At 54.1% G+C, this 130,728-nt stretch overlaps 5 protein-coding genes and 2 long non-coding RNA genes across 15 annotated transcripts; 3 read left to right on the forward strand and 4 right to left on the reverse strand.

Moving 5' to 3' along the window:
- Nucleotides 1-3,493: 3,493 nt before the first annotated feature.
- LOC123017881 lies at nucleotides 3,494-8,630 on the reverse strand. Its single transcript, XR_006413682.1, has 2 exons — nucleotides 8,147-8,630; nucleotides 3,494-3,860 (listed from the first exon to the last, which is right to left on the reverse strand). It is a non-coding gene; the product is annotated as an uncharacterized LOC123017881 (long non-coding RNA).
- A 99-nt stretch (nucleotides 8,631-8,729) lies between these two features.
- Nucleotides 8,730-15,931, forward strand: HIGD1A (HIG1 hypoxia inducible domain family member 1A). Of its 3 annotated transcripts, none has more exons than XM_044419529.1 (4): nucleotides 8,730-8,829; nucleotides 12,768-12,875; nucleotides 14,228-14,362; nucleotides 15,262-15,931. In XM_044419529.1, exons 2-4 carry the CDS (start codon nucleotides 12,773-12,775, stop codon nucleotides 15,309-15,311), a joined length of 288 nt encoding a protein of 95 aa, XP_044275464.1. In that variant the 5' UTR covers nucleotides 8,730-8,829; nucleotides 12,768-12,772; the 3' UTR covers nucleotides 15,312-15,931. The 3 variants fall into 3 exon arrangements, with proteins under 3 accessions (XP_044275464.1, XP_044275465.1, XP_044275466.1); XM_044419530.1 differs by having other exon boundaries at nucleotides 8,793-8,820; nucleotides 12,765-12,875; XM_044419531.1 differs by lacking the exon at nucleotides 8,730-8,829 and adding an exon at nucleotides 8,940-8,961.
- An 18,228-nt stretch (nucleotides 15,932-34,159) lies between these two features.
- LOC123017873 (EH domain-containing protein 3) lies at nucleotides 34,160-58,147 on the reverse strand. Its single transcript, XM_044419516.1, has 6 exons — nucleotides 57,840-58,147; nucleotides 48,191-48,367; nucleotides 44,326-44,423; nucleotides 38,319-38,731; nucleotides 37,954-38,118; nucleotides 34,160-36,709 (listed from the first exon to the last, which is right to left on the reverse strand). The coding sequence occupies exons 1-6, from the start codon at nucleotides 58,064-58,066 to the stop codon at nucleotides 36,182-36,184; spliced, it is 1,608 nt and encodes a 535-aa protein (XP_044275451.1). The 5' UTR covers nucleotides 58,067-58,147; the 3' UTR covers nucleotides 34,160-36,181.
- Nucleotides 58,148-61,253: 3,106 nt separating this feature from the next.
- NDUFA4 (NDUFA4 mitochondrial complex associated) lies at nucleotides 61,254-67,040 on the forward strand. The gene is made up of 4 exons (XM_044419533.1): nucleotides 61,254-61,430; nucleotides 63,922-64,010; nucleotides 64,821-64,881; nucleotides 66,801-67,040. Exons 1-4 carry the CDS (start codon nucleotides 61,389-61,391, stop codon nucleotides 66,855-66,857), a joined length of 249 nt encoding a protein of 82 aa, XP_044275468.1. The 5' UTR covers nucleotides 61,254-61,388; the 3' UTR covers nucleotides 66,858-67,040.
- On the reverse strand, nucleotides 66,283-69,639 carry LOC123017882. The gene is made up of 2 exons (XR_006413683.1): nucleotides 69,415-69,639; nucleotides 66,283-67,684 (listed from the first exon to the last, which is right to left on the reverse strand). It is a non-coding gene; the product is annotated as an uncharacterized LOC123017882 (long non-coding RNA).
- Nucleotides 69,640-74,374: 4,735 nt separating this feature from the next.
- Nucleotides 74,375-96,824, reverse strand: LOC123017875 (adiponectin receptor protein 1). Of its 6 annotated transcripts, none has more exons than XM_044419520.1 (9): nucleotides 96,759-96,824; nucleotides 90,791-90,874; nucleotides 88,550-88,746; nucleotides 86,945-87,061; nucleotides 85,963-86,134; nucleotides 81,857-82,043; nucleotides 80,940-81,127; nucleotides 79,982-80,175; nucleotides 74,375-78,512 (listed from the first exon to the last, which is right to left on the reverse strand). In XM_044419520.1, exons 3-9 carry the CDS (start codon nucleotides 88,688-88,690, stop codon nucleotides 78,384-78,386), a joined length of 1,128 nt encoding a protein of 375 aa, XP_044275455.1. In that variant the 5' UTR covers nucleotides 88,691-88,746; nucleotides 90,791-90,874; nucleotides 96,759-96,824; the 3' UTR covers nucleotides 74,375-78,383. The 6 variants fall into 6 exon arrangements, with proteins under 6 accessions (XP_044275455.1, XP_044275456.1, XP_044275459.1 ...); XM_044419521.1 differs by lacking the exon at nucleotides 96,759-96,824 and adding an exon at nucleotides 92,675-93,116; XM_044419524.1 differs by lacking the exon at nucleotides 90,791-90,874 and having other exon boundaries at nucleotides 96,759-96,822.
- Nucleotides 96,825-99,461: 2,637 nt separating this feature from the next.
- TBRG4 (transforming growth factor beta regulator 4) lies at nucleotides 99,462-121,562 on the forward strand. Of its 2 annotated transcripts, none has more exons than XM_044419511.1 (11): nucleotides 99,462-99,523; nucleotides 101,962-102,452; nucleotides 103,068-103,391; nucleotides 107,502-107,673; nucleotides 109,400-109,557; nucleotides 112,269-112,379; nucleotides 114,945-115,089; nucleotides 117,014-117,259; nucleotides 117,935-118,046; nucleotides 118,307-118,421; nucleotides 121,279-121,562. In XM_044419511.1, exons 2-11 carry the CDS (start codon nucleotides 102,042-102,044, stop codon nucleotides 121,378-121,380), a joined length of 1,896 nt encoding a protein of 631 aa, XP_044275446.1. In that variant the 5' UTR covers nucleotides 99,462-99,523; nucleotides 101,962-102,041; the 3' UTR covers nucleotides 121,381-121,562. The 2 variants fall into 2 exon arrangements, with proteins under 2 accessions (XP_044275446.1, XP_044275447.1); XM_044419512.1 differs by lacking the exon at nucleotides 99,462-99,523 and adding an exon at nucleotides 100,391-100,427.
- Nucleotides 121,563-130,728: the final 9,166 nt, after the last annotated feature.

Below are 130,728 nucleotides of genomic sequence, written 5' to 3' on the forward strand. Positions count from 1 at the left end.
TCCATGATAGCAGATTTAAAGTCTCTTCTGCGTAGCTAGAAAATGCAAGTATGGGCTTCACACTTCGGGGTGGGAAGGCAAATGCAGGGTTTATGTTGCAAAACACCACAAAATGACTGAAAATGTCGGCATGGGTTTGGCATGAAAACAGCAGTGTCGGTTTTGGTGTGTTGATTGGGAAATGAGATTGGCCGTGACATGCTAGTGTGCTAGTGAGTAACATCCTCTGTGGTGGCCTCAGAGTGGGAAAAACACTCGTTGGGCAATTCTGAATACAGAAGTGCTGCACAGCCAAAAGGAATAAACCGTGGAGAGCAAGTGAAGCCCGATGGCAAAAGCAGGTGAACCAAGCCGCAGGACCAAGCGAACTGGATGTCTGGTACAGCGATCTAGCACTCGCATACTCCAAAAATTAAAGCTTCCATCCTGAACAGCTTTATTAGAAAGTAAGTCCCACTGATTGTACATTTCTTGCTGAGATTATTATTATTTTATTATTATTATTATTATTATTATTATTATAACATTTCTATGCCGCCCCTTGCCGAAACCTCGGGGCAGCTTACAACATGATAAAATACATTGAAATACAATAGTACATAATAAATTACCAATAAATACAAAAATACAAAAAATACATTGATTTACAAATATAAAATTAAAATTATCAGTATAAAATATAGTGTTATCAGAGCTCTCTGCAAGGATACAGGATATATTACTGTGTTGCAAACTCTGTCCATTCAACATTGCTTTCATCTTTTATTATCTGTGTACTCCTTTTGGAAAAAATACAGTACAGTTATATGCAGAACAAGGAGTGCCTTTTGGGTGAAAGGTAACCCAGCTACGAAAAGAAATTGGTGTAACATTTGGAATGTAACTGCAAGGATTTCTCAAAGAAGGGCAAGTTTGTACAACTTTGAAAACAGTTTAAATTTTGAAGAATCAGACATTTGAGCATTTGAATCATGTATTCCTTCCCCTGCCCTGACATTCTTCAAATGGCAATAGAATATTTGATAAATGCTGCTTTTAATTACTGATCTCTTGTGACTGCTGCCTGTTATTCAAAATGGGAAGGGGATTTTCGCAGATGAATCTCGGCACCACAGCTGCCTGCAGGACGTTGTCCGGGCCAGGCCGCCATTTCAGACACGTGCACTTGTGCATGTCCGATTCCAAAGTGTTTGCAGGCATTTGCATAAATCCCTTGCAAGACGCAACCGTTCAGAGGGGTGACAAGCCATGGACAGCCCCCTCAGTGTGATCCTGGGGCATCTGGAAGGAGCTGTCGCTGGTGCTCAAATCGGCGATCACAAAGAGCAATCCAAAAGCAAGGGTGGGGAGCTGTGGCAGATGCAGAAAGAGTTGGACTCCCAGTGGGAGGGACCGACCCGTGCCACGTCCACGCCCACGTGGCACTGCTGGTGGCCCAAGCTAGCTCAGCGAGAGCGGCAAGAGAAGATGCGTTCGCCACTCTTGCCAAGCGCCCGGTAGGCACTTCCCACAACCCATGATGGCGTCAGGTGCCCGGGTTCAACTGGCACAACCACCTACTGTGGGTCCAGCAATCCCAAGAACAAGCCGTGGGTTTTCAAGGTGGCTAGTTGCCCGCACACAAACTCCCCTGTGAAAACCAGCCCAGGTTCGTGTGCCGTGACAGCGCACAATGCGCTGTTGCGCCACCTGCAACCACGCAGTCACTGGGAAAATGTGTTGAACATGGCACAGTCTGACACGGGCTTTAACAGTTGGAACTGATTCCCAATGAGATGTGGGGCTTGGGTCCGGGATTTTTAATCCACACGCCCTGGGTGGGGCTGCCCCCCTCCACAGAGATGCATATATATTTTGAGGGTTCTCGTGGGTCCCCCTGTCGCTTGAGAATTGGTGTCCTCGATGGCAAAGACTGTCCGTGACCAGCTTAGGCTGGTGTGAGAGCCGCAACCTTTGTGGGGATAGCCTGCCACAGGGGTGCAGGTGCTGGTGGCTGCGAGACCGGGCTGTCACAGTGCGCTGTCTGTGGGGCTGCCCCCGAGATGGGGTGAGGAGCTGCAGCTGGCGCAAAATGCTCATGAAGCCCAAGCAGCTCAAGACCAGGGCATCCGAGGACCCCCCTCTCCCATATAGGCCACTCCAGTCCCTACCTGCAGAGGGGCAGGCCTTGCCGTGAATAGTGCGGCTGCCCAAGATTTGCTTGGCCACGCTGTGGAAGAGGGTCCTGTGAGTCGTGGCACCCACCACGTGAAGCCACTTCCCCACTGAGATCAGGCGCGCTCCCAGTGGGGGTGTTTCTGCCACACCTGGCACACTGCTTTGCCCAGCCCTGCCCCTGACAACTCTTCAACTACTCCCAGTTTCTGTAAGTGAAATGTTATTTCTCGCCATCATTTTTCAGTGCTTTTGCTGATTGGCTTTAAGGTGTTTTATCATGTTCTTATTGTATAGATGACTTTGGGATTTCTCTTTTTAAAAATGAGAAGTAGTATAGACAGTCCTTGAAATAAATCAAGGGTGCGTGAACAATAGAACTGATTACTGCTAGAAGTAGCAATGCTCACCCACAGGAACAGCTTTCAAGGGAAACTGGACAAACTTGTGGAAGATAAGGCTGCTGGCAGGTAAAGCTCTCAATATCACTCGCTGGGGAACATGGGTGAGGCGGTGCTGTCACACCCACGACTTGTGTGTGTGAGTGCAACCAAATGCCCAATGTGAGAGCTGAATGCTGGACCAGAGGTGCTTTTGTTCTTATATCAAATACTATTAAACATTCTGCTGCTTGTGATGTCACTGATGAGGAAAGACACATTTCTCTCTGCTGTCATTTTGCGAAATCAAAAATAATTGTTTACCATCTTAGTTATTTCTCAGATTTATCTGTGTGAGTTTCTCTGTAGCAGTCTAGCAAAAGCCCTCATTGTGCCATTTAAAAGTCAAAAAGGAGAGAAAGAAACAACATCAGTTGTAAGAAAATGCCACGGTTTGGCATCTGCTTTCTTCCCCACCTGCTGCTCTGAAGCACTTAAATGCTCATCTGCAAAAACTTTTCTGGATCAAAGCATTTTCAGAGGGTTGCACAGGTGGTCCCCTCGAACACACATCAGCACAGGAGTGAGTCTTGCTGTGGCCACATGCTCACACGACATCGGTACTAAAAAAAATACTGCGTTGCGCATTGCGCCATTATCTGAAACAGGCTTTTGATTACCGTCAGCATACACCGTCTTTTTCTGATGCCTAAAAGGACATAACGTGCTGGAAAGAAAAGGTGTGAGCTCTGACCCACCTAGACTAGGTGGGACAAACCAAAGGGAACCCGAGTCATAGGTTTCCTCGGTTGTGCAACTGTTTGCTGAAGAAAACACGTCAGATGGGAAGGCGATCTCGTGGTGAGACCGCAGGCAGGGCTTTCCTGCAGCTGCCCTAACATCACGCACCAGGGAACTAGTGACTTCTAAGACCGGGACGCAGAAAAAAAAGAACAGAGATTATTATTATTATTATTATTATTATTATTATTATTATTATTATTATTTCATTCAATTTCTGTGTCACCCCAGAGCTTGTACACCACTGCAGGCCAACCATAACAGCCCACCTGGGATTTGAATAAAAGCGTCTTGCAGAGGGACTGCTCCTCTCCTCTCCTCTCCTCTCTCTTTTTCCAGGAAGGGAGCCAAGGTCACATGGAGAAAATCTGCATTTTTCTCACGGTTTCAAGTTGTGTGATGCTTCTGATCTCTGAACTATCAGAAATCAGCTGGAGCGTCCCTGGCAGGCCGATACTGTCCGGAATATTCCCTGGATGGGCGCCTCACTCGTGCTTCGGCTTCCATGACTTTGTCACTTGGAGCCTGCAAATGGAAGAACAGGACGCGAAGGGGGGGTCGGTACCGTACTGAGGAGAGGGCAAAATCCTGCAACAGGGGCAGTTACGGTGCTCCAGTGAGTCCTTACTCGTGGTAGTTTGCAGGTGCCCTCTCCCCCTCCACAGCCACCCCCTGTTCTTGCAACAATTTCCGCAGCCTTCTTTCAACGGAGGAAAGTAGCCCATTATTTGGAAATGGTGGAATGGACCAAAATGAAACCTTGGCATGGTTGCAAAGTTCCACTATACCACATCACTGTGTAGCGGTTATGTGTCGTTCTATGACACAGATAGAATGGCAGAGAAAGAAAACCTCTGGGGACAGGGTGGAAGAAAACGCGCGCAGAGTGGCCGATCGTAATCCTGCAAAGAAACAGGACCCATGGAAAAGTGTTGAGGAGCAGAAACTATGAAAAGCCCCTTTGAGGGGTCTCAACCTTACAAGAAGCTGCCTTGACCATTTTAAGATAAATATTTTATTTATTAATTACTTTATCAAAAGCTTTTCTATCCCATCCCCTACAAATGTCTCGGGATGGCTTAAAAATAAACGCTTTTTAAAGAATACGAAGTTTCTCACAAGGTTAACCCCAATGATTTTATTGACACCTTAAAGCAGACTCCTCTGGCTTGGTGCACAGCAAATGTGTTGGGACTTCAGCTCCCCTTATCCCCTACCTGTAGCCAGATATGTATGGATATGGGTGGAACAGGAGGAAAATTATCATAGAATGGTATAGCAATAAAGGCTTTATCAATAAAAATGTGATAATAATGATTTACAAAGATAACACACACCCTCCTCCTGTCCACAAATGTACAATCTGGTCAGCAAGAGTCACACAAGATAAAGAGAGAAGAAAACGAGCAAACCTGGACATTCGTTCTTCCCGATGTTGCACAAGAGTTTAGTGAAAGAGCAACCCCGCATGTATGTGCCTGATCCAAAGTTAACTCCTACTGAGCTGAGTCCCTGCAGGAATGCGGCGAAGGGAGCCTTGGGCCGCGGCGCTTGGCAAGAGGCAGAGCCAAGTGGGTCAGGCCATCTCCCCCCCCCGCCCCCCGCTCTGCCGTGCCAGGTGGGTGTGTTGCGTTACTTGGCAAAAGGCAAGTGCAAACAGAGCCATCAATAAGGCAAGAGCCAGCACTGATGGCTGTGAGTCACTGCGAACCAGTCACGAACTGGAAAAGGAGTTGTTCGTGGCTATTTCATGATTTCTGCGATGGAGCAGCTGCTCGCAGCCTGTACGCAGCTCAGATTCATACCGGGGTCTTCCTTTGGAACGTTTTTTTTCCTTTTGGGCTGCAATATTACACCTTTCAAACATTCATTCATTCATTCATTCGATTTATAGCCTGCCTTTTTTCCTACAAAGGTCTCAAGGCAGCTTACATCATCTCTCCTCCTCCATCTTATCCCCACAACAACAACCCTGTGAGGTAGGCTGGGCGGAAAGTCTGTGACTGGCCCAAAGGCACCCAGTGGGCTCCATGGCCGAGCGGGGACTCGAACCCGGATCCTCTGAGTCCCAGTCCCAGGCTCTTAACCACTGCGCCACACTGGCTCTCATCTGCACCTTCCCGCCTCATTGTATAACGGCATGCCATCCTCCTGTCCGTGCTCCCCCGTGTCGAACGCTTCGGTCTCCTCCACCCTGTGGGGCTGGTGGGAATTTCGAGAGGACATCACGGCATCTGCGCCCCAGGGGATGCCCATGGACAAATTGGCTGTTGTGTCTCTGCAGCCGGTCCCCAAAGACTCATTGCATGGAAAAGCAAAGGCAGATGAAATGAAAAGCCACACACACAAGCCGAACACAAGGCAGGGGAGGGTCTGAAGCTCGGAGGATAACCTACTTCGAATCCAGCCATATTCTCTCTCAACCCGGAACATCTACCCCCCCCTCCATCCCAAGCACTCTAAAAACCAGCAAAGACAAGCAGCTGCAATATTTATTCATTTATTTTAGAGTTTTCTATACCGTCCTCTACCAAATAGACAGTCTTACAACAAAGCACAGCACAGCCTCAGTTCTATACAGTAAAACCCTAAGTAAAATAACCTAAACCTTTAAAATACCGGGGAAAATAAAAGGGTTTGGCTTGGTGCTGGAAGAAGAAAATGTTGGTGCCAGGCAAACCTCTCTGGGGAGTGTAATCCATAACCGGGGTGCCACTGCAGAGAAGGCCCTTCTCTGGATAGTGTCAGAATCCCGGAATCTCAATTTGAAAAGAGGAAATAGAACTCAGGGTCATAGGAAAGATCAATCGTTATGAACCTCCGCGTCTTTATTGTCTATCCCAGGTTCCTGCGGTTGACTTACAATAATGCATTACTGGCCTAGCAGAGATGAACTCGCTGCCAAGCTTCAATACCATTACAGGGCATTTATAGGTACACAGGTACAGGGCAACTGATGACAGAATGCAGAGGTTACAATAAGATTCTGAGGTCATCACAGACAGAACTGATCAAGACATGTCAGTCAATCACACTGTAACAATGAGATTAAAATATTTCTAATTGCCTGTACTGACACTTTGAGTAACTTGAACCCATCTCCAGCTCTGCTCAGACATGCAAATTCAAGCTCCTAGAAACTGTTCATGATAAGCTCAGCCCCCATCTCGACTCTAAACATTCTGCATGATCAGGGCACATGAAGCCCTCTGGGCTATCAAAAGATTATTGTAAACTGAATTCCAACAATGACTATTTTCAATGTATATTTGGGCTACAATGGCCTGTCTGCTGTAGCCCACAGCTAAAGGTGAGAGAAAGGAGTGGGGGATGCCATTTTAAACAGTGACAGCTTGGTTTTGAGGAGGAGTACAGGATTTGATCCCACAATGCAAAGGCACACAGGAGTAATGCTTTCCGGACAGGATTTATCCACATTTTCCCAACAATAGGCACTCTCCTCATCTTCAAAGAGGGCCCCAAAGAAGGACCTCTGCCCCAGATCTTAAGGGGTGTGCAGACACATAGGGAACCGAGTCCTAAGCCACCTAGGGCTTTGTACGTCATCACTAACACCTTAAATTGGCCCCGGACTTCAACTGGTAGCCAGTACAGTTGATAAAGGACCTGCATTATATGTGCATATCTGCTGGTCCCAGTTAACTTCCTGGTTGCTCTTTTCTGAACCGACTGAACATCCACCCCAGATTTTACTCTGAACTTTAAAGGGACTACCCTCAGTCTGAACTGCACCCCCAAAGTAAATTACACACAATGCACAGTGCTTAAAGTTCAGAGTAAAATCTGGAGCAGATTTACCACCCTGCTGACCTTGGGGTCCAGCCTCCACTGCTTAGGAGCATCAGAAGCTGCTTCACACCCCGCCCGACCTGGCTTGCGCCTTCTAGCGCACGATGGCTGACACCGGCTGGCAGCAGCGGCTCTGGGTCTGGCCACATCGAGATGAAGGCCCCCATTTCTGGTCTGTCCCCCCCAAGCCCCCCCCCCACTGGCCCTTTCCGGGTTTCCTGCAGCCAGCCAAGCCTTCTCATGGCCACAGCTCCTATGGGGTAAAAGACCTAGGGCCCGTGCCCAGGTGAGCCACCCACCTGCACCACCTGCACATGGCCAGGTGATGTGGCAGACCCCCCCCCCACAGAGAGTGAGGGCTGCAAAAGAAGGGTGCGGGGCTCCAGGGCAATCCAGCGCACCGCTTCAAAGGCAGGGGCCGGAAGGGCCACATGCACAGTGGGCCCGGGGTGCCAGATTTAGGGCCAGCGGGCCCGGGGTGCCAGATTTGGGGCCAGCGGGCCCGGGGTGCCAGATTTGGGGCCAGCGGGCCCGGGGTGCCAGATTTGGGGCCAGCGGGCCCATGTGGAGCTTGAAGGGCCGCTGCGGGGGGACCACTCGCTAAACAGGCGTGGCAGCTCACAGAGCACGCGTGGCCAGAAGCCGGTGCGGAGAGGAAAAGGGGGCGCCCCACGAGCTCAGCGCAGAACGGAGCGGGGTGAAGCCGCCAGACGCAGAGCCGCCCCTCGGAGCCCAGAGCAAGGCCGGGCTGAGGGAAGGAGCGGGCGGTGGCCCGGTCCACCAGCCGGACGGAAAGGCTTGATCCCCCGCCCGCTGCCAGCCCAGCCACAGCGGGGTGCCTGCGACCCCTGTGCGGCTCCGGGGAACCTTCCCGACCCAAAAGCAGGAGGAAACGGCTCTGCATCGCTACAAGCAGCTTCGCTTCGTGTTTTATTGCTGCCCCACTCTTCTTCCCGCAGGAAACCTTAGAACGGATCGCAGAGCCTGCAAAGCTGTCCTACCTTGCAGGGTTGTTGTTCTGAGGACAAGATCGAGAGGAGGAGGAGGCGGATTCATCCAACTGCCTAGAAATGACGCCAGAGGAAAAGGCGAAATGCAAAGCTAATTAATCAATGGGTACATTCGGGGCGGGGCGGGGCGAAGCGGAGACGTTTCCCTTATTAGGAAAGACGTCGCTCCGAGCAGAAAAGCGGGGCAGCTCTCCACCCCTGACGTCATCGCGCTCCTTCGCTCCTGATTGGTCAGGAGATGCGTGACGCCACGTGGCCTCACAGCGACCCCGTGGGTGGGCGTGCCGGAAGAGGCGGGGAGGCGCAACCATAGAGTGGAGGGAGGAGGCATTTTCTATCTCGGTGGCGCAGCTCCGCCATCTCGGCTGTGCGGGCTGGGGATGATGGGGGTTGCAACCCAGCCCCAGGGGGAGCAGGCCGCTGCGGAGACACTCCAACCGAGAGGAACTCTCCTCGGCCGGTTTTGCTTTTGAGAAGGCGAGATTTCCGGTCGCGATGCTGGCTGGGAGTTGTAGTTTTCGCCTCATGGCGCCCTTAGGCCCATTTCCGGGAGGGATGGCGTCACTGGCGGGGGCGGGGCCAGCTGGAGAAGTGCGTGTGCGGCCCCGCCGAGCGCGCAGAAGCCGGTCGGAGGCGGCAGCGGCATCAGCAGCATCAGCAGCATCAGCAGCGAGGTGAGCCGGCGGGGCCGGGAGGGTTCAGCGATCTGCGGGAGCTCCTCGGGCGAAAGGGGCAATCGCGGGGGCGCTGTGAGAGGAACCCCCCCTGCGGCGGTAGGTGGTGGCAGCTTTCTGGAGGCCGAGGAGGTAATTTCCTGCCCCCCATCATCCCCGGCTATTGGGGCCCCTCCGCCGCGCCCCCCATCATCCCCGGCCAGTGGGGCCCCCTCCGCCGCGCCTCCCGTCATCCCCGGCCAGTGGGGCCCCTCCGCCGCGCCCCCCTCCTCCCCCGGCCGGGGGGCCCCCTCCGCCGCGCCCCCCCACCACCCCCGGCCAGTGGGGCCCCTCCGCCGCGCCCCCCGTCATCCCTGGCCAGTGGGGCCCCTCCACCGCGCCCCCCATCATCCCCGGCCAGTGGGGCCCCTCCAACCCCTTCATCTGATTGCTGCTATTCGAAAAAAGGGGGTGCCCTTATTTATTTTTATTTGCCCTCTGCCCTGCTCCTTTTCCCCAGTCTGGGGTTGCCCCCCCCCCCCCCCCCCCCCCCCCCCCCCCCCTTTTTCCCTTTTTAACCCAAAAACCGGTTTCCCCCCCCCCCCCCCCCCCCCCCCCACTTGGGGGTGGCCCCCCCCCCCCGCCCAAACCATGGCAACACTTTTCTGACTGTTAAGCATGAAAGCCGGTTTCCAGCTCTGCCTCTGCCCCATGCAAATGTGGCCTGGGCTGCTCCCGCACCGCTTCCTCCTTTGCCAAGGAGCCTCGTGCAGGCAGGCGGGCGTGCGGGGCTGGGTGCCCATGCAGGGCGCATCCGGGCGCTGCAGTGCCCAGTCCCCCCTCTTCTCCGGCTCCCCCATTTGGTGGTGGCTCCCCGGCCCGCATCAGCCAGCCAGCCCCCTGTCCGTTGCTTCCGGGAGGAACGGCTGCTCGAGGCAGGAGGGGATTTTTTAATGCTGGAAGGGCTTTGGGGAGCTTCACAGGGCAAGGGGTGACTCTGGCAGCCCTTTTGCCCACCCGCCCCCCGATAAACGGGTGCTTTTAAAATGGACGCTGCGTGTCAGGAAAAGGGGGGAAAGGGATCAAGGGCAGGGGAGGGGAGGTGAGATGTTAAGGTCATGGGTACAGCTCGGGGCACCGAAGAGGCTAACTGGGCACGTGGGTTTGGAGTAACTGGGAGGGGCCAGAAGGACTGGGAGGGGGGGCCGCACGCACGTCCGGGCGGCTTGACTCTGACGCAACCGGAGCCGAAATGCCGGTGCCGGATGAAGTAACAGGTCTGGGTGAGCGATGACTAATGTTGATGGGAACAGTTCCTGCCCGGAGGAGCTGCATCGGGGGCCAACGTGGGCATCGCCCCTGCCCTGCCTTGCGCTGCACGGCCCCCGAAGCCGCTCGGCACCGAGGCTTGTGCTCTCAGAATAACGCTGGAGGTGTCGCTTGCTTACATCCCCTGCAACGGTTCTGTTTCAAGAGAGTAAGTGGAAAAGGAAGTCATTAAGCGTCTCCCCCGCTCACACACCCCACATGGCTGCGTCAGTCACTGCCCCTTGTGCTCTCTGGCCAGGTAGTCCTGGGACAGAAAAGCAGCGGTGCTTCGCGTTCTTGCTCAAGGCAGGTTCAAAGGATCAAGGTTGGAGTCAGGAATCGGAATAGTAGAGCTGGAAGGGGCCAGGCCATCGGGTCCAGTCCCCGGCGCTCCCAGTGTGGGGCTCCCGGTCAAACCTTCCCTGTGGGTCAATACTTGCCGTTCACAGGAGAATTCTGTTTTATTTTTCACCCAGTGATATATTCGCTGCTCTGTTGTAGCACACAAAGTCTGTTCTCGCACGAACGCTGGGCTTTATCTGACTCAAGGGTGCTTCCTTACAACCTGCTTCAACGGAGGTGCCAAATGCTAAATTCCTTGGGAAAATTCCTCCCACTGAGATGTTTTCTGGCTCTTAGGAGTACATTCCTCAAGGCTCATGTGCCGTGCCGTCAGCATGGGAGAGTCGCTGAGCTGCCGGCACACTCAGCTGCAGCACATCCTTGAAGTGCTGCCCTGTGGGGCTGAGAAAGGTCCGTGGACACGGGGTCCAGCCAGGGACCCCCACTTCAGCCAGGGACCCCCTGTGGGGCTGAGAAAGGTCCGTGGACACGGGGTCCAGCCAGGGACCCCCGCTTCAGCCAGGGACCCCCTGTGGGGCTGAGAAAGGTCCGGCCAGGGACTGCCGCTTCCGTTTGTTCCACCTCCTTTCAACAAGTCTCTTCTTGACCTTGAATGTTGCTGGAAGGTCGTGGCAGCCTGAGAAGCTGCCTTGCATCCGAACAGTTTGCCCCTCTGCAGTGGGGCCCCAGCCTAGAGTGGGGTAGGAAGGAAGGAAGGAAGGGTGAGGCCTCTCCGGCCCTGGAACCCGCAGCTCGCAACGCCCCGTGGCACAATGGGCTACCAGACCGCTGGCCGTCCTTGCCCTTGCGGGAGGTGCTGTCCTAGCCAGAGCTGTGGGAGCCGAGGTGTGGCTGGACTTAGCTGGCACCCCTGCTTTTCCAAGCCCTCCAGATGCTGGGCTACAGCTCCCATCACGGGTGGGGGCGGATGGGGCTTGCAGTCCCACAGCCAGAGATTTATAGGTTCTGCACTGCTCTGAGCAGAATACCTGACTCGCTTGCTAGCTTGAATAAGGAGATTTTCTTACTAGGTCGCTTTATTAACTATGGGTGTGCTTGTATTTCATGCTAACCCACCCCAGCTTAAAGCAGTTGCTTGCCCCCCAGACAACCCACAGTGGGCACCCCATAGGTTGTTCTGCCCCATGCCTGCCCTCCAGGGGACTCGTGCCAGCAGCTGCCGTGTTTCCTCCCAAGCTGTGATCACAAGCCCTTTTGGGCTCCCTCCAGGTTTTCTCCCCCCCCCCCCCCCCCCCGTTTTAGTTTGTGATCTGCAACGTGGCAGCCGGCACATTGCAGCGACTCTCACTGGTTGGCTGCTCCTTTCTTAAAATCTGTGTGACATATATTTAAATGCTCTCATGCAGAGACGAAAGGATCCGACCCCCCCCCCAGCCATTGCCATGCTGAGACATTCCATTTTCAGAACTCCATCTTTGCTTTCTTAACTAGTTGGATTTGCCCAATGAGAAAATGCACGCATTTGGGGCACTTTTTTGGAAGGTGGTGAACCAGTGCCAGCTCCCCAGTGCGTGTGTTGGGCACTCCGGAGCTGGTGGTGGCGACTCGGGTGCGATCGCCCGGAGGGGCAGGGCTGTTGCTCTCGTGCCTTGCTCGCTGCTCCCGTTTACGCAGGGTGGGATCGGTCCCTGGAGTCCGGATGTCACGGCAACCCCTCATGGATAAACCAGATGTCAAACAACCCATGGGGCTTTCTGGGTGGGAGGAATAGGCCGGCCAGCCTGGGGAGGCAATCTCAGTTTGGTTTGTACCACGAGGCAGCCACAGGTGGCAGTTAGCCCATGCGGGGTTGTTCTGTCGTGCGAACCGAGTCTGTGCTTCTCGGGTTTTAGTCTGCCTTTCTTTAGGATCAGCATGGTGTGTTGACTCCCCCTTGGGCTGACCACCTTGAGCTTTTATTTATTTATTTAAAACATTTCTATGCCGCCCCCCATTGCAACAAAGCCTCGGAGTGGCTCACAACATCCATAAAATAAACATAAAATGCAATCAATTTAAAAACTGGTACCATCTGGGCTATATATTAAAATCTATAAATACAATCATAATAAATTAACAGTTAAAATAACTTTTACATAAAAAGGGCTTCGCCTGGCGCCGAAAAGCAAGTAATGACGGCGCCAGGCGGGCCTCTCTGGGGAGCGCGTTCCAGAGGGCTTTCACCTCTTAAATAAAATGGGCTGTGCTTGCGGGATCGCAGCTTAAGAATGTGCTCTTGCAGAGAAAGTCCCTATGTTTGAGGTTCAGCACATTAACTTCTGTTGCTCTGCTTGCTCCCTTCCCCGCAGTCAACATGGCGACCAGTTCAGAAGGTTCATTCTCCACCTATGAGGCTGAAGAGGGCCAGTCCTCCAAACTGGTCCGAAAAGTCAAGGAGTCTCCGTTTGTTCCCATCGGTAAGCCTCCTGAAACTTCTTTACAAACGCGGCCCTTTGGGAACCAGGGAGAAAAGCACCGTTGTTCTGCCTTTCGGGTGGCGTGTGGGCATAATCGAGGCATGGGCTGCGCAAACAGGAACTATCCTGAAATATAACTTCCTCCTTGTAGCCACTGCTGGGTAGATGAAAGTCTGAGGCGGCAAACTCTGTCGCAACTTTCTCTAGGACAGGGTGCGAATCTCGGGGCTTGGGCGGGCCCAGAGTATCCGCCCCTCTCCTCTTCCTTCCCACATGTCAACCGCCCTGTTTTTTCCGTCGAGGAATCTGTGGCGCTCCCCCGAGATGCAGCAATGGCCACCAATGTGGGTGGCTGTCGGAGGGCAGTGAAGGAACTCTCGGAGGAGAGGGCCGCCGGTGGCTCCTGGTCCTGATGGGTGGAGACTGCCCCCAGGAGCAGGTGGGGGGTGTCCCTAGACCAGGTGCTGGGGAACTTGGGGGGGGTGGCTGTGGCACTCCTCCTTGCCACTGCTTGAACAGAACGCCGGACTCGCCTCCTGTCTCATCCAGCAGGGCCTTTGCACATAAATGGAGCAGATACAGGGCCTCGCCTGTCCCTTCCCAGCTGGTGCCCTCCAGATGTTTTGGACTACAGGCCCCATTAGCCTTAGAACGGCCGTGCTGACTGTGAAAGATGGGTGTTTCAGTCCAGCATGGGAGCAGAAGCACTTCTGAGACTGAAATGCCTGAAAGAGGAGCATGTCCAAAGCAGTCGATGACGTGCTCAGGAGCGTCCATATTTGCCCTCCCGCCCCTTGAGATCAGCGGCAGAGGCCCTTCTCCGGGGACCCTCTTTGAAAGAGGTCAGGAGACAGAGCACCCGGAGGAGGGCCTTCTCTGCGGTGGCGCCCCGACTATGGAATGCACTCCCCAGAGAGGTCCGCCTGGCGCCGTTGCTATTTGTTTTTCAGCACCAGGCCAAGACCTTTTTATTCAAATATTATTTTAATTGTTAATATTATTTTATTTTTTGGGCCAGGTCAACTCATATTATATTGTTTTATACTGTGCTTATTTATTTATTATTGTGAGCCGCCCCAAGGCTTCAGTGAATGGGGCAGCATAGAAGCCTTCTAAATAGATAGATAGATAGATAGATAGATAGATAGATAGATAGATAGGGGAAACTTTCATAGATTAAAACTCTGTTCAGAATTCTCCCTGTCCCGTGACCTTCTGCAGTTGCCTGGATCCCAGCTATTGACATGTCGTTACAGCCACTTTTAGCACAGTTTTGTCGAGGGTGTAGCAGCGTTTTATGGTCGAGGAAAATAAAAGTTTACAGCGCGAACCTGCCTGTCTCTCTCCTGCAGGCATTGTGGGCTGCCTGGCCACGGTGGCCTACGGTCTCTACACGCTGAAGAACAGAGGGAGCACCAAGATGTCCGTGCACCTGATTCACATGCGTGTGGGGGCGCAGGGGTTCGTCGTGGGGGCCATGACCTGCGGTACGTGCGTGAACGCGGGGCGGTTCCCCCGGCTGTGCTTCAGGTTGACCTGCGGCGGCCGCCTGGCCTGCCTCTCTCCGTTTGGTTTGCCGGGGTGTCTGGGCGACCGTGGCTGGATTTGGCCGCAGGCCGGTGTCGTGCGCCCTGCGCTCTGCCGTCACCAGTTCAGCTGCACGAACCTGACGTCACGCGGACAATCAGCCGGTTCAGTGGGCGCAGTCAGTTCACATAGGCCGGGCGTAGCTGATTCCCAGGCCCAAGAGGTGCCATCCCTGAAGATTCTCAAGCGGGCTGAGCGCTGGTGCGCTTGCGTCGCACTGGGCACTCCTTCGGCTCTGCCTTCACGAGGCGGTTTGTCGGTGGCTGCATGGTTGTTGAGTTGCCCCGGGGATGCTGTGGCTGCACAGCGCAACCCTTGTACCCGCTCTCTCCTGCTGTGCCCTGACAGTCCATGGGCTGCGCAGCTGACCCAGCAACAAGCGAGTTGTCGGGAAACCTTGCTGTGGCTTAGCGTGATGTGAGAACCAGGCCCACGTGCCCCCGCTTGATCTGCGGAGACCGAGGGCATATTGAGTTAGAAAAATCCATGCGCACGGTGCAGTGAAGCCGCTTGGCTTGTCTTTCAAGAGAATGTGTGAAAGAAGCAGAGCGAGTCAGAAGGGGCCTCCCAGGCCATCTAGTCTGACCCCTGGCTCCAGCTGGCTCCACTCAGGACATGCCCACCGTGTGCATAGGAACACGGAGTGCTGCTAAAACAGCTTCCTCAGCCGATGCCCAGGGCTCGCTCAGCTGCAGTCTTCTGCCGAGCATTCCTCTGCCTTCCTGGCTCCTTCTCCCAGCAAGACAGCTTCCCACTGCAATGTACATAGCTCACATTCGTCCTCCTTTCTGTCTTTCAGGTGTACTTTACTCCATGTATCGAGAATACTTGGCCAAGCCCAAGCCGTAGGGAAGCGTGAACTGAAACCTGCGTGTGCTGGTGTTCTTATGTACCCTAGAAATGGAGCTCACGTGGAAACAATGCTGTAATGAAAGCAAGACTGCAACTTTAACTTGGTGCAAACCCCTGTGATGCCCTCGTCACTCCGGACTGTTTGTGGCAAACGCAGCTTTTCCTCCCTGTTTAGATCAAGACCATAAACAGATCATTCACAATCTTTCTCATAATACATAATTGGGCACTTAGGCCTACTGTGGCTTAACGGTACAGAATTTTACCTTTAGGGTTTGGTGGCCAAGAAAGCAAGAAAGAGACGGGAGAGTTGTGTGAGGGTGTATGCCATCTCTGCTCCAGCCATTCTCAGAACCCCAGATTTCTTTAAAAAGTCATAGAACAACAGTCGGGGAATATTAATGAGCCTTAAATAGTGGATTAATCTATTAAACTCTCTTATTTATTATGCATTATCATGGAAAGTTAACTTATTCCTCCAAAAAGGCATTGTAGCTTCTGATTTTGTGTGGGGGGTTGCATTTTTTTTTCCTTTGGTGTTGTGCATAATGTTGTACTTAAGGGGCATGTGTCGAGCTTGCTTTTAGAAAATTCAAACAGTAAAGAATGGGGCCACATCCTGTACTGTTGTTTTTCAGAATTGGATGGAAAATGGGGCTGAAAACCTTTGAAATGCAAGGTTATACTAGACAGAGGTCCATAAATTGTGTTTGCCTTTGGTAGCCAGCCGAACTCGATTCTTGCCCCCGCGTTGGTTGCCTGAGGTGTGGCACCCAGTTGGAACACCTTGGGGGCTCAGGTGAGCTCTCCACATCAATGCCTTGAGGGGAGCGGAGCGCATCCTGGCCATGTCGAGCCATGGATTGTCTTGGGAAGTGGCCGGATGTCTCGCAGCTTTCTTGAGACGGTTCATGGCTCGGCAGGAGGTTGGGGAAGATCCTCGCTTGTTTCGGGAGAAGCCTTTAAAAAAATATGCGCACTTGCCAGTGACCTGTCGAGAGTGGGCAGAGCTGCCATTCAAAGCACAGTGTTGACGCTGTTCCACTGATAGCTAGTAGATCGAATCATCGAATAGGAAAGTTGGAAGGGGCCAGGAAGGCCATCGACTCCACCCCCTGCTGTTGCAGGACACCAAGTCACACCTTCCCACTCAGAAGGCTGCCCAGTTTCCTTTTGAATGTCCCAGTGTGGGAGAGCCCCCCACCTCTCCAGGCAGTTGGTTCCACTGCCATATTGCTCTGACTGTGAGGAAGCTCTTCCTGATGTCCAGCCTGGATCTGGGTTGTCACAACTTGGAATAGTCAACTCAGTCAATCACTCTGGGATCAGCAAGAGGAGATCTTGGCCTTCCTCTTTGTGACAGCCTTTGAGGTCCCTCTAGAGGGAGCTCATGTCCCATTCCCCCCCCCCCCCCGGTCTTCTCTTCCCAAGGCTGAACATGCCCAGTTCCCTCAGTCCCTCCTCACAGGGCAGTGTTTCCAAACCCTGGATCAATTTTGTTGCCCTCCTCTGGACCCTTTCTCATTTTTTTCTGCATTTTTCTTAAATCTTGTTACCCAGAACTAGACACAGGATTCCAGGTGAGCTCAGATTAGTGAGGTATATAGGGGAACTACTACTTCTCATGATTTGGAAGTAATGTATCCCATAATAGCATTTGCCCTTTTGGTGGCTGCATCGTATTGGCTTATATTTAACCTGTTGTCCACAATGACTCCCAAGATCTTTTTCAGTTCTGTTGAGCCACGTATTCCCCACCTTGTATCACCGCATTTGGTTTCTTTTTTCCAGGTGGGGGACTTGGCACTTGTCCTCCCTGAATCTCCCTGTGCTGCTTTCAGCCCAGTCTTCAAGTTTATCAAGACTGCCCTGGATCTTCATTCTGTCTTTAGGGTGTTTACTGTTCCACCCAGTTTTGTATCATCAACAAATCTGACTCTCTCTCCTTGTACGTCCGCATCCAAATAATAAAGATGCTGAAGAGCACCGGGCCCAGGACTGAACCCTGCGGCATCCCGCTGGTTACCTCCATCCCGTGTGAGGAGCTGCCACTGAGGAGCACTCTTTGTGTCCGACTCAGCAGCCAGTTGTGGATCCCCCTTATTGTTTTTCCATCCAGTCCAGTTTTTGCTAATTTGCTTATCAGAATGTCACGTGGCACTATGTCGAAAGCTTTGCTAAGGTCTAGGTAGATTAGAGAGGTGTTGAGAGGTTACCCAGTCAAAAAATGAGATTAAATTAGTCTGACAGGATTTATTTTTGATACATCCATGTTGGCTTCACTGCATTTTCTTCAAGTTTTTTTAATACTTTGCTCCAGAAATTTTCCAGTGATTGATGTCAGACGAACTGATCTATAGCTCCCCGGTTCATCTTTTTCCCCCTTTCTGAAGGTCGGGGCAGCAGTAGCCCTTCTCCAGTCATTTGGCCTGTCTCCTATTTTTCAAGATGGACTGAAGATGATAACCAATGATTCTGAGCGTTCCTTTGCTCGCTCTTTTACGCCTCTGGGATGGAGTTCATCAGACCCTGGAGATCTGAACGTGTTTATTCCATATCCTCGACCATTTTTCTGTCGATGCGCTCACTGTTGTGGCTACCAAGGCCAATGCGTACATTAACCCTTTGTCAAGCTGCTTGCCTTCTGTGGCAATGCACTGAGTGTTGCCGTTTAATGCAGTGCAGATCTGATCTAACAACTCGGTTTAGTAAACATGTGCATAAGGACAGTTGTGCTGTCACAACAGCGGTGTGTGTGTGGTGTGTCATTTTACCTGTTTCATTGTGTTAGGTCTTGCTAAGCACCGTGTGGAAGCCTTTGGAAGCAGGATAACCGGGGGGTGGGGGCACGCTGCTCTTTTTGGGTCCCAGAGCTACAGAGCAGGTGTTTCTCAGCATGCCAGCTTGCTGCTAGAATAAAACCGTAGCACAAGAGAAAGGCGGAACTTCTAATTTTGTATTAAAGCATGTTTGCACCATGGCAAGTGATGGTATATAAAAGCTAGGGAGCGTGAGGGGGCGGGAGGGAGAGCGCATGTGTACGCCCACATCTGTCTGGGGGTGAGTGGTTTGTTGAAGTGTGTTTCTGGTAAGTGGTATAGAATTCTTAAGAGCAATCTGGCAGCGTTTCCCCAGACAAGTCCGTTTCTGGTTATTCAACCTTTCTTCATTTTAGGAATATAATATTGCGGGTGGGTGACTTTTGTTCCTCCGTTTTTTAAACATTTGAGAGCCGGTTCACCCGGCAGTGTTCCTTTAGATCCACATCCTACCCGCCTCTTGTTCAGCGCATCCTTGGCTCTGAGATTTCCCCAAGTCTTGATGGCACGTGGCAGAGACGCTCGCCAGCATCTTCAGTTATATGAAGCAAGCCTGTTTCGTGCAGTGAAATCCCAAAATATTTCTACTACTTAACAAATCAATTAAAAAATTAACGGGGAGGTTGCATTCTATCCCCCTCACGTGCCAATCAGTCGAGACAGGAGGCCTTCCGCTCAATCCTGCAGCTCTGGGTTGTATTTTGTAGCTGTCCCCAGTCGGTTTGCTGCTGGGTCGCATTTCCTCCTCCTCCAGTCAAAAAGTGGCGCCCCCAGTTCACATCCCTGCTGAAGAGGAGTCGCCAGTTCAGAACCCATTGCTCTGCAGCACCGATGCAGAATTATTATTATTATTAGAACATTTCTATGCCGCCCCTTGCTGAAGCCTCAGGGCGGCTTACAACACAATAAAATATGCAGCCAGACTCTGGCATTGCCCCAGCAGCCTGGCCGGGCCGTGAGCTGTCGGATCACAAGCACCATGCGGCCTCAGCTGGGTGGGAGCGCACCCAGCGCGGCGTTCTGTGTAGCAGCCGAACAGCTGAACCAGTGGAGAACCCACGAGCGGGACATGGGTTCAGCAGCACCCTTGTTCCCCAGCTGTTCGTCTACATACATGCCAGAGCTCTGGGAGTGCGGCCGGGGTATGGCTGTCGGAACCAGTCACCCCTGGAGAGTTTTCTTCTCCATGAATCCATCCAGTCCCTTTTTCAGGCTCCCTGAATTGGTGGCCGTACCTGCCTGTCATTAGGTTGATGTGGTAATGCGGTCTTTTATCTCCTGCATCTTGTCAACTCATGGTGGTACATAAAATTGATGCACGGCATAGCAGTTCAAATAAAACCAATATTAAAAGCAGTCTGCCTTTCAAAATATCTGGTAAATAAAGATTCATATGGAGAAATATCCCTTTAACTAGCCCGGCCCCATGCTATTTAGGGCTTTAAATCTTACCGTCAGCAATTTGAATTTTGCCCGGAATTCAGCGGGGAGCCAGTGCGTGTGAGAAAGGACTGGCGTGACGTGAGCTCGTGGGCCCGCCGTTAACAGCCATGCGGCCTTGTTCTGTGCCGTTTGGAGTTTCCGCGTTCACAGCGACCCAGGCAAGAGGCTACCCGAGCACGGATCGCTGTGGCTGGACTCCGTCTGTCCAGAGAAGGAGGTGGTTGGAAACTCCGCCTTCACTGATCGAAGGCTCTCCTGGCCACCGCGTTCACCTGTGACCTGAGAGAGAATTCTGCCCCCGGGACCACCCCCAAACTGCAGAGCTTGTGCTTTGGGGGGGCGTGAGGCACAGCTGAACTCTGGCGAAATCCCCCACATCCATGGCGCGATTCCTCCTGGGTCAACTAGGCCTGTTGTCCTTCCCTGCATGCGTGGGATGGAAACAAGTTCACAAAGGGCTGTGTATACATCAGGTTTAACAGACTCTACTTCCCCTAAAAGGGATCTGCATGATATATGTTATTCCTGCCCTTTTACGAACTTTAGAATTTCCCCCTTAGTTCACCTCCAGCGGTTCTTTTGCCCTCTTTGGCCCAGTGCGGTTCCTCAGAAGTCGGCATCCGATGCAGCACATGATGCCGAGGTAAAGCTTTTTATTATAAAACGGAATAAGCTAGTGAAAGTTTTTTCCCATCCTGCTGGACGTGAATCACAGATGATTCCATAGTGCCATGTTCTTCTCAGGGAACATCCAACAAGTCAAACCTCACTGACCTGGAGCTCTCTAGCTGTGAGACTGCAATTCCCATCATTCCCAGCAGTATGAGCACAGGCTGTGGGGAAGCAAGTGGGTACTGTGTTGGAACAGTTTCATGAGGACTAGGTGACTGCACAAGGTATTCTCCAACTCCCAAGTGCTGGAAACTGTTCTGAGGTCAAGCTCCTGGCAGAACATTCCCAGATTTGCATTTCTACTGGCAGACATTCAATAATTCTCTTTGCAGAAGAGTGCCCTTTGTTTTGGCGGGGGGAGCAGGGGGGGTCCTATGATTATGTTTTTAAAGCTTCTGCAAATAATGTATTCGTATCTGCTGCTCCACATTTGCCAAGTCATAAAACTGGTTGTATTGAAGGCAGGACAACAGCTGGCTGCACTTCATGGGTTGTGAATTCTGGTTGTTTAAAGCACGGGTTGACATTACGTGCAAACTCAGGACCGTGGCTTGTTGCATTTGGGATACAGGGATGGGGAGGGCAGGCGAAGGAGGCGGAAACAACCCTGCGATTGAGAAAACAGACCACAGTTTGCTTGCTCATCTGCATCTTGCCATAAGACAACCCAGCTTGTCTCAACCTTTTTCCCTTGGTGGAACCCATGAATGCCTCAGGGAAGCCCTGCATAAAAACTATTATACAGGTCAGCCCTGGATTTAATGCACATAAAGGTGGTAAATTGATCTTAATTAGTGCTACTTACAATATGAACACGTGTTGCCAATGCGCAACATTTAAGATGGCAGCAAAGCTGCCAGAGAAAGTCTTCGAACAAAGAGGCCGTTCAGAAGCCACTTGCAAAGTCAACACAACGGCACAACTCACAGCTCAGCGGCGTGTGACGTTCTTGTGGGAGTTTTTCCACGCCTAAACCTGCCTCCATTCGCTCCACCCACACGTTATGTACTATTTTCTCAATTTTGGCACACTTATTTCCACTTAACAATTTTAACATGTATTGTTGTTATTCCATTGCAATAACTGACATGATCAAATAACATTATTATTATTATTATTATTAGAACATTTCTATGCCGCCCCTTGCCGAAGCCTCGGGGCGGCTTACAAACACAATAAAATACAAAAATAACAATATAAAATTAAAATTAACAATATAAAATAAATAAAAATATAAAATATAAAAGATGTATTCATGTTATGAGCACACACGGGTGTGAATTGAGAACGCAATGGGGGTGTATGTCTATATATTTTATTATCTTTGCAAGCCCTTCCAGCAACCTTTCATGGAACCTGAGCCTTCGGGAGTCCTGGTTAAGAAATGCTGGGTTAACCACAGGCTAATGTAGGGCTTCTGAGATATGTGATCCGGACCTGGGCATTTTGTTAGCAAGTTCCTTTCTCTTTCCCCTGCATCTGTCTATTTCCACCAGGGGGCACTAAATCCATAATAAAAGAGTGGCGCATCTCTTCCGCTGCACACCTCTGTCCATAAAGATGCTGCACAGAGGTACCAGCACTCAAGGATCTGAGATTGTCCTTGCTTCCACACTCTCTTTAAATATATGAAAGCTGGATTATAGAAGCAGCTGGTGCCCAGACAGACAGAGTTGGGCAGCAACATTTCCTTGATTCTTTGGTTTGAGCAAGTGGTCAAAGCGACAATCCTATACAGTTCTAAACTGGGAGTATGCCCCATTGAACTCAGAGTAGCTTTGTTCTGAGTAAATGAACATGGGGATGTGCTGTGGGGAGAACGGAGAAAGCAAACTGTCCCTGATTCCACTGACCATTCTGGCTGGGGACGTTGGGAGTCGAAATCCAAGCACACCCAGACGGGGCCTGTAGGGGAAGGCTGTAGGGCAGCTACTGATGCGTCTGAGCAGAGGACCAGCCAGTACACAAGCTCTGAGCAGCTTCTCCTGTAGCCTCGGACTGGATTTGGCGACATGGAACTGCCCTGAGAACCCCAGAGCTGAAAGCATTAGAGGGCATCTCTGCTCGGAAGTGACCTCGCTACAGTCGCCCCCTCCCAAGTTTTTATTTTTAAAGTAATAAAGCATGCTTTATGGCTTCATTGCTCCAGGAAGGCCTGGAGGAATGTTTTCCATGGGGTCGCCATGGGTCGGACACGACTTCGCCACTAACAACAACAACCAAGCATTCTTGCGTGGGGTTGTTTGCAGCTTTTGCCAAGACTTTGCTCAAACAATGTACAATGCGGGGTTTAAAAATAATGTTTAAAAACCCAAGCTAAATAAAACAGAAGAAAATAGCAAATTAAAAAAAAAAAACCCTTTGACTATTGTAAATGCACAAGTACGCAGGGAAGGTCAGGATGCATCGGGGTCCATCTATAGGAGCAACATGACGTTGCTCTCTGACGGCCGACAGCATCCCATTCTTCAAGGAATATTTTTACTGTGTGCTGGAGGAAGAGGAGTAGCTCAGAAATGGACTCCTTTTCCTTTCCTAAGAGGCAGCATTTTTAGACTGACTGGCTGGCCCCTCCTGGCCGGCAACCACTGCCAAGTTGCTAGCATCGCCAGGCGCTGAAGAGGAAAACTGGAGTCCTACAGCACAGCAGCGCAAAGAGAGAGTTGGCTTGGTAGCTCAGGCGTGCCGTGGTGCCCCATTTACCCACAAGAGAAAAATCAAGAATTAATAATATCCACTCCGTGTCTAACCAAAGTTTAGACTATCCAGGGGCGCGATTTCACTCACAGAGCAAAGCATGTCTGTAAACAGGCTAAAAAGCTAAAAGGCTAAGACCTTTTTATTTAAACACTATTTAAACAATGTTTAATATTTATAGGTTTTAATTGTGCAGCCAGGGTGTTTCCGGGTTTTAATTGTATTATATCACATTTTATGCATTGTATTGTATTTATTTCTGTGAGCTGTCCTGAGGCTATAAAGCAAGGGGGTGGCATACAAAAACTAAACACATAAATAAATAACAAACCAGTCCATTTGAAAAGGCTAGGAGTTGGAAGCAGCCATCTTTCCGTGACACCCCCTTGGCGTTCAAATGCATTTCTCCCAAATCAGTGACGTCGACCCTCTTTCAGCCAGAAGGCCGAACGGAGTGAGAAAAAACTGCACGAAGGCTGGGAAGGCCCTGGGCGAGCGGGGCCTGGCGGTGTCCCCGAAAACCAGGCTGGGATTCTGGGCAGGCTCCACCTGGCCACTGCAGCTGAGGTTCGGCACCCCGACGCGTGGAATTTGCTGTCGGAAGATGTGGGGGCGCGTTGCTGCTGTGACATCCCATCGAAGCATCGCCACCTTTCGGCCATCCAAAGCGACCACTTCCCAAAATGTCCAGTCCTCTCAGCTCTTGTGCATGACGGGCTGTGTCTTCCTTGCTGGAGCCGATCCACCTCGTTTGGTCTTCCTGCTCTTCTACTCTCGACCTTCCCTAGCAAGACGGTCGTCTCCAGGGAGGTTTGCCTTCTCAGGATGTACCTGGAGCAAGACAACTTCAGCGCTGCGGTTTTTGCTTCCAGGGAAACCTCTGCCTCGATTTGACCCAGGGCCTGTGGCTAGCTCAGATGGTGCTAAAAGGAGCTTAGACCAATCCGTGGGGGGGAGGAGAGCAAAGGAGGGGGGAAGGTCTCTCCACTGCCACGCACCATAACAGTCATCCAGAACGTCCGGGTTCGGAGGCTGGCTACCTGGGCAAGGGGAAGGGTTGCCATGCTGGGGAGCTTCCCAGGGTCTTGGCTGCCCCCAGGGATGGGGGTGGATCTTTGGGGGACTCCTCTTGGCTGAGTCCCCACCCATCCAACCAAGCCTGCCGGCCTCCTGCTTAGCCCCAGGGATCAAGGGTCCGCCTGAGCTCAGCCCAGGAGCTGCCTGTGGCCCTCCCTGCTGGGCACCAGGTCTCCCTTCCTCCTCATGTCCAATGCAGCAGACCATTTCTTTGCAAGAAGCTCCTTATTTACCAAAGGATACCCAATAAACGCAATCCCCACAGAATGCACCTCTGAGCATGCACCGAGTCATTTGTTGAACCCTGCTGGAAGACCGAATTTCCCCTCTTCCCTCCCCATCGCCTTTTCTTTGCGTGTCGTGGTCTTCCTGGATTACACGCCTGCAGGTTGCCCTGTCTTGTTTTGCTGACCCTCTCTAAGCTGTTGGGGGGCCTTTTTGGCTCAAGAGTGTCATCAAAATGTGCCGGGCGATTGAGTCCTGCCATCGTGGGAAGAGTTCCCGTGAGATGTGCTTGCGAGGCTCCCTACGGAGCAGGCCATAACTCCGGGCGCTGGGTCCAGCCAAGACTCCCTTGAGTTTGATTCAAGGATACTCAGGAGGAGCTAAAAACACTTGTGAGAAAGGCGGAAGGCAGAGCAGTCAATGCACATGGATGCTAAGTGTGCAGGAACAGGCCAGGGTGCGCGCACACGCTTCTCTCCTGCTGCGGGGCCCCTTCACACGCGGGACGTGTGCCCAGGACACCGCGGTGTGGCACTCCCCCTCTGAGCTGAGCTGGGTCCAGAACGTGTCACGCTTGGAGCGAAGCCACTAAACCCGGTGGGGCTTCCTTTTGCCACGACTGCGGGTCAAAGCGCCGTGGCTGAACCATGCGCTCAGCACGAACCGGTGGGGCGCCTGATATGCAAGCGCTCGGCACACAGCCCAAGCGCGACACGTGGCGAAGGAATGGACAAGCTGCTGGGCTGATTGGCGTATCAGGCCGTGCAGGCAGAGAAAGTTATCAGCGTGAGAGACACCTCCCCACCCCCAGGAACTGCCCTGAGCAGCCCCCTCTCGGGAGCCTGCCAGAGTTCGCCCGAGATAGGCGGACAGGCCGCCCTTGGTGCTTTCCCAGCAACAGGGGACGGTTCGTCCGACCAAGCAGATGCCGCGTGCTGCTCTGCCGTCTTCGGAGCGTCTGGGACAGCCCCGCTGACAGGGCAACTGTATTGTCCTTCGTTATGTGGTCCTTATTTCCACTAGTCCTTAACCTTTATCTGTGCAACAGAAGAGCACGGATCACTTCACAAGGAAATAAAAGCATCAGGATCGGATGTTTCGAACCATTTAGGGACAGGCCTCTGAATGCTAAATCCCAAATGGGAGGCGCTGTCCGGTTTGCAGCGGGGCTGTCCCATCGGGAGCTCTTCCCTGCCCTCTCCGTCCTTCAGGGAGGCGCTGGGGGCATTCTGAGTCGTGGGGCAGGCAGGGGTAGAGCCCCATCTGCTTCCATCCAAAATCCAGGTGCTCCTCCCTACGTGGGGAGGGGAGTGTTCAGACAGCCCAAACGGGCCTCTCACTCTTCTGGCGGGCAAGGGACTGATGCGCGCACCCTTCGGAGTCAACACCCTTCTAGGCCAGCAAATGGCCAGGAGCGGTGGGCCCTCTTGATCTGGCACCGAGAAGCCCGAGCTGGGTGGCAGCTGTTCCCCAGTCAGGGGGCCACCAGCCTCCCTTGGGGCAGCCTTCCAAGCCTCTCTCAGCTACGATGCCCCAGAGAAGGCTGCAGCTCCGACCGCTGCAACTGGGCAGGCTTGTCACCAATATTAGGCTTCCAAGCTGAGTAAGGCTCGATAGGTCAAAACCGGCTGATTGAATTTCAATTCATTCTCTCTGCTTTCGGAAAGGGTGAGGCAAAATGTCACCGGTTATCCAAATGGAAGGCAATATATTTTTGCTGTGCTTGGCCCCAAAGGACCTGGTTATAGCTGTGCGGGTTTTCGTTTCCTTCTCTGCAGCCCAGATTCCCCGCTCGTTTCTAACAGTCTCTGAGCAGCAGAAATTCCAGTAAGTGTGTCATGCAATGACGGGAAAATAATTCTGACTATTGATTCCGTTTCTCTACTGCCTGTAGCTGGAGCTCTCTGGGTGGTTTGCAGATTGCAAAATCAGCACAGGAATTGCCTGGATCTGCAAACCGTTCCAAGCCAAACTGGGCCGCTCCTTATTTTCAGCGGGAGCAGTTCTGGAACGAGCATTCGTGTATTTTGCCATTCACGCTTACCACTGACCATTCCCTCTGCTTTCCTGTTTTAAAATAAGCCGAAACTTTCCATCCTCAACACCAGAAATAGCTCAAGACCAGGTGAGAAGGCCAGCAGCCGCAGGGGGAGCGTTACCCACTCGTTGGCCTGGCAGAGGTGCGAACAGCCAAGACGGGGAGCCCTGGCACCAGATCATAGCTATGTGCTTTGGGCATCATTGCTCCGCCGGTGCTCGGGAAGGACTGTACCACCCCAAAGGGAAAGCTGTGGAGAGCAGCAAACTTGCAACGGGGACTGTCCCATCCTAGTGCCGTGCAGAGGTGTTAGACTACGACTCCTATCATCCCCGGCCAACAGGGCCAATGGCCCTGGATGCTGGAGAAGGGTGAGCAAGAGGTCACACGGGCTGGGCCAAAGAAGGTAAGCAACGGGTCAGAGCAAGGGCTTCTGGTCCATGCAGCGGCCATCGGCTGCCCAGCCGCCCCCCAGCCACTGATGTCTGCAAGCAAACAGCCCCTGATATTGAAATGGCATGTGGCCATCAGGACTAGTAGCCACGGAGAACCTCCTTTCCCATGAATCTGCCCAGTCCCCTATTAGACCTCCAAACTGGTGGCCATCACCACTTCCCGGGGCAGATCGACTCTACGCTGGGTGGCCAAGTCCCTCCTTCTTCATGTCCCCCGACTCTCTCGCCAGCCAGCTTTGTGGGATGCCCCCCTTGGGTTCCAGAATTCTCGGAGGAAAATGCGCCCTCTGCTCTCTCCACACCAGGCATCCCTTAGAGCCCCTCTCCCCTGCCCGCCTTCTTGCTCTTCTTCTGAGCCGGATGTTGCAGCCGCTCCTCAGGCAGAAGCCGTTCCGGCTCCTTGGCCCGTGTGCTGCGCTTCTCAGCACAGTTCCCGGTTCATTCATACCTTTCTCAGGTGCGGCAAGTGGAACGGTACACGATAGTCCAAGTGCGGCCGCACGAAAGAATCGCGCAAGGGCAGGGTGACCTTAGCACTTTTCTTCTCAATGCCTTTCCGAACGATGCCCGACATCCAACCTCCCTTTCCCAGAACGGCTGTGGGCTGGGCCAACGTGTCCCTCCAGCGCTCCCCACTCCTGGGCCCCTTTCTTGGCCCGTCAGCTCCAGTGCCATCAGCTTCTTCTTGAAGCTGGGAATCTTGGCCCAAGTGGGCATTGCTTTACCAAATTGTGGCTTATTGTTCTGTGCAGTCGGTTTGCATCCAGGTGCCCGTGGACACCCACCTTTCTAATCCAGGGAGTATTTCTGTGTGCAAAGGCTGTGTAGAGCTTGCTCTGCTCTTACTCGGTGCGTAAATGTACAGCAGGAACTAAAGAGGGTTCCACACCGTGTTTGATCTTCTGCATCCGAAATGCAAAACCAGGTTGCGACCAGTGTCCACCTCCCATGGGAGGGCCCCATGTTGGACCGGATGGATGCTAGCACTGTGGACTTTCATAGCGCCCAGAAGTCAGGATAGCTTCCTGGAGCCATGCTGGGGTCTTACATCCCGCTTCCGCTTCTTCTAGGTAGGGAGAGCACCAGAGAGAATGGCTTTCCCTCTTGCGGTCTCCCTCAAGCATATTCCTTAGACAAGGGCTGCTTCTGCTGTGGCAAATGAAACTGTTTACTTGGCTGACGTAGATTTGCCCCCCTTATCTCCTAGGAACAAGGGTTCACTACTATATCTTGACAGCCTGTGCATGGGAGGGAAAGCAGAATTTTATAGAATCCGGGGCAAGAGGCATTTCTCAGTTTGGGGAGAGGATGCATGGACTCCATCAAGGAAGCCGTCGCCTTGAATTTGCAAGAGCCGAGTGGGACTGGCATGGACAGGACCTTTGGACGGCACTCATTCACAGGGCCGCCATGACTTGGAGAACGACAAACTGATGCCTCACCCAAGACCTAGGAAAGCCACGGAGCATCTCTGGCCTATTCAGGGAGCCAACATGGCCCCGGAAGCGTGGCTCATCATTAGAGCTGAACAAAGCCAGCTCTCCCTTGTAGGCTTGGCATCCTGTCACCATGGTCGGGATCCCATCGAGATGCAAAGACGGCTAAGTAATAGTGGTGAAGTTCTAGTTTTAAAAACCATCTAGATGAGCCTTTCCCAACCCAGCACTATCCAGATGTCATGACAGTTATGTGGATGATGGGAACTGTAGCCAACACACTGGGGGAGCACGATATGGCTGCTCCAAACGAAAAAGACCAAAGAAAGGACGCAGCAGAAAACGACTACAGGATGAGTTTCCGAAAAGAAAGCTTTTTTTTGGCAGATATGGAAGCTGTGGGACAATGGTGAGATAAGGCTGGAATAGAAGCAACATTTTTGTATGTTTCTGTTCGCTGGTCATTAATTACTGACAACGAAAGCTGGATACACCCAAGTGCAACAATGCCAGACGTGTTTTCCTCCGCACAGATATCTATCCGATATGAAAGGCAGAACCCTCCTGTTCTTTTTTTGCTTGTAAGCACTGGAGTGGTAAAAATAGTTCCCAAACTTGAAAATATTTCTTTTTAGGAAATTAGAATGACATCAGAAATTCCTCTTTGCTTTTCACAAGGGGCAACGGGAAGCACGGCATCTATCCTTTCCCATTCGCGGCCTCGCCATCCTTCACGGGCTCAGGAAAAACGCCGCAAGACTTGGTTTCTGATGCCATGCAATCCCTTTCGAAAACAGGAATCTCTTTGCATCCCAACAGGAAATTCTATTTTTGCTCCATGTTTGAATTAATAAGAGGATATGTTCAAAATGTAAGCTAAAATTAAACCATTTTTCTCTTCCTAGTTCCTGGGGCTCTTAATGAGTAATCTCTTTGATTCACCATGACCTCAGTGACGACGTCGACTTTTTGCTGGAACTGTCAATCAAGTACAAATTTTATATTTTAACGTGAACTGTTGGTGGGATTGTGTAAATTGGTGACCTTCAGGAGCAGGAGGTCAGATCCAGTGGCCTTCTTGGTCCCTTCTAACTCTACTCTTCTATGATTCTATGATTGCTCAGCTGTTACATCAAGTGCAAAGCATAGAATTAAATAACTCTGCTACTTGTCGGACAGTACAGCCTTCTCCTGGGACTGCAGAGATTGCTGGTGTGTTTATGCCTAATTTATTTAAAGTATTTGCATACTGCTCCAAATCCAAGCAGGTTCCAGAGCAGTGAACTGTACACAGCTAAAACAAAAGACTACAAACAAGACACTGAAAATGGTAGAAACAAAATAGCAGTAAGAAAATAAGAAAAGGCTTCCTAGAATGAGAATGTCTTTAGCAGGTGAGGAGACAGCACAGAATTGGCACCTGCAGGGTATTCTAATAAAATGAGGCCACCGCACTGAAGACTCTTCTATCTATCTATCTATCTATCTATCTATCTATCTATCTATCTATCTATCTATCTATCTAGGGGACTTCTATGCCACCCCATTCGCCGAAGCCTCAGAGTGGCTCACAAACCATAAATAAATAGAATCCAATAAAACAATATAAATTTACAATATAAATTAAGTCGCCCTGGTCAAAGAATAAAATGAATAAATAATATTAACAATTAAAATAACATTTGAATAAAAAGGTCTTGGCCTGGCGCCGAGAAACAAATAACGACGGCGCCAGACGGACCTCTCTGGGGAGCGCGTTCCATAGGTGGGGCGCCACCGCAGAGAAGGCCCTCCTCCGGGTACTTTGCCTCCTAATGTCTTTCCCGGAGGGTTCCCGGAGGAGGGCCTCTCCCGCTGATCTCAGGGGGTGGGCGGGCATATATGGACGTAAGTGCTCCTTCAGGTAACCAGGACCCAAGCCGTTTAGGGCTTTATAGGTCATCACCAACACCTCCAGGTGGACTCCACGGACCTGGGTGGGTCCGTGGGGGACGACTACGGGAAAGTTTTGGTTCAAAAGGCTCAGGATGCAGGGGCCAGTTGGTTGTTTGTTCTGCTAAAGCTTACCTTAATCCTCAAGGTGTTCAGGTAGGATATCTTAGCTAAACGTGCCCAGATGCTACGCTGAGATGTGTGGGTTTCTGAGGGTTGCTGCCAACTTCCAACTGGAATGAAAGAATTCAAGTCAAAATACTAAGTTCTGTTAATGCAGAACATTTCCTGAAGCCACTGGAAAATGGAACTGGAGCCATGTGGGGCTTTGCGACTGGCTTTATGGTCATGAGTTCCAGATCCAGGTCCTGTTTACATGCTTGGATTGGTGAGCATCTGTGCTGGAAAACACATGCACGAAAATGACCATCATGAGGCTTTCAAAGGTCCAAACTGGGCTTTCAAAGGTCCAAACTGAGCAAGATGGTGCAACACACAAATTCACAGAAGGGTGGGCAGAGCGGGCGGAGGGCTACTAGGAATTGTAGGCTAAGACCTCTGGAGTGCTCCCGGTTGTGGAAGGTTGATTGCAGCCCTCTGGAAAGGAGCACCAAGGAGAGAAGAGGGTTAAGGGGAGACACTGGCAACAAACTTGAATTCCACCGTCCCACCAACATATTGCAAACTTGATGACCATCTACCCTTCCACTGGTGAAATAGTTTTTCAGCTTCTGTCTGGCATTTCCCACACCTTAGTTCTTTCGTTGTGAAAGAGCTTGAGGAAAATGGAATGTCCTATTCAACAACTTTATGGTTGTTGTTTTAATCAACCTAAGAAAATCCTTGTCCCTCTTTTCATGTTGTTTTGATGGATCAACAAAACCGTAGGTGAATTTTTGGGGGGAAATCTAGTATAACGTGGACCATGAAAGAGGACTGTGTCCGGCAGTCCCACAGAATCGACTCATTCTCAAATGGGGCAGCTTTTTTCGTGGGGAGAGAGATGTTTTGTGGGGATACCCTTATGGCTAATGGGGTGGGATAAAGGTCTAATGAATAAACAATAATAAATAATCCAATCAAATCTATATGACTAGGTCTGTCCGTCCCAACTTTGTGCATGGACTGGAAATCGAGAAGTAGCCGTAGAATCCCCACGGATCATTTGTCAGCTGGAGCATATCTGGACCTGGAGTCGGCCCTAAATTTGAGCAGACGGTGAAGGCCATGATGCACCATTCAACAGAAGAAAAGAGAGAGGCTGATGTCGGGGCGGGAAGAACTGAGCTGGGGAGAGGCTTAATGCTTTGGCCTGCGTTTGCCCTTCTGAGGACGATGGATGGATTCAGACTTCAGCTTCGCCGGAGAGATTCGGCAAAGGCGAACGGAAGAAAACAACATCTTGAAGCAGGAGGGAGTCGGAGGGAGCGAGGCACTCTTTCTGCCATGCTTGGAATAGTCGGAGGAAGAATCCATTATTTTTAAAAACCTGAAAACAGGAAATGCCTATGAGTGCTTCAGGAAGTTCCTATTACTTGGTGGAAGGGTTGCTTTGGGGTCAGGGCTCCTTTTAGGAGTTCTTTGCGAGTGATTTATGGCTGGGGTGGGCACCGGGCCACCCGTGGAAGGGGAGGAGAGGCCCTCGGTCTGGGCCCGGTAGTGGAGGGAAGAGCGAATGCCCGTTATCTTCCAGGCCCGTTCTGTACATTTGTGCTGATAATCTTTTCATTGTTTGTGGTGGTAAGTTAGTATCCTGTTTTTGTTCTGTGTTCGGATCAGGAAGCTGTGGACTGTTGCCCATTTAAAATTATTAGTCTTTTTTTTTTGCATTGGCAAAAAAGAGGCCCGCTTCACTGGGGAAAGGATGCTTGATTTGCACATGATTTTTATGTGCTGATGCATGTAGGAATTGTGTGAATTTGAATACAGAAAGTACTGTGATCCTTTAAGTAGAAATATGGTCCAGCTCACCGTGGGACAAAGTAAAGCAGTGGCCAGGTGGGGCCTTTCCAGTCTGCAACCCGGGTTCAAGCAGCGGACAAAGCACCGTTCCTAGATGACTTTCCTTTGCAATCTTTAAGCCCAGCGTGGCTCGGACAGGCCTCCAGAGAGAGGACGGGCGTCTGTCAAAGAGGACTCGGGATCAGCCGAGATGCACCGGTAGTCCCTGGCCTTCTGGCCGCGTCGCACAGCCGCGCTCTGCTTCAGCCACGGTTTCCCCCGCGAATTGTGGCTCTCCCCGGGACAGCTACGCAGTGCCTGGCGAGAGGGGCAGAAGCCTCTCCCACAAATCCGGGTCAAGACGTCGTCTCTCCTGATCCACGCCGGACGCGACTCGGCCTTGGAAGGGCCCTGGTGCCTGGAATGCCTCGCGCGCTGTGGTGCTCGCTCTGGCTCTGGAGAAGCAGGTCCTCGTCCCCACTCAGCCCTGATGCTCTTGGGGTGACTTGGGGGAAGCCTCTGGTTCTCAGCCTGGCCTACCTTACAGGGCTGTCGTGAGGATAAAATGGAGAGGAGCAGGAGGATGGCATAGCTGGCTACTCCTGCCTTAGGTAGGGCTGAACGCACATTCATACTCCCATCATGAAATTGTCCTGCAGCTTTGCTGGAGGTTTCACAAAATCACTTTTGACTAAATGGTTAAACTCGTGCGGTTTGGTGCGTCAGCAAAAAGGCATTTTGGGCATGTCCCAGCACACGTTATCAGACTTTTCTCTCTGTGTCTGACATTTCCTGGGCTTGATATCAGCCTACAGTGTTTCCTCAGGGCAACATCGGCAAGACGCTTTCCAGCTTTTTCCCTGCCGAAGATGCTTGTGCCAGGAAGAACCCTGTGCGGGACAGGAAGGACAGAAATGGAGGCGCTACCTGTCCCACAGGTCTTGAGCTCCTTCCATCTGGACTCATTAACTCACAATAATCCTGTGATCGTTACGTTAATCTCCTGAAATCAAATGCCATCATATCGAGTCCCTCTGCAGACCTCTCAGCGTCTACTGACTGTGTTCCCCGTATTTTGTCATCAACTGCCCAGCTGCTGGGCCCATGTGACTCAGAATCTATAATAAACACTCTGTGTATGTTCTAAGAGCTTGCACTTGGTAGTGAGAACCACGACCCGGGAGCATGCTGCCGTAACTGCAGGGGCCCCGAGTGATCTTTCAACGAAACTCCTGAGGTTCAAGGGAAAAGGGGTCTCTCCTGACTGAACCCGGGTATCCTGTCACGCGGCTGCCATCGAGGCTTCCCGAGAATGTGCGAAGCCCACGATGGACCCAAGGCCAAAACCCAGGAGGAGCGCGTGCCTCCGGTGTCAGAAGAGCCTCCACGGAGATGGACAACGGATGGCTCCTACAAGCGCAAGAGAAGCCACAATGGATGAGGCGCTCACTCCACTGGCACAGCGGTCCTCCACCTGCCCTCCAAAACAAGTCCTGCTTCCCTCCTGGGCCATTTTTATTCTGTTAATTAATTGCACTTCTACATCATCCCAACAGCCAAGGATCTGTGGGCACTTCGGAACAACCTTCTCCAAGCTGGTGTTCCAGCCTTAATACCCGGCCATGTTCTCTTTAACATTTAGTCTTCTCCAGATGTTTTGCACTCGAACTCCCATCCGTTTTTGTCCAAAACATCTGGAGGGCGCAAGGGTAGGTAAGGGCTGCAGCCCTGCCAGAACTGGCTTGACCTACAGAGGCTAGAGGTGTGGACCACCAGTTGTCCATGATTCCATTGACATAAAAAGCAAAAGGGGGGGAAAAAGCACATTCATTCATTTCCGATCAGTAATACAGGTTTGGGAGACGGATTTTAGTGCTTTTCAGTTAGTCCACTTGCTGACAAGTGCATAAAAGATTCCTGTGGAAAGAGGAAAAACAAAGGAAACAGCCGGAGGACACGGGAGGACAGCAAGGGAGCCGCATGACCGGGTGGTTCTCTCTGCCCCCTCGAATTCCATGAATGGAGCCAAGAGACCGTGCGGCTCGATACAACCCTCACCCAGAGGCCGCCTAAAGCTCCGTTTATGCAAGGAGACACCGACTCGAGGAGATTTGGCCTTCGGTTTTTTAATAATGTTTTGGGATGCAGGTACAAAAAAAGTTAATGCATTCACTTTCTCTTAAGACATGATAAATGCACTGCAATAGCGATGTTTGTACACACACAGAATATATATTTTTCTATATAATATTAACACAGAGATATAAAATAAGTTAGACGTGTTTCGGTTCTGTCTTCCCGCAACCCCTTGTCAAGTCACAGTAGAAGTTCAGCGTAAGGCCCCGCGCCACTCCTGGGGGGCCAGGTTTGGAGGGACGGTTCCAGACGCATCCGTGGGGAAGGCTGCGAGGGATGCGCCCGTGGGGCGGGCACACACGCAGCAGCCCCCTGCTCTCACACGAGGAGCAGCCGCCAAGAAGCCTAGAGATCTGGGACGCAGGGGTTCCCGTACTCCTCCTGTGGCCTGCCTCCGGACCCCCCACCCCAAAGCCACACGGAGGCTTGGGGGTCCCAATGGGCGAGCTGAGATGGGGGGAGGCGATGTCCCTAAACTTCGTGTGGAGGCACCTTCCACGAGCCCTTCCCTTCTGCCAGCCGCAGGCAAACCTTTTCTGTATGTATACATACAGAATAATGAAAGGTAAGTATCCGGACCAGAACTTGTCTGCCCCCCCTCCGCCCAGCCTATTTAAGGTGCAGGGATAGGCCAGGAAGCTCCAGATCTTTGCCCAGGATTCCCCCTGTTCCTCTTCCCCCTCCCCTAGCCTGGGATGCTCCAAACATGCTGGACTCCCATCATCCCCAGGCACCACAGCTACATACAACCCCAACTATCTTGTTCCCCGGAGCCATTGCAGCCTAGCAATGCTCTTAACCCAACTGGGTTACTGGGTTGTATCCAGTGATAGTACAATCAGTGGGTCTACGCTGCAGAGAACTTACACTGGCTGCCACCCAAGGCTTTATAACAGAATCCCAAATGTATCCAAAACAGTGACAGGGAGTTCCCCCACACACCCACCCTAGCTGGCCAGGAGTCACTGATTTCCTATGGCTCCGGTAGGTTCAGGTTTGCCTCTATTCTGCAGGTATTTGAAAATTTAAAGACACGACAGGCAGGACGATGGACCACGGACAAATGCTCCACAAAAATGTCAAAGGCCCAACTGTGAGTTTCAAGCTTCCCCTTGCCCGGAGCTATTATTCGTCTGAGGGCTCGGCTTGCGGCCCATGCGCAATTTCAGGGCTGGTTGAAATTTCACTGGGGACAAATTCACTGGGCTAACCGACCTGCCGGATGGGACTATGAGGGAAGCGATCCTTAGCCAGTCTCGGGCTCTCGGCCTGCTTCCCTCTTCAGGGACAGGCAGAAGTGCTCTCGCACCTTGGCGTGCCTCCAAATTCTTCCTGGATGCTCAGTGTGCCTCCTCGGCATCCCTAAATATAGCAGTGGGAAAATGCACATTTTTCACTGGGAAAACTGGACGCTGTAAAACTGTGCATTTGGCCTGATCAAAAGGACACATTTCCCCCATAGGACAAAGCATGGAAACGCAGATGTGGGGGAGGAAAGACCATGTGCGCAAGGATGCACTTAGGCCAATGATCACTTTTGGATGCGAATGCAAGTTTGGGAAACGGGGGCGATTTCCCGGGGAATGTGGGTCTGGCTCGCATTTGCCTTCAGGGCTGCGAAGACGACAAGTGTGCATTTGAGAACAGTCCTTGTATATTCTTATCCCTCTCAATTCCTATCATACCTCTGCTCTTACCAGTGCAGATCAGGAAGCCAACAAGTTTCGAGGGAAAAGTCCATTGCATATCATCATGAGAAAGGATAGGACTCGGGGTTCGATCCAGATTCAGTCATACTTAGAGCAGGCGCTCTGCAAGCAGCGGGTCCAGCTTTGGTCTAAGCAGGACGAAATGTGAACCCAACCCGTGGCCTTCCAGCAGGTCCCTCTGTATACCTGAAAATTCTCACGAGCCAAAAGGTGACCTCACATGTGGATGGGTACAACTTGAGTGATATTCACGCCGCTTCTCTCCCCGTCGCGTGCCGCCTTTCCTCTCAGTCGGCTAGCTTCCTCTTTGAGGGCGGGATGAGATGGGACGGAAGCTCGTTCGGAAGCTCGTGGCCTTCCAACTTGACTTTGATGAGGTGATTTGCCAGGGCAAACTCCTCGTCATCCAGCATCCCGTCCTTGTCGATGTCGGACAGTTTCCAAATCTTGCCCAGCACCGTGTTGGGCAGCTTGGACCGCACCATCTCCTTCTTGGCGTTCGCGCCGGTTATTTTGCCATCCACTGGCGAGAGCGTGTAGAAGATCTCGTCGTACATGGGCTTGTCCCGGGCCACCACCCAGTTGGCGTCGTCGATGCCCTCGCCGGCCCCCTCGCCGTAGCCGTGGCCGAAGGGGCCGTGCAGCGTGCCCTCAAAGGCGCCACCCTTCACCATCTGGACGGGCCGCTGGGACTCCTCCTGGCGCACCAGCACCATGAGCTGCGCGATGTCGTTGGCCAGCATGTCCTCGACGGCCTCCAGCAGCTTGTTCTTCAGGGGCTGGAACTTGCTGAAGTCTTGGCCCTGAAGCTGCTCCTGAAAGGCGGTGAGAAACGCAACGGGGTGAGGACTCTGTGACAGTCTGATGCGCCCTTCATGGCTGCTGATTGGTATCCTGCTTTTCCAGCCAAAAAGCAGCCCAAAGCGGTGAAAAAATTCATCATAAAGAACAATTACAAATACGGCAAGGGAAGGAAACGGGGGGGGGGGGGGGTCCATCCAAGCGCTCTTTCATTCTCCCTCCCTATACTTTGCAAGATATGCAAAAAAGGTCGGGGTTTTCTGGGGAAACACCACCAAAAGGCTCGCATTAGTGCCACGGTGAGCCAAATGGGACAGATCTTGCTCGTTCAGAGGCTGAATTTACCTCCGTAACGCTGCGGCAGGAGCCTGGGCTGTCCACCACGCAGGGCAGTATCAAATAAAATGAAAAAAGAGCCACAAGAAAGCATCTCTGGGAGTTCTCCCCCTCCACGCCATGCACTAGGTTGAACACTAGCTTCATCCCAGTGACCTACTTGGCTGGGGCAAGCCTTCCGAGACCTAAGAGCATTTTCACGCTGTTATAGGATAAGGCCTCTCCATCTGCTCCCCACAGACCGAGCTAGCTGATGACGTTACGAAGGGAGGCGGGCGTCGTGGGCTGTGAGCCCCCGCTGCTGCTCTGTGTACACTATTTTACAGATGGCTTGTTCAAGACAACAAGAAACCCCTGGCCACCGTCAGAGTTTCTGGGTTTGGCTAACCTCCCACCCACCGCTTATGTGACGGAGACGGGGACTGCCATGCCGAACCCTCTCGAGGCTCGGAGGCAGATGCAGCCACTGCCACCCCAGCAGCACCATCTGCTGTGGCTCTTAAGGAAACGGGAGCCACGTGGCTTCCAAAAACCTGGACAAACCGAGAGATGGGAGGAGTTCCGTTTCTGCCCTGAAGATCTATGTATTTTACGGCACAGGGCCGAGACAGAACGGATCGCTTAGGATGTTAACTGGCTTGCTTGGTGGTGGTTCTTTTACTGTATAAAGCCACAGTAAAGGTGGGGGTATCGGGAAGGCGGTGCTGGGCTCGCCAGACCCGGAGGTAAGCTGGGCCGGGGCTGCCCTCTTGCCGGCATTTCCCCTTCTTGTCCTAACATCATGGAGCAGAAACACCCACAGGAGTGGAAGCAGGAGCGAAACGCTCCGACGTGCCGGCTCTCCCCGAGGCCAGCTCTGCTGCAAAAGTGCTCCGTGTGGTCGGAGCCCGGCTGACTGTCATTGCCTCCAGGACTCACTCACCTGCATCTTCTTCAGTTTGGGAAAGTCTCCCGGGGAAATCTGGTGCTCTCGCTCGATCCGTGCGTAGATGTCCCCCAAATTGTTCACGAGCTCCTTCTTCTTATTGTCCTTCCCGAACACCGACGGCATTTCCTTCTTAAGTGAGCTGATGATGTAAGCGTGGACCTAAGGGCAGGACAGAGGGTGGTCTTCTCATTCTTTTAAAAGACGGGGGGCGCGATCCCATGCAAGCTCCGGCAGGAAGAGGCCTGCCGCCCCCAGCCTGCCCCAGTCAAACCTCGGGAGAATGGGATTTGCAAGCCGGAGGGCACAGGACGCCACCCGGGGGCCAGGAAACGCTACGGGCACCCCCCCGAGACACTCACCTTGGCCAGCCGCGCCCGCTTGATGAGATCGTTGAGCTTCCGGAGCGCCGCATTGCGGGGCAGGCTCTGGATGTCCCGGAAGAGGTCCTGCTCCTCGGCCTCGAAGAGCTTGCGGTTGTCCGGGATGAGCAGTGGGTGCGACCAGAAGGAGCCGATGTAGACGCGGATCACCTCGGGCGTGTTGACGATCTTCCCCAGGGACCACATGAGGGCGCCGTAGACCCGCATCAGCTGCTGGGTCTCGATCTGGTCCGCCTTGTTCAGCACCACCCTCATCTTGTCCTCGTGGTTCTTCAGGGCCTTGATCACCTCCGAGAACTCGTCCGAGATGTCCAGCTTGTGGGCGTCGAAGAGCAGGATGATGCGGTCCACCCGCTCCGCGAACCACTCCAGGACGGCTGCGAAGTCATACCCTGGTGGGGAAGCCAAGGGGCGCGTGAGGACTGAGGCGAGGCCTCCTGAGACACGCTGGCGGCGGCTCCGGGGAACGCAATGGACCAAGCTGAAGGGAGGGGGATGACTCAGAGGACCCCCCCACTGGTCCTCCACAAACTGGATGATGTCAGTGGCTATCCTGCCCCCCCCCCCCCGTTTGCTAGCTCCCAGCACCCGAGCTGGTACTGGGGGGTAACAGTGGGGATCTCCCCGTGTCGTGTGCTTGGGATGCGGACCCCTGCTTGGACTTCCACACTGAGAAAACAGACATTCCTCCAGGAGGCAGGGCTTGGAGGCCACGCTCCACCCCAAAGGAATCAAAGGGGGCTCCCCAAGCCCAGCAGGAGGCCATCGTGGGGCCCACGAGCTAGAAGGGCCCCAGGCCTTTATTTTTAAAAGACCTCAATACTGCAGCTAGAGGAACCCCTCTGGGCGCTTGTTTATGTCCTCACCCCATTCCGAGCCAGCTTGATGCTACCACAGGAGGAGTCCCTTTTCAGGCGGGGCTGCTGTCTAATCCCACGCTCCCCTCGACCCAGTCCAGACCTCCGGCAAGGGTGCTCTGGGGCAGCCCGCTGCGTGTGAATGGAGAGCGCGGGAGCGAAGCGGGGGGTGGAAAGAGAGAGGAGAAAGGGAGGCCAGCAGAGCAAGGGGCCCTCCACACACTCTGTCTCCTGCGAGCATCGCCTCGCTCAGCCCGGCATCCAGGAGGCCCCCTGGCAAACGCAGCCCCCGGCCGCCATTCCCAGGCGGCCGTCGTCGTCGTGTCAGGCACCGAGGCAACCGCAAAGGAGTCGCGAGAGCCAAACAAATGGGAGATGGTCCCTTCCCACTGAACCAGGCCTGGGCCTCCCACTGATACGGCAGTCATCTAGCATTCCTCCCACTGCGCGGATCCGAGAAGCCGGAGCCGCTCCAGCTCGACCCCGGTCTATTTTTAATCAATCAACGGTAATCCTAGGTGACCTCTTCGGGATACCGTCCGGTATAGAATACAGCACAAGTGGTGAGAAACAGTCTTAAAAAGCAGAAACAGTTTTAAAAAAGCCTTCTGCCTTCATGAGACTCTGCGGTCGTGTGCTGTCAAGAACGACCAAGGTCAAAGAAAGGATTTGACGGTGCCAACGGTGCGCGAGGCCGTGGCCTAGATGGTTTATTGCTTTGCTTTAGAATTAATGGTCAAGGAAGTCATTACTATTCAAGGGGCAGCCTGCACATCTATGAAATAGTGCTCAGGAGTCCAGCCACTACGGCAGCGAAGGAAAGCTGGTAGAACGGACTCCGCTCTTGCGCCTTTTCCTCAACACTGGCATAAGAGACGTGCAGATCGCGACATTCCCTCTTTTCTGCCTTTCGGCCCCATCATCTCCAAGCTGCTTGAATGCACATTTTGCACCCTCGAGAGCTGACAGCGGCCACAAATTCGCAATGGCCACCCTTAAACGGCTTCAACAGGAAGCGTTTCCTGGAAGGGCTGATCGTGACTTTCTTCTCTGGGGCTTGGCAGACTCTTGCGTTTTGAAAAGCACATGAGGCAAACCATAAGCTACACTGCTTGGGTGACTATGTCAAACCACACTGATTCCATCTGAAACGATTGCCAGCACGGTCTATTCCCGTCTCTGCTTCACGCTCCTGAGAGTTGGCTGTGCGGCTACGAGTCGCAATGCCGAACTAAAGCGGAAATAAAATCCCACTCCCTGCTTTCCTCATTTTTGATGGCAAATGTTTTCCAGATATACAGCTCTTTCACATGCAGTACCAGTGCCCAAATAAAGCTGCAGGGCAGGCGTTTGACAGCTGTTTGACGTGTTGACCTTTTTATTTAAACGTCATTTTAATTGTTAACAATATTTACTTATTTATCTGGCCAGGGCAACTTCTTTTCTTTTATAACTTTTCTAACTTCTTTTATATCGTTTATATTTCTTATTTATTTTATATTATTAAGTTTAATTTTATATTGTTATTTTTGTATTGTATTTTATTGTGTTGTAAGCTGCCCCGAGGCTTCGGCAAGGGGCGGCATAGAAATGTTCTAATAATAATAATAATAATAATAATAAAACTGTTCACGTATGACAGTCGACAGACTCTGAGTGGCAGGTGGCATGCCGCAGTGGCCAACCCAGGAAAGAACTGACCACCTTTGAGGCTGCTAGTGTGTTTAAAACACTCTTCTCCAAAACATGCTTGACCGCCTTTGCACACGGCCCAGTGTCCCACCCAACCTTCCCCCTCGACCAAGGTATGGTGATTCATGCTCAGAGGCCTAGCTGTTTGCGAAACAGAGAGGGAAGGCCGGATGGTGACGACACAGAGACGCACCGCTCCCCGCCTGGCTTGTGTCCGTGCCCGGGAATGCGTGGAATTATGCACTACTGAGCTCTCTCTCCGGGGTGAAGAATGGATCTCTCAGCCCCAGGAATGCACTCCATTTCTTTCTCAAGTCACTCTGCACAAGATGCAGACAGACCTTGTGCTTGGGAGGTTGCTCGACAGTTGGAGAGGTGCAGAGGGGGACAGTCTCTGTAATGCAAAGGTTCAAGAGCCGCTGTTGAATTACAGTAACGCTAGAAGCTGTGGACAGTCAGCTTGGTCAGGATGCAACCCTAGGCAGGTTTGGACAGAAGACAGTCCTACAAGTCCCAGCATCCTCAGCCATACATACAGGTCATTCTCAGTGAATACCCTTGACTGAACCAACACCCTTTCGTTGTAGGGCTACTACAGGACTTTAAAAACTGAACATCCTCCTCCCGTTAATGCAGAAGTTCTCATCTGTTGCCCGTAAATTCGCAATTGCGACATTTCTTTCTGATTACTCTCTTAGACGTTTCCCACCACTCTGGCAAGAGGCCAAGCGGAGTCCACATGCTTGCTCAAGCGGAGACCACAAGGGTGTTCCCCTGGGGAAGATCTGACCGAAGCCGAATTCAATAGCCAAAATGGCATGATTGGGCCAGCGGGTGATGATGCCACGACAACTCCGCTTTTACTTCCTTGAAGTCTATCTAGCCGGCCTGCTTTGCTGCTCGTGGAAGAGGTAAACCTCACTCCACCTGTAGCGGGATATGCATTCAGAAATGCCTTCCTGCGAAGTATCGGGAAAAAAACTGAGGAGCTGGACCTGTCTAAAGCTTTATCCTGGAGATTATGGAGCGAAAGGAACTTCTCCAGGTCCTCTTTCTCTATTGTCAGGGGTTGCCTTTTATGAGTATTTTTGGTGGATCCTATCTGATAATTTAGTTCTGTTCTTGAAATATCCCGTTATCATCAAATGATGTTGGAAGAAACAAAATTCTTTAAATGTTCCCAAACTCTTTTCCTTTTCGAAGAGTCAATGGGTGTGTAGAGACCACACAGGTGAAAAGAGCTTGAGAGCTCCAGGCCATCTTCCAGGAAGACCACTACTCCTGTTCACATTCAATCCAGACAACCCATTCCACGTTCTAACAGTGCCAGTGACCAATGTATGAGGAACGTGGGCCCTCAGATTCTGTCTCTTACATTTTCATAGTAGGAGTGATTTTCCATCTAAAGCAGAACTCCCCAGATGCAAGAATAATTACACAAGTACACTGCGAGCCTGAAATGATCTCATCAGGGTTTCGGCTCGTTTCCAGAAACTCAACTCCCTGTTCTTGACCCCACTTACTCTTGGCCAGAATTGACGGGGAATGCTCATTTTTCCAGCCATCAGCAGCCTCCCAACATTCTCCAGCTAGCAATACCCAAGAGGATACGCCCACGCAGAGTGCTCCCCAGTTTTGCCCCTGGAGACAACTCATTCCTCAATCGAAGATCAGGCTGGAAAAGGTAACTCTGGCAAGCGGATGAACAGTTCAGAAAACACTCTTCCTATTATAGTTTCCCCCTCCCCCCATCCCAGTTTTTCCTTTAATGTGGTGCTTTGGGCTGGCTTCCTGTCTATATTAAATATTACAGAAATGAGGTTTGGTATCTGGGGGAAAAGACATCAATATGGATCGAGTTGCTCATGGATACGCACTTACCCAATCTCAGCCACTCCCCTCTGCCCAGGCGCAGTTGGCACAAGTTCGGAGGGAGCTGCATGGCCCTGCTCTGGGTCACGGGCCCCCTTTACTCTGGGGAAAGGGAGCGTGGCTCGGATGGCAGATCCCTCGAGCAGAGCAGAGCAGCCCAGCTCCGAGCTCCACCGACACGCTGCACGTGGCGTCGCCTCCTCTCCCCACCAAGGGTCATGCGCTCGTCCCTTCCTGCCTTCCTTCTGGTTATCAAACTTTCGGCAATCCCTCGAAGCTGCTCAGTGTCCAATGTAGCGGCATATAAATTGAAGCAGCACATAAATAAGTGCGTGCCGCTCTTTTATTGAAGCTCAACAGATCTCAGAGCAGTGATCCACCTTGGAGGCCTTCTACCAAGGTTGAGGGAGAGAGATGAACACAACCCAGAAGTGTCCCCTCGGGCCTTCCTTTTCAGGAAAGCTTCGGACCCCACCTTCAGGGTGGTGCCTGTTGCTGGAGGGCAGGAATGCCAGAGTGCCTGGCTCACTGGGGCAGTCATGAACCCTCAGCCTAACCTACCTCACAGGGTTGTTGTGAAGAGAGGAACAGAACCTTGAAAACTGCTCTGGGTCCCTTGCAAGCGGAAGACAGGCATGGTATAAATGCAATGCCATTGTTGTGGTTATCGTCAGGTGAGACAACCTTAAAAGCTGCGTATTTCCTTCCCCTACCCATACGTACTAGTGGAATATATGAAGCAATTTTCTGTGTTTCTCCACTCCCACCCGTGTTCTTTACAGGCGTATGACTCAAAATTCAGTATGTGTGAGAATGCTCAGAACAATTCTTTTTTTAACCCCCCTGCCAAGATTCTAGTTCAAATCTGATTTCAAAGCTTTCAGCGTCACTCTTGTGAAGGGTGAGACGCTTCAGCAGCCCTGATATGTCCTCTGGGATGTGCTGGACAGAGTGTGAAAACAGGCACCAATTATCCCCATGACGCTCCCAGGGTCCTGTCATTGCTTCGGCTGGGAACATGGAAACGAAAGGGGGAAAACAGCACAGAGAGCACTCTCAACTTTGGGAGAAACAGCATGAGGTTACTGGAAAAAACCCATGACCAGCCCCTCGGCACCCCCACACCGCTGTGACTCCATGCAACTGGTAGGGCATAATCAAGACCAAAAACCGGTGTAGTTCCAGGGGGAAACCGTGTAGCGCAAGCATAGTTCAAATAAATAAAATCCAAGTTATGCAAGGCAACACTAGCTTCCTGCAGAATATTTCACACTGGGGCAGCCATCCAAAAGCATGAGCTCGTCTCCTCTGTTCCAACTGGTACAGCCCCTGCTTCAGATTTTACTTGAGGGGGAGGACGTTCAAGCATGCCCCTCCTGCTTCCCCACCCTGCAGCCAACTTTAAAGCTTTGCAGAACTTTCCAAAGCAAATCCTGCCGGCAAAGGATTTTGCCGAGCAACGCCTATTTGGCTTCCGCGCTTCTAAATTTCAAAGCGAGGCTTAAGCCAACTCCAGAAGAAGGACATCTTTGTCCGATAATTAGATGCTGTTCCTTTAACTTTACCTCGGCTGATTCTTTGTTTCTCCCCAGAAAGGATCCCGGGCGTATCAATGACGCTGATGCTCTCCAGGACCGCGTTTGGCAGTTGTGCGCACACAAATCTAAGGAGGAAAGAGACACACAAAAACAATGTGCCATGACATCATTAGGGGGAAAAGAAGGAGCCAGGCCTAGGGATGGGTGAATCCGTCGCGCTTGCTCTGGCGGCAGCGGGGCGCGTGACCTGCATATACGACACTTTGCGCCACTGGCCACCCCCTTGACTGCTGCACCAGGTGCGAGGGGGTCAAAGCCCCGTGGGGCACCCAGCAAGCCTTTGGGCCTCGGAAGCCCCCAAGGTGGGCCGCTGTAATCGGTCCATCACTTGTGTGGCCACTTGCAAGCCCCGCTCCACAGGAAGTGCCTTGGTCGGGACAACAGAGCCACAGGCAACCAAGCCCCCGCTTCCCCGTTCCCCCCGCCTTCCAGCTTCCCCCAGAGGCTTAATTCCAAGGGAAGGCGTCGGTTTCGTACTGAGGAGCGTTCCCTCCTTCTGAAATGGTGCAACCCAGCAAAGATTTGGCGAAGGCTGGGCTTCAAACCACATGCCAAGGGTGTGTTGGAGGGATTTCGCACCTAACCCTAGTGCTACCGTAATCCCAGATCCGGGAATCCCACAAGTTTGCATATCCTAATCATACGCTCTATATTTGCATGTGGGATCCGTGTGTTGAAAGGAGCTTGCCTTCTACGGAAGCCTCCATTTTTTAAAAGGCATGCACAGATGGGGAGAGGAAGGCAGTGGATTTCAGAAAGCAGAAAGGTTCAAGGGGGACGGCGGAAGGTGAAGCCCATGTGGGCCAAGAGCTGGCTAATCCTGAGGGATCAAGGATCACCAAAGCTGCTCCGGCTTTACCTCAGCAAGTGCTCCCGGGCTCCAGGGAGGGGACTCTAAGGACCTGAGAGCTTCAAAGGAAAGACTCAGGGCCCGAGTCCTAGCAGCTGCTAACATGGGCTCCACCCGCAAAAATGACTCAAGGTTTTCGTTCTTTTCACACCTGTCTGCCGCATTCTGCCTCCTTATTCAAAGCTGAGTGTTTGCAGATGCTTTAAAGACGTGGCTAGAATTATGGCCACAATAAAATAATTCTAAAATCACATGAGTTTTATACTCAGTTGCTCAAATACCAAAGTAAATATAGCCCTCATTCTGACAACCTGCAAACAATACTTTCTTCTCTGCCAGAGGTTTACGTTTGCCATGGAGAGCATTTTTTTCATGGGATGATTGAGGTTTCTCTGCAAACTGGGCATGTTTTGTCTTCTTTCAAGTAATCCTCTGGCAGGAGCCCAACCCTGAGTCATCTCAGCCAGTGAGCATCCAAGAAGCAACAGGGCCATAATCAAGTGCCTGCAAAGCCAGGAGACGGATCTGGCACTGAAGGAAACCCATGCAAACGGGCACCGCAAACCGCCACCTCGCCCTGCCCTGGCCCAAGACGGTGTGTGTGCACGCACAAACTCGACTGCTTGCGCCACATTCCCCACCCCGGTGACGTCCCGCAGAAGCCGGGTGCTGCAGTCCGGCACTTGTGGGCTGCCACCGGGTTGGGAAAGGCTGCGTGAGCTGATGCGCGAGCGACTTCGACAACGTGCCAGATGGAAATCCCGGGGAGCGGCCGCCCGTCGTGTCAGGAGAGCGCAGGGTTTAGCCCAGGGCCCCCACGGTTAACTAGGAATGCACGGATACGCGTAAAAGGGTGGGCTTGCCCGGGATTTCGAAGGGGGCCCTCAGCATAATGCCGAGTTATGGCGAACATTACCGAAGGCGCATGCTCTCAAAGGGCTCGGTGACCCTCCGGAGCAGAGCAGGAGGGGGATGCGGGAACACGTGTGGTGTTGTGGTGCAGCGCACAGGCCTGGGGATCAGGCCCTCTGCGCTGTGGTCCCTGCTCAGCTGTGGAGCTCACCAGCTGACTTTGGGCCAGTTGCAGAAGCTTAGCCCAACCTACCTCACAGGGTTGTTGTTCTGGGGAATAAGACCGAGAGCAGGAGGAGGAGAATTATGTAAGTCGCTGTGGGTTCTTTGAAAGGAAAAAGGTGGGATATAAATATAACTAATCAATACAAACAAATAAGCACCAGGGGAAGTGTCTTGTTGGATGAGTGCCCAGGTTTTGCCACGCTGGATTTCGCCTAATTTCGGCTTGCACATGGGGCTAACCTATAGTGCAGGTTGTTGCATTTTGGGTTGTTATGATGCATAAATGCAGCCATGGTTTGTTGGCTGCCGACAACCCAGAAAGAGAACCCTTGACGGTTGTGAGCACTGGGTTGTTTAAGCCACATATTGTTCTGTGCACACTGGGAAGCGTGTTTTGCCAGGCGACAGAAGCAGAGGGCAAAAGCAGTTTAAAAAAAACAGAACCAGCCTCTCCGCACGCCACTGACACAAGCACCGCAAACACTTTTTGGACACATGGGGGGAGCGAGCCAAGTAGAAGGGAGACAAACTGCCACGGAGTTCAGGAAACCCGGCTGTTTCGATCATCTGCCAGGAAAACCCTGCTTAGGGCAACACAGGGTTAAATAAGCACTGGCTTGCTGTGGTGCGTGACCCAGGCCTATGTGTACACCATCCTATCTGGCTTCAGCAAGTAATTTTGGAGTTGCGCTTTTATCACAGTTCGGGGGTTTTTCAGATGTGTCACACACCGCTGAAAGATGAGACCAGAGCAGTTCTGTGGTGCGCAACACCCCTGGCACCACCACAAAGGATCAGAGCAAACACCTTCCAGGGGAACAGGTCGAGATCGACCCCACCAGCAGACCAGACGCTGCAGAAGCTGACGGAGGAGCTGCTGAGCCAAGTCTCTGCGTGGGCACGTGTGCGCATGCACAGGCAAGCAGGCGGGCGGGCGAGGCATGGAGGGAAGGCAGGAGAAGCAGGAGGCCGAGGCTGGCCAAGGGGCTGGCTGCCAGCTCACAACCGCACGCCACGGCTGCCGGTCACGCCCACGTGGCACTGTTCCTCCCGTCTATTATATTCGCTCTGCCCGGCAAGTGGGAACATGAACATTCAGCGATTCTCACAATGAGATCCCTTGGAAAGGGCAGGACAGTTCAGCCCCTGCCAAGCAGCCTTCCTGCTCGACTCTGCACACACAATGTCGGAGCGGGATGGCCCAGCGCACCCGGGGCCCACCCTCCCCGAAGAGGCATGCCCCTCTAAGCTGGGCCAAGGAGGCGTCGCCAAGCGATTTTGGCCAGGCCCAGTGCAGGCATTAACCCGCTTCAAAGGGTTCGGGGGTTTTTAAACACCAACTTTTGACTTGAGCTCAAGTGTTCCAGCTTTGCAAATTTTAACTTTAGTTAGTTGCGGGCGACTGTGGTCTGAGGCATCAGGAAGGCACCAGGTTTTGGAAGGCTGATGAGCAGAAGGGTATTTAAGGCTTCAAACCACCTTGAGAGAATTCCGTGCATTTGGGGGGCCAAGAAAACACTTTGAATACAGAGAAGACCTGTGGAGTAAAGCTTCCCTCCCCATCACAGGTGCAATTGCTAGTCCAAAGGCAAGCCGGTTTCAGGCAGGGCTGGGGAAGCACAGCGAGGAAATTATGCTCCAAGTCACAAGCTGCTGGTCCTTCGAGGCCCCCTCCATAACGCACGTTTTAGTCCTCCCCTGCGGGTTGCCACAAGGGCCCAGCTGGCAGCAGGGCACTCCCAAACCTCGGCTGAGATTGTCTGGAAAGGGAGCTGCAAAACAGACTTTCCAGACTCAGACTAGACAAAGGCCAGATATAATCTGGGTCCCAGACGAAGGCGCTGGCCGGCCTGCCGAGGTGCCTGCGTCTGCGGGGAGCCCGATATCAAAGGCCTCCACACTGACCTGTTCAGGAAGGCGTTGCCGAAGGCATTGAGTTTCCTGAAGGGCTTTTTGGGATCGACCACCAGCGCGTTCCCGGGAATGACGCCCTCCACCTCTCCCTGCATCACGGCGATGAAGGAGTCCGTTGTGGGCTCCGGCCCAATCCGCATCCCAGGGAAGTCTTGCTCCAGGAGGTACCTAAGGATGAACAGATGACGTGAGCTGGGCCGAGCCCGATGCAGGCCGGGGAGGGCGCTTCTTGCAGGCTCCGCCGGTGAGCACCACGCGAGGCGGGTTGCTGCCGACTGGCTGCTGCCGACTGGCTGCTGCCGTCGGATTTTCCAAGGGGAGGAAACCCGAGTCCTTTTCTCTCTCTTGTGGGACAGCAAAACCCACCAGCATGTGCAGCGAGCGGGCGTGCCCTGCTTAGCATCGGGCAAGGTAGGCCGGAGCAGTGCTGACCCCAGCTCCACGCTCCCGGAGCCCTGGTGGGACACACTCGCCCGGCCTTCACCCCGGGGGGAGACTCCTCCCAGAGTTACAGGTCATCTCTGCTGCCAGCTACGGGCGACTTCTCCCAGGCTCCAAAATCGAGAAAAGGAGTGGCGGGGAGTCGCCTGTACCCTCTAGGCTGGTCCAGCCTTCCTGAGTTCAGAGCCATCAGGAGGAGGTGACAGGACTGACACCCACGTGGGCATCTTAGACGAGCCATCCACGCAGGAAGACTCCCCACCCAAGCGCTCGGGGCCAGTGCTGTACCGAGGCATCCCAGGGCCCTCCACCAGCCCCTGCCTTCTCTGACCTGGTTAACAGTGGCCAGCTAGGCCTTTAAAGTTCCTGCAGCGTCCCGTGGCTGGTGGGTGGGCGCCATCTATGCTACTGTAGGAAGAGATGGACCCACAGATGGACCCGCATGCCCGTGGTACCACGGTGGGGGCTCCGAGGCAGGAGGAGCCCCACCAAGACAGCCCCTCACACTGGGGAGTCCGCACTCTGTGGGTGAGCAGAAGGCCAGCCTGGAGGGACGGCAGTCAGCACGGTTGGCCGAAAGCTGGAGGAAGACTCGGAGGACCCGCTCACCCTGCTCCTCCCAGGGTTTTGAGAAGAAGCTCGTGGAACTCACCCCTTTGGCCTTCAGCCCCACCCACCACCAGAATGTGCCCCCCAAGAACTTCCCTGAAGGTGAATTTGCCCCCCCCCCGAATGCAAGGGGTCCCACTCCCCTGCCCCAGAGCACAGAAGCGGCGCTATCCAAGGACCACCCCGTCACCGGTCATCCTGCTGGGATGCAACCGTGCACCAAGGTGGAAGCACCTGCCCCTCCAGATGATGGTGGACTCCGACCCCCATCAGCCTGGCACACAGTTGGAGATGATGGGAGCTGTAGTCCAGCAGCAGCTTTCCCTCCCTTGCCACAGTGCCAAGAATACCCTGCCTGAGGGATTGCCATCTAAATCTAAGCTCTGGCATTTTGCGCAGGAAGGAAAAAAAACAGGGAGAAAATTAAATAGGTTACGTGGCATGACTCCAGAAACTGGAGTGGCATCTTTTCCCCCGGGAGACCTGGGCAAATGGTGCCACAGACCTCGCAGAACAAGGCTGTCATTATGCTTGGGGTGGGAGCGGGTGGAGGCGAAAGTGAGAGCGCGCAAGGCCGGAAGAAGTACATCAGCAGTGCAAGACACATTCCCCCTGTGGGGGGCAGAAGCCCCCCCCCCCCACGCAGGCAAATCCGTGGTTCTGCGCACAGCTTTAAGCAGCAACTGGACCCTTCCAGCAACAGACTGGCGAGGGGAAGCGAGCTGCCTGGCAGGAGCCGGCGGAGAGAGAAAGGAACGCTAGATATAAATGCCACGCAGTCAGTGGCAGCAACGGCGACCTCCCTGTTAGACGACAGCACTGCGCTCTCTGCCCAGAGACCCCGACGGGTGGCAGAGTCTGCTGCCCAAGGGGCGTACGCACCCCGAGCCTGCCCTGCTCTTTCTTCTCCTGACTTAACGGGATCCCCACCCAATTCTCATGAAGACGGTCCGGTGTGGGGAGAGCTGCTTTATCCCTTCCCTCTGTCCCAGAGAGCTCGCCAGCATGCTATGGGGCCACCCCACAGAAGTCCCAAGGGTGTCACCTACTGCAGCTGGCTTGGAACTGGGGGGAATGGTAGTCCAGCGTGGCTGAAAGGGCCAGTTTGGGGAACGGAGTCACAACACGGCAACGCATTTCTGCCACACCCTCTTCCTCCTCTGCATTTACCGCTCACGGAGACACAATGCAAAAAGACCCCGCTCCTTCCCACGGGTCTGCTGCCCAGAGATGGGCCAAGGGGCGTGGGGGATCACCCCTTTTTAATTCTTGCTTCGTTTTCTTCTCCCTTCTTCCGCTAAGTTGGCCCGATCCCTGCTTTGCATCTGAAAGCAACTTTCTACTTTGCACAGCAGCATGAAAAAGAGGTGCCCGGCAGAGGAAGGAAACGGTAGCCCAGCCATGCTGGGAGGTGCCCTAATGCGTGAAGGGAGCCTGTGAGAAGCCACAGGTGGTTCTTCTGAGCTGCGCCGCTCCCGTCTCCCACCGACCTGGGCGCCCCCCGGGAATGGTGGCTCTGCCACTACACAGTTCTGCTCGGGGAGCAGACACAATCTGCCAAGGGTCTCCCGAGCCCCTGCCCAGACCCTTCAGAGCGAACCAGGCCCGGGATCACCGCTCAGGGCAAAAGGGCACTGCAGGAGCCAGGGGGCCACTGCATGATCAGGGGCCGCACAGGATGGCCTGAGGTTTCCCACCCCGCTCAGGGTCAGCTCCAGGCACTGACACCCGCCATGGGCCCCCCATCATGGAATTCCCCTCCTCACCACGACCACCAGCAGCTGCTCTCGCTCCTTTTCCTCTGTCTCATCGCTGCCACCACTTGCCTGCTTGACCGGCCAAGAACCAGGCAGCGCGGCATCTCCCATCCGCCACCGAGGTCTGGCCCAGAAGCGTAGGCAGGTGAAAAGCAAGGAACAAGGCCGGGGGTGGGGGGGCAGTCTTGGTGGTGGGCCTCTGCCGGGGTGGGGACCCTCCGAAAGGACCGACCACGCGCATGCTGCCGCTGGCCCTCCCTTGAGGCTTCTGGGCAAGAACAGACCAAAGTACGGCAATAAATGCCCAGAAGAGCCGGGACCCCGGAGCAGCCCCTCTGGGCCTGCTTTATTACCCACGGGGATGCGGACACGAGCCAGCGCTATCCCAAGCAGTGGCCACGGCATAGTGTGCTTTTCAGTTACGGTGGCCCGCCTGGCCTCCTCTGCCCCGCACAAGTGACGCGGGAGGAAGGCGGGTGCACGCGACTGCCTCTGGGGACCCGCACGGATTTGGCCGCCAGCAGGGCAGTGACGACGTCTCGGGCTCCGAGCAGTGGGGGCTCGGCACTTGCGGCCCATGTGCACGCTCTGGAGCTCAGATGACCCGCCGGCAGAGGAGACATACGCAGCAGGAAGAGCGGCAACGCAACTGACCTCGTTTCAAGGCAGGCCCCTCAGCTGACCGGGAGAGCGTCTCCAGGGCCCACCAATAAGCGCAGCCGCGTCTCCCTGGAACCAGGCCGGCCGCCGCCAGCCTTGCTTCGAGGACCTTAAGCACAGCAGGCCTCTGGTCCAGGCTCCTTCAAAGCCACTGGGAGACCACCAGCTTCCCCGACGGAAGAGCAGCAACTTTTGCCCCCTTATTGCAGAAACGGAACAGCGTCACGGGGGGGGGGGGTCATTTGAACCCCTCGCCATGATCCGACCCAGATGCCTTCAGCTGCTGCCACGGAGGACGGGGAGTCTCCTTACAGCTGCCGGGTCTGCGTGCAGCATCAGTCCCAAAGCACCAAGTGCCCCTTGCAGGGGGGAGGCAGGGGGGCAACCCCAGACCGCGTGGCGTCCTCCGAGACACCCAGCAGGGCCCACCAGGCTCAACCCCCCTCGCCTCACCCCACATCATCTTTATTTTACGTATTTTACAATTAAAAATCCCTGGTCTGGGACTTTTAAGGCGAGGCATCTCTCTCTGCTATTGTGCTTGGGATACCAGAGGAGGAGGAGGGGCAATGGAATGCCGCCTGAAGCAAAGAATGCTTTTGTTGACCTGGGCAAAGCGGCCTTACACAGGAGCAAGCCCCACCTGGCAAGGCGGCTGTCCCGGCCCTCCTGACCCCCGGCTACACCGGCACGGAGCACGGCACAAGTCCCACACACCTTGCCGGGACCAGGTTGGGAAAGGTCTTGCGGACCGATGCCTAAGCCGGCACTTAACCCCAGCTGGCCCAGGAGCAGATTCAGCACATCTCCTGGAAGGCGGACGTGTCAAAAAGCAAATGTTTCAGGGGAGGGGGGAGATCAGTGGATTTTAGGTGGGGACATAAGAGCTTGAGCAACCTTTTTTCTTCCCTGAGTTTCTACACGTCTTCTGCCACCTTTTAAGACCTCCTTAACAAAAAACCTTTGTGGAACAGACTGCTCATGAAGCACTGCCCCAGTTCTGAGGGCGGGAGGGAGGGCGGGCCTGCTGCCCTGCACTCGGCCCCTCGGCACAAGGATTGCGTTCCAGCCACATGGAAGCAGGTGCAAGTCTCAAGGTCACTGATCACCAGGTGTTGCCAGGTTGTTGTTTTTTAAATTACCACCTTTCACCCCCTTTCCCCCAGCAATTGTTTTTCTCCCCTTCTCTCGGCTAGGTGGTTATTAGCAGCCGAGAGAAAGGGCAGACCAGTCGTCTCCATAGTTCAGCGATTTTCTGTTTTGCCCAGGCACTGAACTCGGCCGTTCTATCACCGCTTGGAATGCAACGAGCCTTCCCCAGTGTGTGCGCCCCCCCCCAGGAACTTGGCTACCTCCCCATCATCCCCAGCCTGAAGATGATGAAGCTGTAGTCCAGCTTCTTTGAAGGAACCTAGGTAAGGGAAGGCAGGTGTAAAGCCCACCGGATAAACTAATCCAACCACTAAGGTCAGTTCCAGGCAGATCCTTTAGCAACACTCGTCCACGGGGGAGATGCCAGCACCGGAAGAGGCCCGGCCCTAAACCATTCACTCTGCCGCCGCTAGAACAGGGTGCGCCACCCACTCCAGATGCTTTTGCCAACAACTCCCATCAGCCCTGGCCAACAGGTGTGGGCAGAGTTACAGCTGCTCCTGCTGTTTTGGCCTACAGTACAGCAAACTTGGGTGAACGATCCGATCCAGGTTCGTTTCCGATGGCTGCGCTACCCGCCATGGGCTGGACAGGGATTCCCTCTTGACGGGTGGGGAGAGCCGGTCCTGAACACCCCGGCTTGTCTTCTGACCACCCAGAGAGCGTGCCGTTAGTGGCCGGCCCTCAAGTCCGTTCAGTAAATACTAACACACTTCGGGTGTGCTTGCGGATGCCTCCGCAGGCAGGCCTTGGCCTGGCCAGCAAAGCGTTCACCTGAGGCTGCTGCACCACGAGGCCTGATCCAGCCAGTGACTCTTTGCGTTAGTCTGGGATGTGCGGCGAAGCCATTTGGGGTGGGAATCCGTCGGATCTCCCGGGCTCAGCTCCCCGGCTTTCCTGGGACTGTGCGCCCAACTTCCTGGTAAGCTTGCCCGGTGCTGTTTGTGAGGTGCTCGCCAGGAGTCCCGGCCTGTACGACAACCATTGCACAAGCAGTGTCCCTCTTCCGCACACACGCCTGAGGCCCTCGACTGCAGAAGGCTGCCTCTTGTGCAACCTGGGCCGCCGTGCGATTGCACACTTCCTCGCAGCGCGGCTTGCTCTTTTCCTAAGACAGAGCCAAGCACCAAAGGGAGTCTGCAGACTAAGAGAGATGGATTCTGAGGGGCTCCGACACAGCGCCGGCGTTAACTACACCCCATTTGGACGACAGTAGCAAGCTCCGACCGGGGCTGCCTTTGAAGAGCGCCCAGGAACTTCACCTGTGGATCAGTCGGCTGCCTGGGGCTCGCTAGAAGGAACAGGCAACTTCCTCCTTTCGCAAGTGGAACTCAAGGTGTTTGTTAGTAGTTAAAGCCTCTCGTGGCTCTGGACCAAGCCGACCCAAAGGAAGGCCTTTTCCCCCGCTCAGTTCCCCAGCTGTCTGGAGGCCCTTCTGGCCGGAAGCACAAATGGGCCAACACAGAAGAGGGTCTCCCCAGTGACTCCCCCCGCCAAGGAGGGCTGCGTTTGCTCCTCTCTGTGGCCCTTCTGCCTGCAGGCAACAGTCCCTTCATTCCAGCAGACCAGTGCTAGTGGACGTGTTGCGCTCAAGGGAGCTTTTCCTGTTTTTAACTGTGTCTATTGCTAACCCCCCAAGAGCCATTTGTGGTAGGAAACCAGCACAGGTCAAAAGCAGGCACCTTGTGGCCATCCTGTAAGCGGCGGCGCCATTTTCCGTGCTCTCCCTCCTCCTGTTCCTTGCAAAATGTGAGGAGCACCAGGTGGAAATGGGCAACGTTGCCAAGAAAAAAACCAGGACAGCTGCAGCGCCAAGGCCTCTTCCTAAAGCACCACCGCACACCCAGAAGGACCGAGACAGCCTCCCCATGCCCAGTACCCTCCAGATATTCTAGCCAAGTCCCATCAGCCCCAACCAACATGGCCGAGGCCTGGGGTGACGGAGGCCAAAGGCTCACTGAGGAGCAGCTACTTCGTGTGCAGGTAGGAGCACTCATCGCTGCCTGCTTCCGACTCCTTTGCTTCCACAATTTCTGTGCTGCTACACCTTTGGACACCCAGCAGGACTGCTAAGTGTGTACCTGAGAACAGAACCTAGTTTAATGTCAGCTAAAGCGCCGTAGCCAAAAAACCCTGGCTGGGGCCTGGCTCTTCTCACGGAGTGCTATGTCCATGTTCAGGCTGTCCCACTTCCAACCCATGGACCCCCAGGCTGAAGTGGACAATGGTACAGTCCAGGCTTAGCACCTCAGTGGGAACAGCCCCTAAGGTGATACAGGTACGTTGGCCTCTTATTTGGGAATTTCCACTGGGCTTATGGTGTTTGCCCGTATTCCTTAAATATTACCATACCCACCAGGGAAGCAAGTCCGATGACCATTGAACACCCGGACTGAGCTGGGCCTGGCCCTTGTTTTCAAGGGGCCAAAGCAGGGCTGAGCATTCATTGCAGGCTTCCCCAACTTCAGACGTGTTGGACTACAATGCTCATCAGCCCCACCCAGAATGGCCATATGACTGGGCACTGCTGAAAGTTGTTACCCAACTCATTGTGATCAGACAGCAGGTTAAGAAAGGTTGATATATACTTTTAAGCACCAGAATCAAGTCTGAGAACTGGTTTTGCAAGAAACTCATAAAAAGTTATTTTTTGTCATCATCCAAGTTTGCAGCAACCAGAAGGCGGCACCTGGAATTTCTTCAGCTTTTCCATTGTTCTCCAAAAGTGTCCTTCAAATATGGGAAGCTGCCATTTCCCTCCGAGCTCATGCATCCCGCATTCCAGAAACCCCTTTCATGCCGACCCCACTACTATGAGTGGCACCTTGATCAGCACCAGACAGACACACGGTTTGGTATCGTCTCCCCACGACCACCACCCAAAGATCCCATGATCTTTCGCCTGCACTTCTGATGGGGCAACATCAGAAAATATTTCATTGGGATTGCAGCATCCGTGCTTGTTTTCACCACCCAGAGTCATCTGCTAGTCATATGGCACCCCTCCAGATGCTTTGGACTACAACTCCAATCATCCTGAATCATTGGCCGAGTGGGCGCTGCAGCCTAAAGCATCCAGAAGGCACCAGGCTAAGAACAGCCGATACCAGCACTACGAAGCACCAAAGTCTTGGCCCCGTCAGAGAATCACCACAAATTCCAGGGAGTAACACCTGCGGATTGTTTCTCAGTAACTTACATCCATATACGCCCGCCCGCCCCTTGAGATCAGCGGGAGAGGCCCTTCTCCGGGAACCCTCCGTGAAGGAAATTAGGAGGGTGGCTACTCAGAGGAGGGCTTTCTCTGCGGTGGCGCCCAATCTATGGAATGCACTCCCCAGAGAGGTCCGCCTGGCGCCATCGCTATTTGTTTTTCGGCACCAGGCGAAGACCTTTTTATTTAAGCGTCATTTTAATTGTTAATAGTATTTGCTTATTTTATCTGGCCAGGGTGACTTATTTTATATTGTTAATTATTTTATATTGTTATTTCTTGTATTTTAACTTTATGTTGTGAGCCACCCCGAGACTTCGGCGAATGGGGCGGCATAGAAATGTTTTAATAAATAAATAAAATAAATAACTGAGCTATGAGGTCACACGGGGTACCATCCTGTTAAACATGAAGGTGCTAGGCTTGGTCACTAGGAGATTTGGAACCAGGTGCCATCGATGTGTATGACACACAGCTCTACCTTCCCATGACATTGGATCAGGGGAGTCCAGGCAAGTCCTGGATGCGTACCTGGATCTAGTGATGGGCAGGATGAGGGCCAATCGGATGTAGCAGAATCCTGGCAAGAGGGAGGCTCTGTGACTGAGTGGTCCCCAAATCCAGGAATCAGACCTATTACTTGTTCTGGGTGGGACTGTGTGCACCGTCTTCAGAAGACTACACCTCTATTCTGGAGGTGCTCCTGGCTCTATTGCCATCATTGGAGGACTATGTGGCCACCGTGACACTGAGTGCCTTCCACCCATTAGAGATGGGACCACAGCTATGACACCTCCTGTGAACCTGTCCTCACTCGTCAGCTTCATCTACCACACGGGGTTGTTGTGAGGCTAATATGAGGATGAGAAGCTTGCAAGCTGCCTTCAGTTCCTCGTAAGCAGGAGGAAGGCAGGATAAAAATGCAACACTTAATATAGAACTGAAGACTGAATTAAATCAACTTTATGATCGGGACACACCTTAAGGAAGCCACGGTTAGTGCTGCGAGCTCAGCAGCTGCTGGGGGCTGCCCCACTTCAGCATGCAACATTCTTGCCCAGGAAAAGACGCACTCGTTACTTGCTACTAGGCTGAGGTTAAGGTTTTGTTACACAAGGTCGAAGCCCTCAACTGCCTGGCACCTGGATATTTGAGACGGTGCCTTCTCCCTTACTAGCCTTCCCCTGCAGAGCACCAAATTTATTTATTTCATTTCAATACCACCCCACAGCTCACTCTCAAATGAGCTGCATATGGTGCTTCCATGTGGACCTACGGCCAAGCTGGAGCTGAGCCTTCTGTGTATTAGTTCTTTCTCTTTAGAACTCCCTACCTGTTGATGTCAGGTAGCACCAACATTGCTTTGTTTTACAGTTCGGCTAGAACTATTTCTATTTAGACAAGTCTTTCTAACTGGCCAGCCACCGCTCTATTGGTATAATGTGATGTTACTTTCTTTCCCGTTCATCACTCGCGTACGGTTTTGGTAAACCAGGGAAAATCTTCTCTACTCCTGAAGCCAGCACTCTGGGAACCCTCCATTTTAGTATGACTTCACTCGCACACACTGCATCTCATCAGCCTCCCAGGACTCACCAGAAGGGACTCTGATGTATAATTTCCCGTAAGCTAACATTTTAGGGCAGCAGTAATCAGAAGCACAAGCTGGAAGAGTGATAATTACCAGGGTGAAAAAAGAACACAGCGAGTAGAATATGCTCTCCTGGAAGAACGTGCATGCACAGAACGCATTTTTACCAGCGCAGCACAGCGATCGCTCGGTTCCCGGGGAGCGGCCCGGGGTTACCTGATGAAGGTGGTTTTCCCAGTGGAGTACTGCCCCACCAGCAGCACCATGGGCTTGTTGTCGAAGTCCGCATCCTCCAGCGCCGGCGAATGGAACTCGTGGAACTTGTAGTACTCCTCCAGCGGAAGCAGCTTGGTCTTGTACAGCTTCCGGAGGCCCTCGCTCACCGTCTGGAACACCTCGGGGTCCTTCCTCCGCCGGTCGTCGTGGCCCAGCCAGCTGAACATCTTGCCGCGGGGAGGCCGGCCGGCCGAGCGCGCCCTTCTCTCCGGCCGGGGGCGCAGGCCGAGGAACGGACCTGGCGGCGGGCCGCTCGCTTCCTCCGGGGAGGGAGGCGATCACCGCATGGCGCGCCGGAGCCCGAGAGCGAGCGCGCCGGCCGGCCCGCCAGCCACCAGCCGGCCGAGCGGCGTCCCGGGGAAGCGAGCCGCGGAGGGCGCTCCCGGCGCCGTCCCCCCCTCCCCTGGCGCGAGCGGCCCAACGGCTGCGGCGCAGCCAGCGAGCCGCGCGGTGCCCACCGGGCGGAGGCCTCGCCTGGGCGGCTCCCCCAGCGTGCGGCGGGCAGCGGCGGGCGCGGGCGAGGCAGGGCGCGCACAGTATCCTCCCCGGCCGGGCAGCCGGGCTTTTAAGGCCGGCCCTCCGGAAGTCATCCAGGAACCGGAAGTGGGCACCTCCTGGCAACGCCCCGAAGCGCGCCCTCCTCTGCGGGGCGCCTCTATGCCCGCGCCCCGTCCCGCGCCCCCAAAGGGCAGCGTCGAGCCATAGAGAGGCGCGCAGAGAGGCGTCCCCGGGGAGGGGCGGAGAGCGGCCGGGCCGGAGCCCGCGAGGGAGCTGCGCCCTCTGGAGGCCGCCCGGGGGCATTGCGCGTGCGCGGGAGCTTTCTGGAAATGCCCCGGTAGGACCCTCCCTCGCAAGTTGGGAGAGAAAAGGGCCTGCGACTCCCATCACGCCGACAGAAAGGCCTACGACTCCTGGCATGCCCCAGCCAGTGACTGGGCGCCGAACTTCACTAATATATGGCTTCGTTATTGATGCAGACGGAACCCAGGAGCGCTGCAAGCCGTGACAATACGCAGGCCTTTCCCTGCCCTCGACTGTGGGGCGGCCCACACGGTCCCACGGATCGGCCAGGCCCTCCTTAGGGGACTACGGGGTGCCCCATGGCCGGGGCTGGGCCCAGTGGTGCCGGGGACATGCCTTCAATCCAGGTGGCGAGGGAACAAGGCATCCCGCCCTTACAGGTGTGCATGTTGTGGTGAAGACCTCGCTTAGGGCTCCTGCATCCGCCCCATGCAAAGCCGGCCCCCTTTGCAGAGGGCAAAATCAATTGTTTGCAAGGGCCACTGCCTCTTACTCCCTTGGCTTGGGATTCTGCTCCAGGCATTGCAGCATCTCATGGTCTGTCCTGATCGTGTCCTGCAATTCCTTATCGACAGGGAGCGATTCCGCCCACAGCTGCCATGGAGGAGACATGCAAGCCTCTGAATTCAGAGACTGAGGAGCATCCAAGGCAAGGCGCGAGGCTCAGCAGCAGCGATGGCCACTGGCACTACAGCTCCTGCCATGTACTTACCACAGATGCCTCTTTCCAGCAGACTAGACAAAGTGCCAGAAAGGGGGAAAGCAGGGGGCTGTGGCCCCGACTGGAATTTGTTTAAGTCTGCAGCCTGAGCTTTCTCTCCCAGGCCCAAGACCTTGGAGGGCAGCCGCTAGCACGATTCTTTCTGGGCTGGCTGCAGAGGGGCAGAGCAGGGGCTTGACCTGCAGAGTCCCAGCTCTGAGACTGGATAGGATCTTGGAGCTGGGACTCTGAAGAACCCTATGGCTTCCCAGACTGTGTTGGGAGGCCAAAGGAGTGTCCCTTGGGTGTACTTCATATAGATTGTTTCAGAGAATTCTCCGCCATCTTTCCAAATAGAAATGTTCCAAAGAAGCACCTGAAACAGTATAAAACCATACTAAACTGACCCAAATCAACACTTAAAGCAAAGCAAAATGAACACAGCAGATCTCATTTATTTCCCTGGGCTCATTCTATTCCACTTGGAATGTATTCTGTGCTTCATTTGTAACCTGCAGATTCCCCTTGTTTTAATCAAAAAGCAATATATACATTTTCTGAAATAAACAAGCACTTGTCATTTCCAGCCCTCCTTTATTTCCTTGTTGTTGTTGTTAGTCGTGAAGTCGTGTCCGACCCATCGCAACCCCATGGACTATCAAATATCTCCTATTCCTGTCATCCATTTTAGCATCCCCTATTTCTGTGATATGGCCACTAGATAAGACAAATGTTTACACTCCAGTCTGCGGAAATAGATGTGATCTGTCATCGGATGCCCATTTGGCTTTCTTTGTGTATATTACATTTCTAATCCGCCAAGTAATTAATGTTCTCTGGGCTAATTAGAAACAGTGTCAAAAGATCACAGGATACTTCCAAGTCCCATGTCAGAGACGGCACTCGGGGTTTGAGGTGGAAATCGGAGGTCTGCCCCACAGCCGGTTTGGAAAGAACCATGCTGGCTGCACTCCAAGGTTAAAAAAAGTGACTTGGAGAGGGCAGAAGACTAGAGAGGCCAAGGACTATGTATCCTGTCGTCCTTCCAGCCCCCTTCCCTCCCCATCCATGGTATTCCAGCTAGCCAGGCAAAAAGACCCCATCTATCAGAAAATGTAGGGCTTCTGCTGCAGCAAGTGGAGCGAACATGTTTAATTTTTTAATCAATTTTTGATTTTAATTACTTTTAAATGCATTTTGGTTTCAATTATTTTCTAAATTGATGTTAATTTGAATTAATTTTTAAATTTATTTCAATTAGAATTTTCCAAACTATAGTCCGGCCCCGCAACAGTCTGAGGGACAGTGAGCTGGCCCCTGTGGAAAAAGTTGCAGGAGCTCCTAGCACGCCGAAGGATGCAGTTCTGCGCAGGCCGAGGCAGAGCAACAGCCCGGCCACGCTGGGAGGCGGAGGCCTTTTCCCCTGCCCAGGATTGCAGAGCCTCGCGGTCCAAAACGTCGCCCGCCAGCGTGGCTTCCCCAGCGGATCCTTAAAACAAACTGGATCCCCCTGAGGCAGCCCCCGCTCCGGGGGCGCCCGCGACCCGCCCCGGCACCCCTGGGCCGAGCGGGCACCAGGCCCACCGCTCCGCGCGCCTTTCTCCCTCCCGCGGAGCAGCAACCCGCGGACTAACCCCGCGCCCCTCCCCGTAGGCGCCCGCCGCAGTGCCTGCCTTCCCGGGCGACGCGCGCGCGGGCGGGGGCAAGCCGGGGCGGGCGGGCGGCCTGGCAGCCCCCGTGGCGCTTTTTCCGTGCTGGACAAAGTGCCGCCCGCGCGGTGTTTGGGGCGGGGCGGGGGCGCGGGCGCGAGCGGACCGGCGCGTCGCGGGCAGCCCCGGGGGGGCGGGGTCCTCGAGTGACATTGGGCCTCCCGTCAGGCGCCCCTGCAGACGCCCGAAGAGGCCCGGTCGACCTCGCCGCTGCTCCGCGCCCGCCGTCCGAGGAACGAGGGAGGCTCCCGCCGCGCCGCCGCCGCCGCCGCCGCAGCCATGTTCGGGACCATGGCCAAGCACGCCAAGAAGCACCCGAGCGTGAGCAGGAGGGCGGCGGGGAACCGGGGCGGGGACGGGGCGCGTGCTGCCCCGGGGAGGCCGGGGGTGGGGGCGAGATGGGCGCGGCGGCGCGGCTCCGGTGTCCTGGCGCGCTGACGGGCGGCCGTGGTGCATCCCGCGGGGCCGCGCTTTCTGTCGCCGCCGTGCGGGAAACGCGCCCGGGAAACGGGCCCGCCGTGCGGGGCGCCGCCGATCGCACGGCCGTGGCAGCGCCGGGCTTGGACTCTGGCGCGATCGCGTCTTCGGGCGGTTGCAATAACATGGCGGGGGGTGGGGTGGCTGTAACCTCGGCGTATTGCGGCGGCGGAGAAGGTGCGCCCTCCCCGGCTGCCTTCGGCCTGCGTCTCCCGGGAGCCCTCGCCCGCAGAGCCGCTGCTCGGGGAAACTGGGAGCTGCGGTCCAGCCGCGCGTTCCCGCCCCCTGCATGTTTCGGGCAGCCTTCCCCACCCTGGAGTTCTCCAGCCATGTCGGGTCGCAGCCTTGCCCTTGCCGGCCACGCATGGAGTTGCGGCCTGACTCTTCTGAAGGGCAGCAGGCTTTGCTTTTACTCCTGGGAGGGGGCAGGCGGCACGATGCTTCAGATGCGCCATCACTGCTGTGGTTTCATCACCGCCTCTTTGGCTGGGCTACTGCCAAAGAGGAGCGCAGAACGGAGATGCCTGCAGCTGCTTAATGCCACACTCGGTTGCATAAAGAATTCTGCCAGCTACATTCATATGTACAGAGGAAAACAAAAGCAGAGATACACTGCAGTGTGTGCTCTAAGAATACCAGTTGCCAGCAGGCTGGGGGGCGGGGGGCACTGCTTGCGTGCTCGCCCATCCCTGCTCCCCCAGCAGACTGCTCCAGAGAGGTCTTTCTCTTCTCAGCAAGGGCGTTCCTTTTCATGCCATGCTTTCATAAGAAGTGCAGATGCTCCAGCAGCATTCTGGGGTAATCTCAGGCCTTGGCTGTTTCCTCTGACATGTCTCTTAAGTTGCATGGAAAGAGGGGCTTGATGGAATTCCTGCTTCCACAGGAACATCAGAAGCTGACGTGCTGGGTCAGACCATCCGTCCATCTAGTCCAGGCTTGCTGGCACAGGCTGACAGCTGTGGCTGTCCAGAATTTCAGGGAAGATATTTTCCAGCCCTCTCTGGGGCCCTGAGGGTTGAACCAGAGACCTCCTGCATGTAAAGCAAGGGGTTTTCCGCCGAGCCACAGCCTGACCCCATAAGAGCATCATCTCTGGGTGCAACCCATGGCATATTTATACAGGAGAAAAGCTCTTCAGCTCCCAGCAACCCGTGTTGGTAGGGAATGCTGGGAATTGTAGGAGTTTTTTCTGCCCAAACATGGTGAGGATTGCATCTGCTGCCATTTACCTTTAGGCTGTTGCCTCCTGTCCAGAGCAGGTGTGCCGGGCACCTGCATTCTATTCTTTCCAATGCCAGGTCAAAGCTGATCTGATTGGCCAAGCATTTTCAGTTGGCTTAGAAAGCCAGGCAGGGTCTTTGCCTGTATGCATTCTCTGCCTTTTTGTTGCAGGTTGGGGTGGCCTCATTAGCATTTTAAAAACAGCAACGAAATGGTGGTCACCGTATTACCAGTATAAGTGAATAAAACACGAATGGAAATTCTAGCAAGCTGAGCTGCCCCAGTGCTCCTCTTTTCTCAGACTTCCTCTAGGACGCAACACCCTCTCCTGCAAAATTACCAGGATTCCTTCGAGAAATCCCAGACTGTGTCTTGTCCGTATTTGTAGCGTTGGAATAGCCACTGTTTCCCCTCCCACAAAGACTTGTGGGCTTTGGAGCACTGGTCAGCCTCCTTGAGAGTTAATTGGTGGCACCTCCAAGATGGCACAGCCATGTGACCACAACACAGCAGACTCAAGTGGAAACAGCTGATTCCTACTCGGAGTAGGTATTTTCATCAGAAGGAGGTTTCAGGCTCCGGGGCTTCTGAATTCCCACCCCCTTTTGGCCAAGCTTCCACCCAGAGGTGTGGGAGAAGCCTGCACCTCGGAGGCAGAGAATGCGCTTTCTGTGCAGAATGTCTCGTTCAGCTCCCAGGGCCCTGGCACTCATGAGATCCTGGCCAGCTGGACTCGACAAGGTGGTCTGACTTGGTCTGTCATATTTCACAGGGAGTGCAGACACCAGCAGTACATGGGTTTGGGCCTTAGTCATCTGCTCTGCCTTTGCATTTTGGAAGGGTGATCTTGGCTACCAGGCAGCTGCGTAGGGACCCTGTTGGACCAAAGGCTTAATTCAGCCACCTGGTTGGGAGTGGTGGGAGTTGGAGTCCTGGAGCAGTAGAGTGCACCAGGCCAGGGAAGCTCAGTCTGTCTAGGCCAGCATTCTGCCCTCACACAGTTTCAGTTTGGAAAAAACCTACTGTGCATTTGGATCATTAATCCACGGTAAAGAGAACACGGCAAAGTCTTGAGATGTGTTGTTTAGTGTCAAAACGTTCTGTTTTCTCACAGCTGCTTCCTCTTTTCCTGTTTGTTGGAGGCGCGGCAACTTGCGCGACGCTGTATCTCGCCCGCCTTGCTCTCCGCAACCCTGATGTCTGGTGCGTAGCGCTTCCTTCGAGTGTTGCTATTTGACGGTGCCTCCCGGGTAACACACACGGTGCTTCGTGCAGCCGTCTTGCCCGCCTGGTGAAAGCGTTTCAAAGGGGAAGGGAAGGAGGCTGGGGAGGCCTCGGGGTTCTGGCCTTCCCGGTCCCCTCCCCTCCCCTCCCCATCCACCAGGATCCCCCCTCTTGGGGGTCACTAGTGTGGTTCTTTCCATGCTAGCTCCAAAGGAAAAGAGGGTCAACCACAGATTCCCCCTCGGAGGTTTGAGTGTGTACCCCAGCTGCAGATCCACGAGGCCCTGGGATGCGGCTTGTGACCCTGTTGCACCTTTGAGGCCCTTTATGAAAAAAACCAGTCACTTAGCAAGTGACAAACACAGTCTTGAAAGCTGAACTCTAACAGAGAGAGTGCGGATTTAAGCTGCTGGTATGTTACTGGTGGCGGTTTACTGCTCAGAGGGCTTTGCCTATGGGTGCTGTAGAAATGAAATTAACCATAATAATTTCACCCAGCACCATCTCACAAGCTTTCTAGTCTCTGTGGTGAAAATCAGCACCGGCATTTCTGAGAAGAAGACCTGCCTGAAAAGCTTTTTGCACATCTTGGTCTTAGGGTCACAACCCAGAGTAAAAAAAATCTGTTCCTTTATGAACTGCCATCGAGACAGTAGTCATTACACTGGTGAGAATTCTGGAGGGCAGCAGGGATCGTCCCTTACATGATAAAATGTACGTTTACTGTTCTTTGTGTGAATATGAATAGAGTGATTGCAATATCTGTTTTTCTCACCTCTCTCTGTATAGTTGGGACAAAGCGAATAACCCGGAACCGTGGAATAAGCTGGGGCCCAATGATCAGTACAAGGTAGGCACAAAATCCCTAGCCGGACTTTGGTGCTCGTCAGCCCACAGGGCTCTGTCACTTCTGGGCCAACCATTAAAATCAGAGAGTTTTCCCAAGAGACAAAGTACTTCTCCCTTTCAGCAAGACTTTGGTGGGGTATGCCTTGCCTCCAGTTTCTGGAAAGCCCTGAGCCACAGAACTGGCAGTGTGGGGGCAGCTGGTTCACTCGCCCCACGCTGAGGCTGTGCCGCTTCGTTGAGGGGGCAACAGCTGCTCCACGGAGCCTTCACCTCTGTCCTGTCACCCCTTTGCTTTTGCCTGGCCTTAGCCTCAGTTTGCGAACTCTTTCCTTCGTTCTCTGCTTCTGCTAATTAGACCGGCCTGTCTCAGGGACCCTTTGTCTTGCGGGAACCAAGGGGAAGCCATTTGATTAGCCTTTCCCCCGTAGAAAGTGTTTCACCAAAAATTGGCTGGCCCAGACTCTCTCAGCTTAGAGAGGGTGCAAAGAGGAATCATTTTAATGCAGCCTTCTAAATTACGTTGAAGAATATTTTCATGTTACTGTTTCTGGCTTTATAGCAAGTAATGTGGCTTGTGTGTGTGTGTGTTAATAATAAATACATCCCAGTTGCTTGTTTCAGTTAAGCTGAAAAGGATACGGCAGCCCTCCTTTACGTAAACCATGTGGGCTTTGGCAGCCAGAAAGCGCTTCCGGAGGCGAAGCACAAAATAGTGTCTGTCGCCTCCTTAGGCGTCGAATCGGCATCTCTGCCTTTTGCACCGTTCAGTCTCCAGAGCTACTACAAGACAAACCACCCAGAGGGCAAAATGCAGAAGCCAGATCAGCAAAGGCAGCTGATACTTCTGATAGATGCTGCGGTCAAAATATTCTGGGCCCAATGTGCTGGCAGTGGTCAGTTGCATTGGATTATTTATGCTGTGCTCTCTTGAGGCCCTTTTCATCTGTCTTCTCAGTGAGAAAGGCTCCTAAAGTGGCTTCCAGGCTAGAAAGATACACTGCAAAAGGGGGTGAGGAGGGAAGAGGGAGGAAAAGCACGTGGTCTTTCAGCAGGGCTGCTGCCTCGCTTTCCCCCACCACTGCAGCTGGCTGGCATGGCTACTGTGGCCACCAGTTTATCGATTCTTGCTCGGGAATCAACACACTGTGCTTTTGGATAAATCCCCGATGGGCAGGCTAGCATGCTGCCAATGGGAGAAAATATCCACCTGTTGTGAGAACTGAATGGGGGCCAGTGAAGGACCAAGGCTCTCCTTGGCCCAGATTGCAGACATCTTTGGACCAGCCCTGCATACATGTACCCTTTGCACTGACTTACTGACGGTTCAGCTTGTTCAAGGCATATACTTCTCCAGAGGAGGTTCTAGGAGAAAGGATGCTGCAGGTGAGGAGCATCTTGGGTAGGATGCCCCCCCCCACTGATTTCTGTAAAGATGGGTGGATTGTGCAGAACTGTAAAACTTAGCAAGGCTAGTTCTGCCAGCTTATTTATTTATCTTTTTACTAGAGCAAACAACAAACTAGACATTTTAAAAAGTGACACTGTTTGGAGCTAATTGATTCTGGATTCTGCATGCAAAATTACAGATGAAGCTGCAGGACTAGAGCGCTTTTTTTGTACTAAGCAGTAATATAGTGTATTTTACAGAAAAGGGTACCTCCTTAAAGCACAAGATTTTTTACAATCTTTTTTTTCTTGTCTAAGGCACAGATGTTCGTATGGCTGCACTTGCATGACAGTCATATTTAAGGCATCCCAGCCTGTCTGGCAAAGGAAGTAGAAAGCTCCCTTTCTCCCATATTTGGCTTTGTGTAAAAGCCAGCTTCCAACCTTGTTACTAAAAGAGACCGCAGGCATGCGAAAACCAGAAATAAGTTTGCATAAACATGATCTTTGTATCCCAACTGCTCCCTTTTATAGTTCTTTGCGGTTAATGTGGACTACAACAAGCTGAAGAAAGAAGGTCCAGATTTCTAAAGGAAAAAAAAGTTTCTCCCTTTACAAGCTGCACAAAATGAAGGTCTTAAGGTCTTCCAGAAGCCATCCGCACAACTCATACGCTTGAAACATCCAGGAAACCCTAACTTTTATTGCACGCCGCACTTAAATCATGTTTGTCAAAGAGCTTGTTGGGACTTAATAAAATTTGACACCTGGAAACTTGGTGCTGTTTTCTTTTGTGAACCAAGCTTGCCAACAGGCAGCTGCATAAACTAAATGTAAGGGCAAAGTCAAAACAGTTTGCAATCAATATTGCTTGCTTGCAGAACCACTTAATTGCTTGATAAATGCATAGTGCAGGGCAGCGGGGACTTTTAACCTCTGTCTTTTTTTCCTGAAACGCATTCGGTAGAGAGCCTTTCCACGGCACACCTGAATTCCAAGTGCTGCTTATCTTAGAAAAGAGCAGAACTGTGGGTTTGGCTGTGTGCCCAGCTTTCCTATCATTGGAGCTAGCAAAAGGAGAAAGTGGAGCGGTCCAGGGAACTTCAGCAGCTACTTCTGAGAGAAACTTGTACCTGCAATCACAGGAACAAGTGAAAGCATAAAACCTGTTTGGAAAAACCACATTTTCACAAATCGTTTCTAAATGCCACTGTTGGGGTATTTCACTGTGAAGAATATATTCAGAGCCTCACTGCCAGTGTCCTGCAGCAAGGCCAACAGGGAAAGGTGGACTAGTTCGAGGAGGAAGGATCAAAATGGAGTTTGAATTCAGCCCTGGCTGGAGGAGGTCCCACCAAAGCTCCGTCTTGGCGCTGCTGTTGAGAGCAGCACAATTTGGGCGGGTTGGAAGGAAGCTGCTGCTGATGGGGAAAGAATGAGAAAGATGCGTCTTTCCATCTACTCCCTTGTTCCTTCCTGGATGGAAAAACACTGAAGAGGGATCCTGGCAGATCTGCCCCCCCCGCCCCCCCCCGCACAAGCCTGGCCCACAAGTGGGTCGTTCTGCAATGGGAAGAGGAGCTTTGGGAGTCGGAGGAAGAGGTGGGCCTGGTGAAGAGCTGGTTGTAGAATTTGACTTGGGTGGAGCTATTGGGAAAAGTCACAGAAAAGGATAGACTGGACGTCCACATGGTGGGCATGTCGTGAGCGGAGCCGGCTGGTGCCGGAGGTCAGACTAGATGGCCCGGGGGACCCCTTCTGACTCGCTCTGTTTCTATGTTTCTAAGTCATGGGACAAGTGGCTGGAGAGCAGCACTTGTGAAAGGGACCTCGGGGTGCGGGTTGACTGCAGGCTAAACGTGAGCCAGCCGTGTGATGCGGTGGTCAGGAGGGCGAACGCCACCCGTGGTTGCATAGCCAGAAGCGTGGCTTCCAGATCAAGAGAGTTATTACTACCACTCTATACTACTCTGGTACACCCGCAATTGGAGTATTGTGCTCAGTTTTGGGCCCCTCATTACAGGGAGGATGTAGCCAGGTTGGAGTCAGTGCAGTGTAGGGCCACAAGGTTGGTGGCCGGTTTGCAGGGGATGATGGGGTATGAGGTGAGACTGAGGGAACTGGGTCTCTTCAGCCTGGAGGAGACTCAGAGGGGATATGTTGGCGACATACAGGTATGTGAGGGGATGTCACATGGAGATGGGTAGAGACCTGTTCTCCCCTGCAGAGGAAGGCAGGACACGCTCCAATGTAGCCAAGCTCAGGGAACTAAGGTTTTTCGGCGCCAGGCAAAGACCTTTTTATTTAAACGTCATTTTAATTGTTAATATTATTTGCTTATTTTATCTGGCCAGGGCAACTTATTTTATATTGTTAATTTGTTTTATATTTTGAATGTATTATATTTTACTTTATGTTGTGAGCCGCCCCGAGGCTTCGGTGAATGGGGCGGCATAGAAATGTTTTAAATAAAATAAATAAAAAAATTTGGTGCCAGGAAGCACTTCCTGATAGGACCCCAAGGGTGTGGAATGGGCTTCCACGGGAGGTGGTTGAGGCCCCATCAGTGAGGGAGTTCAAGGATAGGCTGGACATGCACATGGTGGGCATGTCGTGAACAGAGTTGGCTGGAGCCGGGGGTCAGACTAGATGGCCTGGGAGGCCCCTTCTGCCTCGTTCTGTTTCTAAGCCTATAGTAATAGCAGTGACTTGAATCCAAAAGTGTCAGCAAGCATCCGTTTGAAAACCCAAAGGGTTGATGGCCTGCATGGCCCCTTCCAACTCTACTATTCTGATTGTACTATTCTATGAAACGCTAACGTACAATGAGAGTGTTGGACAGGGGCTTGTGAAACTGGAATTGGGTCCCACCTGGGCAACAAAGCTCACCAGGGGACTTGGGAGATACCGGCTTTCTACCTAACCTACTTCAGAGGGTAGCAGTTAAGACAAAATGGCCCTGGGAATAATGTGAGCCACCCTGGGGGCTTGGAGAAGAGGATATAAATACAAGGCAGCGACTTGGCAGCACCTGCTCAGGGCTGCCCATAGCCTGGGGCCTCCAGTGACTCTCCAGGACATATGGTGGCGTTTCTCATGCCAGCGGTTGTACGAGGCCTGGTTGCATCCGATCGAACTTGTCACTTACATTTGGATTTAAAATTTTGTAGGGCAATTCTGTGGTTTTGTTGTATTTCCATTTTCTTCTGTGTTCGATGGCATCCCGCGCAGCGCTGCAACCTGCTTGCAAACCTTCGGCTATGGGGCCGTCTAGAGGAGAGGGAAATAATATTCAGCGGCTAAGAAAGGAAAGGAAATCCCCATGCCAGGGAGCCTGGCCCTTGCCTAAGTGCCAAGCAGCATCGCGACCTGCAGAAGGAGCAACCCAAGCCAACGACGCCACTCGGAGAAGACGCGCGCTACTGCAGGGGAGCGGGCCGGGCTCCGCCTATATAAATACACTCGGGGGCGGGGCTTACCCCCTTCTCCGCCTCGCAACTAACGGCAAGTCCCGCCTCCCAACTGTGGATTGGTCCGTCCTTGGGGAATAGACAGAAAAGCGTGCAAAGGAGAACGTCACTGATGCCCTGAAAAAAGATGGCGTTAGCAGCGTCTCATATCTTGATTACCCGTATGTCTAGAGATAAGCGGGTGGGAAGCGCCCATAGAGATAGAAATAAATAAATATAAGAAGGCGTAATGTTGTCTGCATAGATCACATCCGGGTTCTCCTTCTCGTTTTCGGAGAGGGAATGAGAAACTTCCCCCGAAATCCAGAGTGGTGCCGTGGTTAGCAGCACCTGGGTTCCTGTCCCTGCTCAGCCATGGAGCCCGCTGGGTGGCTTTGGAAGCCACTTTGATTTATTTAAAAACAAGAAAGAAAAGGGCGGGATATAATCCAAACAGTACATTCAGTGTATATTCTGCAATTTGTTTCTTTGCAAGGAATCCATGGCGGCATCCACAGTCTCATCGACTCCATTGTTATCCTCACGAGAACCACCCTGCGAAGTAGGCCAGGCAGAGTCCGTGGCTGGCTCAGAGTCCCCCATGGCGCTTCAGGGCTTTGGGGGTCTGGAACCCGCATCTTTCGCGTTCAGCACCCTAAAAGAATACATTTGCACAGGCTTAGATTTGCCATGGATTAAAAGGGAAACCCTATAGACACGTGTAAGCAGTCTTAAACCGGTATCGTTGACGCAGTGGCGGCGCTCTTCTCGACCCAAGCCCGCGCGGGGAGTGCTGCAGTCGGCTAAGCCGTTTCGATGCCGGGCGGTGGGAGGCGGCGCTCGCGAACTAGAAAGCCCCCCGCCCCCGCCAGGCCGGTTTTGTTGCAGCGCGGGCCAAGCCGGGCGAGAGCGCCCGGACGCCTCGGTTTCTCCCCGCCGCTGGCCAGGCCGCCTTCAACGCAAGAAACATCTCTTCGGACCCGGATAGAGGCCCACTGCATCCCTGTACAAAGTCTAGGGGCTGCCTCCGCGGCTGTCGCGGGCGGTGAGGTCATCAGGACGCGGCGCGGCGCTCTGGCCGGGCGAGGCCGCGCATGCGTGGGCGCCATAGCCGTTGCTCTGGCGGCGGGGCCTGGCAGCCCGGGGTGGAGCCGAGCCGGGCGGGCGGCCAGGCGAGCGATGGCGCCGGGGCCTCGCGGGGCGCCTTCCCGGCTCGCAGAGCCCCGGCGCCTCGGCCGCCCGGCTACTGCCTCCCCCGCCGCGCCGGGGCCGCGGGCCGACCTCGCGAGCACCAGACGCGTCTCCCGGGGAGACGCTAAAGCTCCGTCGCGGGGAGGCCCTGGAGGCCAAGCCCTGGACCCGGCCGTGCCGGGTGATTGGCTGATCACCCAATAAATTCCAGGCAGAAGTGATTCCATCGACACTCCTCCAGTTCCCAAGGTGACACTGGTCTGCTCTAACGCATTGACTCTTCTCCCTCTCCCCCTACCTAGATTTGTGCGGAAACACCTCTTGATAGAGTATCTCCCTTGAAGTTCGTGGTGCCAGGCCTGCAGGCCCACCTGCTCCCCAGATCAGTAGGCAGACGGAACAGCATCAAGTGTTGCAAGATGCACTGCGCTTTGCACTAGTGAAATTCCACTGGGCGCGTGGCAGACAAAGGGCTCGGGGATGCACGTTCACACGCAAAGGCTCCAAGTTAAGCGCCTTTTCCAGAGTTGGAGCAGTGGTCCATCTAGCGCAGTGTTGTGTTTCTATCCCCCCTTCCTTGGAACATGGGACCTGCCGGCTGTGAGCTTTGGTGGTCTCTGCTCCAGGCACTGGCCAGACCCACATCATCCTGGCTTCAGCCGGGTTTCAGCAATGCTTCCAGACCAGCCTCTGGGACGATTACCTACAACAGCCTTCCCTACTGTGGCGGCCTGAGATATGACAGCAGGGCCCATCATCCCCCAAGCACCAAATAGGTTATTAAGTGGGGAGGCAATCCTAGTGAGCCTTCAGGTTTCCTTTCCTACTGTTTCAGTTTGGAAAAGATGTTGCTTATTATATGATTTATATGATTATTGTTTTAAAACAGTTGGTTTTGTCATGAGCTACTCAGGAAACCCTCACTAGGATTTATGAGGAGAATAAAAATATCTAATTGTAGAAATAAAACAAAGGAAAAATGTTCGAGTTGACCTTTGGACCACAGCTACTGAAATTGTCACTGATAAATCCAGTGTTTCAGTCAGCAAGACTTTGCCAGCACTGCAGGATATTTCTAGAGGACATGGAACATTTCGGACTGCAAGGGCAGGCTAATAATTATTCTAGTCCCAACTTGCATGATTTGCTTTAAAGTGTCCTTTTGCTACACTGCTGTGATATCAGAAAATAACTTTATTTATTTATTTATTTACTTACTTACTTATTTAGGAAGTAGACTTCTATGCTGCCCCATTCGCCGAAGCCTTGGGGCGGCTCACAACCATAAACAAACTTTAAGATAGAATAATATAAATTAACAATATAAATTAAGTTGCCCTGGCCAAAGACTAAAATGAATAATATTAACAATTAAAATAACATTTGAATAAAAAGGTCTTGGCCTGGCGCCGAAAAACAAACGACAGCGCCAGGCGGACCTCTCTGGGGAGCGCATTCCATAGATTGGGTGCCACCGCAGAGAAAGCCCTCCTCCGGGTACCTAATTTCCTTCACGGAGGGTTCCCGGAGAAGGGCCTTTAGCACTCATTGTCATGAAGTGGCAGCATATCTGGTGTTTCCAACCAAATCTCTCTGCTGGCTTGTTTCCAGTCCCTTCTTATCATCTAGAGAGAGGCAGTCCATCAAATTATGTCTCCACGTGTTCAGCAGTATGAGGTCCAGGAGTCTCATTGATCACTGGACCTTTAAAGTCACTGCAAAGGTGACTTCATCCAGAAGTGCGGGGTTGCGACGAGGTCAGCACTGCATGAAACAGTTCCGCTAAATACAGCCTCATCCCGGAGAACAACTCCACAGATGTGTGTCCCATGCTGTCCTTCAGGGGACCAGTCACTCTTTCCATCAGGATTCCCATAGTTATTGCTGGCTGGGGCATGCTGGGAATCGTGGGGCTTTGTTCTGCTTCACCTTGCATAGGTTTGTGCCCAGCACTGTGTTCTGGATGGATGAAAGCAAGCACTTCTTCATACAGGGCACAGTTTTATAGATGTAACTAGAAGATCCGCATCAGTCACTCATGGCATTTTTGACCTTGCACAGACAGCAGGACCTCACTGGACCTTGTCTGGTCTTAAAAGAGCCTTCCCCAATTCCTAGACATCGAGATCTGTACCAGTTGTTATGTGCCATCAAGTCAACTGATGGCAACTCCATGAATGAAGGCTCTCTAGACTGTCCCGTCTTTGACAGCCCGGTTCTGTTCCTGTAAATTCAAGGTTGTGGCTTCCTCCATGGGGCCCATCCTTCTCATTTTTGGTCTTCCTCCTCCTCTTCCGGAGCTTTCCCTAGCGTGATTGTCTTCTTGAGGAAGCCTGGCCTTCTTATGCTGCTGCAGGAATGGACAAGACCACTTTTGGTGTGCCCCTTCTGGCTGCTTCAGTGGTGATCAACTCACTCTGAGCTGCCCTCACGTAAGCGGAGGGTGGCGGCCTCCTCCGACTAAGCCTTTGCTGCGCAAACACAACAAGACTGGGGCCATTCTTTGACACTCATTTCCTAAATGAAGGAACCTTCAGGCTGGGAATTCCTCGCTGTAGCGGTTCAGATCACGCCGAGGGACTCCCATGACTGAGCGTGCCGCCTTCCAGGAGACCAGTGCCAAAGACGAGGTCCAGCCTAGGCTGCGGTGCAGTCGGAGTGCAGCAGAGGCTGCTCTTCCAGGAGCAGGCGGAAGGGACAGAGCAACAGGGCTGTGCAGAGAGGCAGTTACTTCTTCTTTCATTTCTGTGTCCCTCCAGGGCCACCGCTGAAGCTAGTGCGGGCAGCCCACCACCGCCCCCCGGCTGGAGTGGTTTGTGCAAAGGTCAAGGAGTGGTGTCAGCAGGCGGGTGGGTTTTGAGGAGCAGGCTGCTGCGTCAACAGGTTTACCCCAGGTCGTCTCTTACAGGTGGCACCATTAAGGTACCCTATTCTGTTGCTGGCGTGTCAGCCGCCCCTGGGGCTGAGGGCTGATTTGGGTGCCAAATGCACAGGCACTCCAGGAGAGCTCTCAGGACCAGCTTTTTTGCAGAAACCCCTCGCTCCACCCGGGCAGCCCCGTCGGTTGGCGAGTCTCTGACCTTTCCACACATGTTCGATCGCTGCAACTCAAGAGACACGTGGTTTCGCTGCCCTGCTTGATAGTGGGAGGGCGACTGTGGGATAATTCTTGAGCATGGCTGGGGTACAACAGGCCTCGTCTAGCACATCTGGAAGGCACCCGGGCTGGAGCCTGAACGGAAGGAAGGAGGGAAAGGGTTTGGGTGCTAACACAGGGTCCCACGGGGGCGCCGGAGTTTATATCGGGGTGCCATGGGGGCGCCTGTGCCACATCTACAGTGCAGAATGAACCCTGATCGCTGTTGGAGCTGCCCTGCTTCTTGTCATAACACAGTTCAATAATGTAAAGCGCATGAGAGAAAAAGTCTCAGACAAACCCTTAGAACTTGTGTAGTCTCCATAAAGATGTACTAATTTAAAAATGTTTATTGCTGATAAACATCTTAAAATCTTCCCTAGTTTACAAACTGAACAAAATGCTCATTGTTAGGAATACATTGTTACTCTCCCCCCACCCCAAAAAGAAATATATTGAATACCTCTGCACTTTTATTTGAACATGTACATCTCTAATAGATCTATGCCATGATTCCAACTATAAAGCCTCTTTGCAATAATAGATCTATATTTATTAAGTCTTTTGTTCCAACTATCCATGTTTCAGATTTCTTTAGCTGCATTCTCATTAGTTTTCTACCACTATTCAAATCAGTCACGTCCTTTTTCCTGCTACTTATGTTTGTCCTCCAATTTCAAGCTGAACTCCCCATTTCCACTTTCTAAAAGAAAAGGTTAGGGGGTCTTGCACCATCAGCTTAAAAGCGGCAAATACTTTCATTTACCCACACGTGAGACCATTCGGTTCCACCTCACCCGCACGTCATCTGCGTCCGGCAAAACATTTGCATAGCCTAGCTTTGCACCGTAAAATCTAGTTATGCACCAGAATGTTTTACCGCTTGCTGCAACATGCTGGTTCCTTCACGCATTAAAGATGGGCTACTGTTAGCGGCTCTCGTACATTCTAGTTTGAGATTGGCTGATCTTAACAGATTCTTGTTCCTGTGGTTAACGCACAGCCATCCGTACTGCAGTTACTCGCACTGAAGCACGCGAAGCAATTCCTTTCTTCCGAGTGCTGCGCCCACCCACCCCCACTACCCCCAGTAGGGCAGGGGATGCAGGCGTGCTCTCTGGGGCTGCCCTCCAGTGGCAGGAGACACCAAGGAGAAGAGGAGCGAGCAGAAGCACCAGCCGCACCGAACGCTCTTGCAGCCGGTACCTCAGCCTTAGGGACAACGGTTCAGTCCTTTAAAAGGGGCAGGGGGAAGTTTTACAAAAGTCGGCAAACCTTCAGCTGGTCAGCAGATGAGGGGGAAGAGAGGTAAAGGCAGGGGAAGGTGGTGGGCGGACTTCAGCCCCAGGCGAGAGGTTGTGCACCCTTGCATTCTGCAGTCTTGCCCGCACGGAACTGAGGAGGGCAGGTCCGTATTTTTATCACCGCTGCAAATGCAAGACCCAAAAACATCGCTCACAAATGGTTAATTTCTCCCCATGGATAATAATTCTGTTTTCCCTTAAGTAGCAAGAATTCTTCAACTCAACAGAGAAGATTAAAGTTAACTTCTCCACCTGGCACGGTTGTGTTCGTACCACTTCCAAGCTTAAGGCTGGGCGCTGGCTTGGGTGCAGGATCTCCTGCTCTCTTCACCCCGAATTATTCCAGTTGGACTTGCAGGCTTCACTCCATCCTATCCCTGGAGTGGCCTTTTGCAACCTGGCTCCCTCTCACACCTGGCTGGCACGGCCATGCTGGCTGGACATGATGGGATCTGTAGGCCAGCCCCTCTCTCTCACCAGGCTGGGGGAAGCTGTTCCTGGAGCGCTGAAGCGCAGGCTCGGGGCTTAGTGGAAAAGCAGATTCCAATCCAAAAAGGAGAAGTTATCAACCTGGTGCAGGCAGGGGAGTGTCACTATGAAGGAAGGCGAACTTCGGGTAGCTTAGCCGGAGTATCCTTTACCAGTGGCTGCATCCACGAGCTCTCTATGGGCACGGAGGCCTCCTTATAGCACACACGATAGCAGGTCGTCCCCTGCCTAAAGCAGCCCTTTCCCTGGCTGTGGGCGGCCCAGCTGTGGAAAAGCCGCATCACGCGGCTTGCAGGAGAGGACTCCCAGGGTGGTGGTGAGGTGGGGGGGGGGGTTTCTGGTACTTTCAGTGTCCATCGAATGCCTCTTGAAAGAGGGCAGGGGGCTCCCACACAGAAACCTCTTTGCCTGGAAAAGAACATTAATTCCTGTGGATTTAGGGACTAACGGTGCCAGCACCCGGATCTAACGAGCTCCCTGCAGCTATCCAGCCCGTCAGCCCTGCAGCACAGAGGGAGCCGATCTCGGCAGCTGGCTTGTGGCGGCCCCTGCCGAGCCCAGGACCACCTCGCTTGGGCTGCAGCCGTTATCCAAAGGAAACCCTGCGGCCTGATTACCGGGCAGCCCTCCCCAGCCTGGTGTCCCCCAGGCGCGTTGGCCTGCAACTCCCACCATCAGTCTTGCTGGCTGGGGATGACGGGAGCTGGAGGGCCACAGGTTGGGGAGGACTACTTAGGAGCTGCCTGCTTTTAAAGCTTTTGGTGAAGGATCAATGAATTGATATGTTTTTGGTACGCTTGAGGTAGATCGCATCAGCTCGCTTTGTTCCACTTCCCTGGGCTGGCCGGGACCCAGGCAGGGGAGACAAAGGCCTTTACAAAAAGCTGCCCCCAAAAACCGTGCTCCTTTTAGAACAAAAGCTGGGAAAAGGCCACTACGGACCTCGCAAAACCGCTGTTGGGCAGGATACATGACGCGCTGTGTTGCGCGACACCTGGCTTAACTTCCTAGGCGCTTATGAACCCGGCCAAGCCTTTCCTTCAGTGAATTGGGCAGAGCCCAGAAAGGGGCTTGGGGGAGCCCCTTCTGCGAAAGGAAGCGTCCTCTCTGCACTTCGTTCTGTGGAAGAGCTTCTGGATGGGCAGGGCAGCAACCGGTTGCCTCGGGGCCCCCGTCTCAGGACCAGCAGTCCACAAGACGCCCGTTCTCGCAGGGAAAGGGTTCAGAACAGAAGCCTGGTTCTCGCCGGGAGGGGTCCCCATCCTACATGTAGGCGGCCCCCTTCGGGACACAGCCATCCTTGACCAGGTGAGCAGAGCACTCCGCTCGGTACGCTCTTGCACACGGAAACTGCAAGCTGGGGAACAGGGCAGCCGGCTGGGGAAGCGTGCAGGACGTGTCAGCCGGCGCGTGTGACTGGCCTGAGCCGCTGCAGGGCTCCTGCTGTCGGGAACCGGAATAACGGGAGGGGAAAGACGTGGCGGTAGCCACCTCATGCAGCCGCTTTCCTTGCCCCGGGGAAGCCCCCTAAGCACCTTTCATGAAGGCGGGCCCTCCCCAGATGTGCGGACCTACGACTCCTAGCATCCTCAGCAACCATGGGCATTGGGGGGTGCGGTTCAGTGCACCTGCCGGGCACTAGGTGCGCATCAAAAGGCATGCGGGGGGAAGGTGGGCCGGGCTGCAGCTGCGGAGGGGCACACAGACAGCCACAGCGCACAGAAAGGGCCCCAAGCGCCTCGCCTGCAGGCACCGTGGGAGGCTTCGGGCTGGAGGGACGTCCAGCAAAGCCCTTCCAGGGAGAAAGAGGGCCGGAGGCATCCCCACATCTCCTGAACTGCCCAACGTCAACACTTCAGACCTTTCATTTCAGCCCGCTCGACACAAAAGCTGCAGCAGCTCCTCAGTCCCCTAAACTGCACCCCAGCTGAAATACCACGAACGGCACTCCAGTTAGAGTATGCTGGAGGGATGGTGCCTTTAAAAAAAAAAAAAACTTAATATTAAATATTAAATACTCTCATTTTCGCCATACGTTACGTTGTCAAGAAAGACAAAACTGAAGTCGGATGGCCCAGTGTATCCTCCAAGCACCCCTGCTAGAGCACCGCTGCCCAGACCAGACCAACACCGCCTCTGCGACGGATGTGAGGGGGAAAGGGTGGCGTTGGGCAGGACACAGCTGTAGTCTCTCCAAGCAGAGGGGATGTTTGCAGCATCAAAGAGCAGGTAACAGGCCCCCTTCCTTTCTCCCAGGTGCCAGGTGCTTTCTCTAACCTCTGTAATGCTCCAACGTGATTCCCGTGACGTCCACGTGTTTCTCAAAAGGGGGCTTGTTGCTAGAGGCACTTCCACCCGATCGACACTGGTGGCAATCCACGCACCCCACAACCTGGCCGGTCCTCCTGAGAGAAGATAAGCCAGGATCGGCCATTGCCAACTTTTCAGAGTTTGCTTTAAAAAAAACGTTCAGAGTCTTCTTCTGATTTTAGCCAAGAAGTCACTCTAAAAGCACTTGGGAAGCTTGTACTAAGATCTTCAGCCGTCCTCAGAGAAGCGAGTCGTCAGTACATCCTCCTGCAAGTCCGTAACGGAATTCCTGCAAATTGGAGACGCCGTAGAAATGGACAAAGGCCGCGGCCACCACAAGCACGTGAAAGATTTGATGCGACTGGAACTGTGGAAATGCAAGCAGAGGGTTAACGGCCAGGAAACTACCGCTGCAGCTGCTCTTGCCAAGAGGAATAGTCTGCTTGCCACCTGGCTGTGATCCACAGAAACTCTGCCTTGGCAAAGCGCAAATGTGTATTGAAAGCCTGCGTTGCATCGCCTGGATTTTCTTAAGAGAATTTAAGAAGGAAAGCTAGCTTCCCGAGGTCATTGGATGGTTCTAACCCCCCGTCCAAGCGGGTCCTTTCTGTCCCACTCTCCCTTTTGCATATATAAGCAGGGGATGCAGAACCGTGGGCCAAAGCTGCCCCCCTCAGAGCCCCAGACAGGCCACCCCCCTTCCTCCAAGTATCCTTTGCCGGGTAGTTCCTGGGCTTTGGCAAGCATTTCCCCTTCCAGGAGACAGAAATTGCTCTCCTGAGGCTTGGTGACCAGCAGTAAGAGCTGGATGCTCAAATATGCTGCTATTTTGGGCCTGCTTTTCTTTGACCCCACCCACTGCTGAAACGTGCACTTGAGCGCGCATCCAAAATTTAGTCCCTGAATGAGGGTCCCATGAGGAGGGAGCGTTTCTGCCACTGTGCAATGCCGACTCGCCAGAGGCTCCACGGCCCACCAGGAAGCGCAGGAAAATCGGCACCTGCGGCTTTCAGCGACTGCGTAACAGCACAGAGGGACTTCAGGGGAAGGACATTAATAGTGACCTGTCGGCAGTGGCTGTGTCTGGAACGCTGTGCGGGAAAGACTGCCAGCGAGGCCTGGTTCCCCGTGCTGCTTTTGCAGGCAAAGACGGACGTTAACCAGGGCCAGATTTGCTCCAATTCTTTGCACTCCAGAAAGGACAGCCATCAACAGCTGCCCGGGGCCAAGGAGCACACTTGTGGAACAGGGCAACGGAAACCAGTAATGGCTCTGACCAGGAACATTATTTTGCCTGTTCCTCTGAGGCCAGAGGACGGGGCTCTGCACCAGCACCCAGACCAGACGAGCACCAATCAGCAGGGAGAGGGCAGCTCCAGGGAAGGAGCGTCTGAGCAGCCAGGGGAGGAGAAAACCCCGCTTGGAAGCTCTCCAGGCCCAGCTCACCGTTACTGCAACTCAGAAACGGCTCCTTTCTCTTGCCGCAGGGCCCCAGCACATCCCAGACCTGGCAAGCAGCCGCAGGGAGCATGCAGCTTGGAAGAGTGAGCGTGGGCGACTTGCTGGGTCCACACAGTCATGGCTCCTTGCTGTGTCTCCCGGTGCTCACCCTTTAGGAAGAACATGTGCCTGCCATGTTCCCAGCGGGGGTTGTGGACTGCAAAAACGCGGGCCTTCCGGAACTGCCATCTTACGGCGCGACTCGAATCGGTGCGGAAGCGGCCGCTGCCACGCGCATGTGCCCGGAGGGCTGGCGCAATTTCCACCACGCCACGACGAGGCGTCCTCCCGCCAGGGGCCACAGCAGAGGGCGGTGCGGCCAGAGGTGCCACTTACCCAGATATCAAACTTGCCAGGAAAGAAGCGCTCCGGGATGCGGGCGGCGTAGAGCCCGGCTCCCGTTATGTACATCACGGCCATGAGGAAGAACCAGCCCATCTGGCCCACGGTTGTGGCTTTCACGAAGCCTTCCGCTATGGTGAAATGCATGGTCGGCACGACGCCGCTCAGGCCCAGGCCCAGGAACACGCCTAGAAGAGACACGGGTCGCTCGGTTCAGCGTGTGGAAGAGGCGCATGCCCCAAAAGCACGAGCGGCCTGCGTCACGGCGGCATCGGCCGAGGAGGCTTCCTCGCCGCAGGCAGGGAATGCTGGGGACGGCCCAGGGTGCCAGGAGAGACCGGAGATCCGGCAGCCCCGCACACGCAAGACCCTGCTCCTAGAGCGGCTTCTGCCTGCCGTGGTTTCGTCACGCGAGCATGAGACAGAGGGAAAACCTCATGCGCGGAATGGGGGGAGCCGGTTGTGGGGAGATACAGGGGCTCCCATGGGGTTGCAGCACAAAGCTACGCAGAGAAGAGGCCTGCAAGAGGCGGCATGGCTGGGGGGAGCTGTCGGTCTTTGTCCCTGTCTAAGCTTTCGGGGGACTGTGCCCTGAGCCACTGCGGCACCAGGCGGACATCCAAACGCACGGGACAAGCGTGTGGCTGAAGGTTTGAGAGATCCAACTGCGGCTCACACTTGTGTTGCTCCGGGTGCCACTGTGCAAAGCAGCCAGCCGGTCGCTCCTCGCGTTGTCCGTCTGCTGCACGGTGGTCAGAGGGATCGTGCCTCCTTCTGAGAAGACGGCAAGCGCGACACCTTTTGCAATCCCTTCTACAGAAAAGGGAACTTGGGGGAAACCAGAAGCTTCACACACACACGTCTGGCCTCCATGACCAGCCTGGCTCAGTTCAGAGGATCAATCCCTCGGCATTCAGGCCGGGGCGGCGTCATCGCCTGAGAGCTGCTTTACCTGCTCGGGTCTGCCTGTGTTTCGGCGTCGCAAACCGGTCCCACTGCGCCACGATGATCGCCGAGATGCCCAGCACACACACAATGGAGAGGTAGATGAGTCGGGGCTGCGGCGAGCAGTAGAAGGAGTAATACAGCCACGGGACGAAGCTGCCCATGATCAGCAGAGCGATCCCGGAGTAGTCCAACCTAAAGCCAAAGCAAGAAGCGGTGGGACTCAGGCTGCGGCGAGAGGCAGGGGGTGCCTTTTGAATAGACATGATTGTTGCGAGAGAGGCCAAGTCACCAGAAAATGACACACACACACACACACACACACACCGGTTGTCTATTCAAACAGCTGTTACGGCTTTGATGGATGTACAAATACCTTGAGTTAAGCAGGAAAAAAGAATGTCATCAAATTCAACATTTTGTCTTCACGCATATGAGCAGAAGTACTGGCAGAGCTGTGGGTTTTGTAGGCACCCCTGGAATTATGCAGTAAGCCCTCGGTTTCAATGCCCAGTTGGACAAATTCTCTCTTTCTAGGAATGTTTCAGTCTCGTGGGTTTCTATGAGCTTCGAAAGAATTGCAGCATGTGCCAAGGCTGCAAAAACACAGGCGGGTGAAGCGGGCAGGGCAAAGTCCCTGTTGCTTCCCATCCTTGCCCTGCTTCAGAATTTCTACTGTAATAAAATTGCCACATTTGAAGAAGCAACAGGCCAGGAGTGCTAAAATAGGTTTGTTTTCTTGACCAAGAAGCCAGCAGACGCTTGCCAGGTGTAGCAGCTAAAAGGAATCAGCTTGGCACGGTGCGACGGCTGACACGGGCACGGCTCTTCGTGACACATTAAACCCACGACTGTCAAAAAACGTGAGGTCACTGGAGTAAACCAACCTCACAACAGGAATTACTCCTCGCCAGTTCAACTTACTTGGAAAATGTCCGGGACACTTTTTCTGAATGACAGTAGACTGTATGGAAAAGCCAGGAGAAACTCAGGCACAGCACCGCTCCGAGAAAGAACATCCCGAACACCACCTTTTCCTGAAGAGGGGCCATGAAGTACATATTCGGCCTCAGCATGGTCAAGATCCCCAAGCAAAGAAACAGCACAAAACCTGCAACAGAAACACAGCAGAGACACACGTCATCCGATGTGTTGTGGGACGAGCAAGGCCTGTACTGCCGGGAAAGCCGTCACCAACTTCTCCTTCCGCCCCGCTTTACAGCTTCCAAGGTGGACAGCTGCTGAGGCATTAGGAGCGTGACGAAGCTCCGGCATTAAGGGAGTTTGCAGCTGCAAGGGAAGGAGCTCGGTCTCGGCCAGCCCTTCCGACACGCACAGCTTGCCTTCTGAGTAAACCGTGTTAGTCGAAATTGGGGCAGGGTGGTGTACACCAAGCCACACATAAATTAAGTTAAATGGTATTTCAGACGGCTTTCTGCACTTCTTGACAAGTCCACTTGTAAGCCGACAGGAAGTGGCAGGGAGTCACTTGACGCAAATCTTGTTTGTTCAGAATGCTGCTGGGATCGGCACCAGAGCTATGCCGATGCTGTTTAAGAAAAGCATTACCACCACGGTGTGTGTCCTTACCTGCCTGCTTTAAGTACGCAGCATTCTGCTAATATTTTAATTTGGCATTAGCTTAAAACAGAGGAAAGGACTACTGACCACTTCTTAAAGATTACCAACAAGCCAGGATGATAGGATAGCAATTCATCCTATGGAAGAGGTGCATCCGTCGAAAGCTGGGCTTTAGTGTCATTCGACTTACCTGTTTTTATAGATTCAGGACAGGGAAAACATTCTGCCCCCAAGGCTGCTCTGGGTGGAGTTCCATGTGCTTTTGGGGATTTAATCCTGTGCAAGGCCATTTTTCTCTTTCGGCTCGCACAGGGAGGCGGCTGGCTGAGAAACGCTGGCTGTGGCGTGGTATTTTTCTGCCTGGAACTGATAGGGTTGTGCCCTTAGGTCTTCTATAATGCGACCCTTGGCGAGGGGCGCACAGAATCATCCATTCACACAACCGGGAGGGGCCAGAGGGCCATCAGCTCCAAGCCCCTGCTCAGTGCGTGACTCCAAGTCAAGCAGGCGCTACTTAGACAAAGTGACTCAGAGCCTGACAGAACAGACCTTCTTGCAAATGAAGTAAAAGCAAATCTTCCAGTCCTCATTACTCCAAAGGCGAGCCAACTCTGATGATGCATGTCCAGGTCTTCTGAAAACCCGAAGGAAGCGGCTTTGTCGAAAAGCCAAGGTTTGAAAGACAGCATCAAAGTAGTCTTACAGAGTCCCGCCTTCCGTCCGTCCGTCCGTCCTTCCTTCCTTATTTGCATTTATATACCACCCTAGTATATACCACTCTCTGGGTGGTCTACAAACATTAAAACCTACCAATCCTAAACAAATAAATAAATTGGCTATACCACGACAGTATAAAATAACATAGTTAAAATGAATTAAATAAATAAATATAGCATTAAAATTAACTAACTTTAAAATATTGGTTAAATAAAAAGGTCTTGACCTGGTGCCGAAAAGCATATAATGGCGGTGCCCGGCAGACCTCTCTGGGGAGCGCATTCCATAGTCGGGGCACCACCACAGAGAAGGCCCTCCTCCGGGTACTCTGTCTCCTGACCTCTTTCAAAGAGGGTTCCCAGAGGAGGGCTTCTGCTGCCGATCTTAGGGGGCGGGAGGGCATATAGGGAAACCGTTTTTTTCATACGGTAAGCGTGAAGCCCTCTCTCTCAGTGACCTGGTCCGCACAATTAGCACAGCCTACCACAGACCACCATGGCTTATCTAAGCCCAGGTGGAAGGGGTGGTGTGAGGGTTGGACAACAATCCCTGGAGGCCGACTATTCAAAAAGGTGCATCCAGGCATTTGTTTTGAACATTCAACCCTCCCATTGCCTCGTTTAACTCCTGCATCCGGCCAAATGAGTTTAGGGGGCAGAGCCAATCAAGATAGCCTCCTGCCTGGGGCTGAATGTTCGGGAGGACCGCTCACCCACCGTGGCTTAAATAAGCCAAGGAGAGGTGCAGTGATTCTGGGAGCCAGGCCAGTGGCAAATACTCCAGCAATTCACCAGATCTGCATGTCGGTTTATTCAACTCACGGCCAGCCAGCATGGCTTTCCGACACAGGTGGGGGACAACGGGTGGGGAAGGGCGCTTTCGGACGCTCCCATGCAGGAAACTCAGAGCTTGGTCACTTGCTCGGTCACCGAACACCCACAAGCTGCGCAACGAGTGCGCCAACACGGGTGGGTTCCTGCTAAGGAAGCAGGCGGACCAGAGACGGACGGCGGCGGTACAGGGGCCACGACCCTGCGCAAAAGGCAAGCGTGCAGCGTGCCCTCCACCAGCTCTGTATTCCCATTTCATGCCACAGAAAGTGGCGCCGGCCCTTGTCGTGAGCACAACAGTCAGGGGTGAGAGATCCCTTTCCTCACAGGCCTTCGTTCGACAAGCGGGTCAGGATCGCAGCAAGTGCATCCTCCTCCTCAGAGGGAAAAGTCCGCCGGCAAGAGCTGAGCTGGCCCAGCAAGTTTGCTTCAGATTCACTGAAGACAAGCTGCGGGGACCAGCAGAAGGGCGGGGGGCGTGGAGCCCCACCATATTTGGGGGATGGCAGCGTCTGGCTGCATTCCTGATGTCTTTCCCGCAGGGGCCAGGTCATGTGATAGCAGCCCAAAGCTCTGGCACACAGAATGCCCGCCTCCGAGCTTCCGGACCAGCTGCTTAGCTGTGGCATCGGAGGCCTCACAGCAGGGCATGAATGACATCGAGAAGACATGGATACCTGGCTACCTAAAGGAGTGCTTAGGTCCATACATGGCCGCCTGCCCCTTTAGATCGGCGGGAGAGGCCCTTCTCCGGGAACCCTCCGTGAAGGACATTAGGAGGCAGAGCACCTGGAGGAGGGCTTTCTCTGCGGTGGCGCCCCATCTATGGAATGCGCTCCCCAGAGAGGTCCGCCTGGCGCCGTCGTTATTTGTTTTTCGGCGCCAGGCCAAGACCTTTTTATTCAAACATCACTTTAATTGTTAATATTATTTATTGATTTTACATCTTTGGCCAGGACACCTCCAATTATATTGCTTTTATATGGTTAATATGTTGTTTATTGTTGGGAGCTGCCCCGAGGCTTCAGTGAATGGGGCAGCATAGAAGCTTCCCAAATGAATGAATGAATAAATGGGTGGGGTGTCTTGGCATCCAACAGCCCCAATCAATCAATCAATCAATGGGTGGGGTGTCTTGGCATCCAACAGCCCCAATCAATCAATCAATCAATCAATCAATGGGTGGGGTGTCTTGGCATCCAACAGCCCCCAGGTCTAAGCCATCACAGAAGTATTTACGCTTCCACCTTCCAGCCCCCAAGGCAGCTTACAAGAAAAGTACACGTTTCATAACCAGTACAATAAAAACCCAGAAGCAGATGATACATGAAACCAGCAGAACAGAAGTCAGATCATGAAAGCCAAAACCAACACAGCAGCCGGTAAAATGCAGCACAAGACGCTCGGCTGTGAACGTAAAAGGGGATTCACATCCCCTCTGGAAAGCAGGCAGGGGAAGGAGCTGCCCAGCTGGGACTAAGTGTTTTTAAATTCTTGTCTTTTCTAAATATTTGCTTTAAATATTCCCAAGGCAACTCATTTAAAGCAACGCAAACAGACACAATAATAGCACAGAAAAGAAGAACCTGCTCATTTGCTTAGCCTCCACTGTTTTCATGCAAAGAAGACAGGCTGCAATCTCCGAGAAAAAGAAGCCACTCAGAACTGCGCCGTTCTTCTGCCTTCAGAAAAGCTATCTGCAAACTTTAAAAATGCAGCACTACTGACCCTGGAGCGAAGCAAAGCGCCGTATTCCAGAAAGGGCGAGGAGGGGACCCTCCACCATCTGGAGACCCCCACACCAACCTCCCACCCCATCTTCAGTCGCGGCTAATTCTGCTAGTGCAAGGAGAGGGAAAATCTGGAGGAGAAAATCAAGTCAGCGACCGGAGGCCAAGTCACCTAGCAAGTGGGTCCAAATGTTGCCCGTCTCCGTGTGAATGCGGAAGATACTCTTGAAGCAGGCTCTGAACGACGGCATGGGGGGGCGATGCCCGTGCAGAAGGTAATCGTTATCTTTCAGCCAGTCGGGCAGTACATCGTAGGGGATGACCCTCCAGCGGCCCTCCCAGACCTGCAAGACACCAAAGCGAGCAGATTGTTACAGTCTGGCGGCTCTTTGGAAACGGGGCAGGGAGTGGCTGCCATTCCAAGGTCACCAGAGAGTTGGCCAGAATGGCAACCTGCTCTCTGGCCTACCCGCGTGCTCCTGCAGGCAACCCCTGGCAGCTTTAGTCAGCCCGCACGCAGCATAAACGCCGGCTGCCCCTGCATCGCCCACATTCTGCAAAGGACTGAGTAAATGTGCTTTTAGTTTGCTTCCTGAGGCAAGCCCGGCTCCACAGCCTCTGAGAGCCACACCGAAAATAACAGCGCCACTGAGAAGTCGTCAGCAGCCAGGGCTGGGCAGCAAGACATTAGCATTTGATGTCTTGGCACTTTCCTCCTGAAATCTTCACTTTGACAAACAGGAAGAAGTCAGATTGAAACCTCCATGGTACATCTGGTCCTATCAGATGGGGCTGTTCTACAAGGGAGACGTGCAGGTTTGACAAACAAGCCAACAGTAGTTCATGGTTCTCCCTTAAGAATCTAACTCTTCCAATCTCCACATTGCTTTAGGGGTTGCAATACGATACAGTACTGGCCAGCGCATTGCGTTTCATCCATCAACTCCAACTGCACGCTCTTATTTTACTTCTAGCACATCGTGTGAGGGGCCCAAGCTCGCACGAGACCTGAGATCCGGCATCATGCCCAAGCGTGAGCTGCCATCTTCCCATCTGGCTCCCAAGAAAGGGAAGGGAAAGGACCACCGAATACACTGTGCCTCCAGAAGCACTTCTGAAGATTGTGCCAGCACCCATGTAAGACTTCAGATTACCTTATAGACAAATTCTTCCATCTTCTCCATTGCATGATGGGCCTGCAAAGGGAGGGTAAGCACCCGCACTTCCTCCTCCTCTTCCTCCCGGGCTGCTGGGCATGGCTGGTCTTGTGCCTAGGAAGAGAGATTGCTTGAGCCTGGACACAGGTGGAGAAGTCAAGCTGAAAGCTCTGGGCATGTGTTCCAAGCACTTCTGGTTCTAATGCCTGCATTTATCTAGCACGTATTTCCAAAGTTGGGAGATCTGGGAAGCGGAAGCACCCCATGGTGGGCTGCCTTAGGGCTGGACAGAGAAGCAGAGACCGCCAGGGTGGGTGAAGCACAGGTGCTGTGACGGAGGGGTGCTCCACACAGCCACACCCGCCAAAGCCCCAGCTGGACCATGAAAAGGGAGCCTGAGCATCCCAAGGAACTTCTTTGACTTGCAAATGTTGCACAGGCCAGTGCAGAAAGCCTGGAACCTGAGTCGGAAACAAAAGCCCCAGGAGAACCCAGCCACTGCAACAGGGTGGATATTCAAAGGGAACGCCTTGGGTGGCTACATGCAGCATTGCCAGCAAACACCACCAGAGCAGTAATCCGAGATTTGCCTGAACTCAAGGAAAGGATTAAAGTAAAGGCTTTTCCTCCTTCCAACTAAGAGGGCAGCCCAAATTGGCACTCAGCTTCCCTTCCTGGCTGGAACCCAGGAAACAATCCAGCAGCCAGCCGAAGCAGAAAAGAAAGGTCCGGCTCTCCTGCTCTGCAGTGCATTTCCTACGACGTTCGCTTCCCCACTTTTACTACCTCCAAGCACTGCTCAGTGACAAGAAGATAAAAGTGTGTCGCGAATCGCACTCCACATTTCCGCAAGCTGGCATTCCCGTGACTTTCTTCCTGAAGAAGTGCAAGATCAGTTCTACCATGTAAACTGCCTTCAAGACCTATGAAACTAATCTCCATCTCAGCTTCATGGAAATAAGAGTTTTCCACTCTGCACCCAGATGCACCCCATCTGCCACCATTTAGCTCCACCTGTTTGAAGTCCACAGATAATATTAGTGTGTAACTAAAACAATCTAGAAGTTGCACTGGGGTCCTTTGAGGATTCAAAGTTATTGCAGACATCTTCTAAACCATTTTTAAGAATCCACTGAGGTACATGATCCAGTGCTCTGGAGAAAAGCCACACGCTGCCAGACAAAGGTCACACTGAGAGATCCCCTGGGCCCTGGCTCTCCTGACCATGTTTACTGCAGCTACAAAGCTAGCTGCTAATAGGATTCATCAGTATATTTATGGTTAATCTACAAGGACACCACCAGTACTTTAATACCCAGAATAAATGTGGGGAGATTTGTTTAGGACTAGCTGGAGAAGACTTTTCCCACAATAAATTCGGCTTTACCTTTTTACTATACAGAAAGCCAACCTAGAATCTAATTTTTTATTATTGCTATTTATTTATTTTTGTAGTGGAATATGTACATTTCCCTGAAAGAATAGTGCCTCAATCAATCCCATCGTGTTTGCATGGCTTACAAAGGAATTACTGTGAAGCAGTTTTAAGACACAGTCCTTTACATTAAAGGATGTTAACAACCCTGATGGAAAATTACTTACATTGGCAGAACTGGAGGCTGCCTGGTCACCTTTCCCCTCTAAGAGCGGTCCTAGCTCAGCGAGCTCCACATCTTCTCTTTCTCTGACATTATTTAAAGGACCGTTCCCTTGGCTCGTTACCGGTCCTTTACGGGACGACATCTTGGTCGCAAAAGCAGGTAACTAGCAGGCCTTGCCAGCACCCTTAGGAGTTCTCACTGGGAAGAAAAACAACTCAGTTTGCGGACCAGTTTGCGGATCTAAATAAGTTTCCAGCCAGGCAGAATGACACGCATGCGGGCACTTTTCCAACACACTTTTCTTCCCTGCTGAATAGCGCTGACACCAAATAAAGAACCCTTCACTACGTAATGGCAGGTCTGCCAGTAGATTAAGCCTTTACAGGAAACACGGTTCCGAAGGAGAAAGCAAGGTTTCATGTGTCATAGCAAATACCATCTTAAAAGAGGCATTTCCTAGAGAAGGCAGGAGCAGCACATGTCCCTGCGAGGAGCTGCGTGTGCACTTCTTATGAGCAGAAGTGTGCCTGATCGAGAAGCAGAGTATTTTTAAACTGATTTGCTGATGAAGCAGAGTAAGCAATAAAGCCAGATGACTGAACTGGTAATTTGCAAAGTCTTATCTCCTATTCTGAAATTGCTCTGGGACTTTTCCTAGCTCAAGATGTTTCCCAAAGCTCTTCAACAGAATTGCAGATTAAGGTGGGCCTCACAGAGTCACTCCTAAGAATTCACGTCAAAGTTAGATGAGCTTAGCACTCACTTGATGGTGCCTGAAAATATAGTTGCTTATTTCAGCGAGACAACAAAGCCTCGGAGACGGTCCAAAGCCATTCACAAGCTGAAGAGCTATGAAACAACCCAAACCGAATGACAGAATCAAGCCCACCCAATAAAGCAGCACTTTATTTGAGACTCGTCAAGACTCATCTGAGGGGGCCAGGAGAGGAGAGGTGTGGGTTCTGTGCCCTGGAGGAAACTGCAGCCCGCAGGTGTTCGCTGGCTGCGAAAGGCACGGAAGCAGGGAATCCATGCTGGAGCGAGTCAGGTGCGTTCTCCGCCACACACCATGGGGAGGAGTCGCTGCTCCGCACAGACCGCAGCCCTAAAAAGCTGCTTCAAAGTTTGCAGGGTTCTTCAGAAGACCATGCCATGTAACATGGGACATGGCAGCCTGCCGGGGACGACACACCTCCCTCTTCAAGCAGCGGTTAGGAACACAAATAGATTTGAGGGGTGGAACACTGCAGGCGAAAGCTATCATAGAGAAACCAGCATTATCCAATCCTCTTTTAGATTTTTTTAAAAAAGGAGGTAGCTCTATTTCCATCCCACCTTTCTCTGAACAAAAAGCGCCAAGATGGAGGGACACAGCTGAAAGAACTGAGTGAAGAAAGCGGGTTGTGGCTGAGGGGTCTCGGGGATGAGGAGTGTGTGAAGCAGCTGCTCACTCCTTGGCCCCAAGACCCTCTTCTCCAGCCTGGTGCTCTTCAGAGGTGCTGGAGCACAATGCCCAGAATTCCCAGCCAGCATGGAAGCTGTGGTCCAACCGCTCTGGCGGGCGCTAGGTTGCAAAGGCAGCCTTCAGCGTTTCTACTGCAGTTCCGTGAAGGATCCAGAGTGAGCATAAAAGGAGGAACAGCAGGACACTGTCCGCTAGGACCGCTCCCTGGCAGCCCTGTTTTGTTCCTTAGGAAGCAGAGCATCTTCTTACCTGGGCTGCTTGAAACTTTACAGCTCCTAGAAAGGAAAGGGATAAAAGCCCTGGAGCGATGATGGGGTCACCCAGGCCTCAGGTGTTACCTGTGCTGGTAGCTCTGGGGCTGCTCCAACGGCTAAAATGTCCGTGTTTGTAGGTACTGCGACCCCACCTTAGCTGCTGGAGCCTTGGATAACTCACCAGAGAACAAAAAAAAAAATGTATCCAGAAATCTGCCGAATAATTTAATCGCATTCCACCTTCAGGACCAAAGAAGGAAAATCACCCTGTAGTCTAAGAGGTGTTGGAAGAATTCAGAAGCCAGAACATCTGATTCAGAAGCCCAACCCTGCTAATTTTTTGTGCCACTACTCAACTTCAAAGACCGCGCTTGGCCTCATTGTCCAAAGGGAACAACAACAACAACAACAACAACAACAACAACAACAACAGGGATGGCTCCTGTTGAGAAAAGCCCATCCCGCGTGCAGATTCCCAGGTGTTCAGCAGAAACCTATGGGAGCTGTGGAAAGCGCTCATTACCTTCGAGTTGTGAGGAGGAAGAGACGCACGCTGAAGATCCTGGTTCACGGCTCCACCCAACCTGCCGCTCCAGCTCTACAAGGCCTGAAAGCAGGATTTCCAAAGATGAGAAGCGCACACCTTGATGGTTGAACGTGCAGGAAAAGCTGGTTTGACACCTGCCCAATGGCGCTCAGGTGCTCCTTGGCTGAAAAACTTCCTTGATATTTCCTCCCGTGCAGTTTCCCGGTGGCCCAAATCCTTGCCCTCCCCCAAAATCTTTAGGAAACCTAGAGAGTGTTCCCACTCTGACCTCTCCCTCTTTGCTCAAAGGAAGTTTCTGCTGCAGACAAGGTTTGCCCGACACACAATACCATGGATGCGGGACACACGCCTCGACTGGGCACGCACACACATCAGTGAGTCGTACGGCTGAATTAAGGACCCTGAGCCTCACATAAACAGCGTCCTGCAGAAAGTTACGCATGCCCAAAGGACCGCTTGTTCCCCATCATCGAGTGTCTCCTCCGACATGGAGCTGCCATGGGGTCCCGGCACCTCCCAGGGCCACTCAGCTCAGAGCCTCGCAGGGCCTCAGCAGCACAGGGCACCTGGAAGCCTCAGCTGTGGGCCGCTGGGCCTCTTTCCCACATCGACGGCCTGCCAGCGTGCTTGGTATGTTGGGGGAGCATGCTCGGGTGCGTCGCGGCACCGGTCCCACTGGGCCTCACTGCGTGCCCTGCAGAACGAACCGCAGCAGGCAGCCCATTTTATTTATTTATTTTTCGATTTATATCCTGCCGTTTTCCTACCAAGGGCTCAAGGCAGCTTACATCCTTCTCCTCCTCCATCTTATCCCCACCACAACAGCCCTGTGAGGCGGGTTGGGCTGAGAGTCTGACTGGCCCAAAGTCACCCAGCTGGCTCCATGGCTGAGCGGGGACTCGAACCCAGGTCACCTGAGTCCCAGAGTCCCAGGCTCTAACCACTACACCACACTGGCTCTCTATCTCATGGAGGCACCACAAGGCTCCCTGGAGCATGGTTTTAACTTCTGCTGCTCTGCAACATGGCAGGGATCTTGCACAGCCTTTGAGTTAAACCCAGTAGTTACTGGAGAACCGATCCACTTTCATGACAAACTCCCATGAGGGTTTTCATCCTAGGGCACTTCCGTATGGGCTCCACAAAGAATTAAGACAGCCTCTGTGGAAACGGTCAGAGGCCTCCCAGTTGCACAAAATGCAGCTTCTGTGGCGGAACTTCCTGAACATGAATAGACAATCGTCGCCTTGCGCAAAAGCAGCTCTCTGTGAAGGCCTCCCCAGGCCCAAGACCCAGCGGTCTCAGGCCAGGCCTTTCTGGAGCTAAGTGAGCTTTCTGACCTGCAGCCCACCCTCGCTCGCTTCCCAACTCGGAGCCTTCTGAATACCACAACATCACTGGTGCACACGCACCATTTCTCTTCTTTCTGTCGTTTTGAGTTCTTATACATTTGGTTCTATTTTGCGCTTTGATTTCTCTCTGGTCACCTCCTGGACCCCAGCAGCATTTCCCTCCCCGCCCGGGGCTTACGAACCGTAACGCTGCAAGCATCCACCACGCAGAGGTAGCGCAGTCATGAACGAAAAGCCCGATGCGGAGGGAGGCAAGGTCCCTTCCAGGAACGTACCGCTCATGAGCACAGCACTGCCTCGTGACAACAATTCCTGAGACTCCACTCAGTTTCTCCAGTGGAAAGGCAAAGGGGTCAAAGAAACAGCTCCCAACAATTATGGCTCTGAAAGCTACCGATCAAGGACACACGTCCGAAGGCCAGCTACGGAATTCAAAACCCACCAGGTGGGCTGATGGAAGAATCCCGCAGAATCCTCTTTCGGAGGAGCCTGGCTTTGCAACACCCACCTGATCTGCCCTTCTGTGGAACTGCTGGACGGACCTCCCAGCAGCCTTTCCCAGTCAGGGGAGCCTCAGGCGCAGGACAGCTGAGCCTGCATCACGCCTGTCAGGCTCTCCTCCCTGTCCTGACAGGGGTGGGGCTTAAGGAGGGGGTGTGGCCTGAGCAGGCAGAGCCCCGAGCAAGCTGGAGGGGGCGCCTCTGCAGGCCAGACTGGGCCCGCAGCCTGGAGGTCCTGCACCGCTGCTGTAAGCAGCTCCCCCATTCACGGCCCATACATGCCCGCAGCTGCTGAACCGAGATGAAAGCAGCAAACCCTACCATTCCCAGAGAGATTGGCGTGGCCACTCGAAACGTCTTCACCATGGGGACATGGCCCTGCCCAAAAGGGTGGGGGGAACCCCTCCCAAACCTTGCGCTGCGTCTCTGAAATGCAGCACGCATTCAGGGTCAGACAGAAATTCCTCTGATGCGCCACTCCACCTCGGACACAAGGCAATTTGCAAATCAAAACAGACAAACCAGTGTTCTGCACCCAGGCCTTCGGGCAGAGCAGAAACATGTTTATTTGCACAGGCATTTTTAATGGAATTAATGTTGCTTGCATGATTTTTGGCTAGATGGTGAGCTGTTTTATCCCTCTCATTTTTATGCTCTGATGCTCACTGCATTTGATCATACTGTCAATGTAAATTTTAACTTTGTGCACAGCTCATTTTTTGGGTAAAGTGGCATAAAATCAAATCAAATTAGGGTTTCGTCCCACGTGGCTGCCCATAACCCTCCAAACATGGGGAATTGCAAACAGCCAAGAGAACACGGAGGCAAGAAGACCGCTGTGCTTCTCCCAAGCTGAAAAACACACAGGCAGCCTATTATCGATTTATTATTCTATACCACCCCACAGCCAGGGCTCTGGGGCAGTTCAGTTTCAGCCACCTTTGCCTTTTGCCCCCTGCCGGCAAGGAGCTGAGGCAGTGCTGGGATCCCCGCACCCTACAGATGCCTCATGCCTCCTCCCAGAATGCCCCCAACCCCAGCAAGAGCCCCAAAGTCACACTGGCGATTTCAGAGCTGCCACTGGAATGGAAAGGACTGCGACAGCCACGAGGGCGCTGCACCGTCCGAGTTTGTGCTCTGACTTTGGAGCACTTTTGAGGTTGGAAGTGAGACTCTGCCTACGCTGTGACCTTCCAGCCAGCGTCTAGCAGCCGTAGGAGTACACCTGGACTTGTGGAGTTCTCGGCTATCATTTCCAAACGGTTCCACCAACAGTGCAACCTCAGCTGGTGGCTAGTTCCTTTTTCACAGAAAAATTGCACCCAAGAAAACCTCAAACCAAAGCTTGCATCACCCACTGCATGTTTCACAATATCTTCCTGAATTCTGCAAGTGCAGTGGGTCTGACAGTGGAAGATGCAATAGTAAACAGCCGAAGAATAGGGAGTTCCGGTCTCTGTCCTTCTAGTGCTACTTTATAGAAGTAAAGGTGGAAATCCTGAAGGAAAGCCAAGGATTCCACTATCTACCTTGCTCACAAAACAAAATATAAATGCCACTAACAGCGAGGCAACAAGACCCCTCTGACACTGCCCGTGCTTGTCTGTGCCCAGACCAACATGGGCAGGAGGCTACCATGGCACTGCATCCTGCTTTGGAGCCCTTGAGTGTTTGGTGGTCCCCTGGGCGAGCAGAACGCCGGACTCCACTGGCCTTCGGTCTGATCCAGAAGGCCCTCCCCTCTTTTATGCCCTGTACCAGGCATGGACAACTTGCTATGGCCTACAACTCCCAGCAGCCCTCACACATAGCTATGTTAGCTAGGGCTGAGGAGAGTTGCAGTCCAAGATGTCTGGAGAGGTGGAAATTGCCCACCCCTGCCACACACACACACACACACACACACACAGACGAGAGCAACCTTTTAGTATTTCGCCTCTGCACACGGCTCTTTGGTTCAGACTGTACATTGCTTCCTTAATTTATTATATTTTATAGTCTCATCAATAAAGGAAGGTCTCTAAGCAGTTACTAGCAGTAGTATTTCCTCCTGTGTTTCAAAGTGGGGTATCATTTGCAATGCACGTTATGCTGATGCTGGTCTGAGTACTGGACGAGTTGAGGCCAGCGATAACTTGCTTCAGATTCTCATGAGAGAAGCTCTGCTGGACCAGACCAAAAGCCATCTACTCGAGGTCTTCTCTTGACAGTGTCCAATGGGAACCCACAAGCAGGACCCATGCACAAGAGCACCCTTGCAACCATGCTCCCCAGGAACTGGTGTCTGCAGCCTCACTGCCACTGATACGGGAGGTCGTCTCAACCTGCCCAGCCCCCTGCTAAAGGCATCCAAGTGGGCGCGCATCACGACACCTTGTGCAGGTCAATCCATGCTTCATGCACTGCAGCAGGACTTGCTCTTTCATCTGTCCCGGGTCTCCCCTCCATCAGCTCGGAGACCTTCTCTGTCTCCTTCTGTGCACCATGCACAATCATGCACCCCTCCCTCATGCCTCCCCATGCTCTGTGTAGAACAGTCCCATGGGCCATACCCTCTCCTTACAAGAAAGTTCCTCCAGCCCCTTGATCAGTCTCCTTGCCCGCTTCTGCATTTTCACCCATTCTGGCCAACGCTGCACACAAGATGGTAAATGCAGTCACACCAGAATGGCAGCTTTATTTTCCGTTCCTAATTATGTCCAACATGGGGCTTGTTTTTTCCACAGTGGCCGCAGTAGGCACACACAGTTTCTGTCTCACCTATCTCTAAGATGCTTACAAGGAGAAAATGCGGTAGGAAACGATGTGCACAACTTTGACGAAGGAGGAGATGAAAACGTAATGATTAAAGTGAAAAGTCACAGAGTTCAGCCCACAACAACCCACTCCCACATGTTGCCACGTAGGTACAGATCTACAACTCCGAAGCAACACGGACCCGAATATACAGCTCACGTACAGGCAAGAAAAAGCAACTCCCTTCTGCCTTACAAAGTCTGAAGCCGAGCAGTCTCACTGGCCCTGTCTTCCTGAATACTCAAATCACAACTACAAAAATCTAAGCGGTTTATCTACTCTTCAAATGAGAAGTAACAGGGCAGTAAAGCAGGGGAAAAACAGCACTACATTTTCTTGATTGGTCAAAAGCAGCAAAGCAATTGCAATCCTTCGCATGTTTAGACAGAAATGACCTTCATCTTCCAGCATTCCCTAGCCACCCAGGCTGACTTTTGCCCCTCCAAGGATGCATGGGATGACACCCTGACAGGACTAGTTCAATGAGCCCAAGTGGCCACCATTTAAAACCAGCACATTTCAGTATCATTATTATTTCATTTCTCTACCACTCAGAGGCGGAGCTCTGACCCTAGGATGAAAAGCTGGAAGGGAGAAAAACAAGCATACCAGGAATGGAAAGGTTCTGCATCACATCAACGTTAAGTTGCCATCAACTGTTGCAAGTACAAGCCTCGAAAGCCAAATGAAATATCAGTCTGCCTTAAGCCTCCGACATTTGAGTGGTTAACTCTTAAGCGATAGAGGTGGGAAGCAAAAGGTTTTGCTGCAGTAGCCCAGGGGGGCTGACTAACCCCTCTGGGCTTCCCCCTCAACAAGCCAGAGCAGGCTAAGCCGAGGCAGTGCGGTCCACTCGAAGGGGGGCTTACACGGGACAGCAGCCACAGCAGGCGCGACCTGGCGGGCGCCCCCCATGCTACCTCCCCCGCTTTCTCACGGGTAAATTCGGGGATCAAGCCGGAGAACGACCCGACTCTGCCGACAGCCTCGGCTGAGCGCTCAGGCTGGCCACGGGCCTGGAGGCAACCGGGGGCGCCCTTTGGCGTCCCCGCGTCCTCTCGGGGAAAACGTCGGGCGCCCCGCGCCCCGAAAGCGGCCCCCCGCACTCGGAGCCGCTCCCGCCCTGCCGCCACGCACTGGCCGAGGTGGCCGCTCCCGGCCGGCCGGGACCCGCAGCCCGTGCCCCCGAGGGCCCCCCGGAGGGCCCCGGGCCAGCGGGGCTGCCCGGCCCGATCTCCCCGGCCGCCGCCAGGACAAGGCCTGGACCTGGCCCCGCGCCCGGGCCCGGACACGCACCGGCACCGCTCCGCGCCGCTCCATCCCGCGCAGGCGGCGCTGCTGCTCCCTCTCCGCCGGCGCCGCCTCCTCCCCCGCGCGCGGCGCAGCCAGGCCGGAAGCAGCGCGGGGCGGCCGGAAGGGGCGGGCACTTCCGCCGCGGGTGACGTCAAGTGCGGCTCTTCCCCGGGCAGGCTGGACTACGACTCCCAGCAGCCCTCGCCAGCCGTCCCCGTTTCCCCCCGCCCCCCCCGAACGGGATGGACTGCGGTTCCCATCAGCCTCAGCAAATTCGGCCCCTCATCGTCCCCAGCCGGCGTGGCTTAGCAGCCTGCTTTTACCCAACAATTGTTCCCAGAATATGTTGGACGACAAGTCCCAGCAGCCCCAGTTTAATAGCTTTCTCCCCACCAGGTGACCCCTGGATGGGTTGGATTACAACTCCCATCAGCCCAACAGGTGCCCCAGATGTATCGACTGCAACCCCCATCATCCCCAGGCAGCACAGCTTACCCTCACTCTTCAGGCCTCCCCTGGATGTGTTACATCGCAATGTCAATTAACTCCCAGCTGACCTAGCTCCATAACCTCCCACCCCAAACCAGGCTTCCCTGGATGTGTTGGACTACAATTTTCAACAGCTCCAGATGGCACCATGTGTTCCTCTGATTTGTTGGCCCACAACTCCCATCATCCCCAGCCAGCATGCCCCTCACCAGTGTCCCGTGGGCAAGTTGTGTTACAAGCCTCAGTGAGAGCCTTGCCCCACCATAGGAGTCCTCCATAAATGTTGGACTCCAACTGCCATCAGCCCCAGTCAGCATGGCTTTACAAACCAAAGTTGAGACTCAGCTGGAGGGGCACCCAATTGTGGAAGGCTGAATTTGTAGGCTAGGGTCGGCAACTCGCAGCCCATCAGATGTTGGGCTTACAACCCCCATCATCCTTCCCCATTGGCTATGCTAGTAGAGTTGATGGGAGTAACAATCACCCGGAGGACTAAAGTTGCCCGCACTTGGCTTTCTTTTAGCTCTGTAGTCGCTTTGGCTAGACTACATCGTCCAGATCAAATTGAAACTTCTTGCTTGTTTTTGATGCCACATTTGCTGGTAGATTAATTTCTTCATCAGTGGCATGAAACCGTTACTCATCGGAAATGAGCCAATATGCATGAAGTACAGCAGCGGTTCTCTTCCCCAAACCCAATGACCTGTTTTTTGCCATCTGAAACCTTCCAAAATGTGCTGCTCTTGTCAGCCCTGCCCAACTCTTGCGAACTCAAGACTGTGGCTTCAAAACAAGCAGACCTAAAACCATTCCAGTAATAGTGGAGCAAAGACACCCAAAACTCTACCTTCCTTGCTATCTAAGGTCAGTGTCGCCTAGTGGTTAGAGTGTTGGACTAAGATTGGGGAGAGTCCCTACTTTGCCATGAAACTCACAGGATGACTTCTGAAAAGCCACCAAGTCTTGGCCTAACCAACCTCACAGGGATGTTGTGCAGATAAAAACAGAGAGGAGGCAGACTGTATACCTGGCTTTTTGGAGGAAAATCTGGATATAAATGTAAGAAAATATTACTAGCAAGATGATGGCTGTCCTAAACAGACAGTTGAGGCCTGTAGAGGATAGGAGCTACTGAACTCCCTCCAGATAAGACAAGCATTGATGTGTGATTCATTTGAATAATGCAGTCCTGTAGCATATTTTTTACGCAAGCAGTTGGAAAAGTGATAGATGCACAATCGGAAAATAGGAAATGAAACACATGTCATGCGTACATATTTATTAGAAATCCTAGTGAGGGGCACCAAGCTCCCTGCCCTGAGCATAAGGCCCAGTCAGTGACCATTGAGAGCAAATTTAGATACTTTGCAGCAGCTGGCTGCAAACAGAATGCCAGATGGACGGACGCTTGGCCTGATTCAGCAGGACTCTTACGATTCAGGTCATGCAAAAGAGAAATGCCTTGACATGACTGCACACCAGGGCTTGCAGTGGTACCCAGCCGCTGATTTTTCCCATGCAAACTGCGTCGAATGGGATTGCAGAAGCACCTATGGTGGTCCCCAGAAAAATTTCAAACTCCATCAGAGGGCGATCAATGTATGTATGAGGTCAGCTTGAAGGCATTGCCCCAGGCTTGTTGAGACCGACAAAAGAAGTCTGGCAACTCCTGGGAATTATGGGAGGATTTTTTTTTTTCTATCGAAAAGGCCTGGAGTCGTTTCTTAAAGGTCGCCAAACTGTGTGGCCTTGGAGTTCTGCAGATCTCTTCATCAAGCAGGGTGGCAGGGAAAACACCATTCAGCCACGGATTTTGCATTGAATGCAAGGTTCTTCTTGGAGAACTGACCTCGGGGTGCCCTGGGGAGCTGTGCCCATAGTAAGCCGTGGCAAAAGCTCAGAGGTCAACTGAGCACCCCTGGCCTCACACCCCCATCAACCAACCCGCAAAAAAATAGCGTGAAACCTTAAAAAAAATCTTGAGCATGATTGAACTCGGAAGTTGGAGCCTTATGGGTTTCTCCGCAGGGTAGAATGCGTAGGTTTGTGGTCCTTTAGATCCAGCCATACCTGTCTTCACGGAGAAGGAAAGGCAGTTTCAAGCCGGAAGCTGGCGCTGCGTGTCCGTCTACTTCAAAGTCTATGGCGAGGCCGTAGCGTGCCGCGCGGGATGGTGACGCCATCGTCCCGCGACGCGGCTGCCTCGCACTTGGGCGCTTGGTGTGGCGCCGCTCGAGGTCAGGCTGCAGGCCGAGGCTCGGCGGCGGCTCCGTCGGTCGGTGAGGGCCTGGAGGGGGAGGGAGGCTCCGCCGCCCGCTCGGGGCGGGGATGGGGATGGGGGGCGAGGAATTCGGGGAGGGGAGGCCGAGGGGGGGTTGCTCGCCGGCCCGCCCGCCCGTCCGCCCGCTCACGGGGAAGCGCTGCCCCGCTCGGGCCCCTGGCTCTCGCGCGGCCGCTCCTCGTCGCTGCCCTGGGAAGCGGCGGACTACAGCTCCCATCGCCCCAGGCAGCCGTGTCCCATGCGTAGCCTGAGCCCCATTCATTGCAGTGGCGCTGCTCTCCTGCCCCGCAACGTTTGGTTCCCCCCCCGGGCGGCTGGCGGGCACGGTGCGAGGGGGACGGGCGCTGGTCTGCTCCAGCGGGGCTCTTCCTGGAGGATCAAGCAGGCAGTGGCCACTGGTCCTGGCTGTTTGCCGCCTCCAGTATGCGAGGGAGTCTGCCTGTATGCACTACTTGCTGGGGAACATGGGAAGGGGGCCTGCTACACTCATGGCCTGTTCTGGGTTTCACGTGGGTCTCTGTGGGAACGGAAGGCCGGCCAGGATGGACCCTGGGTCTGGTCCAGCGGAGCTGCTTTTCTGCTCATCGTGGTTTTCAGCACTACTGTTGCCTCTGACTGAGGAATATCCAGGGAAGTCCTAATTATTTAAAATAATAAAGCTTGACTCAATTCCCTGCAGGTTGAATTTGCAAGTAAGACCTACATTTAAATCATGGTTTTTTACATAATTTGTGTGCATGCCTGCCTTACCTGTAGGTAGAAGACTTTCATTAAAATATTTCCAAACTGGGTCTCTTACAGCCTGCTGCCTTCATAGATTTTCTCCTCCAGGGAAAGAATAATATAAACCTCAGGATGTACACACAAAGATCCAAAGACTTGTGGAGTATTCTGCTCAAAAGGTTTCACTTTAATTTTTATTGCTTGCCTCCTCACACTCAGCTTCTTGTGCAGATCTTTTCTACTCTCAACAGTCCTCTTCTATTCTCTGAACTTTTTGAAACTTGGCACTTAAGAGATAAGGGCTTGTTTCTGTGTACATTGGTTTGCAAAGGAACGATGGCGTTAGGGTCTTTTTCTCAGCTCTGTATGTTTTAGAACATTTTTGCTGTGAAGAAAGGGCATGTGATCTCTGCAGACACACATTCACAGCTGTGAGAACTGTAAACTGTATTATCATCTGTGATAATATCTTTTAGATAAAAATAATCTTACAGAAATCTCTGGAAGAACATGACATTGTAAATGGAATTCATGTACCAAAAATTTTAAACATTGCATGGATATGCAGCCTCATGCTACGTACTTAAAAACTAATCCTTATTTCATGATGGATAACCTTTGGAGTATAATGTATCTGAAATAGAAAACTCTCTTTAGATAGATCTTTCCTCAAAAAAGCATTTTCTTAAAAAAATTGATTACATTTTTAAAAATTCATCATTGATTTTTATCCACCCTGATTTCCTGCTACTGCCACCACCTGTGCCAGCCGTGGACAAATCAAGTGCTTTTTTATTTTAAAGTAGAGTGCAGTTCTAAAATGTTATAAAGTGTTTCTTGTTACAATATGTTAGTGAGTCAGTGTGGTGTTGTGGTAAAGAGCACGGGCCTGGGACGCAGGAGACCCAGGTCCGAGTCCCTGCTCAGCCATGGTGCCAACAGGGTGACTTTGGGCCAGTCACAGACTCTCAGCCCAACCTACCTCACAGGGGTGTTGTTTTAGGGATTAGACTGAGAGCAGCAGAAGCTACTTTGAGTTTTTAAAAAAAGAAAATGGAATAGAAGCCTAATAAATAGATGAATGAATATCTACTGTAATAACACTGTAAGAATGGGTGAGGCTGAGACACCAGGAAGTGAGAAACCTGAGCCTGCCTAGTGAGTTCACAGCAAAGGGTCTGAATTCCCACTGATTTCAATGGGTGTTGTAACCAGGGGCAGGACTGCAGCGTTAGGGCCGAGTAGGGGACTGCTGGGACTTGTAGAGTCTTCATATTGGGGTAACACTTGGATCAACAGTTTAGTATGGGCGATTTTACTAGGACACCTGCCTGATGGCTTCTGTGAAAAGGTGAACTATCTTTCGGTGGTCTTTGTGCAATGGCCTTATTTCCTCTCTCACCTCTCTCTGTGAAGCCCATGGGAACAGCTTTCAGTGGTGGCAGTTGAGGAAGGAGGTGGGCCAGTGGGGGCGGGGGCTTCTGCTGCGCTCGTGTCCTGCTTGAGGTTTCCCATGAGGGCGGCTGGTTGTGGGAACAGAAGGAGGACCTTGTGACTCGGTGGATTCTTGCTGCAACCCAGCAGGGCTGCTCCTCCACTCCTTAAATTACTCCCAAATTGGCCCTTTTAGCATCATATATAGGTGCACTTGTACTTCCCTGGACTTTGAAATGAGCCTCCTGAGATACGATGTCTCTTTCCTCTCTGATGCAGATCCTTGGAGATGAGTTGAAGCCAGCCCAGTGGTCCTCCCCTTTTCCATCCGCCCTGCTGCCCACGCGTCTAGGCATAAAATGGCAGCCAAGCTGCTGTTCCGTTGGTGTCCGCTCCACAGGGTCTCACCGCCGTGCGTTCGAGCAGCCCGGGCGTTCTCGAGAAGCAAGAAGCTGAGCCCCAGAATGCCGCTTCTGGCCCCTCTGGCCCCACTGGCCACTTGCAGCCTCTTGAGGCAGACGGACAAGCTCTGCCCCATGGAGCAGGCAGTCCAGATGCCCACGGAGCACGCGAAGCTGGAGGACCTCATTGACACGTCTGCCGCCCCGGAGGACCTCCTGCATTTAGTGGATGTGTATTCTGTGAACACGAACCAGGCAGCCCGGATGGTCATTCGGCTCTCCTGGATTGTGGCAGAGCAACAGCTAGACCCTGGCAAGGTTGTGGAGGATGCCCGCTTCCAGCAGCTGCTTCAGGTCATACACAAGCAGGTGAGTTCTGGGGGGCCGCTGCCTGCCCCGTGCCTGGCAAGAGCGAGCAATGGGAGGGGCAGAGTCTCTTGCTTGCCTCTGGGCCTAGAGGCAGAGGAAGGGTTCGCGGGGACACAGGAGGCGTTTGGCCCAAGGCCCCTGGCAGTCAAGGCAGCCCTGAATTTGGACACTCGGGCTGTGCAGTTGTGTTGAATACAAGGTCGGACAACCACGTGTTGGGGATGACATGAGCGGAGCTGACTGCAGCCGGGGTCAGACTAGGTGGCCTGGAAGGTCCCTTCTGACTAGCTTTGTTTCTGTATTTCTAAGTACACTCGTAGAACAGATGTGGGCTGAAACAGCTCCTGTCACCCTAGTCAGCCTGCTCGGAGGTGCAGGGTGATGGGACCTGTAGGCCAAGCACCTGGAGCATCCCAAGCAGGCCTGCCTTGGCTTGAGCCAACTGCCATCTTGGCCACGTGCAGAATGGGGGCAGCTGGGCACAGGAGGCATGTGGCCGAACCCCCCAAATCACCTGCGAGGGGGCCCAATTGGCCACCTGGACGGGCTGGGGCCCTCCCCACACCCCGGTCCTCGCGCTGAGGCACGTGCCTCTGCTCCCTGTCTTCTGTCCAGGTCTCTCAGGTGTGGAGCAGGGCCCTGGTGAACGTGCTGAAGAGCCTGTACTTGCTGGGGCTGGAACAGAGCAAGCTGGAGCTGCTGTCGGTCGAGCAGGAAGTGCGCTGGCGGATCCGGCGCCTGCCCTTCCAGCACCTCGTCTCCCTGGCAGATCACATTGTCAGCCATGCCCAGCAGGGCAAGCAGAGCGAGCTGCTGGGGGACCTGTTGAAGCACCTGGAGCTGCGTTGGGCGGAGATCGAGGACACCAGGACGGTGGTGACCCTGATGAGCAAAGTGGGGCCCTTCTCACCAGCCCTGATGGAGCGCCTGGAGGACAAGGTACTGGCTGGACCTGGGGCAGCTCCGAGTCCCTCGCTTGGGGATCTCCTCCTGTCCCGTCTCGCTGGGCAGCCAGACCTCTGTAGCCCTGCACGGACCTTCCTCGGGGCTTTAGTCTTTACGGCACGGGGGCGGGTTGGGGAGGCAGTCTCAAGCGTTGCCCCAGTCATGGGCAGTCGGTTTCTGGGATTCCGACTAGGTTTACTAAACCTAATTCTAGGTTTACTAAGAAGGAGATTATTTATTATTGTAAAAATATCCAAGGCTAACTAGACTTCCAAAAACATTTAGCAGCGGTTCTCTTACACCTTGCAGAAGGGGCTTCCCAGCCAGCTGGGCTCAGGTAGAAACAGTGGAATCCCCCTTGAAGACGGTCTGAACCAGAGCACAGAAGATGTGGCCGGCTTCTGTAGATTGCAAACCTGTGCTATTGCAAACCCGTGCTATTGTAACACGTGCGTTCAGCACACACAGGCGCTAAGAAATCACCAAGTTGTAATGTGCCTTCCTGTCTGGATGGCCACCGTCCCTTCTCTGCCTGACATCAAAGCATGTCGGACAGCTTCATTGCTGCCTCTTGCCTGCAGATGCAGCGACTGATGAGAAACGTTCCAGGCTGCTGGATTTTCATGCCAAGCGGTGCCAGCATTTTAAAGAGCCAGAGACAGGCCTGACTTTTCGGGTTTAGGCATCCGCAAAAGCCTCTGCAGCCAGGTCAGATTCAGCTCTGACCTTTCCCATGCTAGAGTCTGGGTCAAAGCAGTCACAGTCCTTGGTGTGCTCTGAGGGCTGTTTGGCTGCAGACTCGGGTGCACGTGCTCTGTATCTTCCTGTCCCGCTGCACCTCAAGGAGGCAGCTGACGACAGATCAAGGACTCCAACGCAAGCTGCGGGACTGGAGGGAACAGGCGCGCAGGCTTTCCAACTGTTGTGTGGTTCAGCCCTTAAATGCGGATTATTTCGTGGGGGGCTTGGTCTGTCTGCCCCCGTCTCCTTGCTCTCCTCCTGCACTGCCCCTGAGCCAGGGCAGCCATGCTTGCCATCCCCGTTGCTCGGCTCCGCCTTGGCTGCGGCCCAGCACAGCACGTTCTGGGTGACCCTCCAAGGGCCGGGCTGCCCGGCTCAGGAGGACGTGGAGCCCGTCCCTGCCTGCAGGAGCTGCCTGCGCGAGCTCTCCTGGGGTATCGCCGAGCCACCTGGCCCTGGAGCTGTGGAGGGACGCGCCAGGCTGTTGCAGTTTGACTCTGAAGCGCTGTGACAGCTGCTGCCATGAGGCATTTGCCTCAGGGGAAGTAAAGCCAGGTTCCTGAAGGAGGGTCGCCCAAGCCTCCCTTCTCTGACCCGGAGCCTTTCAGAGGTGTTGGACTCCAGCCCCTTGCATCTCTGGTGCAGATGGAAGCAGTAGCCCAAAGCTTCTGAAGGGGACTCCCATTCCTCTGATCTATTTGTTATTTCCTTTCTGACTTGGGGAGGGACAGTTTCTCTTGAGCCCAGTTGAAGCATTCCAGGATGTTGGACCTTGGGCCCATCAGCATTCCAGTTTGGCCTCCTGAGGTTCTCCGGATGGCTGCGCCTGCATCCCCTGTCTTGGGAAAAGGTCGAACTGGCTCTCCCAAGGCTTGATTATCAGCGGTGAGCTAAAATATGTGGACGTTTTTGCCCATGAACTTCAGCATGCTCACCACTGGCACATGGCCCCAAGAGGCCTTGGACACTGAGGTTCTTCCCCTGCTGCGGAGTTCAGTTATGTTCCTTAGGACACGGGCAGGCTGCTTCTTCCCTCAGTTCTTGGAGGACAAGGGTTGCAACAGCTCTGCTACGTGAGGTCGTGTTCTCCAGAGATCCCCGTGTGGAGACATGTGCTCCAGCGAAGGTCAGCATTCAGCAAGGCCCTTTCTCCATCGTATGCTCAGCAGGGCAATAAACGCAGTTTACTGGCCGGTGTTAAATAGAGATAAAGGTCTCTTATAGCAGGAGAATGACCCGCAGAACCACTGTCTGTCATCTTTGGGAATTCCTGGAAGCCAGGAGACATGCCAGGTGACTGGAGAAGGGCCCGTGACGCTCCTTTCTACCAGAAAGAGGAAAAAGACACCTGGGAGCTACAGAGCAGTCAGCCTGACATCAACCCCTGGAAAAATTCTAGAGCAAGTGATAAAACAGCCTGCCAACACCTTGAAGGCAATGCAGGAATTACGAAGAGCCAGCATGGATTTTGCAAGAACAAATCCTGCCAGACTACTAATCTAATTCCACTTTTTGACTGGGTAGCCTCCCAGATGGACTGAGAATGCTGTGGACATATTCTGGCCTTTTTCAAAGCCTTCAGCAAAGTGTCCCCTGACATCCTGATCAGCAAGCTAGCGAAAAGTGGGCTAGATAGTGCAACTATTAGGTGGGTCTACAGTTGGCTGCCAAACTGGACACAGAGTGCTCATCGATGGCACCTGCTCCGACTGGGGAGAGGGAACCGGTGGGGTGCTGCAGGGGCCAGTCCTGGGCCCAGTGCTCTTCAACATTTAGATTAATCATTTTGAAAGTACAAGGAAAGGTAATTAAATTTGCAGATGAGACAAAGGTGGGTGGAATAGCAAATACCCGGGAAGACTGAGGTAAAATCCATCATGACCTCAATAGGTTAGAATGCTGGGTAGAGAACGGCAGTGCAATTCAGTCGGAACAAATGCCAAGCCCTCCACTTGGGGACAAGAAACCAAATGTACCGCTACCAAATGGGGCACTTGGCTCAACATGAGAAGGATCTTGGGACTGTTGTAGATCACAAGCTAAATATGAGCCAGCAATGGGATGCAGCTGCGAAAAGGGCAAACACTGTTTGGGGCTGCATTAACAGAAGTGTCACTTCCATGACACGTGAAGTCCATATTCTGCTCATCGAATATTCCATATTCGTTCCCCTATGCTCAGCCCTGGTCAGACCTCACCTGGAGCACTGTTCTGGGCACCAAAGTTTTTAAAAGTTTCAAAAAGGCTAGAAAGGGTACAGAGGAGGGCAACAAGGATGGTTCAGGGACTGAAGACAAAGGCCCATGAGAGAAGGAAAGAGCTGGGTACGTTGAGCCTCAAGAAGAGAAGACTAAAGGGGATTTGACAGCGCTCCGCAAGTTCTTAAAAGGCTGTCAGAAAGAGAAAGGACAAGACCGATTCTTGTTCATTCCAGAGTACAGGACACGGGATGACAGCCTTAAGTTAAAAGCAACCAGGTTTAGACTAGACACCAGGAAGAGTTTCCTGACAGCAGCACACCTGGGGCAGTTGCAGGCTTTCCCTCACTGGAGATGATTGCAACATGTCTGGACAGACGCCTGAACGGGATAGTGCAGCCTGGTGCCCTGCAGTGGCCGGGAGTTGGACCCGACAGCCACCTGGCCTCTTCCAACTTTGCTGTTCTATGATTCTGTGTCTGAATTTTGTGTGGAGTGAATAGCCAGAAGGAGTAACCTTTGTGTATTGATTTATAAAATCTGTATAGGCCCTTTCATGTAAAACCAGCAGTAACCGTTGAAAAAAATGTGTGCTTGGTTGTGTCAAATGGGTTACTGCAAACCACAACGAGCAATTATGCATCCAGTTCATACATTTTCAAAGGATAAATGTTAACAGTAAGCAGCTCCTAAAATGGGAACATTTCTACGTATCAGCTTTGATAATAAGATATGTTTTTATGCTGTTCATAAACTGAGCTGAACCCAGTCAGGATTGGGAACAAAGGCCGAAGAAGCTTTATGCCAAAACATTTCGCATTTTAAAATCTCTTCTGTTTGTCTCATTTTCCATTTAGAGTGGATGAATTTGATGCACAATCCTTCGTTACTTGTTATGGTCAGTGTTGCATTTCACTTGATTCAAATAAATTCAGGAGCACTCCTGTGCACAGCTAGACAGAAAAAAGGCATGCTGGGAATTGTAGGCCGTTTCCGTGTCTTAGTATGCCCGAGATTGTGAAGGCAGAAGAAATGGGCCCGGGTGGGGGAGTGGAAGGGCTTGTTAGCTCGACATCCCGGGCCCAGCAAAGCGATGGACATCGGTATCCTTCCAGGGTGAAGCGTAATCCGAAGCTGCTCTCTCTCTCCAACCTGTTTGCCACAGAGCCTGGAGCTGGCCGAGCAGTTCACCACTGAAGACACCCGCAGAGTCGCCATGGCCTTGGCGTTTCAGAACCGCCGGTCCATCCCGCTGCTCCGGGCAATCTCGTACCACCTGGTCCAGAAGCAGTTTTCACTGAGCCCAAGCGCGCTGCTGGACCTGACGTTCGCCTTCGGTGAGTGGCCGCAGCCCGTCGGAGGCCCGGGCGCTCTTGTCGCCCCTTCGGGCTCCGGCAGAGATCCAGAAGGGTCTTTTGCTCTGTCACAGGGCGTCCCCGGTCCCTCCCTCTCGCCGCCTTTCATTGAGGGCCGAAGGGGCACGGAAGCAGAGCTGGCGTCTTGGGCGGCGGCACTTTCCTTTCCGAGGCTCCCTGCCAACTAAGGCAGTGGCACAGGGTGGGGCTGGTTATAGGAGCCTCGCTGGGAGGGTGTCAAGGAAGTTTAATCAGGTGGCAGGTGAAGCGCTGCAGGCAAACTTGCTGCGATTCAGGAAAGGCCTTGCAGGGAAGGGATGGCTTGAGGGAAGATGGGGAGGGGCTGCTCCCCCCCCCCCCCCGGGGTGAGGAGGCACGGAGGTGCTTGGTCAGCTGTTGCAGGGTATGGAAAGGTAGCAGAGGAGATGATCCGGGATAGAGATCCTGGAGTTCTTTACTGCCAAATTGCGAGAAGTAGTAGTTCCTCTATACACTTCACTGATTCGAGCTCATCTGGAATCCTGTGTCCAGGTCTGGGCACCAAGAATTGAGAAAGATGCAGAAAAATTAGGAAGGGTCCAGAGGAGGGCAACAAAAATGAACCAGGGTTTGGAAGCACTGCCCTGTGAGGGGAGAGAAGAGAACTGGGCATGATGTTCAGCCTTGAGAAGAGAAGACTGAGGGGGGACACGAGATCCCTCTAGAAGGACCTCAAAGGCTGCCACAAAGAGGAAGGCCAAGATCTTTTCTTGCTGATGCCCCAGTGCAGGACATGGAATGATCAATTCAAGTTGTGACAACCCAGATTCGGGCTGGACATCAGGAAGAACTTTCTCACTTTCTCACAGCAACACAACAGTGGAAGCAGCTGCCTGGGGAGGTGGGGGGCTCTCCCACACTGGGACATTCAAGAAGTATCTGGGCAGCCACCTGAGTGGGATGGTGTGACTTGGTGTCCTGCAACAGCAGGGGGTTGGGCTGGATGGCCTTCATGGCCCCTTTCAGCTCAACTATTCTAGGATTCTGTGATTCTGAGTTTAGGTTCAAAGCCCACCCTCCCCAGCTGGGTTGGGGGAGGCTTTTCTAGGTGTTAGCACCCTGAGCAAACTTTGGGAACTGGACACGAGGGCTGTGACTGCAGAAAACATGTGTGCGCTTATGCCCCATGGAACTCCCGGGGGGCAGCCTTCCGAATGAACATGCCGTGGGTTCACTCAGTGAGGAGAAAGGGGATCGTCGCGGAAACACTTGATCTTCTGTGTTGAAAGAGGAGCGGCTGCCGGCGAGGAGAGCAAGAAGGGAGTCTTCCAGCAGCAGGAGGGCCGTGGTCCTGAAGGGCAGAGTCTGAGCGGCACCAGGAGGGCGTGGTGGGAGTCGTGTGGGCAGCAGGCCCAGGGAGCATCTCGGGCGGAGTGAGGGGAGGCTGGGAAGGGAGAGGGACGGGTGGCCTTCGCCGCCCCAGCCCAGAGGAAAGCAGGGCCTGCTCAGCCATCGCCAGGCCGTTCGCGCTTGCCTTTTCTGCACAGCGGGTGCCGAAGAAGCAAGGAGGTCCGCAGCTCCCTCGCCGTGGGATCACCCTGCTGGGGGTCGCCGTAGCTCAGGGGGAAGGTGCAGGCGTGTGGGGCCGCTGAGCCCGGCTGAAAGTGGTCGTGGCCCCCAGTGGCGTGACACGCGGGGCCACCGATCTCTCCTCTCCCCTCCCCTCCAGGGAAGCTGAACTTCCACCAGACCCAGGTGTTCCAGAAGGTGGCCTCGGAGCTCCTCCCGCACCTGCCTGCTCTGACGCCAAGTGACGTGGTGCGCTGTGCCAAGTCCTTCAGCTACCTGAAGTGGCTCAGCGTTCCTCTCTTTGAGGCATTTGCACAGGTGAGTGGCACGGGAATGGAGGAGCCCAGGTGTGTGCAGGCGGCAGCCTGCAAGGTCCCCACGCTCCGGGGCTGAAGCCCCCCAGTGCCCAGCAGGGTGAGTCTGGGGAGAGTCGAGGCATGAATGCAGTGACTCCGCAGCGTGAGGGACCCAGCTTTTGTCTTGACGCTTTCGATGGCTTTAGGGATGTGACAGTCAGCTCTCTTGTGCTTGCCAGATTTCTTCCTTGCTTGACCCTGGCCAGGCAGCGAGCCGAGCCAAGATCAGATCATGAACACTGGGGAATCAGAGCCGCTTCTTTGCACAAAGTGTGCATGACACACAACTCTTCGCAAAAAGCACATTCTGCAAAGCCCCCGAGTCACTTGTGTGGGAGCCAGGCTGCACTTGCGGAGTGGCGCACGAGCCAGCCTCGCGGACGCACTGGGGCTCGCTTCCTGCCGGGCACCCGCACGGACTCTTGGCACAAGGCAGGCTTAGGGCGGAGAGAGTGCCGGCTTGAGCCCAGGGAGCCGAGCCGAAGAACCGGGCGGATCCGCACCCGCAAGCCAGACGCTCACACTTTGCGAGGCTCACTCATGCTGGTGGGGCAGGGAGAGGGCCAAATCCCGCTTTGGAGAAGTTCCCCAGGGCCGCACCCCAGTGGTGGGACGCGACCGAAAGCAAACCGGATGAGCCAAAAATATAAAGAAGGGAGCGGAGTAAAACTCTTCTTTCCAGTAGCTCAGTTTTCAGAGCGGCCCGTTAACCTTCTAGAATTATGTTTGGGGGAAAGGAGGTGGAGCCAGAGAAGGGGGTGTGGCGATCTAGGGAGCTCCGGGGGGCTGGAGCTCCGGGGGTTGTGGTGTCCCACCCCTGCCTCACGGGAAGGGGAGCTAGTTGGGCCTGGTGTGCAACGCCGAGCAGTGGGCACCGTCGGGCAAGGTGGTCTTCGGGCCACATGGGCAGACTCGGGAGCTGCTGCGTTTGGGCCCGTTTGCCAGCTCTGCCCAGTGCTCGGCCATCGTTGCAAATAACTTAAGCTGGCTTGCGTACTAAAACCGAAGCATTAAATGAGGAAGCGCAACACGTGTTCTTAAAATACGCTTCCTTCGGGAGGAGGGGGTGCTTGGTTTTAAAGAGCTGGCCATAGGACTCCTGCCATGCGCTTCCTCTCCTGCCTGGCGCCAGGCACAGATCCGTTTCTTCTGCTCCCGCGTGCTGGTGGCCGTTCCCCCCAAGTGCAGTCTAGCCGTATCAGGGCTCAGGTGGCAGCGTTTCTGCCCAGGCGACGAAAACGGAATTCAAAGCTGGCCGCCGTGCGCTCCAGCCCATGTTGCCGCGAACCTTCGCCTCCTCGCAGCAGCGTGCCCGTGCGTGGTTTCAGCCAGCAGCCCTGCTCTGCTCCTGGCCGTGCCAGCCTGCCCCCTTCTTCCTCGGATCCTCAGCTTCCTTTTCCCCCTGGCCGCCAGTCCTGGGCCTGCACTGGGTCCTTGAGGTGCAGGCAGTTTGGGCTTCCGGTTTGCACTTCTAACGTGCTTTGTACTCCTGTTGACCTCATGGTCTCCCAGGCGTGCTGCCCGCCTCCCTTCTGTTTCTCAGTGGGCCCGTCTTTGCTCCAGCCTGCTGCACTCGGCCCCCCGACGTGTTTTCCCCGGCTTTCCTTGTGCTGGGCACTTTGCAAGCTGCCACTTTCCGCCTCACCCCTGTGAGGTGGAGCAGTCCGCCGTGTGCGTGTACTGGGACTACGAGTGCAGGGGGAGCCAGATTGCGCCAACGCTGTTCAGTGGGGGGGGTTGGGTTTTGAGCCAGGATCCATAATGATCACCCCCTCTCTTTCCTTGGGACATCCTGGCATTTGGTACTGAATTTCAGCCTCGGTTCTGGAGAGGTCATATGCTACCCAACATTTTTCCCAGGTCCCCCCTCCTCATTTGGAAGGGACCCTGAGATCTAAAGGCTTGGGGGAAAACGCAGAAAAAGGGGAGCAGGAGAGAAAAAACCTGCTTTTCTTTAAAATTCCTTCCTCCTGTTTTTTCCCCTCACATGGAGAAATTGGGGAGGGTGGAACGTTTTTCCCTCAAAACATTTCTGGTTTTTCCAGATTTTTTTCAAGGCTTTCTATGGGGTAGCATACCCTTTGAAGTTCAGTTGGTTTATGATTATCTTTTATGGTTTCGGCTGGAGCCATTCCTTGTTTTAATAGTCTGTTGTTGAAGTATGATGCGTTGGTCCAAAGAGTCCTCGTTGCAGTGGTGGCGAACCTCCGGCACATGTGCCACAGCATGTATGCAGAGCTCTCCCTGTCAGCACGTGAGCCCGGTCGCCCCAGCATCACCCCAGAAGCTGAGCATTGGATAAGAGCGCACATAGGGGCCATGTGCATGCTCGGAAAGGAGTCGTGGCGCCAGGCGATGATATCGCTCATTAGCTACCACTCGTCTGAGCTTTTGCATGGCCTGTCGGTGCGCTGCCAAGGGTATATGTATATATTTGCTTGGACTGGCTGTGAGTGGTTTTTTCTAAACTAAAACCTCAGTTTTCAGGTTTTATTGCAGTGTTGGCGCTTTGCGATAAATAAGTGGGTTTTGGGTCGCACTTTGGGCACGTGGTCTCTCAAAGGTTCGCCATGGCTGCCTCATTGGCTTGATGTTTTGTGGCCTCGTGCAGAAATGTGGCACAGAACCGGTTGAATTGAATGCATCGCTTTCCCCCTCTTCCTTTCTTTTCAGTACGCCGTTGACAATGCCGAGAGATTCACCCCAGACCAGCTTAGCAACATAATTCTTTCTTTCGCTCGGCTAAATTTCCAGCCCAGTAACACAGAGGCCTTCTATTCCACGGTAAGCTTTTCACCCGCCTTGCGTGCTTCAGAGCTGTATGTTAGTCTGGGTCTGAATTCGCAGCACCCCCGTGGAAGAGCACGGTCAGGAGCAGGGACGCCATGTCCCCGACTTGCTCCCCTTTGCACAAGAGGGCTTCCCTGCCCCCTCCCACCTCCCGTAGCCCCCCACCCACCTCAGATCTACTCTGGAGGGTCCCCCCAGCTGCAGTGGGGAAGGGGAAGCCCTTACCAGCCGTGGGGCCCATCTTCCGGCAGGACAAAACTGTGTGAATAAAATACGACCATGAGTTCAAATAGGGAGAACTGACCAACCCTGAACATAAATGCAGGCCAGTCTGTGCTTCGCTTCTGGCTCTTCTGTCCTCCAGACCAACTGGTTTAAAAGCATCCTGAGGCTGCCGTCCTAAAAGCACTTACCTAAGTCCCACTGAACCCCACGGAGGTTGTGGCTGAGGAGACATGACTGGGATTCTGCAGTAAGTTTCCTTGGAATTCCAGTTTGCTGGGTCTGGAAAGCAAACGACTCTCCATTTTCAACAGAGCAGAAGACCGAAGGAGGGGCAGAAAAGGAGAAGGGAGAAAAGTGATTAGTCCCGTAAGACTGTCTCTCAGCGGGATCCAAAATTAGTATAATTGATTCATAAAACGGGAAAGGACAAGGAGGAGATGTCAGAGCCCAACAAGTGAACCTTCCTCTACAGCAGTCAGAGATGGGGTCAGACCTTTGAGCCGCCTCGGAGCTGAGCCCTGTGGGGGGCCCCCACACACCTCCATCCTTCCTTCCCTCAGAATTTATTGTTGATTTATGATTAAACTTGTATTCCGCTCTATTAGTCCAAGAACTCTGAGCAGCTTACAATAAATGAACCCCCCCCACACAATATATCAATAAAAACAATCAGACACATATAAACACATAGCAGTATCCAAGAGGAAGGAACAGTATACAGCTGAGGGATAATAATTTAAAACAATGTAGATTAAAGCAGCAATACTATGAAACCACCTTTAAAATTATCAAAATAAAATCAATTAATAAAATGTCTAGGAAAAAAAATGCTTTTGCCTAGCACTGAAAAGATTTTAACTATGGAGAAGGTCCCACCTACATTTACCATCGTTCTTTCCTTGGGCAATGGCTCTTTCAGAAGGCTCTGAAACTGATTTTCGGGGCCAGGTAGGTGTGAATGGGAGCAGCTGGTCCTTCAGGCATCCTGGTCCCAAGCCAGGTCCGTTTCCTTAAAAAAAAGCAGCTGCCTTTACTGTAATGAGTTCTGGGTCTGCATTCATTTCTTAAAAGTATTTTAATCCCCCCCTCAACCAAAAATCTTCTTACATTTTATTTATTTATTTATTTATTTTTCAATTTCTATCCTGCCTTTTTCCTGCAAAGGGCTCAAGGCAGCTTACATCCTTCTCCTCCTCCATCTTATCCCCACCACAACAGCCCTGTGAGGTAGGTTGGGCCGAGAGTCTGTGACTGGCCCAAAGTCACCCAGTGGGCTCCATGGCTGAGCGGGGACTAGAACCCAGATCGTCTGAGTCCCAGTCCCGCACTCTTGACCACTACACCACACTGTCTGTTACATGCCAGACAGGTCCTGCCTGCAGGAAAAAGGAATGGGCTAGAGAGAAGGGGGGGGGGGTCTTCACACAGCTGTTCTAGAATCACAGGGATGTGGAAGAAGTGGAGGTGAAGGGACCCAGAGGGCCGTCGGGCCCAAGCGCCTGCTCCGTGTGGGGCTCCAGTCAAACCCTCCCTCCCAGGTGGCTGTCCAGCTGCCCCTTGAAGGCCTCTAGCGCGGGGCGGCCCGTCACCTGCCCAGGTCACAGGGGTTCCGTTGTCCTACTGCCCTAACGATCGGGAAGTCCTTCCTGATGTCCAGACGGACCCTCCTTCCCGGCCCTGTTTTTCTTCGTCTTCCTCTGCGTGGCCCGTTGGAGCGGCTGCTCGTGGCGGCATTTGCAGGGGCAGGACCCACATCAGTGATTCGATTGTGCATCTCTCAAAGAGCTTCTAGTTTGGGGTCGCGTAGAAATGGAATATACATCTTGCTAGAATAGACCGACGGAGATGAATGCCGTTTTAGCCAGGGTAGCCTTGGATGCAAAACATTCACGGTCACAAAAGTCCCATCCAAGACTGGCATCTTGTCCAGACGACACAACGGCGTGGGGGTCGCCCCGGCGCCCGTGCCACCTCCCAGCCTCTTTGAGGTGCGGTTTCCCCCCTTCTCCTCGGTGGCCACGGGGACTTTGCCCCAGCCAGCGCAACACACGGCTTGATCGGAGCGAGGCTGCCCATCCCTGCTGTCCCTTTTCGCTCCTCCCGGCCGCTCTGAAGTTTGCCTAGAGCGGTGATTCCGCCGCTGTGCGTCGACTGGCGGGTGCAGGCGACCTGCCTGCCTCACCAGCAGGGAAGGCGGGCGGCAGAAACGCCGCGTGTTCCGAAACGCAGCACGCCCTGCTGTGGGCCCAGGAGCAGTGTCGGCTTCAGGCCTCTGACCGAGGAGCTGGCGCAGGAGCTGGCTCTTCCTCACCGCTGCTCTGTCCTCTCGCGCAGGTCCACCGCTGGCTCGACAGGCCGCTCGGCAACTTGAACCCGCACCTGCTGGTGGACCTGGTGTGGTCGTGGTGCGTGCTGCGGCAGGCAAAGGCCGCCCATCTGCGAAAGGCCCTGGCGCCGGAGTTTTGCGCTGACTTCTTAGGTATGAGTGGACCGAGTCCCGAGGGCTCTTGGCGTTCTGCGGGATCCGAGGACCCGGACGGGCTCCTCCTGCCGGTGAAGATGGCTCTCCTGTGAGCAGCAGGCAGCCCTCAGCCCCAGAATCTGGGGTGTGCTTGGGCACGACACCCCCATGGGCCCCTCCTCCAGTGAGCCTGCCTTCTCGCCAGCACTGTCCCTGGGCCGCCGCCTCCTGCGAGCGGGTCTCTTTCTCGCCCAGCCTTTCTCCGTTTCCCTGCCCAGCAGCTCGAGACAAGAGGCTTCTAAGTGGTCTTCCATTCTGCTAAAGCTGGCAGCCGGGACTGGCTGTATGCTCCAGCAGGAGTGATAGGAAGGTCCTCGCCAAGAGGCAGCTTTAAGGAGTCCTTTCACCATGGATGTTTGCTTCTGTCCAAGCAGAGCTTGATCCCCCTCCTTGCCTCCCAACCAACCAGAGTTGGCTGCTCCCTCAGGGAGGAGTGCGTTGCTTGTGGGCCAGGCAGCAGGGACGCCAGGCATTGCCTCACTGGCACACTCCTCTGACCTGAGGTCGAAGCGCTGGGCTAGTTAAACGGCCCCGCTCCCCCTCTGCCCCCTTCCATCCTGTCTCCTCGAGAGGCAGGCCTCTGCAGCTTGTCTCGCAGCTTGCTGGTGCCGCCAGCACACCTGTGCATTGTCACCCACCTCTTCTTTTGGCTCAGGTGTGGAGCCCCCAATGTCTGCCTTAGAGTGCCGTATTTTGAGAGAAGCGGTCCAGGTCCCGACACACCCCACCCTCTTCCTGGCCGGAGCGAGCGGCTGGTGAAAGGAGCCGGCCAGAGCGGTGCACAGGAGGAGCAAGTCCCGGGATTTTGCTGGGCCTGCTTCCTGCCTACAGAATCAGCCGCTGGGGGGCAGTGCCTGCCAGGAAAAGAGTGACTGTGGCAGCTGTCCAAAAGAGGTGCCTCCACTGTTCCAGGGCCCGGCACCCTCCAGATGCGGCTCTGCTGGCCGGGCATGCTCCAGGCTGCAGTCCAGCACATCTGGAAGGCGTCCTCTGGAGGGGGGGCCCTTCACACCCTGTCCACCTTTTTTCCTGCACAGTTTTTTCGTAGCCAAGATGGAACCACAATAAAAGGGGATTTCAGTGCAGCGCTGTGCAGGCCCAGATTTAGTTTGGGTTTTAGTTATTCTCAAGAAGCCTCTTCTCCCTGCCCTCCCCGTGTTCTTCCCTTATGGGCTAGGACAGTGGGAGCTGTTGCCAAGGCCAGCGTGTCCGTGGTGGCGTCGCGGGGATGTTGCCCGTGTGCCCTGCAGCTGCATGCAGTGAGGTTGGTGCGCTGGCCTGGGGATGCCGGGGATTGGGGCCTCGTCGCCCCTCGGCCCTAGCGCAACCTGCCTCGCAGGGTCGCTTCCGTGGGGACGAAGTGGGGCGAAGGGCCGCATGGGCCGCCTTGGCGTCCTCACGGCGTGTGTCATGTAACAGTAGCAGCAGCCAGGCCACCTCCGAGTTCCTCAGAAAGGGAAACAGGCGGGAGACATAATAAATGGGTTAAAAGGGCGCGAGGTTTAAGGCCACGTCCTGAAATTCTTGGCTGAAGTAGCAGGCACAGCAAAGCAATTTGACTGCTGGTCCGGGCCTCGTCCCTCCTCGCGCCCGAAGCTGAGCGTGTGCCTGCTCTGCGCTCTCCCTCGGGGACCCTGGGAGCTGCAGCGGCACCTGGAGAGCGCAGGGGCTGCACGTCCCCAGACGTGTGGGCCTTCCACTCCCATGATGCCTTGCGGCTGGGCCATGCTGACCTGGGGTGCTGGAAGGGGTAGGCCAAAACTGGGGGCGGGGGGTTATGGGAACGACGTCCAGCTGGCGTTGGCGATTTCTCTGCCGCCTGAACCCCGCCCCCCCCCCCCGAGGTGCAGCGTGCCTCCACCCGCTTTCTGTCTCCCCGCAGCCAACCACTCCTCGCAGGGGAAGAGCTACCAGCTCAAGCTGCTGCACATCAACGCCACGGCCCGGCTGGAGTGTGCGGACTACGGCGGGCCCTTCCTGCCCCCGGACGTCCTGGACATCAAGAAGCTGCTGGGGAGCAGGAAGGTGACGCCCCTGCAGAGCGGCCTGCGCGAGGCGCTGAGGGGCATTGCCGGAGACGAGGCCAGAGTCCGCTTCGAGGTGGACACGAGCTGCGGCTGGTGCCTGGGTGAGCTCCGCTGCTCGGGGGAGAGTGGCTCAGGGCAGCCAGGAACGAGGCCCTCCCCGCCAGCCACCTCTTGCCCTCGGCAGCAGCCGCTGTCCCCCGGCCTCGGGACTGCGCGGCCACGGCAGGCTGAGGGTCGAGACGAAAGCTGCCTTCCCGCGGGCCAGGGTTGCTGAGCCTCCAGCCCACTGGCCAGGTCTGGCCTGCCCCCACTCCCCGGGTGGCCGGCCCCTTTTCCCTGGCCCAGTCCCCCTTTCCCAGGAATCTTGGTGGCTTCCTGGCCTCTGCGTGCGTTGTCCCTATTCCGAAAGGTGGAAATGTCTCCTCTGAGCCTTCCTTGCAGCTCGAAGCAGCAAGAAGCTGGTCTTTTAGGCTTGCCCCCTTTGCCTTCAGCTCCCTCCCTCCACTGGAAGGCCCCCCCCCGGAGGTTGGCCCCAGCACTGACCGTAATGGAGCACTTTCCCTGCAGTTGAGGGGGGGGCCTCAGTGGGCTGCCACACCATCCTGTGCCTCGCCGGCCCCGGGGCCCTCGTTCCGGGGCGAGTGATCCTGCAGACCGATGCCACACCGGGGTGCCGTCTGCACAGCCCGCTGGCCTCAGCTTGATGGTCCGCTGGAGGACGTGGAGCCGATCCCCGGGCTGTTCAGCCAGGGCTGCCTGACCGTGTCCCTTCACAGATGCCGAGATGGTGCTGAACAGCGACAACCAGCCGCTGCCCGTGGCAGACTTCGCCGCTCCTCCGCTGGCCCAGGCGGGGAGATCTCGGCCGCGCCTGTCTCAGACCAGAAGGTGAGCCTCCCTGGCCAGAATGGGGGCCCCTTGCCGTTGTGGTGCCCCGTGGGGGAGGCTGCTCCGGGCCAGGGGAGCAGGGGAGCCTGAGGCAGAACGGCCTTCCCAGCGCCACCGCCCTCCGGGAGCGCTGGGCCTGCCCCGGCGTCCCTTCCCGCAGTCTTCCCTCGGCCTTCGGGGTCGAGCTCCCTCTGCCCCCTCTCAGGGACTGGAGTGGGGCTGGGGCAGGCGGCTGACTCGGGCCCCTTCCGCTGTCGCAGGCTCGCCTTCCTCGCCTGGGAGTTCCCGAACTTCAGCAACCGGAGCAAGGAGCTGCTGGGCCGCTTCGCCCTCGCCCAGAGGCACATCCGGGCCTTGGGCTTCTTGATCATCGAAGTGAGTCGCTGTGGCCAGCGGGTCCTCGAGGGTTTTCGATGTGGCGGGGCTGTGGGCATCAGGGCAGGGCTCAGGATGCTGGGATTCTTGGGGTTGGGGCTTGCCCGGAGTCAGCTCCTTGTCCCGACGGGTCTGCAAATACGGCTTGGGGGGCTGTGTCTGGAAATCTCTCCAGAACCCAACGGGGGCTGAGTCGGACTGCTTCCAGCGGTCACTGGGACAGTTTCAAGCGCCTGCTGGAGCAGTGCCCAGACTAAAGGGGTTACTCCCTGTTATTGGCCATAATGGAGTGGGGGGTCCTCTCCCCGCCTCCTCCGCAAGGCCCCGGAGCCTCCAGATCGGTGCCTGACCTGGTGGGGGGCCCAGGTGGGTCAGCCCGGCAGGCCTGGGGCCCCCCTCCTTGCTGAAGCAGCCTTCGATGGGCGTGATGGTGCATGCAGTTGTTCTGGGGGAGCAGCTGGAGTGGCAGCCGCCTCTGCCCTGGCGAGGCGGGGGCTGAACCCTGCAGCACGGGGCCCTCAGTTCTCTTTGCAGCCCCCCCCCCCGGGAATGTTGGCATTTTCCATTCGCAGCCCTGCGTTCGTTTGCGGCGGTTTCCGGGGAAAGATCCCGAGGCGGGGCGGAGGGGTGCCTTCCGCATCGCTTGCTGGTCCTCTCTGGCGTTAGGCTGCCCATGGAACCCGGGGTGGGGGGCAGAAGGTCATGCTTGCACGTGGGGGGGGGGCTCCATTCATTATGCAGCTCCTTGGAAGCGCCACAGCATCGAGTGGCCTGTTCCGCTCTCTGGCGAAAAGGGAGAGAGCGGCATCAGAGCGGCGAGTTCTCTGTCATGGGCACCAGAACTGGGGCAGGGAGAGCGAATTCTCAGTACCCGCAAATGCTTTTTGCCCTTCGGTGGCCGGGTCCGAGCCGGGCCACCTTTCCCGAGACTCGGTGGGTGTCTGGCACCTCCAGATTTACCGGTGCAGCATGGCAAGTTTGGATTCTTGAAGGGGAGATGGGAGGGAGGTTATGGACGCCCAAGGAGGGTCAGGCGACTCAGTCGTCCAAGGGTGGAATAGGGGTTGATCGTGGGCTGCCACGGAATCACGGGTGGCGGTTGAAGCGTGGGCTCTCCTGCCACCTGAACCCGGCCATATCCCCTTACCCGCAAATGAGCCACGAAGTTGGTTGGTTGGATCGCCTGCCGTGGCTGGTCCCCGGTCCACGGACGTGGCTTGTGATCTCCCTGGGCTGAGATGACCGTAACTCATGTTTGAACAACGATCCGACTCCAGTCACGCTCAGCCCTTGAACATGAAGTTCTTGTGTTGCCTGAACACTCCCTCTGTGGCGTGGTTGTCGGAGCCGCCTTCCCCAGTGTGTTGCCTTCCAGGTGCGCTGGACTACAAGTCCCATCGTCTGGAGGTTGCAGCTGCTGGGAGCTTTGGGCACTTCTCATGCCCTGCCCCATTATCCTCGTCCCTGCGGTGCTTTGCCCTGGCGACTAAGTGGCTTCCTCAGCATGGCAGCTTTGCCCCTTTTTATATCATTCTTTCTGGCACAGTCCCGTGCTAGCGGGGAAATGCCGGCGTCTCGTCTGTCTCAGTGTGCGCGGGGTTGCATTCTTAGAACAGAGGGGTCCATATCTAGGTGGGCACAACTGGGCTGCAGGAGAGCTGCAGCGCCCCCCTCCTCGTCCCCACGGCTGCCCCCCCATGCCCCTTCCGGATGCCACCTGGTGGGTCGGAGCTTCCTGCTGGGTGGAGTGGGCTCTGGTGCATCCGGAGTGGAAAAAGCCAGGCAGCAACGGCTTCCAGTCCTTTGCAAAGCAGGATGGCGGGACGGCCGGGAGAACCGGCTTCCGTCAGTCTGGCCGCACATGCCCCGCCCCGGCTTCGGCCCCCTGTGCCAAAATGCTTCTGCCGAGGGACCCGTCTCGTGCTCCTGCCCACCCACCCCCGTGTCGGAGCCCTTTGGTGCGGGGCAGCAGCTCACCCGACTCGGCCGGGTTGGCGGTTGCGTTTTCCGCATGGCCGGCCAGCCCCGTCTTTGCACAAAGTTGGGCACACGCCACTGAAACCCGCCAGGGTGGGAGGGAGTGGAGGTCGTCTTGGACAGCCACCAGGACAGACTGCCTTTGCCCTCGCCTTCGCCCCTCGGCTACTAGCATTTGGCCTCGGAAAAGTGGCCTCGGCCCGGCGATCTGCGCTTGCTAGCAATGAAAATGCAACGCATTTAAGCGGTGGCAAGGGCTTTCCTGGTCCCTGGCACCGAAGGCCCTCCTGGGTGGGGCAGGGGAGGGACTTTTATGGAGCATCAGGTTAAGATCCTTGGAAGACACCCCGACTGAAAAGAGGGGTCAGATATACACATCGCTCATTCATTCTGTCCAGCAGGGATGGGGGAACTTCTTTTGGCCCAAGAGCAAAGTTCTGTTTAGGAGACCCTTTCAAGGGCCAAATTCCAGTGTCGGCTGAGGCCAAAAGCAAAGGAAGGAAGCCACCTGACATCCGCATCTGGGGAAAGGCAGGGGGCTATGGGATTTGGTCCCCGGAGAGACTCAGAAGGTCTGGTGTGAGGTTCTGCACCCTTGCAGTCAAGCATTTAGGACTAGGGGGCTTCAGATTGATGGATCTCGTCCTCACTGCCATCTCCAGAGCAGAAGCAAGCAGCGCTGGGTTTCAAGTGCCGCAGCTCCCGTGACAGCCGGATGTCTGTGTCTCCTGAGAGCCTTTGAGCGATTCCAGAACCTGCTCCGCCTGTGCCTAGCGGGTCGTTTCTGCCCAGCGGTCCCATCAGCCCGGCAGCCCTCCAACTGGCCCTTCCGCTGGGACCTGACCTCGCCTTTCCTCTTTTCCTCCTCGATATGCTGCAGGTTCCCTATTATGAGTGGATGGACTTGAAGTCGGAGAGGCAGAAGGCGGCCTATCTCAGGGACAAGATGAACAAAGCCGTGGCTGCAGAGATGGCCAGATAGGGGTGCACGCAGCTCGAAGCCGTTGGGGGGGAGCAGTCGGACGGTGGCACAGAAGGGGCTGTGCCCCTCTCCCCCTCTTTACGCCGGTGGTGCTGTGGACAGGGGCGGGAGTCTCTCCAGCCGCGCCGAGCAGCCACGGAGGTGAATGTGCTTTGAATAAACAGGCGACCATCTGGTTTGGATCACACGCTTGCTGCCTGGCCTGACAAAAGGGTCACCTCCACATCCCTCTCTTGCAAAGGAGGCTTCCTCCCCCAGCAGCCTGCGTGCCTGAGCGGGAGGCCATCAACTCTTCCTGGGTGCCAGGGACCACCCCGGCCACTCTTCCTCGCTAGCAGTCCTGGCCCCACTGCCCTCCCTCCCTCCCTCCGGTGGTTGAAGAGGAGGCGGGTGATCATTTTAATCTGCAAGACGGGATTTGCAAGAAGAAGGGCCCCAACCAATGGGCTCAGCCAGGCGCTTACGGTCTCGGCAGAAAGTCCCTTTTGGCAGTTTGGTGGCTGGGCAGTTCTCTTGACGCCGGAGAGCTAGATTTTTGACACGTGTTTCACACACGTTGGTAAAATTCTGCGCACAGTAGGAGCAAAGGGAGGGATGAAGGTGATGCTGGATCAGGGCGGACAGGACGGGGCTCGTGCAAGGCTTGGTGGCAGACCTGAACCAAGCCCAGAGCTTTCCGTAGCAGTGCGTCTTTTCAGCCACCTGCAGCACAGGGTGCTGGGAAAAGGGACACGGTTGCTGGGGGTCCCTTCGCGCAAGAGTTTTTGCGCACATGTGGGCAGCGTGTGAGCAGAGATTCCTGCACGTCAGCGCTGCGAAAGCGCCTCAGAAAGATTTCAGTCCTGCCACAGCTCAGCAGCTAAGGGAGAGCAGTGCTGTTACCCTCCTATCTGGGAGCGTGCCGCGGCTGTCGGAAGAGAGGGCTGCACCCATGCGCGCTGTCACGTGCGCAGGCGGGCCCTGCACTCCCAGACACATTTGGGGGAAAATGCCAGGTACTCCTGCACTTATATCATCCTGCACTTTCAGGATGATGTACATACTTAAATGGAAACGCTTACATAACCCCGCACATTTGCTTAGTGCCTTGCATTCGGAGCGGCGCTCGAGCCCTGGGGATTGTTTTTTTTTCCAGAAGACCGAGTGCCTGCCTGCCCTGTTTCCCCAACCCAGCCCCTGCTGCTCTGCCCCCAACTCTTTCCCTCCCCTCTGTTGCCTTGAGGGTCGGAAGGGAGCGTGAGCGCATGGCTTGCCCAGCTGTGCCTGCCCAGAGGATGGGGCCTCTGCAGGAGGAGGTCTCTGGGCATGGAGCAGATCGCTTTCTTAGGTGGCGCCTGTGCCAGCCAAGAAAAGAGCAGTTTCCCCTTCTGCCCATTTCACTGTGGTGAAGCAGGTGGCCACAGAGAGGGGTGTCCACATCTCAGCTGCTCTTGCCCACCAACTTGTTGGTGTGGAGGACTCCTGTGGGCCAGAAGCCTTCAGCAGGAGGAGTGGATTTGGCCGAAGGGCAGCACAAGAGCTTGTGAGCCCTGAGCATCAGGGCTCCACCTCTCTTCTTGCTGATCCGACATGACGGCCGGCCAGCATGGGGCAGGGCCCTGCTGAGCCAGCCAAAAAGCCTCTGCAGCCCGGTCTGCGAGGAGACGAGTGTCTCTGAGGACTTGCCTCTGTGACTGGGTCCCTTGCAGGGTTCACTTCTGCGGTGCCACCAGCTCCTCCGCTCCTGCAGTGCCTCGGGGGGGACCCGTGCTTTCGTGGCCCCGCGGAGGAAGCAAGACGCTGTGGGCCGCTGTCTCTACTGAGGATCCAGAGAGGGTGGGACCTGGGCAGCCTTCGTCCTTTCCAGGGTGGCGCTCAGTAGACAGACGCGAACGTCAGCAAAAGACAAATGCAGGGAACCGCTCCGTGCTGGGGAAGTGGCAGAATTGGCAAAGAATGCAATGAGACAACAGACCGCCGTAAGCCTCTAAAACTCCAGGGCGGAGGGGGACGTCTCATTGCTGCCAGAAAGAGTGCAGTGTTGGCACTGGTCACACCTCTTTGGAAAAGGCCTTTTAGAGCTGTGGGGGCATGATACTCAAATGCCATTAAAATGCCCCTTACCTGTTCTGGAGAAAATTGCGGAGTAATTGCTTTCAGCAGGTTGCTGCTAGATTCTGGTCTGCTCTGCACTGCACCCCATCTTTCAGCTCCCAGAGCGTGGGAGCATGATAAAATTCAGATCCACCAAAAATTACGAGGTGCTGATGCGAGAGAGTAGACCTCCCGTGGATGGGCAGAGGCATCTAGTGAGCCTGCCCTGCCTCGCAGGGATGTTGTGTGGAAAGGCCTGGCCAAGGCTGCTTCACACGGTGAATGGGGAGGCCGCAACCAGGCGCACTGGTGTGCAAGAAGCTCAAGGGGGAAGAGAGACGGGCTCGTGGGCCTCTGTGTCGGATTCGATCAGCGGATGGCTGGGCACTGACCTCCTTTGCGAGAGCTGGAAGGGAGATGCCGGCAAAGAAGCGGCGAGCTCATCTCGAGCGTTGAGGTGCAAACGCACGGGGTCTGCTCATCCTCGGAAGAGGTCCGCCTCCTGGCACGTGAATTAAAACCAGTGGGAATGGCCTAAGCTGGAGCAGCCAAGGTTGGAGGCCGGTCCCTTTCCAACATCAAGAATCACATCCTTTGATGTTGTTGCACAGAGACCGTGGGCCCTTATCCAAATAAACCAATTTTTGAGCCTGTGCAGCCTTGACTGACAATCTGGGCAGCTTCGTAGTGGCCCTAAACAAGAACCGGCCCCTGGAGGAGGGGGGAAGTGCAGGTGCGAACACGCTACAGGCGTCGCGCTCTTCCCTCGCAAAAAGCCGGGGCTGATGCGTCAGTCGTGGCTTTTCACCACCTGCCCGCTTGGTGTGAGGATGCTGCCCAGTTTCTTTGCGGAGGCTGTCTCCAGACCACGCACAATCGGCCCAGTCACCCAAACAGGAGTCGGGCACTGAATTTAACACCCCAAGTTCGAGTGCTTGCTGGTAGTGCCCAGTGAAATCTGGTGTGGTTTGTGTGGATCTGGGCAGGAATATGAGGAGGGAGCTGGGCTTTTTTCCTTCCAGACTGCCGCTGAGCTGGAATAAACTGCAGAAGAGGGGAATCGCTGTCTGCATGTTGGTTTTATACGCAGCCGCGTGTGCAAGCTGGAAAAGCTGCCCATTTATTGTGTGGTATCTGCCTGCCACTCTTCAGCCCCAAGTAATTTACAGCCACTCCGTAAGCAAGAGGGCCCAGCCTGCCCCTTTGCACAACACAGAAGGAAAACGGCATGGCAAGGGCAGAGGAAAAAGGTGAGGCAGATTTTCCCTAGTGTTGGTGGGCTGTCCATGCCTCCCCGCTGCTCCTTCGTGGGGAGTGGAGAGGATCCCAGCTGGAGCAGGCCATGAAGTCCCCTGAATTATCTAGGTGTGCAACTGGGGATCAGTTTACTATGGGGTTTGCGCAGAAGTGGGTGCTGTCGGGGATGGTGCAGGGGTGGCCAAGTGGAACCCCATTAAATAAGAGGGATGCAGAAACACGCCTCCTCCAGGGAGCTGAACCTCACGGTGAGGGTGGGATTCAGGCTGCTTCCTTCTCTCACCCTCCCTGCTTTGAAACTGGCCAGCCGAAATGTCTGCTTCTACCTGAATGTGGGCGGGGGGGGGCAGGGAGGGGGTCTCAAGCCCCGATATCTTTGGCCAGGCCGCTCGCGTGCGTGCGTGCGTGCTTGCTTGGATGCAACTAGCTGTCTGAAGCCCGGCCTTGAATCACCATCACCATGGAGACTGGCAGGAGGGGATGGTTTCTACGGCAACAGCCCAGAGTTGACAACTGGAGGAACCAGTCGGGTATCTTCCTCTGTGCCCAAACACGATCCCACACACGCGCATGCACACGCACGCGGATGATGGGTTATGAGGAAGGGCATCAGCCCGAAGCTTGCCTCGTGCCGCAGGTTTCAGAGGGTGGTTCTGGAGGAGAGAGTGTGCAAGTCCCTTCCGAAAACCTCCGAGTCCTGCAACTTTCCCAGGGGTGAAAGGCCAACCTGGATTTGGGTTCCCTTGGGAGGAAACTCCCTCAAGATTTACTGGCACCGAGTAAGATTTGCTTTATTTACAAAATGTGGGCAGCGGTGGAGGCAGGGGTGTATGAATTTCACTAGATCTGTGCCTCTGAATATCCTGGCTTGTCTGCTTGTGGACAGAACTATTTTTTCTTCTTTTTTCACTAGAAGAGCACTCTGCTTGCACTCATGCATGTTAACGCTAAAGCACACATAGAAATGTGCTTTTGTTAGAGACCATCAATGCTAATGCAAATTAGCATGTATCCTCCCCTACCCCCAAAAGTAAAAAAGCAGTCTTCCAGTCTGGAAGCAGAAGTGGCAACACCTCAGCAGCCTGATGAGAAGGGAAAACCTGGAGACGGCAGGTTGAGGATAGGAAAGTCAAAGGCAGAAGAAGACGGACTGAACGAGATGGACATCATCAAGGAAGCTGCAGCCTTGAACTTAGAAGAGCTGAGCAGGGCTGTCATGGACGTGACATTCGGAAGGGCATTGACTTTGCCGGAAGTCGAAGACAATGACACATAAGAAGATTGTAATACCGCACAATTCCCAAAAGTCATCCTGCTGCAGAATCTGCAATTCAGATTCATGCAATCTGAACTTGTCCGAATTTCTCTGTCATCTCTAGGTGGGGGCACAGGTTGAAAGGGGAGCCAGTGTGGTAAATGATAACAAGCATGGTATTAAAACATCTGAATACTAAAACAAGATTGTTTTTAAAAAAGAGAGAATAGCAAAAAGGCAGCTTCCTGGGATAAAGTTGTCTCAACAGGCACTGAAAGCAAGGAGGTCTTGCTACCTGCCTGACCAGAAGAGGAGGGGATTGAGAAAGGGGTTCCCAGACTGAAGGCTCTTACGGGCTGAGCCCCATTCCAGCCGTTGGTCCAAGTGGCCTGCCAGGAACACCCCATCCAATGACCATAGAGACTGGGCAGCCGGACGGGGGAGAAGGTCCTCTCTCTCCCTGGGATCACAGTCTGACAACACTCATCCAGCTGGGAGCTTGCTCTGCAGGTTGACTCTGGCACGGCGAGTGTCAAGGGGTGGAGAGAACCAGGCCCCTTTCAGGCAGAACAGCGGGGCCCAGGGGCATGTGGGGTCAAGAGGAATTCCAGAGTACGGGATGCTCTCGGGGCTTTGATTTAGAAAAGTGCCGCTAAGACGATAGCCACAGTCATCTCAAGCATCTCTGACTTTCTGCCCCTCATTTATTTATGGACTATATTTATGCCCTGCCTTTTCCCTTTCAAGTAACTCAAGGTGGCAAATCATTCTCCTCCTTTGCTCTATGTATTCTTGCAAATACAACAGCCCTGTGAGGCAGGCTGGGATGAGAGCCTGGGACTGGCTCAAAGTAACACAGAGGGCGCCATGGCTGAGCGGGGACTCGAACCCGGATCGCCCAAGTCCCCGTCCTGCACTCTTGGCTGCTGCAACCGCACTGGTTCTTTGAAAAGTCGTAGTAACAATAATAATAAGAATTTAGTATTTATTCACACACTGCAGAATTAAACTCCGTCCCAAGACTTTAGTAGCTGGACAGTTTAAAAAGCTTTAAATGAATAAAAAATAAACTAAACTCTGGCATCCGCTGCCATGGGAAGTGGTCATGGCTACCAGTTTGGAGGGCTTTCAAAGGTGCTGGAGCAGATCCCTGGAGGGGGACGCTGTCTGTGACTATTCGCCTCGCTGGCCTTGGGCTTCCTCCTTCGCCAGAGGCAGCTTTACCTGCGGATACCTGTTCCTGAAGAATTGGACAGGGGAGGAGGACTTGCACCCATCCCGTGGAGCGATCCTGTGACGGGGCTGCTGGTCGGATCCAGCAGGGCTCTCTTTATGGTCTCACGCTCTTCAGACTGACCCACAGAGCACCTGCAGGATACCGTCCCCGCCTCACACCCTTCAAACCCTTCCTCAGATCCATTCCTTCTGCAGACTCATCCCATCCAGTATCTTGGCAGCCTCCCCAACCCGGTGCCCTCCAAATCCTTTGGACTTCACAGGACCAGGGGGCAGCTGCTGTACTGGGGGTTCGCTTCCAGAAGCTTCCTCGGTCAACCATCCACTCTTTCAGCTGAGACCCCTTTTCACTGAAATTTGAATTTCTGTACGGTTTTCTTCTTTTTACTCTTTTTATTGCTCATCACTCCAAAACCTGGAGCGGCACATGAATGAATCTTTTATTACTCATCAGGACTTGTGCTATTTTATAAAACGAGTCTTACCGCTGTTGCTGCTGGGCAGAGAGACATTTCTGCCTCAGGAGCCAGCATTTGGGAGCTCCACTCCAGGACTGGGGGCAGGGAGACCCCTTTCGTGTGTTTGCCTCCTCCAGGCCTACTGCTCTGACACTTCGATGGTGATGATGATGACCATCATCATCATCATCATCATCATCATCACCACATTGTATTTATACCTGGCCTTTCCTCCTCTTGCAAGGGACACAAGACCACCTGCAAGGTTCTTCTCCTCCATTTGGACCTCACAACAGCCCTGCGAGGTAGGTTAAGCTGAGAGGCCATGACTGGCCCAAAGTCACCCAGAGTGATTCATGTCTAGCAGGGAAAGAACCTGCAGCCCCCGAGCCCTGGGCCGAGATGGCGGGGGGTGGGGGCAGCGCTTCCACTCCAAGCGTCAACCTGACCGTGGAAGGAGGTGTCCAGGGTGCTGATCCTCCGGCTCGGCAAAGACTCAGCACCACGGATAGCGCTTCCAATGCTCAGGCCGCTGCCCAGAACGGGCCCCGACACGGGAAGCTCCATCCCACTGCCTACCTGAATGTGGAACGGGCCCCAGCAACCATTTTACCCCCCCCCCCCCCCCCCCCCCGGGTTGCAAGATGTCCCGGGGCACTCCTCCTCCGGCACTGTTGAACTTCAGACCCGCGGAGAGCCCAGCCCGGCCTGCTCATTCCAGCCCTTTCCAAGGCCACTAGCAGCCACAGCCTTGGAACAAAGAGAAAGCATCCGATCGCGGCTCTGGCCAAGAGAAGGGTCTCTGCCTGCTGCCTGGTCCCAAAGCAGCCAGGACCGGGAAGCCCAAAGGGGGCTGGAGGATGCCTGCGAGCCCCCTCCCCTCCTGGCCCCGACCAGAGGCAAAACACCCGCTTAAGGCGGTCTGGGCACCGCGATGGCCTGTCTCGCTGCACTGCTGCTGTTTGGCTCCCTCCTCCCGGCCTGCGCGGGGAACAAGACTTACCATCATGCCCCGGGCTGGCAGGGAAGCGGGAGCCGAAGGTGGCCCCACGAGATGCCTCACTCCCGGGGCTGCAGAAGTGGGAGACGCCGAGTCTCGCCAACACATCCATCACCGCATGATTCTTAAAGGGGCAGAGCCGCCCTCCTCCGCGCCTCTCGCTCAGCCTCACCTCCGAGCATCGGTTCCCAGAGCATGCAAGGAAAGATGCTTTCTCACCCCAGCTCCCCTGCACGGCACTGACGTGACTGACAGGAGTGTGTCTCAGGTTCCACTCTTTTAAAAAAGCAAGCTTCTAGACCTTAAGGCAGGAAGTATTCTTGCTTTACCACTGGCCTCGTGGTGGGTACAATTGGAGAAGAACAGTCATCGGTGCCTCTGCCTGGCTGTGCTTATAATTTAGAGCCACTCTTTTATTTAGTTTGCTGTACATCTTCCACAAAGCAGCAGCCAGTCTGGTTCAGAAGACAGCAGAAACCCAGTGCCAAAATAGGACACCACCCCACCCCGAGGACGCTTCCCCAGTTCGCCTTTCTACAAAAATCTGCATAAAAAGGTTTTTGCCATCCTTGTAACAGCCTGCAGCAAGATGTTTATCTGGGCCTTATTTGGTATCAATGTGGGGGCCACCAGAGAGAAGGCCCTGCTCTACTCCAGAAGAATTTCCCTGTGGAACGCCGGGCCCTTTAGGCCCTTTAGGGCAAATAGGGCTGTTTAGGGCCGACTGGAATGGGCAAAGGGCCAGTGCAAGCTCATGGCTTGCTTCCACGCATCAGCTCCAAATATTTTGCTGCTTCATGGGAATGCTTTGCACATTCTTGGTTTTGCCTTTGCAGCCCTTTAAGAATCTGGCGCACACAAGGGCGTGGGTATGATATGGTCTTGATTCTGCTGATTGCTCTGGAGGGCAAATGACCACACAAGTTACACTTTATTTTATTTGGCACCAAGCTCATCCTGAGGAAAGGTGGGGTGTCGGTTGCTTCATTCCGCCCTTCAGGCAATCCCCCCCCCCTTCTCATCCCTCCTAGGACCAATTTTGGTAATCTATAGTGCCATTACCAGAATGCTGCACATCTGCTTCTCCGCTTCTCTCATGCTACTCATCCCAGCATTAAGTTTTGAAGATTTCTCAATCAGCTGCTAAGAGGAATGCAACAAAAACGCACGTTGAAAAGCACACGCTTATTGTCAGTTGTAATTTTCAGGGCTCTGACAGCGGATGGAGATGCGATGGGGGGAGAGTCCGCTGCAGCAGCATCTCCCTTTCCTGCCATGTGTCATTTGCCCGCGATCATAAAAATGCTGTGCAAATTATCTCAGTCACACGCAGCTAAATATACATCATCGCTGCAGTATGCAGCATCGCCGGCTCTTTTCAACAATGTCGGGCCTTCCCTCATCCCCAACGCTGTGCCAGCATCTCCCGCGTAAAATTAATGGGACGGCCCTACAAGGAAATCTCACCCTGGGTGGTCTCAGGTCAGCCACTGGTTTGCATCCCAGCGCCCTACCTTGCAGGGCTGTTGTGAAGAACTTGGCTTATGGAGAGCTCTTTGGAGCAGCGGCGGCAGCGGCCACAGGAGGGGATGGATGCCTTCCCAGGACACCTTCCGGGGCGCGGGAGATGGCTCCGTCCTTTAAGAAAACGATCCTGGGCAAAGGCTGCACCCGATTAGAACCCCAAGCTATACAGGATACATGCAAATGTGCAAAGCCCCATACAAATCACAGAAATAATAATTATTATTATTATTATAGAGGATGGAGAAGACTTAAGAGGCAGGCAGTGCACCAGCTGGCACTAGGCCGGGCGGCCTCGGGTGGTCCGGGCCCGGGCCCCGCTCCGCCACGGCGTTCCCTGGGGGCCTCCGGGCCCATCCTGCGCCCCCGGCCTAGCCCGCTCCACGGGCTCGTCGCGGGGGGCCACCCTGGGCGAGGGAAGCGCGGGACCCGAGAGGCGCGGGGGGGCTCCGGCCGCCCCCCGCGCAGCGCAGCGCCGCCCCCGCCCGCCCGGCCGCGGGGGGGCCGCTGACATCATCGGGGCGGACGGCGCGGCGCCGCCCCCC

The sequence above is a fragment of the Varanus komodoensis genome, unplaced genomic scaffold, assembly GCF_004798865.1.
Source record: "Varanus komodoensis strain SLA01 unplaced genomic scaffold, ASM479886v1 scaffold104, whole genome shotgun sequence".
In the NCBI taxonomy this organism is placed as follows: domain Eukaryota; kingdom Metazoa; phylum Chordata; class Lepidosauria; order Squamata; family Varanidae; genus Varanus; species Varanus komodoensis.

What these genes read in the sequence shown, in the direction of transcription:
- HIGD1A (XM_044419529.1), top strand. Translation starts at nt 12,773, where the DNA reads ATGGCGACCAGTTCAGAAGGTTCATTCTCCACCTATGAGGCTGAAGAG. An exon ending in GTCTCCGTTTGTTCCCATCG is followed by an intron (nt 12,876 to 14,227) that starts GTAAGCCTCCTG and finishes TCTCTCCTGCAG; the next exon opens with GCATTGTGGGCTGCCTGGCC. An exon ending in CGTGGGGGCCATGACCTGCG is followed by an intron (nt 14,363 to 15,261) that starts GTACGTGCGTGA and finishes TCTGTCTTTCAG; the next exon opens with GTGTACTTTACTCCATGTAT.
- LOC123017873 (XM_044419516.1), bottom strand. Translation starts at nt 58,066, where the DNA reads ATGTTCAGCTGGCTGGGCCACGACGACCGGCGGAGGAAGGACCCCGAG. An exon ending in GGCAACGCCTTCCTGAACAG is followed by an intron (nt 44,424 to 48,190) that starts GTCAGTGTGGAG and finishes TTTCCTCCTTAG; the next exon opens with ATTTGTGTGCGCACAACTGC. An exon ending in GAAACAAAGAATCAGCCGAG is followed by an intron (nt 38,732 to 44,325) that starts GTAAAGTTAAAG and finishes CTTCCCCACCAG; the next exon opens with GGTATGACTTCGCAGCCGTC.
- NDUFA4 (XM_044419533.1), top strand. Translation starts at nt 61,389, where the DNA reads ATGTTCGGGACCATGGCCAAGCACGCCAAGAAGCACCCGAGC. An exon ending in CTCCGCAACCCTGATGTCTG is followed by an intron (nt 64,011 to 64,820) that starts GTGCGTAGCGCT and finishes CTCTCTGTATAG; the next exon opens with TTGGGACAAAGCGAATAACC. An exon ending in GGCCCAATGATCAGTACAAG is followed by an intron (nt 64,882 to 66,800) that starts GTAGGCACAAAA and finishes TCCCTTTTATAG; the next exon opens with TTCTTTGCGGTTAATGTGGA.
- LOC123017875 (XM_044419520.1), bottom strand. Translation starts at nt 88,690, where the DNA reads ATGTCGTCCCGTAAAGGACCGGTAACGAGCCAAGGGAACGGTCCTTTA. An exon ending in CATTTGGACCCACTTGCTAG is followed by an intron (nt 82,044 to 85,962) that starts GTGACTTGGCCT and finishes TTTCTGTTGCAG; the next exon opens with GTTTTGTGCTGTTTCTTTGC. An exon ending in ACACAGGCAGACCCGAGCAG is followed by an intron (nt 80,176 to 80,939) that starts GTAAAGCAGCTC and finishes TGTCTCTTCTAG; the next exon opens with GCGTGTTCCTGGGCCTGGGC.
- TBRG4 (XM_044419511.1), top strand. Translation starts at nt 102,042, where the DNA reads ATGGCAGCCAAGCTGCTGTTCCGTTGGTGTCCGCTCCACAGGGTCTCA. An exon ending in TGGAGCGCCTGGAGGACAAG is followed by an intron (nt 103,392 to 107,501) that starts GTACTGGCTGGA and finishes TGTTTGCCACAG; the next exon opens with AGCCTGGAGCTGGCCGAGCA. An exon ending in TCTTTGAGGCATTTGCACAG is followed by an intron (nt 109,558 to 112,268) that starts GTGAGTGGCACG and finishes CTTTCTTTTCAG; the next exon opens with TACGCCGTTGACAATGCCGA.